Source organism: Gobio gobio (assembly GCF_949357685.1).
Source record: "Gobio gobio genome assembly, chromosome: 11".
Classification (NCBI taxonomy): Eukaryota; Metazoa; Chordata; class Actinopteri; order Cypriniformes; family Gobionidae; genus Gobio; species Gobio gobio.
Genome location: NC_137104.1, coordinates 16,416,362 through 16,560,540, shown reverse-complemented (window position 1 = coordinate 16,560,540; position 144,179 = coordinate 16,416,362). Strand labels below are relative to the sequence as shown.

Sequence of the window (144,179 nt, the reverse complement as noted above, 5' to 3'; positions counted from 1 at the left end):
ACTACAATTTGTAAGTAATCTACCAGTGTGTGTGTGTGTGTGTGTGTGTGTGTGTGGTCCTGGTAAACATGAGGATAACAGCTTACAAATAATACTATAATATATAAAAATATATAATAACATGATTTTCATTTCTGTGTAAACTTAACAACACCCCAGGTCTGTCAATGGAACAGTCAGGATATACACACTGGACAAGGTTAGTGAGGATCCAAACACACACTTTATTTGGGAACACAGGGAAGAGAATGGGGTGATGAAGAGCACTTGTATAACGGTGAGAGATGGCATATAAACAACAGTCTTGATGGTTGTCTTACAGAAGCAGTATGGAGATGGAGAAACGGACACCTCAGCAGCCGGGATGAAAAGTACGTATCTAAAGCCAACACTCTGGGATGAAGTCGCAGGAAGACAGGATCACACTCTGGGGAAACCAAGACGATCCGGTAAGTAAATGGTAAATGGACTGCATTTATATAGCGCTTTTAACAGACCTACGGCCATCCAAAGCGCTTTACATTTGCCTCACATTCACCCATTCATACACTCATTCACACACCAACGGCGGTGTCAGCCATGCAAGGCGCCATCCAGCTCGTCAGGAGCAGCTGGGGTTAGGTGTCTTGCTCATAGACACCTTAGCACTTGGTCAGGTGGAACTGGGGATCGAACCACCAACCTTCCAGTTTGTAGACAACCTACATGAACCACTGAGCCACTGCCGCCCCGTAAGTGAGTCTTTCCTAGTCCAAGGCCAGACAAGGACTGAAGGTGAGCTGTGTGAATATATCAGCTGAATCCGAAATCGCCCCCTAAATCCTAATTCACTATTCCCTAGTCCACTAATACAGTTCACTTGAAGGTGAATTAAAACGAGTGTGTGAAATCGGACAGCTGTTGAGTGTACATCGGCTGTACACTCGTTATTGCGGTGCAATGTGGGATTGAATGAGTGCACTCAATTACGTCCACTATGGTTTCGGACACCACTACAAATGGCTGTCCCCTCAAATAATGCCCTATTTGAAGGCATATAGGGGGAGATCTCGGATTCAGCCCTCGTGTGCTGCTGATGAGGTGATCAGAACTCTGGTGATTGTGAACGCTGTGTGGTGGAAGTGAGAGAGCCTGGCTGGTCTGTGACAGAAACACCTTTGATAGAGAATGATTATTTTATGATTTATGTGTGCATGATAATCTGTGTCTGCTGCAAGGCAAGGATTTTGTTTGTGTTGATGTGGAGTGCGTGACAATGGTCTCGCTTGCATCTGTGTTTCTGTGTCTGTGTGGTTTGGATACGTCTGTGTCCATCCCAATGTGTGTTTGCTGTGCCCAAGAGAGTGTGTGACTGCACGCTGTTGTTTGGGATTCTGCCGCCACTACCTACGGGCCGGCCGTCGCTCGGCTGCTCTAGGCTGTAATGACAGGGCCGACTGGCTGTAATTAAGTTCAAACATAGCAGCGTGGTGGACAGAGCCGGAGGCCTGCAGCCCTCAATATCATGCAGGCTGACCACAGACTGACAGCTCTCCAACACCCACCAAACACTGAAACTAAGACCAAACTACAAGCTAAGCTAATCCCAAACTAAAAGCCGGACTAAAGCCATTTATTAAGTACATCTACATAAAAACTCTGATAAGCTACCAAATAAGCCATTACAGCAATCACACTCATAAAGATGGAAACCTAAAGTTGTTTTTGTTTGGTTTGTTATTGGCTGTTCACCAGTCCTAAACTGAACAACTATAGTGCTAGCTTTCATTTAGCATCTCTAGCTGATTATGTCATAAACCATGGCATGATGACTCAGATCGTTCGAATATTCCTATTTAATAATTGTTTAATCGATACGGCATCCTCAATAACCCCGTCTCCAGCGTGATGACTCCGATCTTTCGAATATTCCTATTTAATAATTGTTTAATCGACACGTCATCCTCAATAAACCCGTCTCCGGCGTGTTGCCTCCGATCTTTTGAATATCTCGACCTAATATAACCCCTGACCTGTAAAGTTGCCAGAATAATAATCATACACTGTTTGTTAATTGGCCAGAGGAGAACTGGCACCCCGACTGAGCCTGGGGACACTAAATTCTAAATAAGAATATTTAATATTTAAGAATAATAAATTCACCAAATCTAATTAGTAAACTAAATTAACTATATAAACCAAATTACTGATCTGCCCACATTGTCACTATATGATAATTGAAATGAGCTGATGACATCACCGTTTTCCCCAGAGCGGCTGTACAGCCGAATCAAATTCTGTTGCATTATTTTCCTGTTTAACACTGTGAAGCTGCTTTGAAACAATCTGCATTGTAAAAAGTGCTATATAAATAAAGTTGACTTGACTTGATTAGCCCATCCTTTCAACAACACCCCCTGAACACTCTGTATAAGCCTCTTCTTCTTGGAAAGCTAAAATTAGCTCTCTTTGGAATGCTATGACAGCTTTTCCAATGCAAAGTATTAGGACAACATCTCAGTTATATGTCTAGGTGTTTGTGGTGATTTTAGCTTTCGGAGCAACGTGTATGAAATGAAGGCAAAAAGGTGAAATTAAAAATTTAAAAAATGATACAATCAACATGTTCTTTCTTATCATTGTTTATTATAAAATATATCCAAATTCTAAATCTAGTTTACACATAATTGTTTAAATCTTTTACACATGGGCCAATACAGCTCATAATTAAAATTACATTTAAACTCTCATTCACTATTCCCTACACTGTAAAAAAAAGTCTGTAAAAATAGGGAACAGTGTACTATATGAAGGAATTTTGCGTATTGCTTTTTTGCAGGTGTTTTACCTGTATTTTGAATTACACATTGCATTAGTTTGTGTTTTTGCATTGCGGCAGACAAATAGTGCTGAGTTTTGCGAATACGACAAATCTAATGAGGCTAATTAATATAGAAAGTTGTCTGTTATATAGAAATGTGATTTAATGTTGATACTCATGGTCTTGCCAACCTATGGAAGCTTGTTTCCGCCACAGAATAAAACATTTGAAAAGATAATTACGTATTTTTATCTCACAATTGCGTCATCTCGCTGTAACAAGCATGCCAGGCTCCACCCTCTCCCAGACACAACGTGCACCTTCACCAGAGTACTGATTACACGCACCTACACGTCATCATCACAGCAATCACCACCTGCACTTAAGCCCCACGCATTCACTCAGTCCCTGTCCAGTCTCGTTTGCACATGCTCACGCTACTGCTTGCTTCCACGGACTTACCTGCGTTACCTACCTGTTCTCCCAGTCTCCTGAGTGTCTCCTCGTCTTGTCTTCTGGCTCCTTGTCTCCATCGCTCCCTCGTCCTGTTCACCCAGTCACCTGCAATCAGACGTACAGTATTACCCATTGACTTTACCATTCTGCTGGACTCTCTCTTCTGATACTCACCTCATCTGCTCACTTCCTGGTTCTGTTTAATAAACTCTGTTTACCCCTGCCATCAGTTCTCTGTGTCACCTCTGTTTGTAACAGAAGACCAGACCAACACCGCACAGCACCAGGATGACCACCCCGAAGGAGCTCGTCGACGCTATTCAGCGAGCTCTTCCCTCCAGCCCACCTGCACCTTCACCAGTGAGCACTTCCGGAAACAAAACCTCCGCTTCTTCGCCCCCCCGAGTGCGCCAGTCCCATGGCCAGACCGGCGCCCTTCTCTGGTTCGGCGGAGGAATGCAAAGGATTTCTGCTTCAATGTTCGCTGGTCCTGGAGATGCAGCCGCACCTGTACCCACACAATCGCGCCAAGGTGGCGTTCATCACTTCGCAGCTATCTGGTAAAGCGCTCCGTTGGGCGTAATCTCTGTGGTCCAATGAGAGTCCTGTGATTCAGACCCTCACCGGTTTCATCGCACACTTCAAAGAAGTTTTTGGAAAACCCTCCTGGGACTCGTCTATCGGTGAACAGCTCTATCATTTGAAACAAGGATCTCTGTATGTGAATGAGTATGCCCTCCAGTTTAGAACCCTCGCTGCTGCCAGTGGTTGGAACGAGCAATCCCTGATAACGACCTACCGACAGGGTCTGGATCCTCGGGTGTGGCTGCATCTCGCTGCATACGAGGATACCATCGGGCTTGAACGATTCATCCAACTCTCCATCCGCTTCGCCACTTGTATGCAGTCGTGTATCGAAGAACACCAGGGCCAGCCGTCATTTTCTCCCTTCCTCCGCCGACCAGACGGTGTCAGCCCTCCAGAACCAGCCAACGAGGCTATGCAGCTGAAGAATTCCTGACTGACAGCGGCTGAGCGGCAGAGGCGGCTGACCCAGAGTTTATGTCTGTATTGTGGTACTCCCGGGCATTACATCTCCGAATGTCCCGTCCGTCCTCCATGTCCCATGGTGAGTGCTATCATTCCATCCCTACGTAAAATGCAACCACTCACTACTACTGTAAACCTTACTGCTGCCGGTATATCTCTTCCAGTTACTGCCCTCCTCGACTCTGGGTCAGCCGGCAACTTCATCTCGGGCACCCTCTGCCGCCAGCTCAAGCTCCGCACGACTGCTACTCCAACCATCTACCAGATCCAATCGATAACTGGAAGGCCCCTCAGTTGGAAACAGGTCAGTCGCTCCGTGGGCCCCATCGGCATTCAAGTGGGAATCCTCCAAATGGAACGTCAACATCTGCTGGTTCTGGAAGAATCCACCGCTGACATCATTCTAGGGCGCCCATGGTTGGAGCAGCAGAGCCCCGTCATCTCCTGGAAGACAGGGGAAGTCCTGAAGTGGGGCGATAGCTGTTTCCCGGACTGCTTTTCCTCTCCACCGGTACGTCAATCTCCTCGTCCCCAAGATCTCCTAGTCTGCGCCACGTCCATCGAGAGTCCGGTAGAGAGAAGTTCAATGGATGTCCCTTCATGCTATGCACCCTTCAGCGACGTCCACTGCCCCCAACGGGCTTCCAAGCTGCCTCCCCATTGGCCATGGGACTGTGCCATCGATCTGCTGCCAGGTGAGCCAGTGCCCAGAGGAAAGATCTACCCCCTCTCACTCCCGGAGGAGAAGGCCATGGAGGACTACATCAAGGAGGCGCTGGAGCAAGGTTACATCCGTCCATCCACTTCCCCTGCTGCTTCGAGTTTCTTCTTTGTGGCAAAAAAGGACGGAGGCTTGCGGCCCTGTATAGATTACCGTGCTCTCAACAACATCACCATCAAATTTCGATATCCCCTTCCTCTCGTCCCAGCTGCCCTGGAACATCTCCGTGGTGTCACTTTCACTAAGTTGGACCTCCGCAGTGCGTACAACCTCATCCGAATATGTGAGGGGGACGAGTGGAAGACCGCCTTTGTCATGCCCACCGGCCACTACGAGTACCTCGTGATGCCTTATGGACTCGCCAACGCCCCCTCCGTATTCCAGGATTTCATCCATGAGGTGCTCCGGGAGTGTCTCCACAAGTTCGTACTGGTCTACATCGACGATATCCTGATCTACTCCCGGAGCCTGGCCGAACATCGGCACCACGTTGCGGAGGTCCTCCAACGCCTGAGGAGCTTCCAGCTATTCCTCAAAGCCGAAAAGTGCTCGTTCAATCAGCCCTCAGTGCAGTTCCTTGGTTACAACATCGACCGCAGTGGCATCCGGGTGGATGAGGGGAAGGTGGAAGCCACCTGGTCCTGGCCAATCCCCTCCACAGTCAAAGAGCTCCAAAGATTCCTCGGCTTCGCCAATTTCTATCGTCGTTTCATCCAACATTACAGTTCCATCTCCAGTCCACTCACCAGCCTCCTTCGAAATAATCCCAAGTCTCTGTCCTGGACCCCATCTGCCACTGAAGCCTTCCAAACTCTCAAGACCGCCTTCACCACCGCTCCCCTCCTCGTCCGCCCCAACCCAGAGCTGCCCTTCGTCGTGGAGGTGGATGCCTCGACCACTGGAGTGGGAGCGGTCCTATCTCAGCAGCAGGGGAAGCCCAGTCGTCTCCACCCATGTGCCTTCTTCTCCCGCAAGCTCATTATTAACTACGACATCGGCAGCCTACCACCGGCCTCACCCCGTTCCAGTGCGTACTCGGCTATCAACCTCCCCTCTTCCCGTGGTCAGGGGATCCCTCCGATGTCCCTGCAGTCGACTACTGGTTCCGGGAGAGTGAGAGGGTCTGGGACTCTGCACACCATCAACTTCAACGGGCCCTCCGCAGACGCAGGATGGCAGCTGACCTTCGCCGCTCAGAGACTCCCACTTTCCAGGTTGGGTAGAAGGTCTGGCTGTCAACCCAGGACATCAGACTGCGTCTGCAGTGCAGGAAGTTGAGTCCCAAATTCGTTGGCCCCTTCACCATTCTGCAGCAGATCAACCCTGTCACCTACAAGCTTCAACTCCCACCACAGTACCGAATTCACCCCACGTTCCATGTGTCACTCCTTAAGCCTCACCATCCATCGGTTTCTGTTTGCCCAGAGCCTGGCATCACCCCGGAGCCTCCTCCTCCGCTTCTCCTAGAAGACGGTGCAGCTTACCAAGTCCAGGATATCTTGGACTCCCGGCGTCGTGGTGATCAGCTACAGTACCTCGTGGACTGGGAAGGTTATGGCCCAGAAGAACGATCGTGGGTACCCAGACATGACATCCTTGACCCGAACCTGCTTGAAACCTTTCACTCTTTTCATCCTGACAAACTGGCGCCTCGGGGTAGAGGTCGACAACCACGGTGTCACGCTCAGGAGCGGGCCGTGGAGGGGGGGGGGGTAATGTCACAAGCACGCCAGGCTCCACCCTCTCCCAGACACAACTTGAACCTTCACCAGAGTACTGATTACACGCACCTGCACGTCATCATCACAGCAATCACCACCTGCACTTCAGCCCCATGCATTCACTCGAGCTGCGTCCCAATTAGCCTACTTATACTACGTCCTAAAAGTATGTACTCTTTTTGTGAAGAAAAAGTACAAACTTTTAAATGTGTGTAGCAGAAGAGTATGCAAGCTTTGGGACATACTACTTCGTCATCTTTAACGGACTCTGTTGCTTAGTTACATGCGTCCAGTCACCGTTTAAACTGCCCTGTCAATCATCGTCAAAGTTTAAATCCTCCACATTCAATTTAATTTCCTACCGTATCGGAGATAAATGTAGTAGCACGTTGATCTGCCATTCATGGGTCTTTAATGCAGAGACGTGTCATTAAAAAAGTTCACAATGCTGCTGCAGGTGAAATATAATGTGGCTAACATTGAATAAATATATTTTTGTCAGGTTAAATACTGATAATTGCTCACTCAAACCCCTTTATCTAATCCTCTCTACTTAACCGCCAGACTCGCGTAACCGTCATGTTTGTAGTTTTTTTTAACACTTTTTATCCGCGTTTGTAGTTCTGATCGAATCCTCGTCCATTTCACAATGGGTTGTGGGCAATATCAGCCGTGCATTGATCTGCGCATTGATCTGCACTTCGAATTATGACCGGAAATAGTAGACTATCCGGGAATCTTTGGAATACTCTTTTCAACATACTACGATTTGGGACATACTAATTATTTTTTCGAATACTATTTAGTACGGATAATATGCGAATTGGGACGCAGCATCAGTCCCTGTCCGGTCTCGTGTGCACATGCTCACGCTACTGCTTGCTTCCACGGACTTACCTGCGTTACCTACCTGTTCTCCCAGTCTCCTGAGTGTCTCCTCGTCTTGTCTTCTGGCTCCTTGTCTCCATCGCTCCCTCGTCCTGTTCACCCAGTCACCTGCAATCAGACGTACAGTATTACCCATTGACTTTACCATTCCACTGGACTCTCTCTTCTGATACTCACCTCATCTGCTCACTTCCTGGTTCTGTTTAATAAACTCTGTTTACCCCTGCCATCAGTTCTCCATGCCACCTCTGTTTGTAACACTCGCAATTCTTTTTTTCTCAGAATTGCAAGATATAAACTCTCAATTGCGAGTTATAAAGTCAGAATTGTGTGATATAAAGTCAGAATTGCATGACATAAACTCGCAATTCGGAGAAAAAAAGTCAGAATTATGAAATAAAAAGCCGCAAATACCTTTTTTTATTTTTTATTCTGTGGCGGAAACAAGCTTCCATACCATCCTAATCTCATGAGAAAACAACTATTTTACAAAGTGGCGATTTCATATGAAATCATGCAATTTGATTTGTATGGACATGTATTATTTTTAGAAGAAGAAGTAAGCATGAAGGTCCACCGCTAACCTTAACCATTAGTGGGGCGTAAGCAGATTGTAGAAACGTACAAATGAGATTTTACGAATACATAAGAATTAGCATGTATTTAGTGTATTTAGCATAAATGGATTGCGATTGTGGGTGGGAAATAAGGGGCCATTTACACCGTTCTCTAAAACTAAAAATATAAAACTTTTTATGCATTTTTGCCATTCATTTACACAACAAAGGGCCTGTTTTCTTTGCGGGCCTGAAAATACAAACTTTTGAAAAAGTTTTGGTTTCAAAGTGCACATTTTTGAAAACAATACCGTTATTGTCCTCATGTAAACTACAACAAAGTGCGTTTGTGAAACCGGTGACATCATGTGAATGCTAATAACATGTTCAGTCTAAAGGCGCAAAGTGTTTCTTTAAAAAGTGACGTCGCCAACTACTGGCCTGGCAGCATAATACAGCGTTTTTAATCATTTTTTGCTGATCCGTGTGAACAGGGATCGTTTCGACAATGGTGTCATCTGTATGTGAAAAATGTAAAGAAAACACTTTTCAGTCTTTAGTACATTGTTGTTGTGTTTAGGTAACTTACTGTGCTGAAATACTGTGAGCGCAAAAGTTTGGCAACTGTTTAGTGAATTCACCTCTGAGTTGTAAATTACTTGAAAATTTAAACTCAAAACCAAGAAGATATTTCAGCTACATGAAACATCCATTTTAAGATAAACAGTGGTTGCAAGCGAATACCGAAGAGCATTTGGAGTAACACTGCCAAAACAATGCTGTGGCACTGGCTATGAGCGCAAAATAAATTATTCTGACTTTCGTTTCTTCCCCTCCTCTTGCCCAGCTCATAAAAGATGGCGTAGTGCGTGTGATGTGGTTGACGATCTCAGTCAGAATGAACTGATTACCATGGAGCTGCAAATCCTTTGAGTCATGGCACACAGTGACATTCTTTAGACTCTTAAAAATAGAAACACTTCTCTTTTTTTACAGATTTGTTTTTCTCATTCGATGTCTGTGGGGCATCCTCTCTTAGTTTAGAGTCTCGAATCATAACCAGATCTTCTCTCTTTTCTCCACTTTCTCCTTTTCCTTCTGTTGTTGGAGCTTGTTTAATCTTGAGGAGAAAATTGGCTTAGCGTGGGAACGACAGAATTCTTTGGGGATAGGTTTTGTTGTTTTTGAGTGTTTTTTCCCCCTTTTTCAAGTCAGAAAAAGTATGAGCTTGTGCCAAAACCTCATAAAGTAAGATAAAAAAAATGAGAGAGAGGCAGGCCACAACACCATGACAAAGATAGGGCCTGCCTACCGCTCAAGAGCTTTACAAATGACAATCTTTTGGAGGAATAAAGAGAGATGGAGCAAGAACGAGTGGGAGGAGGACAACATTTGGAGGGAGAAGAAAAAAGGGTAAGAAATGTGGATGGGTTGGGGGGAGAAGGGGAGGAAACATTCCCCTGGCCACATTAAAGACAAAAAAAGAAAACAAACAGAAAAACATGTCTGACATGAAGACGCTGGTTTCTGTGGCGACAGACAATGGCTGCTTGTGGCCTAGTGAGGCCTACCCGGCCCGTCTGGGCCCCGGCACCAGCGAGAGTTACCGCAGTCAGGCCCTCTATCGGGGGCTCTGCGCTGTGGGAAAACAGCTTGAAAGGGACCTCGCTCTTGGCCACAAAGGGCCCTTTCTGCTTCCTCTTGTTGGCTTTTGCCCTTCTTATTTATCTTTTGGGAGCCGGATGAGGCGGGCATGGCTGCGTGGGTAAACAGTGTTGCTGTCTTCCTCTGGCAGAGATGGAGGGAGGAGGCCGCCTGAAATCGTAGGCTTTTTGATAGCAGTAGACGCCGCCTGTCTCTCTGTCATCATGAATGTGTAAATCATGGTAACGCGACCTTTCACTGACTGGATGGGACCAATGCTACATTTTGTGCAGCACATACACGCTTAAGCCTCGTTCAGACTGTCAGTCCAAATCCGTTTTTTTTACAAATCCGATTGAATTTCGATCAGATTTAGCAAGTGTGAATGGTAAAAAAAAAAATATATATTTTTGTTACAAATCCGTTACAAGCTACATTCATATGTGATTTGAAATCCTATTCAAATTGCATTTCTGGAAATCCGTTTCAATCTGACTGCTCATGGGGAGTGTTTCCCGTACAACGGCGTAACTCGCTACTTAACTACCATAGTACGATGCATTGTTGATGAAATCACGACCGTTTCCCGAAACCGTATTGTCGCAAATATGATGTCACGCAGGTGGTGGAATATGAACTTATTTTATTGAATTAGTTTGAGATCGAATTCATGCTAGATTTTTTGCTATAAATTACTGAAGACTAATTCTCATTTTTCTAGGTTATTTTGCTTTATTTCCAGATTCAATCATATGCTTGTTCTTACTTACTAGAGCACGCACGTACATGCGCACTATTCAAAAACGGTGCTTTAAATCTCTTCACAAACTAAAAGACGTAAATTATATTTGTATGTATTCTAAATAAAATATATAGATTGCACTGAATGTCAGCTTGCTTATTTTGCTCAAGATTAGGATTTATTAAGTCCACATGTCATGCAACTATGCTTCTAACCACAGATCTAGAGCTGTCGTTCCAACCACACAAGTTTGCGATGCGATGGTTCCAGGAAACACAGACTCGTTGAACTATGTTAATAACGACAACTTGCGACCATATTGGCTAACGATGCTTTTTGGAAACGCACCCTCGATTGGATTTTGCATGGTTTATGTGACTTTCTCACGCCACATAAAATGTAAACATTGATATATACAACAGATATAAGGTTATGTTGTGAAGGACGAGCAGAAAAATACAATATAATGGAACATGTATTGAGACGGAGACTACAGCACAAAATAAAGTCGCTTATACCAGCCTCTTACATTTCTGCCAATGCCTCAAGAGAAGATATTACGGAAAATGAAAGAGCGGCATGGACACACACATGGAATCTGCACTTCCGTTTTGGAGAAGTTCCACGCAAAAAGACTGAAACAAATCATTTCAAATCATAAGTGCTACAAATAATCCTTATCTGTCAGTTTGACTAAATGAGCTGGGAAAATTCCTTCATGTTCTATTTTCAGACGTCAGGAGAACGTAATGTAACATAACGTAATCTAACGTAACGCTTGGTATTTTAATGTGACATGGTAACATCTATGGCAAGAGCTCTTTTCAGTCACTGCATTCTTTTCCTCCTGATTATTATTTTATTTTCCAGTATTCCGCTGTAACAGTATGAAAAAACACAACATGTACTGCGCATTTGTGGTCTGTCCTCCCTATTTAATTTACGATGCCGATCCCATAAATAATTCACAGGAATGCACTAAGAATCTCTTGTTTTTCTCTCTAGATACTCACGTCTCTTTCCAGGTTTGTTTTCACACGAATGCTTTAAAGTGTAATTGTATCCTCTTTTCACTTCTGATCCCTATTAGCAATGTGTACTGGAATGTTTCAAAGCAGGTAAATAAAATATTTATTGCTTGTCAAAATGATGGAAATCACTTTAAAATATTATCAACCAATAATGTTCTAGTTAATGAACATTGTTGATTAAGGCAACTTATGTTACATAATAGCTAAAGACATACTGTATATTACTACAGTGATATTTAACACGTCCGTAACATTGCTGCAGAAATACATTTTAGGGATTATTCATGGTCAGTTTTAGTCATTTGTTAAAGGCACAATATGTAATTGTAAGAGGGCATTTATTCAAAACAAAGGCGTAGCTTTATGATGCCGTTAATGAGCATGTATTCATGGGAGTTGTCATCTTCACCTCCACAGCCATTGGAAAGTAATCCAAGGGACTCGGGCTGAAATCATGTTCATGGATGAGCTAATGTATTAAATTTGAAATAGGCCGCTGGAACGAATGCTAATGAGAGACATTTATTATGCACAGCAGTCGGCCGCTTCCGCTCTTTTCATTGCGTATGTGGGGTAACGCAGTGCTGTTTTACATGGTTAAAATAAAAATAATCATACTAAATAAATTTGAGTGTTGAAAGTTGTTTTAACATTACTTTTTGCGTTCGCTCGGCAGAGGTGGACAGTAACGAAGTACATTTACTTGAGTACTGTACTTAAGTATACTTTTTGAGTATCTGTACTTTACTGAAGTATTATTTTTTAGGGAAACTTTTACTTTAACTTCACTACTGTTGAAAGACAAATATCGTACTTTTTACTCCACTACATTTCTATCAAGGTCCTCAAAGTCAAAAGTCATTTCTGTAGCAGCTTTGCAAGTCAGTGGATGAATTTTTTTTTATTTTTTTTATGCAAAATGTAAATGTCTGGGAGAAAGAGAAGCGCAGACATATGGATGAATCTGAAAAAGCATGATGAAAGAGCTCAGTTCAGTCTGTTTTGCTGTGCCTCTCAGATGCCAGAGCAAGAGTACTGAATAGAGCTTTCTTTTGCTGTGCCTCTCAGATGCCAGAGCAAGAGTACTGAATAGAGCTTTCTTTTGTGTTTTTTTCGCACTTAAACAGACCAATACACACAAAATGTCACAATTTTCATTTTGGAAAGTATTCATGTAAACAAAGTTGATTATGTCTTAAGTGAACGTAAACAGTTGGGGGAATATCAGATGTGTATCAGTGTGTAGGATTTGTGCATTCTGCCTTAAAGTGACAGCAGCTTTGTAAAAAGCTTTGTAACTTTTAAGTATTTAAATTAGTTCAACGTGGTCGTATGCTAGCATGTTGGACCATGATCGCATAGCGTGCATTCTTACAACAATGCAACAATAATTAAATAATGCATTGACATAAAAAAAGGAAATTTACTTTTGATACTTAAGTACTTTTAAAAGCAAGTACTTCTGTACTTTTACTTAAGTAAACATAGTTTTTAACAACTCTCACTTGTAACAGAGTAATATTTGACTAGTAGTACTTTTACTTTCACTCGAGTAATGGAGTTGTGTACTTTGTCCACCTCTGTCGCTCGGTGGCTGGTATGAGACTTGTTGCACTTTGCAGTAATCTAGATTGTTATTAGAACATCATATTAATAAAAACTGGATGACTTGTGTTGCTAAATGACATGCAATTTATTTTAAAATATATTTGTCACGATCACCAGTGAGAGTGCCCCTGATTACCACCTGAGGGCACTCCACCCCGGACTGTCACTCCCATAACCCCTGCCCGGACTCATCATCACTTATTGTTACACCTGTGTCTCATTACCCTGTTTACCTCACCCTATATAAGCCTGGTTATCTCAGTCATTCTTTGCGAAGTCCTGTTTGTTATAACACTGCATTTCTACTTCTTGTATAACCTGGTTTCTTGGTCTTGGATTACTTGCCTGTTTTGTGGATTATCCTTTAATAAAGCTGCGTTTGGATTCTCAGCCTTTGTGTCAAGGAGCAGTTACGTTACAATATTTTATGAAGGAGAAAGCTCACTCTGATTATGCTATGTTAGCCACTTGACATGCAATTCATGCAATAAGACTTACCGTGTGGAGCTATATAACAATGATTAGTTTTCTTTTAATAAATGTATCCAAACAGTTGCTCACCTGTCTAATAAAACACATAATATATTAAAGTGTATTTGATTCCATGAAAGTCAAACTGGAAATCGAGGGAAGCGTGGATATGATGTCATTGACAGGCGACGCACAGCCGTGTCCTGGTTAAAATTGCTGATTTCTCTGGATTTAAACACTGTTGGAAACATTTGGGATAATGTAAGTACACAAGTCAACAAAATATATAACACTGTTCTAGTGGTTTTTGGATATTTTAATCTAAAAATTGTACATGTTGTTCCTTTAATGCTTTTACACCTTAACATTTTCTTTTAATGTTCGATGGTTGAAGGTTGAGTAGAATAATGTCATCTCATTGTACTCAGTTTTTGAAAACACTTATTATTCCATTCATAGAGCGAACCTTGTGCTGCTTTCACTCCATGTCGTAATTACACTTAATAAAGCTATGTATGCCGTCGAATCGCTCTCGCTGTACTTTGATGTCATACACGATTGGTCTGCACAGCTCCGTTCAACCCGAACACACCTTAAATCTGCAATGGTCAGGTGGTACAGCAGCCATATGGTACAAGTCGCAGTTCTCAGAAAATTATGAGTTTACACGTTGTAATTACAAGTTCTACAAGCACGTGAAGGCTTTTTACAGTTCAGAATCTTTACAGTAATTACGCCATGACATGAACGCACATTTCCATTGATTGTGTACAGTATACAACACAAACGTAAGTTACTCCCATAGATTTTGCAAAACGTCATGGGCCGTAGGAAAGAGGTGGGCTGCATCCAAAATTGCATGCTCTCATTAGTAGGTACTTATTTTGAATAAGTAATTACATCACGATCACTAAAAAAGTATATTCTATATAAATCTAATCCGAATGTACTACATTAGTCATGTTGCCCTTATCACGTGACCTACCAGCGTCAGTTGCATCGCGTCACTCTCTCGTGACCTCATGGAATAGTCAGTCCCTCCAGAAAAACGCGATTATGCGATCGCGTGATTTAACGCATAATCAGCCAAAGTCCGCATATTCATGCGGGGGCCGCATTTTTTCAAATATGCCGCACTTTCGCCGCATAAATTGCCTATTTCCGCGTGCAAAATATGCGGGGCTATCATGATTTCATAATCCCCGCATTTTCGTTGCAAAAAAAGTCATATATATTAGCAGAAAGTTGAAAATTTTAGTTTACTTCACACAAGAGCCGCCATTTCCGCCTATTGCCATGGGAACGTTTTGAAGTGACGTGATTACCCGACGCGAACGTCATCGAAAAGCTTCAAACCCCGTGGAGAAACCATAGATACCAGTGAAACCATGATGAAGCACAAACTCCCATTGGCCAACAAAAATAACAGCAAAAGAGCAAAGCAGTTTCCCTGTGTGCTGACTGATTTCAAAACACAGCATCATGAAGCTTTGAAGCGTTATGAATCAATGAGTCGATTCAGCGGTTTGAAGCGTTATGAATCAATGAGTTGATTCAGCGGTTTGAAGCGTTATGAATCAATGAGTCGATTCAGCGGTTTGAAGCGTTATGAATCAATGAGTTGATTCAGCGGTTTGAAGCGTTATGAATCAATGAGTTGATTCAGCGGTTTGAAGCGTTATGAATCAATGAGTCGATTCAGCGGGTTGGATCGCCAAAGTCACGTATTTCAGCAGTTTGACACGCGATCCGAATCATGAATCGACTCGATGATTCATAGCATCATGATGCTGTGTTTTGAAATCAGTCATCACTATATAAGTCGTTATTTAGTTTTTTTTGCACACAATACTATTATCGTCGCTTCATAAAGTTATTGTAGAACCACTGTAGTGAGATGGACTTTGTAACTTTAGTCTTTAGTAGGCTACCTTTTATGGGTCTTGAGAGTGTACATTGTGCCAATGGAGGCCTTTCTGAGCCATCGGAATTCAACTAAAATATCTTCATTTGTGTCCAACAACATAAAGGGAAGTCATTAATGACAGAATTTTCATTTTTAGGTGAACTAACCCTTTAAGAGATTGCACTTTGTGCATTGGAAGCACTCAAATGTCTGTTTTGTATAGCGACATCTGTAAAACAGGAAGTTATTTATTAATTTTTTCAGAAGTTGTAGCATATTCCTTTTGTAAAGCTACAGAACTTGATTGACTAAATGTTTTGTAAATTTGAGCCATTATTAAGGTCTTCAATAAAACAAGATGAGAACTTAAATATTCCAGCACTTTCTGTGATGTAGTGCTTTTTTTCTCTTTCTCATCAAACCGCAGTTTTTGCAAGTTCCCGCAATTTTATTGCATAAAATTGCATAAATATCCCGCATTTTTCATCGCATTTTTTAAGAAAACGTGCCGCATAATCAAGGATTTTTGCCCGCAACAATCACAAAAAAAAGCCGCATTTTTCTGGAAGGACTGAATAGTAAAGAGTCCATTGTATGCACACTTCAGAATCTCGCTGGAAGAAGTTTATGTACATGTCCATGTCCTTTTTGTCTACTCTTTTATGAGTACTGTGAAATCTGACATACTGTTTTTGTCACATACTGCTTTTCGCCTACTAAATAGTATATGGAAGTATGCGCTTTCGGATGCAGCCGTGTATTAATGTGCTGCTCTCATTGAAGCGTGCACACACATCCACTTGAACACAGAGATCGCACTGCACACACACAGGAACATGGAGCACAGAAACTTTGTCAACCCTTCTTGCCTCATGTCTTTTATTAATAAAACAACTTTGCTACTGAATCGCTACATTATTTTGCTCAACAAGGAGGTTGTAAATTCACTGTTTTTGAAGCAGTCAAACTTACAGCTTCATTGCTAGATAGATCTTTCTCTCTCGATAGACTAATTCATTCAATTAAATAAAATAAATGTAAACTTACCGCACTACTTTATCTCGACAGTATGTCTGATGTAAAGCGGAGAGACCCTTCCAGTCAAATTTAGTACCGCAAACATCAATAACAGCTTTAAATTATCAATGCTGGAAAATCACTATGGTTAAGCGGGATAATCCACAACTAGCAGTGCATTAAACAATTTGAATGCACTAGATGTTCTTTGTCTCCACGTCGTGCATTAAAATCATAATGTGCAGCCATGGATTATCCCTTACTCATATAAAGAATAAGTATGTTACATAGTAAAAAAATAATAATTATGAAAACCTAGTTATAAAAATTACAAATCTATAAAGTGATGAATATAACATTTAATTAAATGACAGAACATGCACTATATGAATTTTCATGTGATTGCAAGCATACAGTAGAGGCTCCACCTCAATACACCACAGTCAGTTGTGACATGTGTCATGCATTCAGTGCATTTGTGCTTGAGGACACATGTCCATGAATATACATACACAGATTCATGCAATGCGACCTGTGTCATTTGTGGGCTTTAAAGTGGGCAGGCCTCAGTGTCTGGCATTCCTCTCGTGGCTGGAGGAGAGATAAGTCCCTGTGGGATTTGCCAGCACTCGTAGTGGGGCCTCCGCTCTCCAACACTCAGAGAGCCAAATGAAAAGGAACATCAAAACACGGGCTGATTTTGGGGTCAGCCGCTGAGATTTACACATAAAGGGAGGAAAGTCGTGCAAGATGTGGTAGAGCTGGTTAAATGCATGTGGGCGCGTGGATGTGTGTGTGTGTCAGCATGAATTAATACATGATTACCGCTTGAGGTAGAGCGTGTGAGCTTTGGCTGCTGTCATTTGACAGTAACATTTAATATGCAAGTTGCACATTAGCTCGTGTGTGTGTGTGTGTGTTTGTGCGTGTGACTCTGACTGTATGTGAAAAACGGAAAGTGGTTGACCGTGTGTGTGCGCGCGCTTCTTTCTATGAGAGAATCGTAAAAATATGAGCTTGTTAATTTCAATTGTGGAGCTGTTCTTGTTGTGGTGAAGAGGGAGGGCTTTGCAAAAGCACTGAAGTGGCCAACCAAGAGCGTAAGAAGCCGCTTTGAGTACGCTTGTTCTCAGTTTTCCCCCTTCAAACTATTTTTACAGATCAACTTATTTATTTACTTAATTCCCCCTGTTGCTCGCATCCATTTTCCACTGTGATTTACCCCCCTTAATTTGTCATCAGTGGAGGAAGTGTGCCATGACAAAGATCAAAAACCCAGAGGAAGAGGAGGAGAAAGGGGGAGAAGCGAAGGATGCAGAAAAATAAGAACGGAGAACGAGAAGAAAGCTCGGCTTGAAGCGGGTGGACAACAAAAATAACAGCAGAGACACGGTGAAAGGCCGATTTTCTCTCAAGCTCCTTTCTTCTTGCTTTCTGCAAATGAGATCCAGACCCGAATAAAAGAGGGATTGGTAATGAAAGGAGATGGAGTCGGGGGAGGATGGAGGGATAAAGGGATCTCTTACACTCATTTTGACACACACATCAAACTATAAACCTCCCGCGACGGTCAAATGCCACACGTCTGCTCGCTGCTAATTGCTGCCACCATCCATCTCTAAAAGAAGGAGGAGAGAGGAGACTTTTGAACAATAACATGCGTTTTATATGGCTCATACCCTGGGAAAACTCATAAACAGACGCACAAACACATGCATGAACAGTGGCCCCAAAAAAGTATATTTGGACACTTAAGTGACTTAAAAAAGCATGCGTTTTTAAAACGAATAACAAAATATGAAACTAAATGGCAACCAACTTTTTTTTTGTGGTTGTATGAAGTAGGCTAAGTTTAAACAGGTGTCTAGCAGTGCCACAAACATTTTTCAGTAGTGTGAAAGTAGCTTTATTATGAGTTGCTGTGTAGTGCAATTAATTACTGTTTTATTGTTTGAGCTGAGAAATTAATCAAATCTCCTCTTAAGAGTCCTCTGTCTCTCATATTTGGCATCTGAAAGTTCATTTTATTCAAGTGAATTGGTTCATCCAAAACAGTTCTATTTGTCTCCTATGTACTAGCATTGTTGCAACACAGTGAATCCGTTCGTTCAGGTATTTCTTTTATATATAGCATTAAAAAGTTTGCTTCATTTTAGTGAATCAACTCATCCGCAATGGTCCTCTTTGTCATATAGTATTGTAAAGTCCAGTTTATTCTTGGAAATCTGTTTTCTTGAACTGTTTAACATGTAAATTCATAGATTAAGTCACTGTTTTATGTAAATTATTATTATTATTTTGTTGTTGCTGTATTTGGTATAAATTTACCTACTGCCACTTATTGAGACAAAACCCCTCTTATTTTGCAAAATTATGGTTCTGAATACATCAAAAATTATATAATTGGACAGTTACAGGGGTACAGAGAGAGAGAGATTAGCTGCAGTCTTTCTGGAGGTCGAACTCCCTTTGTGGCGAGATCTGCTGGGCTTATAATGCTGCCGGCTGACAAGCTGCAGCTGGGACCGATCAGCCGGTAACGAGGAAGTGCAGGTGTTCTGCCTCCGTTTCCAGGGCGACGCTGATGAGATACCAGGACGCTCGTCACACCCGCCTAAGCGTCGTCCTGGTCCTGTTGGAAGCATGAGACAGTAGGGGATTAATCGGAACCCCAGGTACTTTGCCTCTGAGAGCGCAAAGTGGCACTTGCGGTGGTTGGCGGTGAGTCCAGCCCCCCGGAGCTCGGAAAGCACCCTCCGCAATCTCTCCAGATGATCCTCCCAAAAGACAGAGTGGACCACCACGTCGTCCAGGTAGGCCGCAGCGTATGCTTGGTGGGGCCGTAAGAGGACGTCCATCATACGCTGGAACGTGGCGGGTGCCCCGTGAAGGCCGAAGGGAAGGGTCTGGTATTGCCAGTGGCCGCTAGGGGTGGAAAAAGCAGTTTTAGGTTTGGCACTTTCTGAAAGGGGTACCTGCCAATAACCCTTTGTGAGGTCCAGCATTGAGATGTACCGGGCCCTTCCCAACCGATCCAGAAGCTCGTCCACCCGCGGCATGGGGTAGCCGTCAAACTGAGAAGGGGCTCGCTGCAGCCTGCGGTGGATGTCCAACCCGGCCCACATCCAAGTGTGACGTCAGAGGCCAGGCCAATGCCGCCCTGCAGCCGATTTTTAAGATTTTATTGGTCATATCAATCACAGTAGAGACTGCCTCTACACCAAACACTGATCCCTAAACCTACCCGTCACTGTAACGAATTAAGTACTGATTGCCTACACCAAACTCTTTTCCCTAAACCTACCCGTCACTGTAACGAATTAAGTACTGATTGCCTACACCAAACTCTTTTCCCTAAACCTAACCGTCACTGTAACGAATTAAGTACTGATTGCCTACACCAAACTCTTTTCCCTAAACCTAACCGTCACTGTAACGAATTAAGATTGCCTACACCAAACTCTTTACCCTTAACCTACCCGTCACTGTAACAAATTAAGTACTGATCGCCTACACCAAACACTGATCTCTAAACCTACCCCTAACTGTAACCAATGAAATTAGCTGCAGGGCAGGAGTTCTGACGTCACACTTGGATGTGGGCAGAGTTGGATATCCACCGCAGGCTGCAGCGAGCCCTACTTGGTCAAACTGGGAGACTTCATTCAGGCGGCGATAGTCATTACAGAAACGGAGGGTGCCGTCCGGTTTCGGGTCCAGGACAATCGGACTGGACCACGGGCTGCGTGAAGGCTCGATCACCCCTAACTTCAGCATCTGGTGTATTTCCTCCTCGATAGCTCGCCGACGAGCCTCAGTGACCCGATAGGGCCGTTGCCTGACGATGACTCCGGGAGGCATCTGGATATCATGCTGGATGACGTTAGTCTGCCTGGGAAGAGGAAAGAACACATCAGAGAACTGACCGACCAGGTGCTGTAGCTCTCCCTTCTGGGCGGCCGAGAGGTGGGGATTGGTGTCTACCACTATGGGTACTGTAGAGGCGAGGGCGACGAGCTGGTCAATAGTCCCAACCCACTTTTTCAGCAAGTTGACGTGGTACAGCTGCTCTGTTCTTCGCTGGCCTGGTTGGCGGACCCGATAAGTCACCGGCCCGATCTTCTCCAGCACTGTGTATGGCCCTTGCCAGGTAGTGAGGAATTTGCATGCCGCTGTGGGGACTAGGACCATGACTCGATCGCCGGCACGGAATTCCCGTGGCTGGGTCGCCCGGTTGTAGTGGCGCTGTTGAGCCTGCTGTGCTTTGCTCAGGTGTTCCCGGACTAATGGCATGACCCGGTCGATCTTTTCCCTCATGTCCCTTACGTGTTTGATGACCGAACGATGAACTGCCGGTTGCTGTTCCCAGGCTTCCTTCGCCACATCCAGGAGGCCCCGTGGTTGTCGACCAAAGAGGAGCTCGAACGGGGTGAAGCCCGTTGAGGCTTGAGGAACCTCACGGATGCCGAAGAGGACGTAGGGGATCATGAGGTCCCAGTCACGCTTGTCTTCAGCCACGACCCGTCTTAGCATCTGCTTCAAAGTCTGGTTAGACCGTGGTCCTCAACTGCTTCACCTTCAGCAGCCGGCAGAGGTCAGCCATTAGCCGGGACATAAAGGGAGTTCCCTGGTCAGTCAGGATCTCCGCTGGGATGGCAACTCGGCTAGACAGCAGGAAGAACTCCTGAGCGATGGTTTTTGCTGTGGCCTTCCGCAGGGGGATCGCCTCTGGGTACCGGGTGGCATAGTCGACGATCACCAGGATGTGTTCATGTCCCCGGGCAGACTTAGGCAACGGCCCCACAAGGTCCATCCCGATGCGCTCGAAGGGCACCTCGATGATGGGTAGCGGTATCAGCGGGCTGGGGGGAGGCTTCCTGGGTGACGTTACCTGACAGGTGGGGCAGGCCTGGCAGAACAATTTCACCTCGGTGTCCATTCCCGGCCAGTGGAACCGGTCCCGAATCTGTTGGACCATGTTGGCCGGCCCGAGATGTCCCGCCATGGGGTGTGAGTGTGCCAACTCCAGCACGGTCTCCATCTTCGTACGAGGCACCACCAGCAGTAATTTCTCCTCCCCCCTCCGCTGCGCGACACAGTATAGCAGGCCCTTCTGAACCACAAAATGCGGGAGAGGATGGGGCCCAGGCTGAACTTCTTTTCCGTCCAGGATCCGAACCTGGCCCCATCAATGCTTCAGCCGGTCGTCCTCCCATTGTGCCCGGCCAAATGAGCCCCCTTCCGTCACCTGCTGGAACACATCAAGGAAAAGATTAGGATTTTGAGAGGGGGACTCACCATCTCTCCCGCTATCCGAGGCCAGAAGGACGGGCCGTTGATGATGCTGCTTTGTGGGCACCCGTTTATGGCAGCCCCTCCCCGGGTTGGCAGGCTGGGTGAGAGTAGCTAGGAGGCGGTCAAACCCGGGCCAGTCTCGGCCGATCAACACCGGAACCGGGAGGTCTTTCATTACTCCTACCTCCACTGGCCAGGATCCTGGAGCGGCGGCGATGGTCACTCGGCGGGCTGGGATGTCTCCATGGACACAGGTGATTGGCAGGAACGACTTGTATTCAGTGCGAGGGGCAAGGACGTGAGACTGGACCAGGCTGACGATGCTGCTGGAATCCAGAATGGCCCGGAACTGTTTTCCGTTAACCTTTACATCAGCTTCAGGGGCCCCAGCGGGAAGGTCATGGTGCACGATACAGCCTGCCAGCCAGGTTCGAGTAGGAGGAGTTGGCGGCTCTGTCGGCATGGGCTCATCCCGCGTGGAGGGGACCGCCGGCCTGCTTTGGCGCATCACTCCTGGCCCACCCTCCGGGGAAACGGTAGCGCTCTCTCCTCAGCGTCCCGTTGTTGGGCCGCATCCGCCAGTTCTATGGCCCCCACGAGCTCGAGCATCGTGGTCAGATTTCTCATGCCGACCGCCTGTCGATGGGAGCGGGGAAGAGCCCGGAGGAGACGGTCAATGACCACGCGCTCCGCTACCTGGGCGGCCGAGGGGGATCCGTCCAGCAACCAGTGATGCGCGACCCGCGTGAGCTCGGCAGCTTGAGCACGAGCGGGCAGTCGAGGCTTGCACTCCCACTCGTGAAACTGCTGAGCCGCGCAGATAGAGGATAAGCCCAGCCGGGCTAGAATTTCCCGCTTTACTTCGGCGTACTGGGCAGCGGTAGTGGCGGGGAGAGCGAAGTACGTTTGCAGGGCTTCACCGGTCAGTAGGGGTGTCAGCGCCCGTGCCCAGTCACCCTCCGGCCACCCCTCCATGGTTGCTGTGTTCTCGAACACCTGCCGGAATGCTTCCATGTCGTCATGAGGGGTCAGTTTCGGGAGCAGCTTGGTTGCTTGTGCCTGGGCATCTGGTCACGGAACGCGTGGGGCGGCGGCGGCCTGGAGAGCTGCGAGCTCCTGCTCTGTCTTTCCCTGCCAAGAGGCCAGGTGTTCTACTATCTGTTTTTGGCGGATGCTGACCTCTGTGAGATGCTTTAGGAGTTCTTCCATATCGGGGAAAGGGAGGAGTGCGCACCTGAGACAGAAGGGGGAAAAAAATCCAGAGAAAGGGATGAGAACAGTCAAAGACGGTGACGTTGCTTGTCGGTGATTCTTCCTTGATTTGCCCACATTCTCCACCACTTGTCACGGGGTGAAGAATCACACGACAAGGACTGTTTTGCTGAGTGCCCGGAGGGTTGATTTATTGACATACAAATGATGAAAAGGTGACAAACAGGTGTAGAAGTGCGCTGGTGCAGTCTGTGCTCTCTTCCTTGCTCCTTGAGCAGGGTGTCCGTGCTCGTGCTCGTGCTCGTGCTCGTGCTCGTGCTCGATGCGGCTATCCGGTCACACGCTGCTGTCTACAGGGGTATAGAGAGAGAGATATTAGGTGCAGTCTTTCTGGAGGTCGAACTCCCTTTGTGGCGAGATCTGCTGGGCTTATAATGCTGCCGGCTGACAAGCTGCAGCTGGGACTGATCAGCCGGTAACGAGGAAGTGCAGGTGTTCTGCCTCCGTTTCCAGGGCGACGCTGATGAGATACCAGGACGCTCGTCACAATATATATATATTACAATATAACATATTGCCCCCCCTTGTGTAAAAGTACACTTTAGCATGATTTAAAAGAGTACTTATTCCAGAAATAATATACTTCTGAAATAATAAAATAATAAAATGTGTGCTAAATGTAATGTTTAATCAGTAACGCACTATACAGTTAAAATTATAATCATGCACTTTACATGTGATTTAGTATGTTGGTCAGAACAAGTGGACTTCTTTAAAGCACAACAAAATATTATTAAAATGCAATGAATTTGAATGTACTTCAAAGTAAAACTTTTTATGTGACATTATTACAAAGTTCACTTTTCAAAAGTATACTTCCGTGAGTTAAGAAACATAGTCATTAAACTGTAATCTAATTTTTTTTTTACAAGGGCCTTTACTTAAGGGCCTTACTTAAAGGGATAGTTCACCCAAAAATGAAAATTCTGTCATCATTTACTTACCCTTATGTTGTTCCAAACCCGTAAGACCACAAATTTTGATTTTTTTGATGAAATCCGAGAGCTCTCTGACCCCTCAATAGACTGCTATTTAATTGCCACTTTCAAGGCCCAGAAAGGTAGTAATTAATGACAGAATTTTTTATTTTTGGTGAACCAACCCTTTTTAGCTGGAAAATGGCTTTCTTCTAGCTGCTATATAGACAAAACAATCTTTGTTGCATTAATTTCCTATTGCTTTTAAACAATCTGTATTGTAAAAAACTCTATATAAATAAATGTGACTTGACTTTAGGGAATGTCAATGCAGTTAGCTTCTTTTTGATTGTAGCTTATAGTCAAGTCAAGTCAAGTCAACTTTATTTATATAGCGCTTTTTACAATGCAGTTTGTTTCAAAGCAGCTTCACAGTGAAACAGGAAAATAATGCAACAGAATTGTATTCGCCGTACAGCCTCTCCGGAGAAAATGGTGATGCCATCTAGCTCCTTTCAATTTTCATACAGTAACAATGTGGGCATTAGATTAGTAATTAGATCAGTAATTTAGTTTATATGGTTCATTTAGTTTACTAATTAGATTTATTTGGATATTTAGTTGAAAAATGTTAGTGTCCCCAACTGAGCAAGCCAAGCCAAAGGCGACAGTGGCAAGGAAACCAAAACCCCATCAGGTGACCTAATGGAGAAAAATAAACCTTGGGAGAAACCAGGCTCAGTCGGGTTGCCAGTTCTCCTCTGGCCAATTAACAAACAGCGTATTATTATTATTCTGGCAACTTTACAGGTCAGGGGTCATATTAGATCGGATGATCGATTGATATTAGATTAATCGGTCATATTAGATCGGAATATTCAAAAGATCGGAGGCAACACGCCAGAGATGGGCTTATTGAGGATGCCATAGTGATTAAACAATTATTAAAGTGCAATATTCTAAAGATCGGAGCCGTCAGGCCAGAGACGGGATAAAACAGAGAGACTATCATTAGCATAGATGCCATTCTTCTGATGATGTAACAAGTACATCAGGTGTTATGGGAAGAGTTCCCGGTTCCGGCTGACCTAGTTAATGCAGCCTAACAATCATTTAATTGAAAAAGTGTTTTATGTGTATGCCATAGTAAAGAGATGTGTTTTTAGTCTAGATTTAACCTGACAGAGTGTGTCTGCTTCCCGAACAATGCTAGGAAGACTGTTCCAGAGTTTAGGTGCTAAATAGGAAAAGGATTGACCCCCTGCAGTTGATTTCGATATTCTCGGTATTATCAACTGGCCAGAATTTTGAGACCACAGTACATGTGATGGAGTATAATGTGTTAAAAGCTTGCTCAAGTACTGGGGAGCTAAACCATTTAGTGCTTTGTAAGTAATAAGCAAGATTTTAAAATGTATGCAATGTTTAATAGGGAGCCAGTGCAGTGTTGACAGAACTGGGCTAATATGGTCATACTTCCTGGTTGTAGTAAGAACTCGAGCTGCTGTGTTTTGGACCAGTTGGAGTTTGTTTATTAGGCGAGCAGGGCAACCACCCAGTAGAGCATTACAATAATCTAGCCTTGAGGTCGTGAACGCATTAACTAACTATTCAGCATTTTGCATTGAGAGCATGTGCTGTAATTTAGATATATTTTTAAGATGGTAGAATGCAGTTATACAGATGCTAGAAACGTGACTTTCAAATGAGAGACTTTATAGCTTAGTACTATTTCAAAACAGCTACTTGACTGGAATGATACTTAACTTGTAAGCTACAGTTTGAATTAGCTTCCCCAACACCTGGTATAGTTCATCACATTTACTGTGAAAATGTTCCACTAATATCTGACCACACATAAATGTTCAAACACAGTTTTGTGTTCGTTTTGAACAGCATATCTTTTTATTCTCCTTGGGGTCACCGCACCTAGATGTAATTGCATCAGAGGGGCTGCCTGTCCAACACAATCTCGCTGGCATGAACATTTACACACTAGGAAACTAACTGCATACGGCCCCATGGAATCAAATCAGCAGGCCAACAGGAAGGCAGAGGGTGGGTTGGCTATTGTGTGATGCAGGACATGCTGCTGCAGCTCTTGGGTCAGTAAGGCACCATTCCTGACAGCAAACTCCTGCCAGGCGCTTGTAATTCTAATTACCATGGCTACTCTCACCCTACAGCTTCCCACGGTAGTGGATGGGGGTGTGCGGGTTTACATGCTTAACACTATATAGTGTGAAGTGAAATGTTTCTTTTGAAAATGCAGAGTGTCTGACATGAGAAACCGTTATGCTGTCGTCCTTGAGGAGATCCTCTGTTCAGACACTCAGTGGCTAAATCCTCTCTTAACCTCTCTTCGTCTCTATCCAGCCAGAGGGCATCAGTTCAAGGTCACTATCAGAGCTGCTTTGTTCCTCAGATTCAGGGATGTAACCACCACAGAGACTCAGGGGGAGACATAAGATTAGTGGTCAAAGAATATGTTTATCAACAGTTGATTCTTAAAGGCGAAGTGGGTAAATCTGTCGCTAGGAATAGCAAACAGAATTGCAAAAAATAATGACAGCTCCCCAAATACTCAACCTGTCTGCCATTGGTCGAAAAAACAGATAATCCCACCTCAAATTTATCATCCGAGCCAATGTTGCTGTTTAGATGCTCAAGCAAACTAGCCTGACAAGCCAGACCCACATCAAGATGTTGGGTCTGGAAACTCACCATTGACAGAGCTGAATCCGAGGGGCGGGATAAACGGTTGTCTTTCAAATTCCCTCTGCACGCAATTGACCTATCGGTAAGCCCCTCCCCTCGACCGCAGATGAGCCAATAGCAGTTGAGTATCAGTTGCGCTGGGACCGGAACTCGGACATCGTTAGGTGTCAGCGCCATAGAGAAACAATGGAAAATTCGAAGCTCTCATCGATTTGATGGTGTTTATGCTAAAAAATGCTAAAATGTCGTGCCTGAGGTACTGTAACACTGATTCCAGGGATCCTGAAAGGATTTTCTGTTTGTCATACTCTCATTAAGTTACGATTAAAGTCCCTGCTAACATACAAACCGAAATAACTAACTGTTCTCACATCATGTAACACTGTAGGTCAAAAACACGAAGGTCTACATTTCAGTGCCTCTCCATATTAAACTGGTTATATATAAATTATTTTAATTTTAGATATGTTTAAGGTGTACATTATCTGTCCTACTAAGGAGGACTGTTTTGCAGATACAAAGTTTACCAGAAAAGGCATACGGTCTGTGTATATGTTTGTTTACTGTTAGTTGTATGAGTGTTTTTGTGTAATTTGCTGTGTATGTTAATGGTAATGCAACGGAGAGAGATAGTTTGTGAATGAGACGTTAATGCGCACTTCTTATGCTTTGTTTGTTCAGCTCTTACAATGATTTTTTGGAGTGAAAAAGGACATAATAAACTTGATAAACCATCAGTTAAGTTTGGCCATCATTCGGACGGGATATACGCTACATTGATTCAGTGTCCAAAAACATCTTGGAATAAGGTTTTCACACTGACAGCTGTCATCGTAAGATATAGCAACTCCGTTTGTTTGTCCGAGTTAGCAACATTAACTAAGGGGGGCGGGGCTTACCGATAGGTCAATTGGATAGCGCCATGCGTGCCACAACCAACCAGAGCAAAGAAGAAGGTGAAGCCGAGCTAACGTTAGTTGATAGACTTTTGCCGTATCCGGTAGGCAAAACTTAGAACATATCTTCTTTTCTTAAAAATGACTTCAGTGCCGTTCTTTGTTCTTTTCTCAAAGAAAAGCTTAACTCCAAGTCTTCCAGAGTCGCGGCCAAAGCCAATTCAAAAGACCGCTGTTCGTCAGCTTCTTTGTTTACGAGTAGCACGCAGAACCTCCGCAACTCTGCCGTGACGTACCGTCATTATGTTAAGCCCGCCCACCGACTCTACACGCGCTGTGATTGGCCTGACCAGAGTTTGGTTTTTCCAGCTCTCAGGTCTACCGAGAGTTGCTAGACTACACTCGCGGCAAAATACATTTTCTGCCGCTGGGGTGCGTCTAGATTTCTAGGCTACAAGCAAACAGATTCTGAATGCAATGGTATTTGAATACAAAAAGTATTTGGACATAACCACACTCAAAAGTACCTTTTCAAAAACCAGCTGGCGTATCAGTGATTTTAGTGGATGTGAGTGAGTATTCACAGAGTAACCACATGTATAGTTCATCACATTAAGAATGAAGGTTTAAGTGTTCAAACTTGTTTTTCTTAAGTGTGAACAATATATACACTACTGTTCGAATGTTTGGGATCCGTAATTTTTGTGTGTAAAAGAATAGTTTATTTTTTTATTCTGCAAATATGCATTAAATTGATCTAAAGTGAAAGTAAAGGCATTTATAATGTTACCAAAGATGTCTTTTTCAAACAAATGCAGTTTATTTGAACTTTCTATTCATCAAAGAATCCTGGGGGGGGGGGGGGGGGGGCGGGGGGTTGGGTTTAAAGCAGAACAGCTGTTTTCAACATTGATGATAATAAGAAAGGTTTCTTGAGCAGCAAATCAGCATATTAGAATGATTTGTGAAGGATCATGTGACACACTGAAGACTGGAGTAATGATGCTGAAAATTCAGCTTTGCCATGACAGGAATAAAACACACATGTTGAAATAAAAATAACATAGAATGTGTCCAATTTCTTTAAATTCAAATGTATATGTATTTATTTATTTGAAAAAAAATCATTTTAAATGAAAGAAAAAAAGCAGAAGCTCAGTTTTCAAGCTATTTTTTTTTTTTAATCGAAGTATGAAACAAGATATGCTGACAAAAAATACTGAACACCTGTGGGAACTATACTAAAATCACTTTCACACCAGTTAAACGGCATTGCAAAAATGGCTAGAACATTTTTAACATCATTAATTTCAGACTTGGTTTGATATTTTGTATCTAACACTATGACATCCATATAGCTTTAAGTGTGGCTTAAGTGGCCATATACTTTTTGGGGGCCACTGTCTGTGTGCATATGGGTCGAAATCCAAGGCACTATTCCCACAGTGTTCTTCCTATTGTCCTGGGAGAGAGGGAGGGGAACTAATTAAAAAGAGCGGAAAAGAGGAGACAGAGAGAAACAGAGACAGAAGGAAGGAGGGAGGGACAGAGGGGGGTAAAGATAGAGCAAGATGAGACAGTGGAGAGAAGTGGCTAATTGAAAGGAGAGAAATGACAGAGAGCGAGAAAAAAGAAGGGAGGGCTGATGAGGGGCTGGGAGGGAGGGAGGGAGCGTGGGAGGGTAAGGAAGAGGGAGCCAAAACTGGCAACTTTGCCAAAGTGCCCAAGTTCAGTCACTTGTGCTGCTGCAACAGAAAGCAAGAGGACGAGTATAGCCAGGGTGACAGAGAGGAAGAAAAAGCCAGGGAAAGTGAGAAAAGACAGAAGGAGGAGAACTGTCATTCTCTGGCTTTAGGTCCAGGGGGTCTAGAGATGTCAAAACACGGCTACACATAAAAGCAGAAACAAGGACCAGACTTAGTCAGCAAGAGAGGTCTAATAAAGACTCCCAAGCAGCGTGCTTGTATTGTGGTCGGAGGATAGAGGGAGAAATAGAGGAGAAGAAGGTGGAGAGGAAAAAAAGGAAACAGGGAGGGGCGTGCTCGCATTAGAAGGTGGCTGGTTTCCTTACTGTAGCATTTGAAGGACAGAGGAGGAATTCATCATCTGAGATCATCTCGACAGGACCGCACGTCTCCATCGCTCCATCGATTCAACCTTCCCTTGCAGGGATAGAGGAGGACCGAGGACCCTGTGGAGATGAAGAGACCTCATGACTACAGTTCCCCAGACTCGGACACAGACGAACTGATCGATGTCGGACAGGAGGACAGCTACTGGTGAGGACTTTGCGTGTATAATGTGCACAGTGGCGATGACATGGGTATATATATAGCTGTCAGTCGCTCTACATGTATTGCTCACACTGCAGCTCAGAAAGTGACCAACCAATAAAAGTAACATTTATGATGAGTTTACATTTTATTCCAAGATCTCTTTTCAGTGCAAAAATAGCAACTTTGACGGTCAAAATGCAAGGTGTTTTTTGAGAGCTGTATGTTCGACTCTGCATGGGCCTTCATGGGTTTATCATGCACTCTGTTTATAATTTTTTTTAACAAGATATAAAATGCTTAACATTAATACTGTAAATCAAGCTATACAAATGCTGTAAGTTTTCATTAAGATTGTTGGCTTTTGCCAGCAAGTTTGCTAATTTGGCAATTTTAATGTGCCTGTTACACACTGTAAAAAAATAAATAAAAAAAGGATAAGTTATGACAACATGTGTTTTTACATTTCTTTAACTCATCAAAATAAGTTATGCAATTTTCACCTTTTTTATAAGCTACACAAGATTAAAATAATTTTAAAATCAATTTAATGAAATTTAAGTTGAAATGACTTAAACATTCAAGTTGATTGAACTAATTTAAGGCAGCAACTGTTTTTTTTTTTACAGTGCATGCATTTACTACACTATAGTCTTAAATAATGCGTAATTACAAGCAATTAAGCCAAACCCAGTAACTCTTTATCACAGTGTTATTGTTACACATGTAACATGTAGTTACTATAGTAATAACTATAAATTATGCATAATTACATGCAACTAACCCTAAACCAAACACTAATTCTAACCCTATAGTAAGTACATGTAGTTACTTAATATCACCCAGTACTTAAATGTATAATTACAGTGTAACAAAGACATTGTCATTGTTACAGTGTAATTATATATTTAAGTACTGAGTAATATTGATTAACAACATGTACTTTCTATAGGGTTGGGGTATAGGGTTTGGTTGATGCATAATTTACTATTATTACTATGGTAAGTATATGTAACATATGTAACAAGGGCACTGTAAAATAAAGTGTTACCAAATAAGGTGTAACCACAAACTCTAACCCTTAATACTACTCAGTACTTTGTGTAATTACACTGTAACAAGGACACGCTAAAATAAAATGTGACCAAAATGTTTAATTTCTTCTTATTTTTTATTGTGCTATCCATGTTTTTCATGATGCATCAGTATTCAGCCAGGTTTGTTTTTTGCATGTTTAAAAGTAGTCTTGTTGTTGTCCCTCCCTAATTTAAATAGACACTGAGACTCTGTAGCGTATACCAGTACACCAGAGCGCAGTGACACATGAGTTTATGTGAGACATGCACATTGTCAAAATCACACATAGGGCCACTGTCAAGCAGGGCGGCTGATGGAGGCCCATGACGATCTTATTTGACTTACTCTTGAGAGGCGTATCTTCCTATCCCCGTGCCACTGACAAGCATAAAGCTCAGCATGCTTTTCCCTTCTCTGTCTGTTTTGCATTTTTCTCTCAGTCATTTAGTCTTTTTGATATTTCAGTAAAGCTGCGGCACAAATCAAGTGCAGACCGAAGGCGCATGCAAACGCCATTTGGTCCTTTTGAATCGCGCCCTACAATGACCAATCATTTCTCATCTTATTGCCTTTGAAAACCCTCAACCAGAACGCAAAAACTCTACAGCGTCTATACAACAGTTTATTCCTGTAACTCATTTTCTTTTTGGACTGGACTCTTTTCCTCTAAACAAACGGAATGTTTGTGAATTAAGCCTCTTAATGTTAAAAGGACTTACAATGATGTGATATAAAAATAATAGTTATGCGTGGAAGTCAAAGTAAAAGCAAAACAAACAGTGTCATTCCGCTGGCAGAGCAGAGAGTGCCCATGCAAACCAGATCCACATTGAAGGATAATACCGAGTATTGATGTGCTCAAAGTGCACGCAAAAGCCACTATTTCAGCCTGCCCTGCGGATATGTAATCATCATGGCTTTTGAGCTTGAAAAGAAAATGCTTTCGTACGATGCAAAAATCATAACATATCAGCCATCTGACAATAATGTCCAAAAACGCGTTAAACCAAAATAATCTTGTTTTCTGTTTACCCCGGCGCTCCCGTGTCTAGCAGTTCCCCAAGACAAATTAGATTGGGTTTGATGATGTGCAACAGCGTTTCTGCGTTGTATTAAGTACAGTAATGACAACAATATGCATTGACATCAAAGCTTTAATCTGTCCCCTTCCCCGCTCGCTCTTTCTCTTGCTCAGCCCTGTCACTGGGTCCATGTCTCCAGGCAGTACCTCACAGATCCTGGCGCGCAAGAAGAGAAGAGGGGTGAGTTTACGTCAATCCAGCTCTGTTTTTCCCCTGCTTGTTCAAGAACAGACCAAATATATAATTCATATACGATCTTGCTACAAGGCCTCTTCTGTAAATGCTTGCCATTTTCAAAACTCCCTGCAATATGACCCTCTGCAGCAACATGCATTTTTACAGTTAAAGCCCTCTTGTCTGACTTTGATTTGTGTTTTTTCCTATTTGACTTGTTATTTTTTCCAAAATCTGATCTTAAGAATGCTGCCACTAGGCCTCGGCCACAAAAATAATCCGGTTAGCAAATGCTTTCCACTTCGAATGGTCGTTCTGTCTTTAAATTGATTCCGCTGGATTCCTCAGATAATTGAGAAGAGGCGCAGGGACAGGATCAACCACAGTCTGTCAGAGCTCAGGAGACTCGTACCCAGTGCCTTCGAGAAACAGGTAAGACGATCAGACGGAACGCCACAGGCTCAGTTTAGCTTTATATTCTCAAAACAGCTGAGGTGAATGAGTTTACTGTACAAGCTCATTGGTTAAAAATAGTAGCGACATCTAAATTAAAACCAGCACCTTCTCCCCTTCTGACCAGGGCTCCTCTAAACTGGAGAAGGCTGAGATTCTTCAGATGACAGTGGATCATCTGAAACTGCTTCATGCCATGGGCGGCAAAGGTGAGAGAAGATATGGAGCAGAAGGGCTTTCATTACAACGTGCTGTGTTATTGCTCCTGTTATATTGCTCTTAGTTTGGGTTATGGATGTGAATAAGCTCCTAACCTCAAATATTCAACCAAAAAATGGAAATTCTGTTATCATTTGCTCAAATTCTTCCAGACCTGTATGAAGTTCATTCTTCTGCCGAATGTCAGTAGCCAGAAGGTTAATTAACCCCATTGAACTCCATATAGTAATGGTTTCCATACTATGGAAGTCAATGGGGCCCATCAACTGTTGGTTACTGACATTCTTCATAATATCTTCTATTGTGTTTGGCAGAAGAAGGAAATTCAGACAGGTTTGGAACAACTTGATGGTAAGTAAATGGCAGAATTGTCATTTTGGAATGATGCCTAAAAGCATACATCTTCTTGAGTAACCAGAACACCTTATGAACCACATACAGTAGCAGTATACTAAAACCTTAGCAACTGCATAGCAACAGCAACCACCTACATCATCCTAACATTGTAGCAACAACATCTCCATATTGTTAACACACAACTCAAATGTACTTCTGAAAGTTGAAATTTAGTCTTTACATGTATTAAAACTTACCGGTTTCTTCCTTTATTGCAGGAGTTTACAAACTGGGATTCAGGGAGTCAAAAGGGGGGTGCTAGGGGGTTCCTGGGGCGTTTCAGAAAGAAAGAAAAATGTCAAATTTGCAGATTTAGATTTTTTTGCTTTGTAAGGCCGGTCAGAAATCATTAAGATTAATCACAACTGTCTTATTCTATTCTACAGATACCATTTTAATCTTTTTTCTGCTTTATTACAATCACAACATAAAAAAAGAAATTGAACTGAAAAAACAAAGTGTAGTTCTTTTGTAATATCACGCTAAATATTTTTCTCACAATATACTAAAAGTTTGGGGTCATACATCTCTTATTCACGCCCAAGGCTAGATTTTTTTTAATCAAAAATACAGTAAAAACAAAAATATTGTGGAAAATTATAACAATAATATATTTTCCAATGTAATTTATTTGTGTGATATCATTTTTCCAGTCTTCAGTGTCACATGATCCTTCAGAAATCATTCTAATTTGCTGATTTCGTGCTCAAGAGATATTTCTTATTATTATCAATGTTGAAAAGTCTACTGTCACTTTTGATCAATTTAATGCATCCTTGCTGAATAAAAGTAAAAATCTGACTGTAATATTAACTTTATTCGTGAAAAAGTATAGCTGCTTTTATAATTTAGGAAGGTTTCCTCCATCATAATAACTGTGGGTCCTCCTTGGCATCAAAAAGTTTGAAAATCCATGCTTTGTTGTATGTATTTATCAAGCAGAAAATTTAAGTATTCTGTCTCCTAGGCTACTTTGATGCTCGTGCGCTGGCAGTGGACTACAGGACTTTGGGCTTTCGGGAGTGTGTTGGAGAAGTGGTGAGATACCTCAGCTCTCTGGAGGGAGTTGAATCCTCAGACCCCATCGGTGCGCGTCTCGTGTCCCACCTTAGCCACTGCGCCAGTGAACTGGACCCTCTCCTCCAGAGCTCCGCTGCTCTGCCTTTTCCTCCCTGGCCCTGGCCTTCCTTCCCTCAGCTAGCAGCCACCTCGTCTCCAGTCTCGTCTACCCCTTTTCCCCCAAACGCCCGTCGGGATATGACCCCCCATGCCACCGCTGCCTTGCTGGGCTACCCTTCACCGGCCCTGCGAGTGGGATCTTTGAGCACCCAGGGGGCGATAATGAGTCCAGCGCTGACCCAGGTGCGTCGACTGCCCTCTATCCCCGGCCATCCTCACAGACTTCAACAGCACTCACCCGATGGACCCACAATCCCATCATCCTCCTCATCTTCCTCCAACTCCACCCCTTCCCAGATTTCCTTCAGACCCTTTGCCCCTCTGGGGTCTCCAGCCCCAGGTCGCAGGGGTTTGAGTACCTCCAGTAAGTCCGCACAGGCCTGGGGCACAGAAATTGGGGCGTTCTAAATCAGCATTACAGAGAAGTTTGGAGTTTATGACAGTCTGAAAGGAAAAATAAATATCTTGGTCATTTGAACTTATTTATGACCATTTCCACGTTTAAAAGGAACTACAAAGCAATGGACAGTTCGAATTAAAATGTTTATTCAGTACCATCTGCTATTACAACTCAAATGACATTTCGAAATAAGAAAATAAAACAAACAAGTATTATGTTTACAGAGAAGAAAATAGGAAGGAAATTAAATGGACTGTAGAATCCAAGTGTAAAATCAAAGGTAAATGCAACTCTTTGAGAGACTGGATGAGATAAATGAAATGCTTAAAGCAATTTGGTGCTTTGATCTTGGATTTTGAGATCCAGATACTGGAATTTTCTAGAACTCTGATCTTTTATCTTTTTTTATATTAGTGTATTTGTTTACTCTGTCATTTATACATTAATTTCCCATGGATTCTGACATGATATATCATATTTTTGAGATGGAAATGCTTGAGGAGATTACATAAAGAGAAATGTGCCTTTTCAAAAAAGCTTTCCTCTTCTTCTCTTAATTGTGTGTGCAAGTACATGGAGCTTCCAGAAGATGGCAGCACTAGAGCAACTCATTAAGATTAAAAACGACTGTTTTAATGCATTTTATAGATGCTATTTTAATGTTTTTATATTTACATTGCACATAGTCCCTTATGCTCACCAAGGCTTCATTTGTTTGATCAAAAATACAGTAAAACGGAAATATTGTGAAATATTATTATTTTTAAAAAAAAAACTGTTTTCTATTTTAATACACTTTAAAATTCAATGTATTCATGTGACAACAAAGCTGTATTATTCACTTACTTGTGTATGCAAGTACAGAGAGATTCCAGAAGATGGCAGCACTAGAGCAAAATTTGCTGATCAACTCTCTCAGCTCTCAGGGACATCCTGAATGTATAATTTTATAACATTCCCTTTTTCTGAGTCACAAAATCAATGGAAAACTATTGGCATTGTTGTTTTTTATTCGATACTGGACACCAACTGAGGCATTTTATTTGAAAGCCCAGGGGAAAAGATGTAGCGTACTTACCACAGAAACTGACTTATCTGAAAGACTCCTCTGGGTGATATAGAGCAAGGTGCCATGTAGAGCATATGTTTTCTTTAGCTGTCTCCAGAGAGGTTGATGAGAACACTGCGGTACAGCGGCCACTCAGTGAAAACACGGTGGCTGCTGGCCCGGATCCTGCAACAGCAAGAGGAAAACCAGGCACACTGTGTGCCCTCTCGGTGCCTCTGCCAACCACTCTCCATACAGGCTGTAATTAGAGTGAAACCAAACGAACTTCAAAACACACAGGAAATCAAAATCTTTTCAAGCTCATGTCCTCACACTTACATTGAAAAAACAGAAACGTAAGGGATAATGTATCAGGAGCCGCCAGCTGACTGTACAGAAAAGTACCAGCTGACTGTAAACTACATCGCCACCATCCAAATAAGTAAATACGTGGACACATTAAATGTTGATTTGATTGAGATGTATATCTTACTAAGAATAGTCCAATATATGTACAAACAAATCTGCCTAGCAACAAAGACGAATACTGCAACAGTAATACCCATACTGAAGTCATTTGAGGTCATTTTCTCTAACCGAGGAATAAGACGCAAGATGGCGCAGCGGCGTTTGTTTGAAACGAGACAGCGATTCCGCCACGTCTCGGAAAATAAATCACTATTAACGCCAGAATTATTTTTTGTGAGTAATCAATAGACAAAACCACAATACAAAAAGTTAGGTAACACTTTATTTTAAGGTGACGACGAAATTGGTGCCTTTTGTCTCTAAGAAATAATCATTCAAATAACAACACATACATTTGTGATTTAAAAACACAATAATACTTTTACTACATGTAGTAATAACAGTAAATTATGCACCTAATTACTAAACTAAAACCTAACCGTAACTCTATAAGCTAGTAGTGTAGTTCATTACAGTTGGCCTATTATTTCAGTAGCCTAAGCTACAATGTAACAACACCTTAAAATAAAGTGCAACCAAAGGTTATTTAAGAAAATACCTCATTAATAAACTTACAGTTTATAGAGTGGTGCAGGTATGACATCACGTTGTAGGCCAAAATGTGGAAGTGATTTAGCCTTTTAGCTCTTGCAGCATCCCAATGTCAATTGGTTTTTTGAATGGGATTTTGGTTAAATGGTTGAAATAAGGTTTGTGTTGAACACAAGCTCAAGACATTTTTACGTTTTATTCTACAACATAAAATGCATCATTATTACCCCACTCATGAATTTTTGAAGCTGTTACGTGTCTTGAAAAAGGCGGTGGCTAACAAGTGGCTAAATGGGACTAGAGGCTGTCGGGGAGATTAAGCGTCATAATGCCGAAAAGGTAAACTCAGTCCGCTTTTACAACCTCATGATGCTCATAATTGTGCTCTTATGAACTAGTCTAAATCAAGCGTTCTGGGAAAAGGTTTTGAAATAAAAACTGAAAGAGTTGTCGGAAGCTTAGTGATGGTGACGTTGAAGTCGAGCGGCGCGGTGTAGTCCGTTTATAGCTTACCTTTTTTTTCCACTTCTGGCGACTGCATTTAGGCTTCAAAATGAATAAAAGTTGTGTTCATCAGTGATATCTTGATGGACAAAACGTGTAAGTATCATTATCTTTTGTTGATCACAGAGCTTGTTTTTTTTCTTTTTTTCTCGATAATCCAAAAGCCAATGGGAAAATCCTATTGGGTTTTTATCAAGGGAACCAGTGTGATGCTAACTGCCGGTTGGCCTACAAAGTAATGTCATACCTGTGCCACTCTATTTAGTGGGACATTACACAGTTAACTTTGCTAGCTAGGCCTTTCAGATTTTCTTGCATTATACATTAACAATAGTCAATTCTAGAAGCAGTAAATGGAAATATTGCTGCCATTTTAGCGTTAGACCTTATGCACCAAAGAAACAAGCACACAACCATCTTTAGAATTTTGTGTTTGAACTTTCGTTTTTGCTGTAGCTCTTTATATGGCATCACTGTTGAGAAGCTTGTGAATGTACTTATTGTAGAGTTAACAAAAGTTATCATGAGCATTGTAATGTTTGAAGCAAATGCCATAACAAATGTCAGTAACTCGGGAAGATTTTAAAACGAGCGAATCATTCATAAATCCGTAAGATCTTACCTTCATGCTGTGGAAATACAAATCGGAAGACAGAACACAACAAGTGCAGCGCTGAAAAGGGGCGGGGCTACATAAGGTCTGTATATGACATTAAAGCGATCAGGTGGCACAAGTTGGAGTGCCCAGAAAATTCTGTGAGTTTTATAAGGAAGTAGACTCTTTTAACAATTCAGAATCTTGTAAAATTATGGTAATTCTGACATAGCATGAATGCACCCCGGGAAACATGAAAGTAGGGCTGGTTTAAGTTATCCGGATGAATGCACTGTTATAGCGTTCCCATGGTCGACAGCGAATATTAGATGTTATCTGATCACTGAATGCTGTGATTGACCAATCAGAATCAAGTATTCCACAAAGCCATGCAACAATGTAACCCTTCAAAATTATCATAATTATAAGTTCCGAGCAGAGGAATGACCAAGCAAAGTCGTAGGCTATTTAGGAAACTACAAATTCTAGACACAAACACAAGTTGCAGAGTAAGGTTCAAGGTTGGACGGACTGACGTTGGAAGGGGCATGTTGATTTGAAACATGGTGGGAACAGCGATAAATAATGTAGATAATTTAATATGTCTGTAGTCTATAAAGAGATCAGTGAAAAGAAAGCAAGTCTGTAGCAAATAGTGTTCGTGAAAGTGTTTTTTTATTCTATAGCAAATAGTGTTAGTGAAAGTTAATCACTCAATTTTCATGGTTTGATTTATGTAATAAAAACAAATTTGTAATTCCATGTAAAAAAAATAGAAATTAATAATTTTCTTCATTTTGAATTAAAATTTGGTTGCTTTACTTATGCCACTTCCATGTTTTGTTTTCGACTTGAATCGAAATAACGAATGAATGATTCTAAGGGACAAGTTTCTAATGTGCATTTGAAGTCATCATAAGTGGGGCAAAAAAGTATTTCGTCAGCCACCAATTGTGCAAGTTCTCCCACTTAAAAAGATGAGAGAGGCCTGTAATTTTCATCATAGGTACACTTCAACTATGAGAGACAGAATGAGAAAAAAAATACAGAAAATCACATTGTCTGATTTTTAAAGAATTTATTTGCTAATTATGGTGGAAAATAAGTATTTGGTCACCTACAAAAAAGCAAGATTTATCGCTCTCCCAAACCTGTAACTTCTTCTTTAAGAGGCTCATCTGTCCTCCACTCGTTACCTGTATTAATGGCACCTGTTTGAACTCGTTATCAGATTAAAAGACACCTGTTCACAACCTCAAACAGTCAGACTCCAAACTCCACTATGGCCAAGACCAAAGAGCTGTCAAAGGACACCAGAAACAAAATTGTAGACCTGCACCAGGCTGGGAAGACTGAATCTGCAATAGGTAAGCAGCTTAGTGTGAAGAAATCAACTGTGGGAGCAATTATTAAAAAATGGAAGACATACAAGACCACTGATAATCTCCCTCGATCTGGGGCACGCAAGATCACAATGATCACAAGAATGGTGAGCAACAATCCCAGAACCACACAGGGGGACCTAGTGAATGACCTGCAGAGAGCTGGGACCAAAGTAACAAAGGCTACCATCAGTAACACACTACGCCGCCAGGGACTCAAATCCTGCAGTGCCAGACGTGTCCCCCTGCATCCAAAGAACACCATACCTACTGTGAAGCATGGGGGTGGAAACATCATGCTTTGGGGCTGTTTTTCTGCAAAGGGACCAGGACGACTGATCCGTTTAAAGGAAAGAATGACTGGAGCCATGTATCGTGAGATTTTGAGTAAAAACCTCCTTCCATCAGCAAGGGCATTGAAGATGAAACGTGGCTGGGTCTTTCAGCATGACAATGATCCCAAACACACCGCCCGGGCAACGAAGGAGTGGCTTCGTAAGAAGCATTTCAAGGTCCTGGAGCGGCCTAGCCAGTCTCCAGATCTCAACCCCATAGAAAATCTTTGGAGGGAGTTGAAAATCCGTGTTGCCCAGCGACAGCCCCAAAACATCACTGCTCTAGAGGAGATCTGCATGGAGGAATGGGCCAAATTACCAGCAACAGTGTGTAAAAACCTTGTGGAGACTTACAGAAAACGTTTGACCTCTTCATTGCCAACAAAGGGTATATAACAAAGTATTAAGATGAACTTTTGTTATTGACCAAATACTTATTTTCCACCATAATTTGCTAATATATTTTTTTTTTAAATGTGATTTTCTGGATTTCTTTTTCTCATTCTGTCTCTCATAGTTGAAGTGTACCTATGATGAAAATACAGGCCTCTCTCATCTTTTTAAGTGGGAGAACTTGCACAATTGGTGGCTGACTAAATGCTTTTTTGCCCCACTGTAAGTGCTGCTGATGCACACAGGTACTTCAAAAAGAAGATATAAAAAGACATGACAGTGACAGTGCTGTGCAGTTACACAAACGTACAACTGAACAAATTATATGACAGAGGTCATCCATTATGTCTGGTTCAAAAGAAACAGAGCAGTTTTACAACATTATTTACAAGACGGTCTCAAATTAAGATTGGTGTTGACCATGAAAACTGAATAATCATGTGTTTTACCACCAAAAGACCAATTAAAACAACACATCAAAGTGTTGGTCTATGTGATGAAGATGGAGAAGTTATGCTTTTTTTTGGTTTTTGGGTTGTTGTTTGTTTGGTTGTGCGCTTTCCCCAGTTTGAACTTTAAAATGGGCATGGAATGTGTGTATGCGTGTGCTAGACTGTGGCGGGACTGTGTGTCTGTGAAGGATGTGGCGCAACGAGGAAGCATGGGGCAGATTCTCATGCGAGTGGCGTGTGTGCTTGTGTGTAGAGAGACTCGCGTGTGAGCGTTGAGTGTTTATGTTAGTCAATGTTTAGGCATGAGTGTGTGTGGACGTGTGGGTAAAGTCCTCTATTCTTTTGGCACCAGTAGAGTCAGTGCTGCAACCACAGCTTCCAGTATGGGCCACCACAATCACACGAGGCCAGCTTTCCCACGGGGAGGGGCCGTGCAGAGAAAGAGCACTAAAGAAGGACTATGACCCACACAGAGGAACAGGCAGGGTATATATTTTTCCTGTCAACATGAAAATAAGGTAGTCTGTAAGTTTCTCCTGTTCAGGAAATATGTGCTCGTTCCTTTAGCATGTAATTGGGAAATCTTGCATGCAGTGCCTTCATCTCACCCCATTTTACACTATACTACACAGACTGTGGCTAATTTAACCCTTTATGGTGTAAAACAAACTTGCAAACTGGAAAAGCTACTCTAGTATCAGTATTTTCACTGCAGAGTTTGCCATTACAATTACCAGTGTTGGGGAAATTTACTTTTAAAAGTAATGTTACAATATTTTTTTTACTTTACTTTTGTGTTAGACCTGTTTTTTAATAACAAAAATATATAGAGATTTTTGGCAAATGTAAAGGCCATTTCACAACAAAAGTGAAATAAATAAGCCTCAGGCTAAAGGAAATGCAAATTCACACCTGTACAGTAGAGGGCACGGTTCAATACTACTTCAGCAATAAAAACAAAAAAATGAAACACAAATGTGATGTTTATCCAAAGTCATTGTTGCTTATTTGTAGGGTTGAATTTGATACAATACTACAATAACCATCATGTTTACACAGCGCACACAATGCCTCGTCACCTTACTCGCGATTTCTCCCAACATGGGGACAGGAGAGGTCTCAGTCAAACGAAAAAACAAAATAACTGATATTTTGTTGTATTTAAAAGTAATGCGTTACTTCACTCTCTGATTACGTAACTCATGTTACTTGTAATGTGTACCCCAACACACGATGAAAACTGTTAATAATGTAACTGCAGTTAGTAATGTAATTATTATGAACTGCTCCGCGACTTGCGTTGAAGATCCAAATGCAGCTTTATTGGGACAATCCAGAATCGTAATCCATGTAACAGCCAAAAAGGCAAACAATCAGGGGCGGATTTAGTGATTTAGGGGCCCCAAGCAAAATACAGGAATGGGGCCCTATGTTGTGATGATTGCTGACCATAGTTGTGGACAATGTTTTATTTTATTTTATAACATTGCACATGTTACAAATAATTGCTTTCGTCATGTTATAGATCCCTTGTTCACGTGTAAACGAGTTATAACAGTATTAGAGTAGGTTGGACACTAGGTGGTCTAATTCTAAACTAAAATTTTTTTTTATATTATCAAAATGAAAGAAATTATTACACGCATGAGTATTTTCGGACCAACTTTATATTAGGTGGCCTTAACTACTATGTACTAACATTTTAATTAATCATTTGATACAATGCACTTATTGTGTACATACATGTTTTTACATTGTACTTACATTTACAAAAAATACCTGCATGTAATTACGTCTGTAATTAATTTCTGTAGTTACATTTGTATTTACACAGTTGACACTTCCCTTACACATAACCCTACCCTTAAACTTACCCATACCACCCCACCTGTCCCTATCACTACCCGTATCCTACCTCAATATCAGCAAAGGTGTTTTGCAATACAGTTTGAACACAGTAAGTACATTGTACTTAATTTTTGATGTAAGTACATAGTAGTTAAGGCCACCTAATATAAAGTGGGGCCGAATTTTCAACCAAAAATGTGTGTACCTGTGTGTAAAGTAACTGGGCATGTGTCATCTACTCAGGTCCTTGAGTGAACGCCATTTAAAACGATAAATATATTATACGCACTGTTGCTCCGTATTTAATTATAACTTCAGATGCATGATATTTTCATTTGTAGGGCCCTATGAAATATGTTTTATTTTTTTCCAAATTCCATTTAAAAGAATTCCAGATTCCATTTTTTTCTTTTTTAATTTTTTCTGGATGTTATATACAATTGTATTAACCAAAAAGCATGTCTAATTAATTGAAACTTGAATAATTTAACAGCAATTTATTACAAGTTTAACTAAATATATATATTTATTTGTTTTATGTAGCTATTTACATTTTTCTGGTAATCAAATGAAGGCATACAACATTTATATTTTATTCCAATGAAAATTAAACAACTCTTCTCATTTTTGTACATTCAAAGTGCTACACAACAGAGGTTTAGGCCTGTTAAAATTGTTACATTAAGAAATACATTATACTGTCCAAACTTTTATTTTGACGGGTTACCTTAGAACTTTTTCTGTGTATGTTATGATGATAGTTTCTCTCAAATGAAATGGTTCACTGCTTGTGGCCTATGATTTCCGCGATGCAGAAAATGCGAACGGAATAGCAGAATTCAGTCATAAAAATTTAATTTAATGTTTAACGCGGAATGTCACGGAATTTGTCAAATTTTGGATGAATAAATCCAATGCAAGTCAGTAGCCTACACTACAATCAAATTCAATTCAATTCAATTCAAATTTATTTGTATAGCGCTTTTCACAATACACATTGTTTCAAAGCAGCTTTACAGAAAGTGCATTTCATAGATGTACAGTAAAAATGTTAGAAAGACAATGTTAAAGAATAATGTTCGAAAAAGTTAATCAATCGTGTATTAATTTAGGCCATAACAACGCTGGCGTTGAGTCGTCTCTTCACAGGCGTTGAGTCGTCTCATCACAGGTGTCGGGGCATCTGAAGTCTCCATGAGAGGCTGGATACAAACTGGAGCTGATGAACTATTTACCTCGGGACTAGTGTCCCGAGATAACAACAGAAAAGCAGATGGGAAATAATTAGCGTAGCTGCTGTTCAGAATATTATATTAATGCTTTTGATCCGATTTAACTGTAGTATAAAAAGATAATTATAATGTGAATGCTTGGCTAAAGAGATGCGTCTTTAATCTAGTTTTAAACTGGGACAGCGAGTCTGAACCTCGAACAATATCAGGAAGACTATTCCAGAGTTTAGGAGCTAAATGTGAAAAAGCCCTCCCTCCTTTAGTGGACTTAGATATCCTAGGAATGACCAGAAGCCTAGAGTTTAGTGATCTTAAAGAGCGCGATGGATTGTAGGGCGATAGAAGATCCGTTAGATACACTGGAGCTAAACCATTTAGGGCTTTATAGGTTAGTAGCAATAGTTTGTAATTGATACGGAACTTCACAGGTAACCAGTGTAGAGATGATAAAATTGGTGTTATATGATCATATTTTCTTGACCTAGTAAGAACTCTAGCAGCTGCGTTTTGGACCAACTGTAGTTTGTTTATTGAGGATGCAGGACAACCAGCTAATAAAGCATTACAGTAATCTAATCTCGAGGTCATGAATGCATGAACTAACTTTTCTGCATCAGAAATAGATAGCATGTTACGTAGCTTAGCAATGTTTCTAAGATGGAAAAATGCCGTTCTTGTAACATATGAAATATGATTTTCGAATGTCAGGTTGCGGTCTAATATAACACCCAGGTCTTTTACTGTAGTGGATAAAGTGACAGGACATCCTTCCAAGGTAAAATTGTATTGCGAGAGGTTTTGTGGGCAGTTTTTTGGACCAATAAGTAACACCTCCGTTTTATCTGAATTTAATAGCAGAAAATTACACGTCATCCAGTATTTAATATCTTCAACACACGCTGTCAGTTTAGATAATTTAGCGTTTTCATCCGGTCGTGATGAAATATATAATTGAGTGTCATCAGCATAACAGTGGAAATTAATTCCATGTTTTCTTATAATATTACCAAGTGGCAGCATATATATAGAGAATAGCAGAGGGCCTAACACGGATCCTTGCGGCACCCCATAGTCTACTGACGTCATCTTTGATTTTTCCCCATTTAGACAGACAAAATGGTAGCGGTCTGATAAGTACGATCTAAACCAGTTTAATGCCTGTCCCTGAACACCAGTATAATTTTGAAGTCGATCTAAGAGTAGTTTATGATCTATGGTATCAAACGCAGCACTAAGATCGAGTAGAACTAGTATTGAGATACAGCCTTGGTCAGAAGCTAGAAGTAAATCATTTGTGATTTTAACGAGTGCAGTTTCTGTGCTATGATGCGGCCTGAATCCTGATTGAAATTTTTCATAGATATCATTTTCTTGCAAGAAAGAGCACAATTGAGCGGACACAACTTTTTCTAGTATTTTAGACATAAATGGAAGATTTGAAATTGGTCTGTAATTTGCCAGGTTATTATGATCTAATTGTGGCTTCTTAATGAGAGGTTTTATGACTGCCAACTTGAATATTCTTGGAACATGACCTAAAGATAAAGATGAGTTAATAATATTGAGAAGAGGCTCTTCCACTACAGGTAACAATTCTTTCAGTAGTTTAGTGGGTATTGGATCTAATAAACATGTTGTTGGTTTAGATGCAATGATAAGTTTATTTAGCTCTTCATGTCCTATAGTTGTAAAGCGGTGTAGTAGTTCTTGACGGGCGATAGTTGCGGTTGAATCATAAGACATCATTAAAGATTGTACATTTACAATTTTGTTTCTGATGCTTTCTATTTTCTCAGTGAAGAAATTCATAAAATCATTACTACTAAACTGTAACGGAATATTTTGCTCAGGCGATGTTTGTTTATTTGTTAGTCTAGCCACAGTGTTAAATAAAAACCTTGGGTTATTTTGATTATTTTCTATTATTTTGCGGAGATGCTCAGCCCTGGCTGCTTTTAGGGCCTTTTTATAACGTGACATACTATCTTTCCACGCGATTCTAAAGACCTCTAAATTTGTTTGTTTCCATTTACGCTCTAAGTTACGAGTTTCTCTCTTGATAACATGTGTAGCACTGTTGTACCATGGTGCTTTAGTTTTCTCTCTAACCTTTTTTAATCTAATTGGTGCAACAATTTCTAATGTGCTAGATAAAATCACGATATGGACTAGTGTATGTGAATATTAAACAGCAAAAATAAAATTTAAATATGAATCCTGCATGTTTTGTGTCTCTGTGTGAATGAATTGAACGTTGCGCGTGCTTCAGTAGTAAACCGTGCGTCTAATGGATTCTATGATCCTGTACGCGTCATCTAAATCGCGGAAATCATTTGGGCGCTACACTTTCTACAAGAAGCACGTTCAACGCGAATACGCTGGCAGTTGTCGTGGTAATGAACACCACAGCAACCACTTGTGCGTCCCCGCTGAACTCGCATCTCGTATGTAAAAAGCATTTTAGGGGGCCCTTGGCTTTCGGGGGCCCCAGGCGGTCGCCTACCTTTGCCTAATGGTTAAGTCCGTCTCTGCAAACAATCCAAATAAGCAACCGGACAGAAAACCCCAGCAAAAGTGTAATCCAGAAAACAGGTGGAGAATCAAAAAACCACAGGAAACCAGGATAACACTCAGAAATGCAGTGTAACAACATAAGACTTTGCAAAGAATGAAAGAAGACACAGGGTATATACGTATAGCAGCGATAACAAGGTACCAAGAATAACAGCTACATGTAGAATACACAGCTAAATGTAATCATGCATGATGAGTCCAGGCAGAGGGTTATGGGAAATGTAGTCCATAGCCCCATTTCCACCGGAATTACCCGGAACAATTTGTCCCAGGAACTTTTTCCCCCCTCAGACCTGTTGCTGTCTGCATTTCCATCGCGGTCTAAAGTACCGTGAAGATTAGTCAGGTGATTGCATGCAACTTTCCAGTTCCCGCTGGATTTCGTCCCATGAATATAAGCTTAATAAGCCTGAATCTCATCGTCTCTCCATCGGTCATATTTTTGTAACTCCATTGTTGATTCGAATAGCAAACAACTCTTACAGCACGCACCGACTTTTAAAAATGCCAATAAGCATGTTCAGTGCCCAAGTCCCACCCCCAAAAGTTCCTGAACTTTGAAAAAGTACTACTTCATGAGCAGGGACTTTTTGAGGGGGACATTTTTACCCTGAACTTCATTTAGACCATGGTCCTTGCGGTCGAAACACACACACCCAAAGTACCACCCCAAAGTCCCTAGTTCCTGGGGAAAGTTCCTGTGTTGGAAACGAGGCTCATGATAAGATAGCACAAGACTCGGGAGGAGATCATGGGCACTCCAGCTGGTGGATGTGACAGTAATCTATTGCATTACACATTTTGGACCAGATTTACTGAACAGGGCAAATTAGCTCATCATAATGCGTCACTCCCAGGTATCAGAAAATGGGCAAAGAGGCAGGACGTGGGTGGAGCTGAAGTGACGTGATGACTAACAGAGAGCAGACAAACAACTATCCACCTGTCACTCAAAGTGACCACACCCCTAATTATGCAGATTTTTTAAGGCCTTATATAATTTAAATTAATGAGATATAAAAAAAAATTCACCTCCTCACAGTTGTCATGAAGGGCAAAATTAGATATATAGACCAAAACCACAATTTGTACCAGGCTGTAAACATGTTTTTTTTCCTGCTGTAAAGTTGGGGGCTTTAAAGCATGGGGCTCAATGAGATTCTGCTCCCTTTTGGAGCCTGTCCCCAGCGGCCAGTCGCTGAATAGTAGTTTAAGTCACTTCCATATTGGCTTCAAGAGAAACTGGGGGAGGTTACCGCTTGGTCTGAAAGGGAAACTTCTACATATGCATAATGCTTAAGGTCAGCTGCAAAAATAACTCTGTCCATGCCTTTTCAGCACTAATTCTTCACTGTGTGTCTTTAGTAAACCTGACAGTAGTTTTTTAATGCCAAAAGAGGGTTTTGCGCTGGCGCAAGCTGTTAGTAAATCTGGCCCTATATATAACCAGACTACTTTTTGATTACTTTTGACCTTACTTTTAACGTTAACTTCTTTATCACATAAATTTGAATAGGATAATCTTGTACTATAAAGATATAAAAAAAGGTAAAAAAAAGAACAATTTGTCAACACAGTGTAGTGCATTAAACATTACATTATGTCAGGGTTTCCCAAACTGGGGTTGTGAAGGTACTGCAGGTGGTTCATAGGTTGATGAAAATCTAATAATTAATTAAACTATTAATTATATATATAATATATAAATAAAAACTGTGTAATTGACTTGTGTAATTCCATAAAACTGAAAGACTATCTGAACATACATAAGCAATAGGCTGGATATCAATGAGAATCATTAAATTATGAATAATGTTCTTGCATTTTATGAATATTAAGTAATTATGTAATTAATACATTTACCTGATTATATTTTAAAATGTAATATAATCTTATTACAAGAATATATTGGAATCTGATTACGTACTCCAGATTACATTTAATCAGTTACTGCCCAGCGCGGATAATGGCTTACAATTAGTGAAGACAGCCTTGAGTGATATGCACTGAAATGTACATTTACAGCAAAATGAGCCCTACTACATGATACACTGATAATAGTGTCTCATCTTCTCTGTATCATCAGATACATTATAAACGGCATTGCCCTCTACTGGTGATGTTCTGAGAAAATCCTCCCATAAATACTAGTGGTTCTCAACCACGGGCCTCAGCTAAATTCCAAGGGGCCCGCAGGATGATTTGAAGGTATTTAAATGAATAAATTATAATTAATATACTAAAATATTCTAACTCTAATTTATATATATTAAGAGTGAAATCATGAAGTCTTTATATAAATCATTATTTATAAATAACATTTAAAAACAAAAGCTGCTGACCAAAGTACAAAATAAATCAGAAAAAAGGTTGAGAAACACTGCTTTATACTTTCTTTTATGTTTTTAGTCTAATTTAAGTAATTTCATGTTTTAATAGGCTAGTTAACATTTATTTTTAGCCAAAATCATAAATGGCTAATTAAGATCGAAATGGAACTTAAATTATAACTGTACCTTCATTGAGGGATTTATAAGATATAACAATGACAAACAATGGCCTACACAAAAATCACCATAACTTTAACTCAAATGAACAGCAGTTCTATCATTAATGAGACTTGAGTTTCTTAGTCATGACAAATTGAGATAATATTAATGCTGACAAATAAATAATAAAAAAAAGAGTCAATTTAATACCATAATAGCTATTCATTTCACTCACCACTGGCTAGGAGCTCTTAATCCTGTCAGGATATTGAGAAACATGCCTGTAAATGTATGATTTGAAGTCAGCCAAAATCCACAGCTAGTGATCCCTGACGTATACCATATCAGCCTCTCACACAACCTCCAGAATCACCCTGCCAGTAAACGAAGCCACTGTGGCAATCAGCAGATTAGAATAAATAAAGTACCAGTAATAAACATTTATAACCACTTATTTACAACAAATAATTAATGATTATAACTGACAACCGACAAGCATAAGCATTACACATATGTAGTACATTAGGTTGAAAATAACAAAATGTTCCTTAAAGTGACAGTAACCTATTTATCATGAAGCAGCTGAGACATCACAGCCTAGTGCCGTGTCTTTGTCATTTAGTTGACTATAGCAAAATTACTTTATTGTTATATATTCATATTTGTGAGTGTATTTACAGGACGAGGCAGTGAGATGCAGAGACTACTTGCCACTTGTTTGCGATGATGGATCCGCCACAAATAATGCTTGCCAAGGCAATTTAGCGGTTCTAGTGTAAACACCCCTAACGCCTTGATTGTGAAGTTGTGTAATTTTCCACAATCCATCTTCCCTGCGACAAACAACCATTCGGAATGATTATATTTTTAGAGATTTTGTTAAGAGTTTTCTGTTCATTTTTCGATATCAAGTTGCTGGAGTATTTGACATGATTTACCCCCTTCACGTGTCTGAAAGACGTGTGGTAGGCCTACGGTGTTACTCTGATGCACGTGCACCTGCAGCACCATGGACAGCAACACAACCAATCAACATGTCCAATTTTATTATATTTTAAGAACGATGTATAAATGTTATATAAAAAAACGTTTAAAATGAACATTTACATAACCTTAACAAAACATTAGTTCTGGGAACATTCCCTGTTGGCAAAATTAGGATGGCTGACAGCGGTAGACATCAGGAAAGTGAAACCAGTCAAACCGCAGTCTTGGATAAACTGGAGCAAACACATAACAGGATGTAGCATTTATAAAAAGCACGTTTATAACATAGCTGGACCACCCATTTAGCATATTGTTTGGAAAAAATAAGTCTGAAGAGAAAGTGAAAAGAGAAATGATATAGGCCTTCTCAGCATGAAACAGTACCTTTAGTGAAAGTGTCTGGAATGAAAACCATCATCCCAATGTAGAACTGGATGTGTGTGTTATCCACCACACACACACACACACACACACACACACTGAACCAAGCTGTAGTACTGCTATATAAAATTCTCAAAAGCCAATCACATTAGAGTCTAAAATTAAAAGCAAAATCAAATTTACCTTTAAAACAAGGTAAACAGTAAAAGACTGCAGTTATAATAAAAAACAAACTTAAAGCAGACGAAGCGCAATTTATTTGACAGGATAATGTAGGCCAGCAAAGTATACATCATACATTTTTTATTTTGGATTACATTTTGAAGAAAGTGGACAAGTCAGTATGAGAGAGAGAGTATTCATAATCATATCTTAGATTTTTTCAAATATTTTTAATTTAGTAAAACGCTTTAAATTGATCAAAAGTGACAGCAAAGACATTGTATAATATAAAAAAACCTTTCTATTTAATCTGGAGTAATGATGCTGAAAATCCAGCTTTGCCATCACTGGAATAAATTACATTTTAAAATATACTAAAATAGTTATTTTAAATTTTAATAATTTCACAATATTATGGTTTTTACTGCATTTTTGATCAAATAAATGCAACTTTGGTAAGCATGAGACTCTTCTTTCAAAAACAAAACTTACCGACCCAAAACGTTATGCCCAGTAATACAAGTTTCACCTTAAAAAAGGGTAAAAATGAGCATGCCTTACCAAACACAAATTACACTCAACACTACATTTGTCTATTCGTTTTATTGTTTTATGTCATTAGGAAAAAAAGCACAAAGTAGGGGGCCTTGACAGCGTGCAGCATTGTATCCTGTTTGTGTACAGAGCTGATAGGCCAGAATAATCACACTGTGCAGCTTAAAGCCTTTACACGCTTTCTAAGCATTTCTCACCGAGGCACGTTGATGTGCCGCAAGCAATCGTTTAGTCCATTTGACTTTGTTCATGTAAAAAGCATTGTTTTACAACTTGGCCACGCTTTGGCTTTCGTTAAGACGCAGAAAGTCAAACTGTGTATATCCACTGTCGAAAATCCATTGAAAAGCAGCTTGTTGCATTAGATGCTGATATACTTGTAGATTTACATACTGCATTACCTTATTAAAGAGGTAAGTAAATGATGCTTATAGCAAATAATACCTTAGTGGGGAAACTTTTGAAGCATTTTAGACCCCTCACACTAGTCAGGGTCAGAACAGCTTAAGTGGCTGGATACAAAGAACTTACAATCGTTGTGTATACAAAAACAGAGCCTTGATAATCTGAATATTACTTTCAGATTACACCTGAAAAAAAAAAAAAAAAAAAGTGAAAAACAATATGTACAGTTTGGTATGCTTGATAAGTCACATTTCTACACAATGAACCATTATTGTGAGAAACACTTTGATGTCCATGAGGGTGAGAACTGATCTTCTAGTTTAATTACCAAGTTTGGTTCTACCTGAGTTTGTGTATCTATCAGGGGTGTATATGTCCCATCTTGTCCTTCAACTATTGCATATGACAATTAAGAGACTGTTAAGCTCCTAAAATTCACAGACTCCAAACTGGGTTCAGTGCGCCCCTTCTGTCAAATGTAACACCTGTCCTGCAGGTTTCTCTAGACTGATCGCTCAAGATAATAGGTGAAACTGTTGTGTTGTATATGAGAAATGAAAGAAAACAGTTTTAGCGTGATGAGAAAGTTACTAGTTTGCACCTTATGCATCTTTCCCTCTCGCGGGAAGCGTTTAGACGGTCTTGGAATGCACAATATACTATTTTGAGTAAATATTGCCGTTACTACAAGCATGATTACTGTAGATACATAGAGTGGCCTCCCTACCACTAGAGGCACCAGAGAATTTAGAGTGTCAGGCTTGGCTGAAAACAACCACGTCAAGCCACTTTGGAACAAAAGTAAGACTCGGCTCATCTGTTAATCGTCATCAGTAGCCTCTCTTTTCGATTCATCCAGCTTCCGCTCCATGAGTTGAGAAGCCGGGCTTGGAAGAGACACCACTTCCACAGGAGGTAGCATGACACCTTCTGGCTCAATGTCTTTTCTCTGGGAGAGATCCTCCTGGAAACAAAGCCGTCACATTCAAGCAAACAATCCTGACCATAAAAGTAGCCCAAGTAGTGCATTTACAACAACCTGCTCAGAGAACCGCTGACTCATGACTTGATCTCCAAACTCCTGAGCCTCAACCTCTTCGCTGTTGGAGTGGCAGCTGGGGCTCGGCACCTCTATGCCATGGCTCTCTAGTATGGCAGCCTCTAAGGGAAACAGGGAGAACGCGCGTTTAGTATAAAGCGATGATGTTGACGGTTTAAAAATCTTGCAGTCTTTCCTGTCAAGAAAAATAAAGAATGTCTGAAACTGAAATGAATGCTTCCAATAAAAAATAAAATAATAATAACAACAATTACCTGTCCAAAAGTCACGTGATATATACACTACACTAATGTTCAAAGGTTTGAGCTCAAGGCTTTAAAAAAAAGAAAAAGAAATTAACACTTTTATTCAGCAAGGATGCATTTAATTGGTTAAAAGTCACAGTAAAAACATGTATAATGTTACAAAAATTTTTTTTTCTAAAAATAAAAGCCGTTCTTTTAAGCTTTCTATTCATCAAAGAATACAGAAATTCAAGGTTTCCACAAAAATATTAGGCAGCACAACTGATAGGAAATGTTTCTTGAACAACAAATCAGCATATTAGAATGATGTCTCTAGGATCATGTGACACTGAAGACTGGAGGAATGATGCTGAAAAAAAAATCAGCTTTGCATCACAGGAATAAATTGATTTAAAATGTATTAAAATATAAAAGTTATTTTTAAATTGTAACAATGTTTTACTGTATTGCTTGTTCATTGTGCATTTTGATCAAATAAATGCAACCTTGGTTTTTCAAAAATGAAGACTTCATACTTCATAATCAGGCATAGACAGGCTGTGATTTTGTTCCTAAAATATTTGTTTTGAAGGCTTAATGTGAGGAATATTCCACATGGAGTATTGGAAGAAAAAAATCAAACTTTGGGCATCCAAGATAAACTTCTGATGCTTGAGTCACTTAAAAGGTCCCATGGCATGACATTTTCACTTTATGAGGTTTTTCAACATTAATATGAGTTCCCCTTGCCTGAATATTGTCCCCAAGTGGCTAGAAATTTTGATCGGTGTAAACCGAGTTTTGGCTGTCTTTCTCTGCCTTTGAGAAAATGACAGCTCACACGAGCTGATCTTGAATTTTCCTGTTATGACGTCAAACCAGGAACGGTTACCTCCCTTTCCTCCACCCAGAGAATTTGGCACTCCCATGCGAGCGTCATATTTGTTTGTCCTCGAGAGATCATGGCTTGTGAACGAGTGAATGCTGGCAGTTTCTCAGTGTTTGGATGTACAAATGAAAACAGAAGTCTTTTTTCAGTTCCTTCTGATCTGTGATCAGTGATTTCTGATGTGTAGATAATTATTCAAGTTCACACAGAACTTTATTATTCGTGCACGCGCTGCGGCTTCTCTCTCTCCCGACAGAACAGTGTTTTCGTGTTTTCTATCTTGAGAGTCAGTGTTTTTCCTCGTCGCGTCTATCTGTTCTAAAATGTGCATACAGTCGTGAGTTTCAGCTCAACATAGGCAGAGCCACATCTTTAGAGATAAACCTCACGCACGCCGAAGCTCGGGCTGCACTGACCGGTCGGCCTTCAACATCACCGACCCCCAGTACTGCATCTCGCCCACAGCGGAGGCACCATAAACGGTGCAAGATTAAGCAGAAGGGGGGTAAGCGCAAATCTTTCTTTTGAACCGGTTCTTTTTAGTGAGTTCACCAAATCGGACTGAATTGTTCTTAACGGTTCGCGTCTCAAGTCAGCGCTGATCCATAATTTACTTAAGTTACTAACTTTCTGACATGAGTGACAGCCCCTCCGACTAGAAATAAAGGAATAACCTGAAGTATATGCTAGTAACTACAACAGTTCACTGAACTGAGACGTGCTGAGAGAACTGATGAGAAGTGAACTCAGGTCCATCCGTCTCTCTGGCAGGCTCGTGCCTCGTAGATCTCGTTAAACCACGCCCCCTCCGCTACAAGATCTAATACTCATTTCAAATGCAAAGATTTCAGCCAATCACAACAGTGGGCGTTTTTACTGAAGTCTCACAGCAGACACGCCCCTTCAAACAGAGCATTCAGCCAGAGGGCAAACATCAGTATACAAAAAATGCCTTTTATTTCTAAATTATGACATTTTATGATGTAAAAATCATACTAACAATATAAGTACACCTCAGAATACATTATAAAATTTAAAAAATCCATGCCATGGGACCTTTAAATCATTCTTAAAGTCTCACCTATGTTGGCACGTCTCTTCATCTCCTTCCTCCGATTGGCAAACCAGTTGTACACTTTGAGCGCAGTGACTCGTTCAAACTCTGACAGTTTGCATCCTGAAATAACATGTATACATAAAATGAATAATTTAAATCCTAAGTAAATTGGCATTCAGTGTAGGCAGGGGTCCATTTGCAGCAAAGATGGCATGGCTATGACTGTTCTGGTTCTAAGGCAGCTTAGATACTGATTGCGATCACTTACCAGGTTTTTGAATGACAGCATTACAGGCATTGGCAATTTCCTCTCTTTTGGCCTCATCAGGATACTGATTCTCTATAAAGAAACTATGAGAACAAGCAGAGTGAATCAGAACAAGACATGGGATATTATGATCATTGTTCAACCAATAGGAAACAGTAACGGCCTTAGAAGACTGATTAATAAAATGGGCTACTTTTCTTCACAACATTTATGACATAATGGGCCTTATCATATGACCTTGTGACGATACGAAGTGTTTTTTGCTAGTTTCAGCCCGACGCACTTGCGCCCATCTGTTCGCCCATGGGCGTGCTAGTCTGAAAACGAAGTGTGTTCAGGCGCATTGTTGGTGAGTTTCTTTTTTGAGGCAACTGAAAACGACCAACAAAAACCTGGTCTAAAGTCAAAGTCGCAGTATTTTTTGTGTTATTTAAAGGGCGCATTAGTAATATAGGCGGGTGCACAACGCGCGTACACTCTGCTTATAACACACACAGGGACGTGCAGCAGCACACAAACATTTTTAAATATTAAAAATAAAAGGATTCCTCTCTACTGAACACAGAGGTGTTCAGTATTTTCGCTCGCAAATTCCGCCATGTAAATAGCAAATCTTCCATCGTGCAAGCGCAACTGGCTTTTAAAGGGAATGGGTGATGAGACTCTGATTGGTTTACACATTACGCCCAAAACACACCCATGACTCATTAAGAGACTAGGTACAACCCTTATGGACCATGCGCCTGGCACACAGACCATTTTTTTCCATCTTAAACTAACAAAAGTGGATTCGGACACACCGTAGGTGCACCTGCGCCTTACGCTTCAGACCATGCGCTCAGATCGTTAAAATAGTGTCCATAGACATTAAGTGGAAAAATGCTTGTGAATTGAGAAAATGTTCCACTTTTATGGGTACACTGTCACTATACCTCACTATGAAATGAAAAAGATGACATAAATCTATCCAGCTATCCACACAATAAACTGGATTACATTCGATTACTGCACTGTTGTGTCTTTGTTTGCGCTGTGTACTCAATGCGCGTCACTGGATTACATTCGATTACTGCACTGTTGTGTCTTTGTTTGCGCTGTGTACTCAATGCGCGTCACTGACGCTTTTCATATGATAGGAAAATATCTAAAAATAATGCTATAATCAACACTTACTCGTAACTCGTTCATCTCGACAGCTGTAATGGTACATTACATGTGTTACAAAGTTGGTAGAAGAAGACGGACTCGGCGTGACTGGGACTCGTGTTTATTCAGAACTCTCAGATACAAACAAAATAAACTCGCGCTGACAGCACAGCGCTCTCACATCTCGTATTTACAATCGCCTTACGCTTCAGACCATGCGCTCAGGTCGTTAAAATAGTGTCCATAGACATTAAGTGGAAAAATGCTTGTGAATTGAGAAAATGTTCCACTTTTATGGGTACACTGTCACCATACCTCACCATGAAATGAAAAAGATGACATAAATATGGGGATTGTGCCATCACAAATTCAGAATTCCTATAGTCAATTTTAGGAGCCATGCATATGTTCTTTTACAGATGTCACCCTGAGAAACAATTACTGTCCGAATAGTGCCAAATACAATAATGTTCTGTCATTTACCTCTCCATGATTGACTGGCACTCCTTTCTCCAGGTGAAGCGACTACCTCTACGCAGTCTAAAAGGCCCAACTGCTGCCCTTTCCGCTGGGCTTCCAGCCAACCTCCAGTCGGGCTCCTCTTTAACCAGTGAACGCATGGACAATGTGGCACCTGTTGTGAACATTATTGCACACAAACCAAAATAACAGTAAAATATGAATGCACTGCACATAGCTAAATACAAATTAAAGGGATGGTTCACCAGAAAATACATATTCGGTTACTGACACCCTAAAGTTGTTCCAAAACAGCATGACTGTCTTTCATAGAACACCACATGAGGTACTTATAGAAAGATGTCCATGCTGCTCTTTTCCACACAATGAAAGTGAATCATGACCATAGCTTTCCCTGGTCACCATCTATTTTCATTGCGTAAAATTTTGTTAAATTTCTCAGTTTGTGTTCCAAGCAAGAAAGAAAATCATAAAGGTTTAGAATGACAGGAGGGTGTTATTTTTGATGAACTATCCCTTTAAGAGCCAGTCTAAAAAGATTTTAAAGCCATCTTTCCACTATTTTCACAATTGACGCATTTAGTGCCATTCACACAGAACTTGAATATTGGTTGTGAAGAATAAAAGTGTTTGATTATTTCCATACAACGCAATCAATAACGTTGTCAATATGTCTAAAAGAAAAGCATAGCAGGGTTATTATTATAAACTAAAACCACACAAATATTTATTACTTGAAAACAAAAAAATAAAATAAAATATTCAAAAACGTATTTTATTTCAGCTAGTTGCCAAGGCAAGATTTCTAATTTTAATTTAGTTTGCTAAAATAACTAAAACAGAAATCAAAATTAATAAAAACTATATACACTAGGGTTGGGTATTGACACAAATTTCACAATTCGATTCGATTTCCATTCACAAGCTTCAGATTCGATTCAGATTAGATATCGATTATTGTGTATATATATATCAGATACAGTAGCTACATGGCAAATTTTCTTAAGGAAAAACAAAATCTCTCAACTAATGCTGTACTACATTAATGTAATATTGAATGTTCAAATTAACTGATTTAAATATAAACAAATTACACTCAATTATGTTTTTTATAATAAAAAGTTATAATACTAACTTTACATATTTACAATACTAACATTATCATATTTCTACTCCAGTTTGTTTTTGAAATATAAACATTTAAATGGTGGCAGTCATAAAAACGTGACAGATTTATTCAAACATGCATTAATATTGAAGAACATTAAAAATTATAATGAATATGTAAGTTAATGTGGTGCATACATTTATCAAAATGCTCATCTCTAGGGTTCATTTTTCTAGCTGACTAACGAGTTTATGGTCACTGAATGTTTTTTCTGAGGTAAATATGACCTTATGTGACAAGGGTTTTATTGACGTCTTTTCCGCGGTTGAAACACTGATTGGGCGATTACATGAGACATGATACAGATTTTGGAAAGTTGTAATGTATCTTTTAACATACCTTTAGGCCAGGGGCGATTCTAGGATTTTCATTTTGGGGGGGTATGAAAAATTTGATAACAATAGCTTGAAAATGATGTCAGTGAGTAGATATGACTGATAAAGTTTTTCCATTTCCAACATGTTTAATTGATATTTAGATGTTTTTTTTTAATCATTTTCATAGACATGTTCATTTACTGAAGGCTACCAGGAAAGCTAGGTAACTAAATGTATTCAATTAATTCACATTATGCACACATTCATTACAAATATTATGCCCTATACAGGCTGAAAAAAAGCTGAATTTTATTTACTGAATGCTACAAATGGAATTATATTAATTTACAATATGCACACATTCTTTACTATTATTCATTACTACACAAACTATGTCTAATCTGAAGAAAATGGCTTTGTTAATATTTCTTGTTTGTTAATTATATTATAAATTACATTACACAGGCCTATTTCAATTCAAAATGGCGAAATTAGACACAAGTTTATTCATTTGCCTGAATATTTTTGTCATTTGTTTAACATTTCTGACTTGAAGCAGCTGTCAAATATGAAATATTTAGTTTAGCTACTTACATATCTCGAACTTGACGTCGAGTCGTGCTGCTAAAATTCACACTCAGCCTCAGCAGCACCTGTGTGAGCATAAAGCCCGCCTACTCTGATTTGATTGGTTTTCTCAAATATTTTGACATTGACGAGCAGTGACAGACCAATGAGGCTCAGATCAAGGCACACAGCTCTGCTTCTGACGTGCACTCTGCTCGACGCCGCTGCGGATTGAAGAACATGCTGATTAAAAGACGAAGCCGAAGCCTCCCGCCACTTTCATATGTTAAGGTTAATCACACATTTTTTAAGGGGGTTGGGCAGAAGTTTAGGGGGGACTGAAGCTGAAAATGGGCCAAAAGTGACACCCATGCTTTAGGCGTTCATTCATGTTTATTTCGCGCTGTAACTGGTATTAAAGCGGAGGAAATGTCCAGTTCACGTGAGCTAGGCGCTGCCGCTTCTTTTGAGCTGAGGTGCTCCAGCGATCTGTCACACCACATTAAACAGCGCCAAAACTGTATTTTTTTTCCCCGTAATAAAATGGATGTCATTTGAAATCTGATACTTTGTTTGATACCAAAATAACAAAACACAAAGATTATTGCAATTTTGTTTTGGATGGGAGGCGCACTAGAATGCTCCGTTCATTCATCAACTGAAAACAGGATGACTAATCGATTCTTGGGATTTAAGAATCGATCTCGGTTCGTAAAAAAAGAGAATCGATTAAAATCGAGAAATGTATTTTTACCCAGTCCTAACATTTAAAAAAAAAAAACAACAAAAAAAAAACATACAAAAAAATTACTAAAACATTAATTTAAATGAAACCAGAAATGAAAAATAATTCAAAATTAATAAAACTATACTAAAATAACACTGAAGCATAGTAGGTTTTCTAGGGTTAATCAACTAAATAATAATCATTATGTAATAATTATATATGTAGTGTTTAAGGAACTTTAGTGCAAAAAATATTGGCACTGTAACTCTCACCTCACACTCAAATATCAGGTCTAGCTACAAAGAGTTCAAATATTTCAACACATTCAAAGCTCAAATTGGATCCAAAAATGCACACATGATCTACTCTCCATAGGAAATGAAGGACTTTTGGTGTATTGTTTGTTGGAGATAGTGAAACGGTGATTTAAGACTCAAAGAGAACAAATATTAAATTCCCAAACCATTTGCATTGAAGTACACTTAAGCCGTGTTTCCCTGCTGCATGGACGTTACCTGACTGGGCTTGGTGAGCAGAGTACCAGGGGAGGAGGTGCATCAGCAGTTCTCTCTGCCTATTCCAGGGCGTGTCAGTCCTGCTCCTGGGAACCTGAGCATGCTGGTTTTCACTCCATCTGATTCCTTTAACCCATTTGGGCAATCAGAAAACTGTGTTAACTAGGGTCCCTTCGAGAAGCCGGAAACTTGCAATTCATGGTGACGACCGTTAACAAATATTAACATAGTGCTCAATGAAAATCCTTGTAGATAGCAGTGTTAATAGACATTCAAAATGATTAGGTTCTTGGAGCCATGCTCAATTCTCTAGCGCTGTAGAGAAAGTAAAAGCGTCATGCTTAGGGCTCTGTTAGTAGGGTCAGGTGTTAATTGCACTTCATTGCAAATAGGACATGAAAACCAGCATTTGACAAACCCAGGATCAGGACTGAGAGCTACAGTAGAGGGTCTAACCTGGGAGATGAAGAGCAGAAGTGGTCCTGGGGGGCTCCACATTACTTAATTAGCTCCTTCAAGTATCAACACGATCTTTATATTATAAATGCGAGATGATGCGAGTGTTGGCAGTGTTACAGCCTAAAAGGCTTTAAAGCTCATTTCTGACTGCAACAACCTACACTTCTTGGATGTGCCAAGAACAGCATTAACCTAAGCACATAACTGATGGGAAATGACACCAGTTGATTGAATTTCAATTCGGTACGGCGACATGACATGTCCTTCCAATCTGTTATCAAACACTGAATTTCCAAATGTAAAGCCCTCAAGGACCATGCAAACTATATAGGGAAGATATAGCAGAATGGCAAGTGAAGACCAAATAAACAAATAAAACAAAAACTGAACATAAGCCAGCCCCAAGCCTAAAATTCAGGCCACACCCTTGTATTTGGCAAGTCCTCTCCTTGCTGAGGAACCACAACTCACCTGGGCTGTTGCGCTCCAGCAGGTACCAGCGATAGAAAGCCCTGCGTTTGGAGTCGCTCATCTCCAGCCCCTGCTGCAGAAGCCACTGGGAGATGTAGCTTTGACTGATACCTGCAGAATATCACACAGTCATAAAAAAGGAAACCAGTGACGGAAATGACAGGAAAAGGTGTAACAAACCAGAATAAACCAAAAATTCTTGGCTGAAAACAGTGATCAGTGACAGCAACTTCAAGCCAAACTATTATAAAAATATTTGTGTTAAAGGACAACTCCGGTGAAAAATGAATCTTGGGGTAATTAACACATGCGTTTTCATGAAAATCGAACAGATTAGCTTATAACGCTAGTATATGGGGCATAGAATAAGTCAAATTAAATCGCTAGTTAATACTACTAACCAGGCTCAAAATAGCCTCACACTAACACGGTAGCATAATGAGGGTCCCTACATGCAAACCGAAGCATTTAGAACTTTGTAAGTGTACAAACAGTTTAATAAGAAGATACTTTATAAAGACAGTTCATTACACGTATACAGACAGGAGCCATCTTGGAAAACAGTCTCGACAAGTCGAGCCACGGTTGAATAATCTGCCATCTCTTTAGTGTGTATCCTTTGGAAGCACTAGTCTCTGTTGCATTCAGTTTTTTTTAGGGCCGGGACTTTAACGCGTTAATTAAGATTAATTAATTACGGGACTTTAACGTGTTAATTAAGATTAATTACGCAAAAAATAAATAATTTTAACCACACTTATTTTTGCACCGCGGAACGTTTTTCAATGAATGAGTTTCGACGGACCGATTATACTGGAGCACCAACTAGCGTTCTTGACTTTCGACAACAACAAACCACAGTGAACATGAACGAAGAAGCTGACGAGACTGCTTTGCTTGGCCCCGTGGATGGGACATTTTGTTTTAAAAAACGAAAGGATGGAAGCGTCGACAAGAGCATGGTTGTGTGCAAGCTATGCAACAAGGAATTTGCGTATCACCGCAGCACATCGAGCCTCAAATATAACCTCAACGCAAAACACATAGGAGTTAGCGTGGACGTTAGCCCGACTCCGAGTAAAGTTACAAGGACCTAAATATGCTATTGCTACACTTAATGGCAAACATTGCACTGGTCTGCTGGACTGAAATAAATAAACAATATTTTGTTGAATAAGCTTATGTTTTCAGTCATTATTCAATGGTATACTAAAAATCCATGTGAAAAAAATTACTTCTCACTGTTCTCAGGTCAAATATTTATATGCAATTAAAATTTGATTAATTTCGATTAATTAATTACAAAGCCTCTAAGCCTCCTTTTTTAATCGAGTCCCGGCCCTAGTTTTTTAAAAATAGTTTTTATTGATTTATTTTCTCTGTTGCGTTCAGTGCTTTCTTCCGGAAACAACGGACCATATGAGATTCCAAGTCACAGTTCATCACTTAGCACAGCGTTCGTGGCTCGACTTGTCGATACTGTTTTCCAAGATGGCTCCTGTCTGTATACGCGTAATGTACTGTCTTTATAAAGTATCTTCTTATTAAACTGTTTGTACACTTACAACGTTCCCAATGCTTCGGTTTGCATGTAGGGACCCTCATTATGCTACCGTGTTAGTGTGAGGCTATTTTGAGCCTTGTTAGTGGTATTAACTAGCGATTTAATTGTACTTATTCTATGCCCCATATACTAGCGCTATAAGCTTATCTGTTTTTAAAGATAAAACACTTTACATTCGATTTTCATGAAAACAATCTACTCGGTAACCATGTGTTAATTACCCCTAGGTTCCTTTTTCACCAGAGATGCCCTTTAATTTAAATAAAGCTGAAATAAAATAAAATATGAATATTAGATTAAAAAAAACTGGTAACTTACTGAAACAAGTTGAAGTTGATGCACTAAAATTACTAGAAAATAAATAAAACTGAACTAAAACTGAAAAAAATTTAACATAAATAGTAATATTAAAGAAAGGTAATACTTTAATAAGTTAACACTAGTTAATACATTAAAGGGCACAATATGTTAGATTTTTGGATTAAAATATCCAAAAACCACTAGAACAGTGTTATATATTTTGTTGACTTGTGTACTTACATTATCCCAAATGTTTCCAAGAATGCTTAAATCCAGAGAAGTAAGCTATTTTAAATAGCTCAATAAATAGGTCGCCTATCAATGACATTGTCATTGTTGAGTTACCCTCGATTTCCGGTTTTATTTTACCATGCCTAATCAATCTTACTGCAGTGTGCAACAAGTATCTAACAGTAAGCGCAGAGTGAACGTAGAGAGTAGCATTATAACATCTTTCAACACACTCGAGTCAAATGTATCTAATATGATAAAACAGCAGTGCGTTACCCCACATACACATGAGAGGAAAAAGCGTAAGTCAAGGCATCATCAAGCTACGGTTTTTGTTTTGATTAACAACCTCTAGAAAATTACACATTGTGCCTTTAACTAAAATGAACTATGAACAATTTATTTGTTACAATATTTATTAATCCATTTTAATGTTAGTTAAAGCTGCACCATGTAACTTTTCCGTCCACTAGAGGTCGCCTATTCAAAACAAAGGTGTAGTTTGATGACGCCACGTTTGAGCGCAGAATCCTGGGACATGTGGTCTTCACCTCACAGCCGGTGGAAAAGAATCGGAATAGGACTCGGGCAGAAATCATGTTCATGGATGGGATTATTAACGTTACTGTAGTATGAAGCAGAGCAGGACCGAGTGTTGTGGGAGCTGAGCAAGGCCGCTGAAGAGACTGTTAATAAGAAGAGCGGAAAACACGCCTCGCAAGCAGCGGGACTTTTATTATGCCACAGTCGCCGGTGCCACATCCGCTTTTCCGGTCATGAGTATGAGGTAACGCAGCTCTGTTTATCATGTCAGATACATCTGAATGTGTTGAAAATTATGTTATGACATTAAAATAGGTACGTTCACTCGGCGGCTGCTATGACACTTGTTGCACACTGCAGTGAGAGTAAAGCGTTTCTGTAATTCTGCAGTTTACGCAATTGACAGGCGACTTCCTCACATGTCCCGGTTCTTTGGTTAAAATAGAAATTTTCTCACGATTTACAAATAGTTGTAAACATTTGGGATATTGTAAATACTCAACTGAACAAAAATATATAACACTGGCCTAGTGGTTTTTGGATATTTTACTGAAAATTTTTTACATAGTGCACCTAACAAAATACAACCGTTCATTGTTACTTCATGTTAGTTCAGGTCGATGACATAATATTAACAGATACAACTTTTGATATTAATAATGTATTAGCAAATGTGTAAGTTCACATAAGATTAATAAGTTATTTTTTTCATTGTTAGTTCATGTTAATTAACAAATGGAATCTTATTGCAACACATTATCAAAAAATGACAAAAGCATCTAAAATAACTTTTTTTTTAAATTGCCTAAAATGAAAATATAAAAGCAAATTCAAAATGCTAATAAAAAGTATAATAGTATACAAATACTACTAAAATAACACTGCTGCATTCAATTGGCGTGTTTAAATGAAATAAAAGAAAAATTCTGCATGATGTGATCGATGTAATATTGACTTCCAACAAACATCTCGCTTTTTTGACACACTATTATGAGTAGAAAACTATACGTCCTCAAAATAAACTGATTATTGATAGTAAAAGCACATTTGTACTCTGTGTATTTTATAAGATCCAGAGTTGATCTTTCACTGTATAGTATAATCTGTGTAACAGTCTGCGTAAAGTAATGGGAAATGTATTAACTAAGGGACAAAAGTGCAAACTGAACTTGCAATCAGTTGCTTCCACAGACCTAAGCGAGTTTGTTGAGCAGTCATGTTCGCTATCCATCTGAATTTCTCCATGCCTGTATCTCATCAGCTGTGACGTCTGCAGCAAGATATTATCAGTTTCACATGCTTGCTGATTTTCCTTCATATCAACATTTTGGTTACTGAAGTTGTGGTTGGCCTACATTTTCTCTGTCTGACATTCTTGATGTGCAAGCAAAAAAAATATTACTAATACGTTTCTCCTGTTCAGCACTGTACAGTAAATAAATATAGGTTAAATGGTTTAAGACGGTAAAAATACCATTGTCTGACAGTTTTGCATGATCAAAAAAAAAGCATGTTCCCTAAACTTTTTTTCCATTGCAAGACTGAAAGCATTCAGAGTACCTGTGACTTGTCCAACAATTGCCTGCGAGATCCTTCTGTTATTGAGAAAAGCTTTTATCTCCTCTTTCACAAGGTTACTGTCCCTCCTACAGTCCAAACAAAGACAAGCGTTACATTGACAGTCTAAACATTACGTTTTAAATTTCATTATGCATTTAAAATGTTAGCAGCTTTAAACAATTTTATAAAATATGTGTCAAATTGGGGTTTGCATAATATATGTTTAAATGGGGAACATATGATGTGGCAGATCCAAAGCGGTTACAAGAAAAGCTACAAAAAGTATCCATCTGAACCAACTGTCCACCTGACCTGATTCAGAAAGGGCTCTTGTTCTCTGAAAATTACATTGTTGCTCAGGGACGTTCACTGTCATTATCAGCTGTTATATTAATCTCTACCTCTCAGTAGACCTGAGAAGAGAATCCCACAGAAGCCGCTGATATAGTGCACTCATAAAAGATACCTCATGTATTCTTCCACCTTCTCCTCCAGATCCCAGTCCTCTTCTGCCAAGTCGTAACTAAACGACCTCTGAACTCCGCTGGGTGGGTACAGGGGTGGAGGCGAGGCATCGTAGCTGTTGCTAGGTGATAATGCAGCATCAATAACAGGGGTCTGTGTGGTGGCTGAGGTAAGAGAAGAGGAGGAAGAGGAGGAGGATGAGGGGGCAGCAGGGGCTGCAGAGGTAGGGGCACTGGGTGGGGCCAAGTGATTGTTGCAGCATGGGGTACGATGGTCTGGATCAAGCCTCTCTAAAGACTCAAGGGCTTGAATGATCTGAGGTTTGGTCATCCCTGACAACCTTAAACGCTGGAGCAGGTCGATCTGTTCAATGGTATAGCGCGGCTCCACATCAAAACACTCCATCCTGACATCTGCGGGAAAATAAATGACAAAAGAATGAAAGCAAATGATGTTTTTTTATATTTATATTAAACTTCACTCAAATGAGAATTGTGTAGTTTCTGCACCACTATTGTCACCACAACAACAACAAAAAAGCAAAGTAAAAATTAATTCATTTTCTCCAAAGGGGAATTGATTTCTTATGACAACTTATAAACCTTTAAAGACAGAATTACTGCTTTATTTGATTTTTTTTAAAGAATTGATTTTAACAACAGAATATCTAGTGCAAAACTACATTACCCATGATTCTGCTGAGAAATCTCCACCAATCATAGAATTGTGACAAGCAAATTGCGCCAATATTTGTGTATTTGGCATTCTAAATGTAAAATGTATTGTTTCTATATACAATCAGTGTCTTTAAATTAACAGTTTAATATTTATTCATTTTTTATTTTGTTTATGCTGTTTGCAATGCCTCATGGGACTGTCTTTTCCTCATTAAAGCTGTACACAGACTTAAAGTAATACAAATTATTAGAAAATTGGACAAAAAGACAAAGTTTGTGATGTTGTGATTCACAATCACCTCATGGCTGGTTGGTTTGGTTCGTGCTTATAAAGTCTTAAACTAAGACTTTTTTTGTTAATCCCCATGCGAAAAACTAAGAAAAATAGTTTCGGAACCAAAGCCGCTGAAATGTGGGTGGGCACTATAGAACAGAAAAAAAAATCTGCCATTGGTGAGTAACTCAAATGTCCCACACCTAAACTCATGCCGTTGGTTGAGCCAGTGTTGCTCTGTCAGGCTGGTTGGAATACTCAAACAAACAGAGCACATTATGAATGGAGAAGGAGTTTATGGTCATTTTTCCACAGGAAAAAAAACAAACAAACAAGAAAGCATAAAAATATGGATTTATTTTTGCTTAAAGTTTCGTTGGTATGTAAAATGGTAAATGAAATTACACTTTGAAACAATATGTATTATAAAAAGCACTACACAAATAAATGTGAGTTGAATAGAACTGAACAACACAAAACTATGTCATAAGATGTGGATCACACAAGTCATGCAGACCACTTTAATGATACTTTTTTTTGTTTTTTTTTACAAATTTACCTTTTACCTTGCACAAAATAAATTTAAACAGGTTTGGAACAACATGAGGGTGAATAAACAATGACAGCATTTCTTTTTAATATTGGTGAATTCCAAAAGGTACAATGGACACATCTAGTTATTCTTCTATATTTCACATTACTGCCACTCTCATATATTTTCCTTTTCCGTCTATTGCACTTTACAATTCAATTATTTTTCTACCTTGCAAGCACTGACATTCCTTCAGGTAATGCAAATCTAGCTAGAGTTACTCCATAAAAACTGTTTCACATCATATTTGTTGTCCTACCTGAGATTTGAGGTGATAATCGGCCCGTTGGGAGCGGTTCTGCGCGTGGAGCCACAGCAGGAAGGCACCACTGTCGCATGGTCGAGGAGTCACCCGCAGGGGACAAGGGGGGCTGTCAAAACATCACAATAACTACTAACAGCCTGTCAGCGTGTGTCGGTTATTCACGCTAGAGTAACGATACAAACAACTCGGCTACGGTCTGCTTTAATAACGACCTTCAATAACAGCTAATGCGCGTCTGTAATCATGACTTTATTTTGTGTCAAGCTCGCGCTAACTGGTTAGCCCCAGCGGGCACGCGCTGCTGTGCAACTGCATACAAGAATGAATTATCTTCGCCTTTGTTTTCACACTTGCATCTGAACCCACTGACTTGGGCACGGCTTTTACTTCTGGCAGACAACGCGTAAAAGTCATGCACTACTACAAAACATTGGCTGCTTTAGTTTTTGTAACGGATTCGCGTCCCGCTATATCACTTGTTATGAGTGCGGGATTGAGATGCCTTCATAGCAGCACAGCTTTGATGCACAGAGCGCTAAAGTAACTGTAATGCCGCTAGCATGAAAAGCTATATGCCCAACACGCAGTTTTCCGCCTTACCTCCCCGCGCTACCGTCAAACTGCTGCCGGAGTTGGAGATGGTGCAGCTGGAGAGCGGTCGGTGCACACCCTGGGTGTAATCCTGGCCCTCCCGTGCGCTCACTTGCACTCCGAGGCGCTTCAACTAGCTAATGAAGGTGATCCGAGGAGGGTCACATTGTCCTGGGATGCCGCAGCATAATATTACTGGATATATGGAAGTCAACAATTGACCTCTCACCCGCAGCGACAGTCCCATGTGGATGCAGGAAGTGGATGCCAGAAGAGACTTCCATGCGTTTGCTATCTTTAATGACATGTAAAAAGAGTCCTTATGAGCAAATAATTGAGAGTAGATGTGAAATGTAAAATGTGTGCTTACTTTTTGTCAAGTTTGTTTACGTTTGTCAGATTTCGCAGGACTGCTATTCTGTATGGATTTATGCTTTCCTCTTTTGCAGACAGCAATATGAATGCTTCCAATGCACCAGGACTAAACTGTTTGCACGGTCTGACCACAAATAAATCTTTGTTTTTATTTATATTAACCACCCTATATCATTTAGTTATTGCAATGTGCAAGATGAGTAGTTCTACATCCAGCACAGCCAATTTGAGGCTTGTCCAAGAGGACTGAAAAACAAAAACATTAATCATGGCATAGAATAGAATTAGCCTAAATAAAAAACAAAATACACACAATTACAAAAATATTTCATTATCAACACAATTATTGATACGCCATATTTTAATGTACAATGTCATATTTTATTAGAATAAAATATTTTTTTAAATAAAAAAGTCACATTTGTCAACATTAAAGCATTAGCTAACATGAACTAACTATGTTATAATGAATAAATGCCAATACTCAAACATAAAAATTTTTGAAAGCCTACTCTTTTATAGAAATACTTTTTTAACCCTAGAATGCATGAACCAAAAAACCTACACATGCATAAAGAGGGTCAAAATTACCCATATTGGAATTAATGGTTTTATTCCCAAAAAAAGATCAAATTAGGTGTCCTATTAATTAAATAATTAGAAATAATTGATGATACAAAATGTTTTTTAATGTATCAAACATGTTTATTTGTTATTTATTTGCAAAATATTAAATGGATTTATTTAAAATGCAGTTGTACTTTTGCTAAAGAAAATAATTTTAAACAGACATGTCATTCATAATAAACCACAGGATTTTTAAGTAATCCATAAAGTTTCTACAAAATGAATATTGACAAAAATATATTTAAAATTCGGCTGGCTCAAAATTCCGTTGCAAATTAATACTGGTCAATTTGACCCATTTTATGCAAACGTTTAAATATCACTTGGGGTAGTGATAAATGTTTTCCCATCCTGCACCCTTAAAAATAAAGGTGCCAGGAAGAACAAAAAAAGGCGTTTTCACAGCGATGCCATAGAAGAACCATTTTTGGTTCCCTGAAGAACCGTTGTGTGAAAGGTTCTTTAAAGAACCATTTTTAATAACTATTTTATAGAAACGTTCTGCGCTACAAAGAACCTTTTGTGCAATGGAAAGGTTCTTTGGATATTAAAGGTTCTTCATGGAACCATACACCCGGCCAAATAACCTTTATTTTTAAGTGTATGACCACGAAAAATATTAAAAAAAATGACATTGATGAGGGTCAGAAACAAGAATGGGATGTCAAATAAGTGACAAAAAAAAAAAATTACAGAATTGCATTTCCTTTATGCATTCTAGGGTTAAACTGTAACAAGACCATTTTAATTAACCATTAATTTATTGAATGTTTCACAGTTCAAAAGGACAGCATTACAGGAATGATACAACAAGTTTAAACAGACATGTCATTCATAATAAACCGCAATTGGGTGCATGGTCTTCAAAAAGGTCATGAACTTTACTGCAGGGTCAGTTCACCTTTAGTTGTCAGTTCATTTTCATCTTCTAAATGAAAAGCCCTGTCCCTAGGAGACACAGCCTACAGAGAAACCAATCTTAACTGTATTCCTGGTGAGCACCAGCCTGGTGTGCATCCTGATGCCCCTCAGTATCTCATTATGAAAGATGAGTGTGCCAGCTTACACAGACTTAAACGGATGATCCATCTAGCAACTCCGGCCTGCAAAGAAAATCAAGATAATATCCAGGAGACAATATTATTAGAGTAGTCTGCTGACCATCCTCTCTCTGACAATATTAGTGCTGCTGGCTATCTTGTGAACTGGACTTCCTGCCTTCTCCGAATTAACATGCTTTGTTTGAAACAAATACTTATTGTTTATGAATCAAAGTTGAACCCATGGTCCTGATTATCTGTGACTACATGAGTTACTCATAAAAAAATTAATTAAAAAAAGACAAATAACAAGACTACTTAAAATAAAACACGTTGTACCTTTCTTTATATAGATTTCAATCTAATATTCTTAATTTCTTTTTTTTTAATTGGCCATACAGAATATAGAAAACAGCCCATATCTCCCAGAAGAAAAATGACTAGAATATTGCAGTCCAACCAGATTGATAGGCCTACAGTTTCTGTGTAGTGCATTGTAGACTGTACTGAAAACCCACACTCTTAAAGGGGTACTTCACTGCTTGCAAAATGGACTTTCAATAAAACTTGGCTGCCTTTTCACCTTATTTTGCAATGCGGAATTAAATACGATGACGTACTTCCTTCTAATGTGTTAGGCTTCGGTTTCTGTGCATTTTTATGCACACACACAATCAAAATGTCAAAATGCACTTTATTTTTTTTCTCACTGAAAATTATACAGTCTAGCAATACTAGGGAGCACGCATATATGCAAGCGGAGAAATAAGTAATACTAATATATGTTCATTTTTTAAAACCTGACACGAGAAAACAGAAAAAAATTGGTTGGCTTACCTTTTGCCAAATAGCATCCATAATGCACTGGGCATGCAGCCGAAAAACCACAGATGGTACAGCTGCTGCGCAAACAGATCGGTATATAACATCAAAGTACCGAAGGGTTCGATTCTAAAGCATACCGTGCTTTATTTATGGTAATTTTTACATGCTCTGTCTGAACGCATCATAAGAGTCAAACACTTCAAGATCATCTGTCGCTTCAAGACAAACACACCTATTCCAAATCTGACTGGCTGTGGGCAGGGATAATAAAAAAAAGTGAAAGTATAATCTGAAGTTTTTACGAAAGCCCTGCCTGGAGCTGTCAAAGGTCTGCAAAACACGTGAATTTCTCGGTCAAACACAGATAACGAGTAAATATTTCGCATTTACATAGCCTATACTACTGACATTGTAACAATACAAAGTGGGTTGAAAACCAACAAAGTTATTCTATAAAGTTTTAGCCTATAGAACTTTAAAGGGTTCTGTCATTTTAGTTTTAATTAAATACATTTATGAATTAAACAGAAGTTGTAAATGTACTTACTGAAATAACCCGTTAAGCTTGTCTGGCTATCACCAGACCAAGCTCAATTTAAGATTGAACATTAGTCTGGGGAGTCTGCCATGTATTTTCTACTGCACAGGAGGTGTGATAAACGAGCATAATTCAAACTCTGTATGCAATTGGATAGTCCTTCAACCAATCAGACCACAAAAAGCATGATCAACGGGCATCGGTCCATTGCTTCTCTATCCGTCATCGTGTTACAACTGCCAATAGCGCGCCAGGTTGATAAGCCAGTCTGTGATTGGTTCCTGCTAAAAAAGTAAAACAGAAGCAGAAAAACAAGACAAATTTTCTGCCAATGTGGTGAGAAAAATTATCTTATTTCTGTTTGGGACAGAAACAAGAAACAAGATTTCAATCAGAAACAAGGTTATTTTTCTCACCCCATAGGCAGATCATTTTGCTTGTTTTAAGTAAAAACTCACTTAATTTAGATTTTTTTCCCCCAGAAAACAAGAAAAAATATCTTAAGTCATTTTACTTATCTAGTAAATGCATCTTGATTTAAGAATTTTTTTTATATTTGACAGTTTATTAGGCCTATATCAACTTTTGGCATTAAGAGTTCTTTCAAACTGACAAGAACCCAATAGGGTTCTAGACTATAGAACCCCATTGAACCTTTTTTTTTTTGAGTGCATGATGAATATCAACCAATAGCAGTTTTTAAATAGGCACATGATGAATCCATCAAAATATTAAATAACCAAAAATAAGGGGAATTATATTACTCTTAAAAGTCTTATTTTAGACATAAATATTTTTAGATGTTCTGATCTGATACATTTAATACATTTGTATTTGCTAATGCTAATTGCTATGTGCTACACTCTCCGACACTGGACAGAATGGACCGATCTGTGATGGGCTCATCTGCTCCTCAGTCTGTTTTTCATGGATGAGGTACTCTTCCGCTAGTTTGCCTGCATCGTATGATATGCCATAATAACTTCAACATGCCTCACATTTAAGACAAAATTCAGATGATTCAAAATCATGCCTTCATTAGGCCTATTAGCAACAACTTCAACGTATTCTTGCAATTCCTTGCCATAAACAGTATCATGCTTTGGCTTTGTTCACCCTCCGCTTTTACCAAACAGTGGCACTTTTGCACTCTTACTATGATTCAATTGTATTGTTGCGATGATAATAATATAAAGAGGATAGATAGCCTAAACATGAGCATTTTTATATAAATGACCAACAAGAAAGCATATAGGGGTGAGCGGGGCACAATCTAACGCGGTTAGTTAGTAAACTTTCTACACATGCCAGCATGACAAATTTTATACGAGCATAAATGTACTAGTTGCCATATCAACACTATAGTATATACTGAAAAAAAAAATGCGGCAAAATTAAAAATCTTTGGAAGATATCACTAAACATTTATATAGCAAAAGTTAATTTCTTAAGTTAATTTTTTATCTCTGTTTTTTTTTCTGTTTATTTAAAATGAGACAAATCTGATATTATTTTAATCTTATATCTGTTATTTAACAGTTGAGACGGTACTTTAATGCTGATCTAACCAGCAGAACACACAAGCCGGGTTTAAATCCCAGTTGTGCAGGTGGGGCATGTTATTATGGAAGGCCAAGTCTGCCAAAATTAAAAATAAATAAAATACATAAATAAATATACATAGAAAAGCAAAAAAAAAAAACATTTGTTTTCCTTATTTATGTATAAATTTTTTCCCACATTTATTTATTTATTCTTTTCAGTCATTTTTACATTTATTCATTTCTATTTTTATATATTACCACATTTATTCATTTCTACATTTATTCATTTTTAATGTATTTCTACATTTCTTTATTTCTATATTTCTTTATTTTTACATTTCTTTGTCCGTAGGGTAATGAAGATGGTGTGGTTTACCTCAGACATAGCAATCGAGCTCAGAGTAGGCGAGGGCGAAGCGTTGAGGCCACAGTGACACCTTGTGGTGTGGCCAAAATGCAATAAGTATAGCCTACTGATGTGGATACTGTCTGTGATGAATGACTTGGATAGGTATATGGCCAAAATCTTATATCACGGGTTAAGTCATAGGTCATAAGGTTACCCCTGGACATCAGTTTATGGGGGTAGGCTAAAGACTACCACCGCTTAATAAAAAATAAGTCTGTTTGTGTTGCTGTCAGTATTGTTTTTAGAAGTTACATTAAAATGCAGTTAGCTCAAAAATATAAGGGAAGTGAAGTGACCCATACTTGGAATTTGTGCTCTGCATTTAACCTATCCAAGTGCACACACACAGTAGTGAACACACACGCAGAGCAGTGGGCAGCCATATTGCTGCGGCGCCCGGGGAGCAGTTGGGGGTTCGGTGCCTTGCTCAAGGGTCTCACCTCAGTGGTATTGAGGGTGGAGGAGAGCTGGTTATTCACTTTCCCCCACCAACAATTCCTGCAAGACCTGAGACTCGAACCCGCAACCTTCTGGTTACAAGTCCAACTCTGTAACCCTTGGGCCACGACTGCTCTAGACATACAAAAACACTGTCCTAGGTACTGTTTTTTAGATACTATGTATTTATTTATTTTTTAATTTTGGCAGACTTGGCATTCCATATGTTGTCACACTGCGTTACAATTAGAACTATGCTATTACTTTTATGAATTCTGTTGAGAAACCATGAGAAAAAGGTAAATAAAGACTGGGAGTCAATGTTCAGAAATGATTAATTATTATTATGTTTTGAACTTTGAGCTGTATTTTGCAATGTGTTTGTTGTCAATTTCAATTGTCAAATAGTTTATTTTTATTATTAAAATGTGTTATATTATTTGATTAATGAAAAAGTTAATTGTATTTTATTGACAAAATATTTTAGTTTGTCTTGTATATTATTTCTATTATATCAGATAACATTTTAAGCTGTCATTTGGTCATGTTACAATGTGCCCCTCACATGTTACATTGTGCCCCACCTGTGAGCCATGTTGTCACATTTCACTTCCATTCTTTCGGGGTAAATCAAGAAAAAAAGAATACACTGTATTAATGAAACAAAACCACATAATTGAACTAGACGTGTGAAACTAATGTGGGATACTCGGAACTCCAAGTGAATTTACACAAACTGAGAAAGTCAAAAAGTGTTAGGTTGTGCCCCGCTCTTCAGTCTTTAATGTAGGCTATTCAAACATTATGTTCTCCAAGAGAAAATGTTTTACTGGCAGAACTGTCAGTGAAAATGCAGTTCTTTTCCCCTTTGTGTTTGTGTCCCTCTTGTGGAGAGAATCTACATAATTTATTATCCTGTACAATTATACATTGCATTGACACACACTGAATCCAGTTTCTGGAATTTTTGTCCGAATATCAAAACAGGAAAACGGATCATTTAACAAATGATTTATAAACTTACCAGCCTCAAGGGCTGGCCAGCCTGTAAGGGAATATCCGGGGCACATTCCTTCAATCTGCACACAGACACATGTGTGATCGGGACAGGATAGACAGCAGGTGCAGCTCCTCTCTCCTGGAATATATACAGAAGTACCATGACCTAACTGAGGACTTAAACTAGATTTTGTTCAATGGGTAATTCAGGTGAGTTACTGAGACAACCAAAATAAATATTCATAAATGATTCATAAATGATTGTTCTGTTTGTAATTCTTAGAAAGGGCATTCATATTTGTTCTCATAATGCACTTGTCTCTAAAAAACTCTTCGTCATAAATCTCATGCTTTATAGAAGTTCTGTTTATGGTTGTACCAAGCAAATGCCAGTCTGCAGGACTTCTTAATTAGAATTTTAAATGTATGATCTCTGTAGCATTTCCCCATCAGCGCTGTCACAAACCTTTTTCTTTTCCCAGAAGTCTAACGAGTTTGCTGTGCCGAGTGTACAAAGTGTGTAATTATTAACTGAGGTGACATCTCTCCTGCAGCCCAAACTCTGTCCTCAGTGGATCAGTGAAGCCTTTGTGTTTGCTGTGAAATAATGTCCACCCACACTCCTCTGCTCCACTTCTAATCTTTCCTTCAGCTTTCACAGTCCTTTCCAGAGCACACCAGCAGAATATCTGTAACGCTTGTCAGCACAGCCATGTGAAAATACGACCCTTGCCTCCTCTCCGAGTCTTAACTTTAGTGTTTATGTAGTTGAGAGGAAGGTACTGGAGGCTGTAAATTCACTGAATGACAGTAAAGTCAGCACAGAGCTTTTGGCTCCATTTAGTATCCCATCAGCTCTCTCTCTCTCTCTCTCTCTCTCTCTCTCTTCTCAGGGGTGTGTTGTGGCAGTCTGGAGGAGCAGAAGGGGCTGATGAAGATGGGCCTTAGTATGGTGTTAGTAGGGCATGTGAACTTCCTGCTGGCCGCTCTGGTCCATGGTGTGGTGCTGAGACACTTCAGCCTGCAGCGGGGACAGGCCATGGAAAGCGCCATCTCTAACGTCATAGCCTTGACAGCGGGCCTGCTGGTGAGGCACGACATAATTGTAAAATAGGCAATTTGATCTTATCAACCAGAGGAATATTTTGTCCCGTCTTTTGCATACAGCAAGACAAGCCATTTGCTTACATATTTAACTAGTAAAATAACCACATGTGCAGTTGAAAGAATCATCATGTTCCACTAATGTTTGACAACCAAGTGTCCAAAAACTTTTTGTTGTAATCTAATGGTTTTTCATTTTGAAGCCTTTTAAAATACATTTCACATTGTTGTCATTGTGTGTATATTAAGAGCAATGGCATTAGTTTATTTTTAAGTGTGGCTATTTTCTAAATATTTGCATTCAAATATTTTGGGGGCTGAGAAGAAATTATAATATTGTACTGTTATATTTATCTAGGGTGTCATTATTGGGATACTGACTATTGTTCTGTCCAAAAATGGGAAGAACAGAATGCTGGTAAGTAAGAACTTTGTGCAAAAATGATGTGTCTCAGTTATAACTGTAATTTGCATTTTGTAATTAAAACCACACAGATTCCCTTGTAATGCTTAACAGGCAAAACCCTTGAAACCTCAGGTCAGATTTCACTTTAAAACCAAAATAAATAAGTCTATTTAAAGGCATAATATGTAATTTTTCGCAGCTAGCGTGTGTAACGGTGAGCAACGGGTTTGAGATGCGTTTTATCTCGTTTGGTGGGTGTGTCAAAAATGTCAGCCCAATCAGCAGCAACATGTATATAAACCACGCGGTATTAAAGAGACAGCTCACACAATGGGTCCAAGTAAAGTTGTTTACAAATGTGTCCGCTGCAGTTCAGTATGTATACGCAACAATTGAAGATATTAGAAGACGTGATTGTCGTAAAAAAAAAAAAAAAAAATACAGTATATATATCAACATAATGATGTATTTATTTACATTTTTAGCTTCATTGCAAGGCAAATTTCATATATGGCAATTAAGTGCTTTACATAAAAATGAGGGAAAAATAGCTATTAAAAAAGTAGCCTAAGAACTAGAAATAAAATAAAATAAAATTAGAATTCATTACCAGCAGATAAAAAAAAAGGTTCATTAAATGGGTTTGGGATATGTTGTATTTTATTCTGGACGGCAAGGGCAGTGATTGCATGTATTTTGCAATATTAAGCATGTATTTATATCGATTTCATCAGGCTCCGAAAATTATTCAAAAAGAACACAAAGAATGGCCTTCTCAGCTGCCATAGTTACAACTCTTGCATCAACAGAACAGGGTGTTCAACGCTGCACCGTTTCCGTTTAAAAAACGTTTTGCAACGTTTTGTTGGGGCTGAACGCAGCCCTGTTCTGCGTTCATCCCCTACAAAACGTTTTTTAAACGGAAACGGTGGTGCGTTGAACCATAGATATACATAATAAAGGCTAGATGTCTACGTAGGTCGACGTCCGCACCTGGCGGCCATCTTGTCACAGGCAGCTCGCTCACTCGTAACATTGTTTTAATGGTGCATTATAAATAACCCTAACTTACTCAATTTTCTACCGATTTTCAAACTGTTTGGTTTGTTATAAATGTCAGAGATGTAGTTATGACACTGCATACTTATGAATAATTATTCATAATTTGTTCAAGCATCCAGAATTATAGCCACGTTAATAACGTTTGTAAGAAACCAAACCATTTGTAAATCCGTCAAGATTTCAGCAAGATAAGAGTATTTGTGTTCAGATCACTCACCCTACATCAGGAGCCACAGAGCTCGCCAGAAAGCTTGCCTGTGACAAGATGGCCGCCGGAGATGACGTTAGAGACATCTACATCTAGCCTTTATTATGTATATCTATGCGTTGAACACCCTGTCCTGATGACACAAGAGTTGCAACTATGGCAGCTGAGAAGGCCATTCGTTGTGTTGAATTTTCAGAATTTCAGAAGAATTTTCAGAGCCCGATGAAATCGATATACATACATGTTTAATACTGCAAAATACGCTTAATGTTACAGTCACTGCCCTTGCCGACCAGAATAAAAGAGAACATCCCAATCGAGTCCAGGGATTTGTGGAAATTTGTGGTCCCTAATTTGCCTCGCATTTCAGGATAAAAAGACATACATTTCAGGTGAAGGATAATCCACCACTTACCTCCGAGACTGTGTTATGATCTATATGACCTTATTATTTTTATTGTGAGTATTAGGCTTATCATTACTGATCACTGTTGTTGTCCTATGATATTGTAATATTTACCATTATATAATCAGAGGAGTATATAAAAGTTTATAAAAGTGTCACTCCACAGAATAGCAAAATATGTATAGTATTTTTATGTTACATTAATCAGTGTCTCTTTAATACCGCGTGGTTTATATACATGTTGCTGCTGATTGGGCTGACATATTTGACACACCCAACAAACAAGAGAAAACGCATCTGAAACCCCTTTGCACACTGTTTCCAGGAAACATATCGTTCAACCCGGAAACCATAGCAAAATGTTACGCACCGTTTTGAACTTGACCGTGACCCTGCAAATTACACTCTAAAAAAAAAGGCTCGTAATCATAGGGGAACCTTTTTTAGTGCTATATAGCACCGATTTTGGTGCTTCAGTGGTTCTTCAGAGGTGCTATATAGCACCTTAGTTAAAGAACCGGTGAAGAACCTCTGAAGAACCGGTGAAGAACCTCTGAAGAACCGCTGAAGAACCACTGAAGCACCAAAATTGGTGCTATATAGCACTAAAAAAGGTTCCACTCTAAAAAAAAAAGGCTCGTAATCATAGGGGAACCTTTTTTAGTGCTATATAGCACCAATTTTGGTGCTTCAGTGGTTCTTCAGCGGTTCTTCAGAGGTGCTATATAGCACCTTAGTCAAAGAACCGGTGAAGAACCTCTGAAGAACCGCTGAAGAACCTCTGAAGAACCGCTGAAGAACCACTGAAGCACCAAAATTGGTGCTATATAGCACTAAAAAAGGTTCCCCTATGATTACGAGCCAAGAACCATTTTTGGTGCCATATAGAACCTTTTTTTTTTTTAGAGTGTACCTGCAAATATCTTATTTTCATGGAAACATTTGGGATAATAAGTACACAAGTCAACTACAATATATAACATAACATTGAAGACCATTGGTGTTTTTTGGTTTGTAGTGTGACATTATTCACAAGACAATTAAGATAATTTCCACCTTATATTCTCATAAAAATCTGTGAATAATGAGAAAATATCTTTCTCATTACTGTAATGCAAAATTGTGACAATGGTGTATGATATCATTTAAATTGTAAATATTTATTTATCATTTAAATAAATTATTATTTATTATTATATTTCACCATAAATCTATTGAGAATAATGGGAGTTACAATATACCTCAATATGCTCAGACAAATTCCAATACTGAAAATGTAAGGGGAAATGTGCTTAATTGTCAATATACTATATAATTTTATTTTACCTAAAAAAATAAGCTTCATATTCTTTATGTGAAATATAATGTATTATTTTCTTCTTTTGATTTTGGGGTTAAAGGGTTAGTTCACCCAAAAATGAAAATTCTGTTATTAATTACTTACCCTCATGTCGTTCGACACCCAAAAGACCTTTGTTCATCTTCGGAACACAAATTAAGATATTTTTGTTGAAATCCGATGGCTCAGTGAGGCCTCCAAAGTAACTTGCACTCACATAAAAGGTACTAAAGACGTCGTTACAAAGGCCATCGCACTACAGTGGTTCTACAATAATTTTATGAAGCGGCGAGAATAGTTTTTGTGTGCAAAAAAAATCAAAATAGCGACTTTATTCAACAAATTTCTTTCTTCCGCCTGGGCCTTTGACGTGAACACACGAAGAACCATGATGCATGCGCGAGAATATGACGTAGAGCCGGCGTTCTGACACATGACCCGGAAGCGAGGAGCTTTGTTTACAAGCAGAGGAAGATGCGCCGTATCTAAGCTGTTGAATTCTACATTGACCGTGCTTTAGGTCTTGGAGTAGTGGTCAAAATGGGGAAATGGGGAATTTCCTGGATGCCCGAACCATGAGAAACGAACAAGTGCACGTAAAAGTGCCTTATCACTTCTTGTTGAATAAAGTCGTTATTTCGATTTTTTTTGCGCACAAAAACTATTCTTCATAAATTCTTCTTCATCGATGCTTCATAAAATTATTGTAGAACCACTGTAGTGAGATGGATTTTGTAACAAAGTCTTTAGTACTTTTTATGGGTCTTGTGAGTGCAAGTTACATTGCTGCCAATGGAGGCCTCACTGAGCCATTGGATTTCAACAAAAATATCTTAATTTGTGTTCCGAAGATGAACAAAGGTAGCCTGACAAGCCAGACCCACATCAAGATGTTGGGTCTGGAAACTCACCATTGACAGGGCTCAATCCGAGGTGCGGGATAAACAGTTGTCTTTCAAATTCCCTCTGCACGCAATAGGATAGCGCCATGAGCCCCACAACCAACCAGAGCGAAGAAGAAGGTGAAGCCGAGCTAACTTTGTTTTTTTCTCAAAGAAAAGCTTAACTCCAAGTCTTCCAGAGTCTGCGGCCAAAGCCGATTCAAAAGACCGCTGTTCGTCAGCTTTTTTGTTTACGAGTAGCACGCAGAACCTCCGCAACTCTGCCGTGACGTACCGTCATTATGTTAAGCCCGCCCACCAACTCTACACACGCTGTGATTGGCCTGACCAGAGTTTGGTTTTTCAAGCTCTCAGGTCTACCGAGAGTTGCTAGACTACACTCGTGGCAAAATAAATGTTCTGCCGCTAGTGTGCGTCTAGATTTCTAGGCTAGAACAAAGGTCTTACGGGTGTCGAACGACACGAGGGTAAGTAATTAATGACAGAATTTTCATTTTTGGGTGAACTAACCCTTTAAATGTGATGTTGAATATTATATTTGCATGAAATTCACCCTCTCATCATGTCTCATAGACTTTTGCTCTAGATAAAAGAGGGATTTGTATTCTGTAAATCCATTTTTCCCTGCTGTTGATCCACAACAATTGCACAAATACCTGAGGAACATCAAAAAAGTTTTTTTCAGGAAAGAGAACAAGCCCATGAAAGCGTTGTCATTGATTTATGTGTTTGTGCTTTCTCTGTCAGTTTCTTCTGTACGTTTTTCTCCCTCTTGCTTCTTTCTGCCTCAGTGGCACACACCTGCTTCCTCTCTCAATCATCAGGCTCACTAGCTTTGATCACAGGCTTGTCAGAGAGCTTGCATGTGCCTTCAGAGCTCAGAATTTACAAAACCCTGGTGATATAGACAAGCCTGCAGGGAAAATCCTTTGCCTGGCACTTGAGTTTAATTGTTTTTTGCTAATACTGTTAAAACAGCTCTCTTGTATTGTAGGCCTTGTCACTGCTGGTGTTAAGTGCTGTAGCTGGTTTAGTGGCTGCCGCCTCAGTCATCGGACTGACGGTGTCCTTGGTAAAGACCATAATTCATGGCGACAAGAGACTACTCGCTTATTGTGGCTACAATGATGACAGGAGTCACCTAGTCATCGCCAATGAGTGTCCTTTTGACCCTACTCGTATTTTTGTAAGTATACCAAAGGACAAATGAGAGAAAATGTTGAATGGCTGTTGAAGAAATATGTGCATTAAAGTTGTAAAGAGGTTTCTGGTTCACCAGTAATTATATTCTTGGTGCCTAAATATTAAAACTAAAGGTACACTATGTAACTTTTATTTTTGTTCAAAATGAACTACAGTTAAATAATAAGTGACTATCAATCCTTCTTCCAAAATGTGTTTTTGATTTAAATACTGCAAAAAAAATTTAATTTGCATGTGCAAACTGCGTTTTTATTACTGAACATATGAGTAAGGTGTTTTATTGAACAGATAAATTGTCATATGTAGCTCTCTAACAGAGTTCACTATACAGGTGCATCTCAATAAATTAGAAAGATATTTCAAGCCTTAATTTGTTATAATTTTAATGATGATAGTTGCAGCTTATGAAACCCTCAAAATCAAAATCTCAGAAAATTTGAATATTGCATGATATCAATTAAAAAAAAGGATTTTGAATACAGAAATGTCGCCACTCTGAAAAGTATAATCATGCATATGTACTTGGTTTGGGCCCCTTTTGCATGAATTACTGCCTCAATGCGGTGTGGCAATGCTGAGGTGTTATGGAAGACCAGGATGCTTCAATAGCGGCCTTCAGCTCTTCTGCATTGTTCGGTCTCATGTCTCTCATCTTTCTCTTGGCAATTCCCCATAGATTCTCTATGGGGTTCAGGTCAGGTGAGATTTACTGGCCAATCAAGCACAGTAACCCCATGGTCATTGAACCAGGTTTTGGTACTTTTTGGCAGTGTGGGCAGGTGCCAAGTCTTGCTGGAAAATGAAGTCAGCGTCTCCATAAAGCTTGTCTTCTGAAGGAAGCATGAAGTGCTCTAAAATGTCCTGGTAGACGGGTGCGTTGACTCTGGAGTTAATAAAGCACAGTGGACCAACACCAGCTGATGAAATGGTTCCCCAAAACAACACAGACTGGAAACTTCACACTGGACTTCAAGCATCTTGGACTGTGTGCCTCTCCATTCTTCCTCCAGACTCTGGGACCTTGGTTTCCAAATGAGATTTTGCAAAATTTGCTCTCATCAGAAGAGAGGACTGGACCACTGAGCAACAGACCAGTTCTTTATTTATTTAGCCAAGGGAAGACGCTTATGACAACATTTGAAGCCCATGTCCAGGATCCATCTGTGTGTGGTGGCTCTTGATGCAGTAACTCTAGCCTCAGTCCACTCCTTGTGAAGCTCCCCCACACATTTGAATGGCCTTTTCCTGACAATCTTCTCCAGGCTGCGTCATCCCTGCAGCTTTTGTACCTTTTTCTTCCACACTTTTCCCTTCCACTTAACTTTCTATTAATGTGCTTTGATACAGCACTTTGAGAACATCCAACTTCTTTTGCAATTACCTTTTGAGGCTTTCCCTCCTTGTGGAAGGTGTCAATGATGGTTTTCTGCACAACTGTCAGGTCAACATTCTTCCCCATGATTGTGAATTCTACTGAACCAGACTAAGAGGCAGTTTAAAGGCTTAGGAACCCTTTGCAGATGTTTTGGATTAATTCGCTGAGAGTGTGACACTTTGAGCCTGCAATACTGAACCTTTTCACAATATTATAATTTTCTGAGATTTTGATTTTGGGGGTTTCGTAAGCTGTAAGCCATAATCATCAAAATTATACCAAATAAAGGCTTGAAATATCTCACTTTGCATGTAATGAGCCTATATAATATATTAGTTTCACCTTTTAAGTTGAATTACTAAAATAAATTAACTTTTCCACAACATTTTATTGAGATGCATCTGTGTATATTGTGAAGGGTCATATTCATCCACACAGTCACACAGAGCCCAAGCACGACCAAAACAATGTTCTTCCGCAAAATGAATGCAGTTTTGCTTTTTTGTAATAGCTAGAGGGCCAAAAGTTACATAGTGTACCTTTAACTTTTATAATTGCTAAATATGGTTTTATTGGAGTTGCCAATGTTGATTAAACAGCAGTATTAAACTGCTGCTTTTGTGATGCAGTATTCTTGGATTTCATCAAATTTTGCTCATTAACTTAAAAATCATAAATGTGCACAGTTATAGTTGTAGAAATAACCCTTTCTTCTGTCATAATCCCTATTTTTAGACAAGATATTCAAAGGAGCTCAGTGGATCTAATCATTTTGTTCACAATGAGAATCTCTACTCATTAAAAGTGCACTTAGCAATTTCTTCCTCATTAAAAAGTTTTACAGATAGAGAAATGTATTGTAATGTGCATTTTCAAAATGATGTAGTCTTCATATCAGTAGCCTAATGGGAGCTGAGATCACATGAACAGCCAAAAACTACTCGTTTTATCTCAGTAACCCCACTGTTGTTGGACATTAATAAATGGAATCAACTAATTATGGCAGAATGTAAATAACCCATTTTGGTATCGGTAGCTGCAAACTTTTGCTTTTGTATATGGGCCAGCAAACAACATAAAATAAAATACTTTATTATGTGTATAGTGGTGAGCATAAAGTTTTATTTACAAAAAGAGGTTAAGAATGTTAGTAATTGTGTAGGTGATGTTAAATGTGCAGGTGAAATAAATCCAGTTTGAAAGATTAAAAAATTGACATTAAATGTATTTGGGGGAAAACTTGAATGAAATACAAATTTGCAATTGTTTAAGATACAATATTTTTCTGTATTTTTTCTTTCTTTTTATATACCCTGACATGTGTTATGTTACCTTGTAATCTCAATTTAAAAAAAGTAATAATGAAAGAGTATAATGTAGGCTACAGCAAGGTTGGGGTTACAAAATTGTTCAGAAAATGCACTAATTCATTCTCTCTCTCTCTCTCTCTCTCTCTCTCTCTCTCTCTCTCTCTCTCTCTCTCTCTCTCTCTCTCTCTCTCTCTCTCTCTCTCTCTCTCTCTCTCAGGGCACCACGATAGTCCTGTGGGTCCCATTGATTCTAATGAGTGCAGTGGAGATGGTGTTCTCATGCCGCATATTTAAAGTCTCTATCTCCTACCTTTGTCAGCCCTGGTGCCTCCGCAAACAACATTTACAAGATGAGAGCAGACTGGTATGTAGGCTACTGGCCGAAATACTCAAGAGAGATAAAAAATAATCAGCTCTTTAGCGTAGGTGGACTCATCCTTTGAGTTTCCAGGTGTACATCTGACAACTCATGCGGTCCTCCTAATAGATGCTTGAGAGAATACACATGTGTGACTGACTCATGGGCACGCGTACCTGTGAGATTGAGAGGGTATTTTCTGTGAGTCATACTCAGTGGCGGCTGGTGATAATTATTTTTGTGGGGGCGGGTTTTTTTTCCGGAGGGGGGGTGCATGATGCATGTTGACTAAATTAAAGCATTAAAGAGAAAACAGTGTCTTCACTTTTATCTTTTTACACATTCATTTCCCACATATAAGTTAATGAGGAAAGGAAAAACAAAAGAAAACAGCAACAACAGACTAGCATGTTGACTACTTGAACATATATTTTGCTCTACTTTCTTTCTGGCCAGCAAATTTCTCAATGACTCTCTGATTAAAGTCAGTCATCTCTCTAGGTCTCTAACCCCCGTTGTTGTCCACAAAACTTCCGTACCGACACTTTGAAATAAAAGACAGGGAAAGCAATAAAGGGCATTGCTAACAACACATCCAGCCAGCCACCTATGTTTCTCGCGTGAAGCTCCGAGTGTAGCTTCATCCTCTGTCACTGGCCTGATGCTGGATTTGTAAATCTCGTTGGTCCGGTTCGGGATCCTTTTTTTTCTTCCAACGAACGCCTTGTGAAAGAATTTGGTTTAACTGCTGCCATCTCTACTAAACTGATCATCCTAACAAGGTTTTTGTCGGAGTCGGAGTGACGATGTCGCCCGCGCACTTTCGCTTTAGTGGCCAAGAGCGGAAAGTTGAATGACAGGTGACGAGAACCAATCAGATTGGATAAAATAAAACGCATCCAATTTTGATTCGCCAGGGACATCGCGACCTGCGTCCGGAGGAGGATCTTTAAGAAACCAATTAGAGACCAGCTTCAGGTCACATGCTGCCCGTAGATTTTTAGACTCAGATAGACATTCATTTGTCCGGCGTCCCTCGCCCATGAAACAGTATGAAACATATTGAAGAGCATATCAAATAGTTAACCCATCAAAGTTAACCCATGAGTAAACTATTACATGTATATTTCTGGAATTTTGATGGGGGCCCTCTATTGACCAGCCGCCACTGGTCATACTGCAGTCACACTGTAAATTGGCATCACTGTGTTCCTTTTCAGATGAAATCCCCGGGAGCGTCCGAGCCCCGCTACGCACTTCCATCGAGTAGTTGTGAAGGAGACGAGGAGCGGAGGTTGTCCCTTAGACCCCCAGAGCGGTCCAAGCCAGCCTGCAACTCTCACCCGCACCGCTCCGCGTCCTCCGGCCAGTACCGCCAACAGCCCTCCGCATCCCCGTTCAACCGGGCGGCGCTGGAACGGGCCAGTATCTGGATCTGATTTTGAACCGAACCGTGGGCTCATTCGGGGCATTTTAAACTCTTTTGAAGACTGACGAATGTGCTTGTAGCCTACAGGTCGCATCACATGCTTTGTCACACATGGATCGTCACTTTGAGTGCATTTTCTCAATAGGCTACAATATACCTACATATTTAATAGAGTCTTGTAAATGTTGTCATTTGGAGGGTCAAAAATTCCCCATAGGATAGCTAATACTATAGCTCAAATCAACCACAACAGTAGGCCTATACTAAACGCAGGCCTAGGCCTAATGAGGAAGGAAGGGGGAGAAGTGTTACAGAAGTGTTTTTTTACACACTGTAAAAAAAAAAAAAAACTTGAAATTTACAGTAAAAAAAACCTGACAGCTGTGGTTACCAGAAATTTACGGTAGCACTTTTAGGTTTTACAGATTTAACTTACATTTACATTAAAAAACGTATTTCATTCACTGATATAATGTTAACATAATGTTAACCTATTGATGCTACTAAGGTCTGTCTATACCTTTGTAATGCACTGACACAACCACCAAAATCTGGTGGTGATGCGAAAGTCACATGATGAATTTAAGATCATCACAATGAACTTTCCCACAAGTTGAGTAGAAACTAAAATATAAAAGGTGCACAGTGTCATTCACACAAACACAAAACACCATCTTGGTGGCACACATGACACTAAAGTAATGTCATAAACATTAATTTAACAACATTAGATGTAACACAAATCCATAATGCGCACTGATAAGAATAACCTAAGAAGAAACATAGTTATTTCAAAGAAAATACATCAAATGTGAAGTGGTAAGCAGGGAATTCTGGGATGGTCAATTTACGTTTTTTTTTTTTCACTGTAAATTATACAATGACTTGTTCTTTTTCACTTCCAAAAACGAAATGTTAACCAATTAACAGGTTTTTACCATAGCATTTTAACAGGCTTAAAATAATTTTTACGCAATAATTTTTTACAGTGAAAGTGTGTTTGAGTGTGTTCATAGAGGAACAGATTATGAAGTGTCATGCAAATATGTAAACTAATACTAAAGCCTGTAATATTCCATTAAATTATCACTGTAAAGTGAATATAACATAAAATGGATGTATTTATATAACAAATGTGTTCCTTAGATCAGATTATTGCATTTGAAAAAACAAAATTCAGGGGTGCAAAAAATTGGCTTCATTGGTTGCAATTTTCAATTCAAAGAAAATTTGAATGCATTCTGGGAAATTAAGTTTTCTTTATCTCTCTCTCTCTCTATCTATCTCTCTATCTATCCATCGCTATTCTACTTAAATTACAATTAGGCTACATTCATTTTTATTTTCATTAAAACAATAATTTTAAGTTCCTTACATCCCTATTCACATTGAATTTTGCATCCTGTTAGTTGCATCATATTTGAATTTTAAAGGCATTCTCAATTCAACTCTGAATGGCACACAACCATGCTAAATACCTTTGCACTTAGTGATCACATGACCAGGTTGACCAATAAGTTGTAAGAATCACTCTCAGGCGACATTCTAAACACATAAGTATATTTTTCAACGTCAGTAAAAGGGGACAATCATCATGTCCTCGCATGAGGTTTTCATGCAACATAATAGAGGAAAGTTGCCATAGAGGGTGCAGCATCAAATATGGTCTCAGTACAAATATGGAAGCAACATGGAAGCTACACATGTTTTCAGAGTGAGCATGTATCGAGTTCATGAGCTAATGTGTTTGTACAAAGCAGGAGCACCTGGAGAATTCAGGTCATGGAATGTCAGTCGTTGCATAAAACGAAAAGGAAACTCAAAGCAGTGGCGTTCTCTTTACATCTGTTCATTCAAAAGTGAAAATAAGCCCTTAGTGATCGCTTTCAGGATTCAAACTCTTTATCTAACGGTGAGACATGATCATAAATTATAGTGTTGTACATTCCTGTCTATGCTGTTGATGGAAACCTATGCATGATTTTGAGTACCATACGATGCAGGATAAAGATGTCACGAGCTGCTTCAAACCAGGGTTCAAAAACGTACTTGCATACAAAGATATCGTATCGTAACTACACAAAGTGATACTATAAATTTAGCACAGACGCATACATACACCAGAACATGCAAACCTTCACTCTTGCGTACATACAAACGCGCATATAACCGCACGCACACGGATGAAGCGCTTCAAACGATATGTGCTACCAGTGTCTTCCATTCAAAACACAACGGAATGTATCCCCTGATGCAAAAATTTCCCACAATGCATTGAAAAGCCTTGAATTAATAACAACTTACTCATAATACATCACCAAGTGTCTCACATCTCAGTTCAACAGTAATAAAATCACCCAATGGTGACATAAACACCATAAAAATGCAAAAATAAATAAAGAAATATGGAAGCAAACCACATATTTACAACAACGACAACAAAAAATAAAATGAACAGAATTCAAGAATGGGATCCTCAGCCTTCTCTTTGTAAAATAAAGATCATGAGCGCCAGAGCAGAAAAAAATCCCAACATTCAGTCCATCAGTCCACTGGGTCGATTGGAGACTAAGATTTGGATACTGTCTGAAGCTACATAATACTGCCGTAAGATGCATGTGAGTAAAAAGACGTCTGTTACTGCCTTCCTTTGTAGTTCTAATATGCATTTATACTGTATATACACATAAATATCGATATAAAAAGTAGATGGGGAACTGTGCCCTCACAAAACAAAGGGGAAGAGAAACAAAACAGCACAGATATTAAACACAAAAGAGATGTGAGGGGTGGGGAAGGTCGTGAGCGCATGCAAGATTCCTAAAAAGGAATATTCCTTTCTTAAATCTCGACCCTTTTTTTGTGTGGAGTCAAGCACTCCAGTAGCAGAGACAGAGACGGGTGACACGCAGCAGACAGAGGATGTCTTGGCAGGTGTTGTCTTTGTCCTTCAGATGTACGCATGTCCTTTCTGGGAAAAACTGAAAGTAAAATTGTTGCACTTTTTTTTTCTTGAAACTCTTCCGTCTGGAACACAAATAAGAATGAGATGCAAGAGCTTTCATGCATTGAGTGCCGGTTGTCTGGAGTGACTCAAAACTGCGAAGCGCTGCTGGGGTCACACTGCAGTAGCCGTACAATGGAGGGATCACTTTTGGCACCTTTTATGAACTCTTCCAAAGACAACTTGCCTAGAAAGGGAAGACAGAAAGGGTGATGAGAGACACTGCAATACCTGACCTGACAATTGCTAAAAACTGGGTTCTTTCCATTTGCTAAGAACTAGGTTTGATTAAGCAAAAAAAAAAGAAAAAGAAAAGACATTTGAATTGCGATATGATGACAGTTCTACGGAGCCCCTAAAGGGACATGAAGGAAAAACAAATTAGATGGAGAAAAAGAATATGTCAATACTTTTGCTTGGCCAGAGGAGAACTGGCACCCTGACTGAGCCTGCTTTCTCGCAAGGTTTATTTTTCTCCATTATGTCACCTGATGGAGTTTTGGTTCCTTGCCATTGTCGCCTTTGGCTTGGCTTGCTCAGTTGGTGACACAAAATGTTCAACTAAATGTCCAAATAAAACTAATTAGTAAACTAAATTAACTTTATAAACTAAATTACTGATCTGCCCACATTGTCACTATATGATAGGGGTGTAACTGTACACATATTTGTACCGAACCGTTTCGGTACAGGGCTTTCGGTTCGGTGCGCGTGTGTACCGAACGGTTCCGAATGCAATCTTTAACAGTTAACAGTCGGCTTGTTTTAAGCGCGGAACACATTTCAATCCTAGTTCCCTTCCCACTCGAACATATTATGTATTCAGTCCATTTTATCTCACGAAATTCAAATGATAAATGCCGTTTTGCCGCTCTTTAATGTGACGACTGATCACTGTATAGGCGCGTCAATTCAAGCGGCCGCGGCGCGCGCGAGAGAACGCGATCATCTCTTCCAGAAGAATAAACATGAATTAATATCTTAAGGTATATTGAGGATAACACTTACTGAAACGTATCATATGTCGTGTAATCGCTCAATCAGTGTTTCAACTGCGGAAAGACGTCAAACAGCTTGTAAACAATGTCACGCAGCATCATTTACCTCAGAGTCAGAAGTCATAATTCACTAGAGAAATCAACTCTTTCACTAAATATATGCACTATATTATCACTAACAGGTTAAGTAGAATTTAAATTTATATTTATATTTATATTTATATATATATATATATATATATATATTTATATATATATATATATATATATATATATATATATATATATATATATATATATATATATATATATATATATATATATATATATATATATATATATATATATATATATATATATATATATATATATATATATATATATATATATTAATTCTACTTAACCTGTTAGTGATGTCTTGATTATTTAATGCTATGTTTAGATAAATCTGTCATGAAAATTACAGTCACTAAGATTATATTTCAACAACGAATTGGAGAAAAAACATAATTTTATAATTAGATTTAGGAGTTAATGCAAAAACTGCCTTATGTGAAGTTTACATGTTAGCACACAATGTGTTATTTGAGTGTTGATTATCCTATATCTAAAAATGAATATCAGCTGAATATAGGCCCATAGTTTGGGCTCTGTTGTTAACCTTAAATATTATAGTAATAATGTGCAAGTAAGGGCTCCCTATATAGTTTACAGCATTATCTTTAAGAAACTTTTAGTTATAATTTAACTAATTTAAGGACCGACACAATTTTGTCAGTAAACCACTGTTTAATAAAAAATAAATAAAAAGCCATTTTTTAAAACTGTACCGAACCCGTACCGAACCGTGACTTCAAAACCGAGGTACGTACCGGACCGTCAGTTTTGTGTACGGTTACACCCCTACTATATGATAATTGAAATGAGCTGATGACATCACCGTTTTCCCCAGAGCGGCTGTACGGCCGAATCAAATTCTGTTGCACTATTTTCCTGTTTAACACTGTGAAGCTGCTTTGAAACAATCTGCATTGTAAAAAGCGCTATATAAATAAAGTTGACTTGACTTGCTCTGGCTTGTTCCTCCAAGGAACTTTGCGCTCCCTCTCAAAGACGTTTGCGTTCCGCCGACAAACTTTGCGTTAAAAAATGTATCATAGTTTCTAAGGGGAGCGCAAAAGTTTTGAGAACGAAAGCAAAGTATCTTGGGGAAACTCAAAATGTTTCGTGGAGAGGGAGGAACGCAAAGGTTTTGCGAGAGAATGTTTCTCGGGGGAACGCAAAACGCAAAGTTTCTCCAGGGAACAAAAATCGTTTTGTGAGCAAATGCAAGGTTTCTCCGGGGAACAGCAAACATTTTGCAATAGAAAGCAAAGTTTCTCGGGGGAATGCAAAACGTATGCGAGAGACCGCAATAGCATTGACTTATTATTTTTCCTCCCATCTCACTTTTTTTCCCACCCCCATGTCCCTTTAGGGGCTCCGTAAAGTTCAACTTGAAAGTGAACTTGAATATTACAATTTAAAATAACTCTTTAGCTTTTTAAGCAGGCTCTATCAGCAGCCGTTTCTCTAGTCTTCAGTCACATGATCCTTCAGAATCCATTCTACTATACTGGTGTGCTGCTCAAGATATACTGCTTATTATTATCAATGTTGAAAAAAGTTGTTTAATATTTTTGTGGAAACTAATATTTTGGGGGGATAAATAGAAAGTTCAAAAGAACAGCACTTATTTGATATAAATCTGTACTATTTAAATAAATATTATATGAATAATATTTATATATAAAGAAATAAATAAAAAAAACATATGTCTTTACTGTCACTTTACTGATAAATTGAATGTATCCTTTTAATAATCCCAAGTTTTGAATGCAAGTGCACAATTAGGTGCTGTGCCACATTCTCAAGCCATTGTTCTGGTGGAAAACAGTTTACTGGTTACAGTATTTTGTGCACCAGTGCCACATTATCTGATTTATAAAGTATATTTAAATCGCTTTTTGAAAATTAAAAAAAAAAAAGTTAAACCAAACATTCTTATGCACCACCTTGAGGCTGCTGAAAATGCCACCTCATGCAGCCCACACATGCTCTGTGTGCGTGCGTGCATACTATACATTTATTGAAAATAAATCACATTTGCTATTTAATAATCACACTAGGCCATTTTGTGAATTCAATTCAAAATGAATTCAAGAATTGGTCCAAATTTTACCATCATTGTTCAGGTCCATTTGTCTGAATATCTTATCCGTCCTCTTCTCTGGTGTGGATTCATCCTCAGGCATTTTCATCACCGATGACACCATCTTATAAATGGCCTGTTAAGAGATATGAATGATGAACCAGGTTAAAAAAAATATCTAAATTATCAGTAGACCACCCTTATCTGTATACTCTGTTCAATCAGTATATCATCCTGCACCGAGATTCTACATGAGCCATGAAGTAGAAAGCAAACTCAAGCAGGGAAACTTCATAGGCTTTTTCAGCTCATTTACCACTAAATCAGAGATGTCGGTTTTAAGTCAATAAATTATTTTTGAGCAATAATGATATTCACAGTTGGGCAGACTGCTGGTGCCGAACTCTCGGCTAAGCCCTCCACCTTTTAAAAGCAGCGGCCGTGATAAAATATGCAGCACGCTGCAATCTCTGAGTGCCAGCCAACTGTAACCTCCATGAGCTCGCGGATAATCCCACCGTTCTGCACACACAGGGATAAACCCCCGGTTAAATTTAACTTGTTAATCCAACAGAGAAGAGAGCCGGCGCGGGTGCTACAGCCCTCCTCTATCGCCGCGATCTTCGCCAGTCAGGCGTCGCACAGAGCGGAGTTTTGCCAAGCCTGGTTGAGGGAGACTGGTACCAACTGAGCATGCTAAGCACATGCTAATAGCTTCTCTATTCCCACAGCACAGGCTGACAGGGGAGCATTCATCTGGGACAGCTCGCTATTATATTTGTGCTTGATCTCTCCACCAGGGGTCAGGCTTCTCATCTGTGTGCTTTCTGCAAAATTATGAAGCCCTGTACTGTACTTAGAAGTCACTGCTGGTTTATAAGGAGAATGGGTTTCTGAGTTTGAAATAGAAGCTTACTTGCTCGCTATTTGAAAAAATATATACAATTTTAACATTTTTTGTAAAAAAAAAATAAATAAAAATTAATTAGTCAATACAATACATAGCTTTACTGTACATACTATACTAATAGTGCGGACATAGTAATATTTTATGGTAGTATGCTATCCTGAACATTGTCCGTCGGTTTATGATCAATGATGCTGATAAATTTGAATCATTATGAGAAACAACAAAGGAGAACAAATATTGAGGCTATATTGAATATATAGCCTAAATATTGAAAGGCTATGTGCACTGATAATAAGTATCATATTAGTTAGAATAAAACTACTCAATATAAATTAAATATTTTGATTCTTTCATTTCATAAAAGATAAAAGCAAATGTTTTTCTTTCATCCAACAATCACAAAGTCACTCAAGTCAACAAACAGGAGTATTTCTTGATCCATAATTTGTGAGATGCTATCTGTCAAATTCTAACCATCATAAGACTAATGTGCTCAATAACACTAAATAAATAGTTGAAATAAAACTGTATTTAACATTTGTAAATGCCTTTCTAAATGTATTTAATATTTTCATTTTCACACACTGTGAATATAGGCTACTGTATACAGTACAACTTTTAAAAATGTTCAAATGTTATCATGTTTGTGCTTTTGGAAAATTATATTTGCTATCCTTAATTGGGCTTATTATTTAGTTTTTTAGGCTAATTTTGAGCACAAACATTTATTCATATTACTGTCTACTTTCACGTAACTGGTATTATGAAGATGTATATGTGAGAATTACTGCATTGTGACAGCTGACATTTAAAAATGCGTGCAAAACAATCCCGAGCCCTTTATTGCAGTGTATTTGCAGGGTGTTTTAAACATGCTGTGAAACAGCGACATATTATAAATGTCAAAGAGAAACAATATCGTTGGAATCAGTTTCAAAACGTTTTTTTTTCCAGCTGATGAATAAAAACAATAAGAGCCAATCAAAATCCACCAGACTTTCAAGAGCGCGAGCATTTAAAGTGGCAGACGACAAAACAGAACAATATTGTCCGCTGGTGTGGAAGCTATCGTTCTTGGTGTGAACGGGCCTGTTAGCTGGTCTGACCAATCTGGTTAGGCCAGTCAGTTTTGGTAGTTTGACCGCTTGTCAGCTGGTAAGGCTGGAAGACCAGCTGGCCAACCAACTAAACATCAGTTTGACAAGCTAACTAAAAGTTCAGGGGCCCGTTCTTCGTACGTGGCTAACTCAGTTAGCTCGATTTGATTGTTGGTGATTTGACATGATCTTGGATTGTTTGGTTCTTCGAAGCTCATCCTGGACTTGCTGTCATAGTAACAGGTCCGTAAACTCAAACCTGCTCGCGAGCGGCTTATTTCATGTAAACAGGATTAGATTGCATCTTGAGGTGATACTTAAAATCTGTCCCAGCCACTGCTACTTTATTACAAGAGTTCATTACTGAACCAGGGGCAATAATAATAATATTAAATAATAATATAAAAATGTTATATTGTATATGTATATGAGAATGTATAATGTTGTGTATAATACTATAGACACAGCCACTTGATTGAGCGATTTATTTGTGATGGAATAATTACTTTATATAATTTTGTTTTTATTGGTTTACACACATGTTGTACAGTTAATCTGAGCCGTGCATTAAGTGATCACGGATATTATGGGAGTGGCTTGATGCAGCGCAAGAGAGGATAATTTGATCTTGACCCATAAGAAACTTAAATACTGTCACGTTACAAATCTGCTTCAAATTGAATTAAAAATTAAATTACAACATTGAAATAAAAATGTAAAGGGTGTACAAATACTGTATAAAATCGTGAATATAAATAATTGGTAATCATGTTAAAAAAAAAACATTTATCATTTATCTATTATAACTTTTATGTTGGTTTGGTCGTTTGGCTGTTTCCTTATAAAGGTTCAGAAATTCGTGGGGTTTTTTTTGTGTAATTTGTCAAGTTTTTTGCCAGGTGGCTTTTTAATTATATGATGTCATTACGTTGCTGTCTTGACGCCAGCCAATCGCTGCATTGCTGATCATGGTTTCGAGTATCGATGCATCTGCCCTCTTCAGGGGAAAAAAGAACGCTCAGTAATCTTAGATCATTTAATCCAGATATTTTAATCCAATCCGCAAATTCGTTTGAAGAACCAAATTAGCCAGAGATCAGTTATCACGATTAAAAGATCTGGGATCTGTCAAATCATCTTAGATGTATTAAGCGAGGTACGAAGAACGGGCCCCAGGATTATTAGCAGCATCAAACGTCTAATCTCCAAATAATCCATAGGCATATTTGCTTATCAAAATCATCACAGCATTGAGAAAATCAGCGTATAGATGCAATATACTGTACATTTGCTTTATTTTAAGAGTGGATTCATAGTGTAAACTACAGCACAAGCATCGCAGAATGATTCTGACCTGCACAATCTCTAGCATTTCATCACGGCTGATGTAACCGTTTCCGTCCAGATCGTACATGCTGAAGGCCCACTTCAGCTTCTGCTCCAGTTTCCCCCGTGATGTCACGCTCAGAGCAATGATGAACTCCCGGAAGTCGATGGTCCCATCGTTGTTGGTGTCAAATGTACGGAAGACGTGCTCAGCGAACTTAGAGGCATCACCGTATGGGAAGAAGTTGGCATAGATCTTCTTAAATTCTTCGACGTTCAAATGCCCACTGGGACAGTCTTTGAGGAACCCCTGTTTAGAGTGAACAACATATATTGCCATTAGTGCCATGCTTTAAGTGGCTCCTTTATTAGAATATGACATCTCAGGTCAGAGATACAAGCATCCCAAAACCCCCAAACTCATAATGATGCTGTAATTTTCACTAAGGCTATGTCTTCATCCTTCACAAACAGCCAAGGTGATTGTGAGTTTAATTCCAAGACGGAAGGTTGAGCGTTATTATAATGCCAAATGTCAAAAGTGCATTTTTTATTTAGCATTTTCATCTGTCAGTCATGGAAGCCTATTCTGGTTGATACAGCCAGAAGCGTTTAATACACAATGACAATGTTTAATACAGGAGCAAAGCAAATTCAATTCTAGCACAAGAGGATGGAGAGATTCATGAGTGCACAGGGCAAACGTTTGAGGCAATTCATAAAAGAGCACTGCATATTTGAGAGCACGAGTCCAGTTTTGCATGTAAGGAGAGAATCAAACTTGTGAATTACATGGATGTACTCTTGTGTTACAATACGCTTTTTTTTGTTGACATTTGGCAGAATAATAATGCCATAGAAGATCTATTGCTGCATTCACGTCCTCGTGGGAAATCAGAATTATGACATGTGTGTTCAAGTGATTTTTTTAATACTAAAATAAACTAGCTGGACAATTCAGTATTTCTTTCTTATTTAATTTCCCAATAAAGACAGGAAACATTTTAGGCGCATAATGAAACGCAAAGGATGCACATTAGTTGTGTAATTGTATAATCTGTGTATTTTATCAGTCGTGTGCCTCAGAAAGTGATTTGAAATATAGTTTGATTGCACAAGCCTGTCAGACCATAAATTGCATCTACACAACACAAAATGTGTACAAACTACACAAACTAACAGTCATTTCCGACAGTACTTGAATTCACAATATGATCTGAGATTTTTCAGCCCCAGAGACTCCGTGGCTCATGATAAAGTAGCTTAAATGTACATACATATGCCCTTAACCATAACCTTCTGGCACAAGGGGCATTCTGGGGCAACCAACCCTGGGATACATTTTTACTGTAAACCATTTCCCATGAACACCACTTGAACATAGAGACATACTGCACTAAATGCTATATTTAACCATATTTTTGGGAAAGGGTTGCTGTTTTCATGTTAAAATATGCATATGGATAAATACCATACACTCTCAGAAAATAATGTGCAAAAAGTTTACCTTTAGGGAACTTTGCCACTAATTTATCCGTAAAATGTTCATAGTATTGGCTTAAGGGTAAATATTACTATTATTAATATTCACCTTTTAGGGATAGATAAGGTTCAAAGTTCCTTTAAGGGTATTACTCCAGTGACAATTGTTGTATCCCTAAAGGTAAAATTTTTGCACATTTTGTCTAACAGTATGATGGAGAGCTATTTACGTGAGATAATATTAACAAAGTCCAATCATCTACCCTCCATGTAGAGTAAACAGGGGCCCAAAAGTGTTTGGAACCAAAGTCGCACATTGCAAAAATGATTTTCCTACTTTCCTACTAGTCTTTTTGTCTTGGTTCTCCAGTACAAATATCTAAACGTTCTCAGACCAAGATATATTTCCTTGCGAAGCAAAATAAGTTAAGATATAGACCAATTTGGAGTTTGCAAACAGCAATGATGCAGAAAATGACAGCTCTGCCGTAGCAGTCTATGGAAGCTGGAGTATTTGTAGGAAATAAACTTGTTATTCTGTCATTTTCCTCAGAACTGTGAGTTTATATCCCGCAATTCAGACTTTTTCCCCCTCAGAATGTGGTTTAAACTCACAATTGCGAGTTATATAGTCCTAATTGGGAGATATAAATAGATAAAAATGTTATAGGCCTAGGTTTAAATATTATTTCATGCTGCATCTGTATGGCTAATACATTATGCCCCCTGTGAACTGCATATGTGAATATTACATAGATCTGTTGTTTATATCAAAGTCTTGCTTTAATAGTAGACTAATCATCGCAGGTTTCATCAGTCCAGTCTGTCCGTTTAATGGCTTGGAACCATAAATGTCTGCGTTTAGCCTCAAAAGGCCTCTTCGACGATGCTATACTCTATTAAAAATGATGACCATCTTTTATTTGCATTCCGATTCTAACATCCAAAGACATTTCTCTTATTTCGTTGATTTTGCCTGTTCTCTTCCAGGTGTTACCACTGTTTTTCTGCCACCACAATGCGCACGCAGCTGCAAGTGACGTAACTGTGACGTCTGCTCCAAATTGGTCTATTAAGCTTTGTTTGCTTAAAAAGTGAATCAAAGTTTAGTGAGACAATGCATAAAACAAGATAATATTTGTAATATTTGTTATTTTGCCAATGGAAACTTAATTTAAAGGGAAAACTAGTTTATTTTTCAGATTAAAAAAAAAATTGTACTGGACAACAAGGCTGTAACCATGTCTTAGACATTTGGGGGGACCAACATGTTTTTTTTGTGGGGGGGGGGGGACGCACCCACCGCTAGCCTAGCTTAGCACAAAGACTGGAGGTAAACGGCTCCTGCTAGCCTACTGCTCAATAAGTGACAAAATAACGCCAACATTTTCATATTTACATGTTGTGATGTGTATAGTTACATCGTGTACTAAGACCGACGGAAAATGAAAAGTTGCGATTTTCTAGACCGGTATGGCTTGGGACTATTCTCTCATTCCTGCGTAATAACCAAGGACTATTTTCATGCGCTGCGTAATATCAATGTGTCACAGGGTGTTTTGGTGACGGTTCATGTTCATGTTTCATGTTTCATGTTTCATGTTTTCAGTTTGTCATGTTCACAGTCATGTTTTGTCTTGTCATGCACTTCATGGTTTTTGTCATGTGATTCCCTGGCCCTCATGTGATCCTGTCATATGTTCTTGTCATGTCATTAGGCTTGTTTGAGATGAGCAAAATCTGCGCAGAACCGATCACCGGTGATCAGCGCGAGATGCATGCTGGTTAGAAATGTGTCCGAGGGCGGTCCACCTTGCTCTGATGTCATGCCGACGTATGTCAAAAAACTCTTGCGAGCGAAAGGCGGATGTGTCGGATTCTGCAGTTGAGCGCAGTTGCTCTCCACAGACTGCGCTGAGCAAAAGCATGATGGGAAACGACTTGCTGACGACCCAGCTTAATGCTTATTGGTTTAAACAACCGTGATGTATGGTTCTTTTTAAAAATGTTTGATTTTAAAACTCTGATATCATGTTTTTATGTGTGAATATTCCCAAACTCTCTAACAAAGGCGATCTCTCTGTGGGTTATGTGATTGTTGTCATATTTATAAATATATATATATATATATATATATATATATATATATATATATATATATATATATATATATATATATATATATATATATATATATATATACAAGCATGTATGTAGGCCTAATTAAAGTAAAAATGATTTATAAACACGTCTTTCGAATGGAAATAAATAACAAAAACTTTGGGTGTCTTGTTCATAATATTTATTTTCATATTCAACTTAAATTACATCCAGTTTATCAGCAACAAAGCGCACGAGTGTGAATCCTGCGATATCTGCCTTTGATCTCGCAGGTGTCTGATCCACTACGAGAAGAGAGAACTGTCCTGCTTGCCTGCACTTTTTTCACTCCTTCCCTCACTGCAGCCGCCTAGTCTCGGCTGAACTGCAGGCGAGGCGAGGCGCATCTCAAACAAGCCTATTGGTTCATTGTTTAATCATTGTTTACAGCTGTCCCTTGTCCTGTCATTAGCCCATGTGTATTTAGCCCTCATGTTTGCCATGTGTCTTCGTCTGTTATTGTATGTTGTAACCCTCTGTTGGCAAGTTTTATGTCAAGTCAACGCAACTCAACTTCTTGTTTTTTGTATTGCATTGCCAAGTCTTTTGTTTTATGTTTTGGACTAAGTTAATAATAAACTGCACTTGGGTTCTCAACTTGCCTCTTCAGTGGACTTTCGTTGCACAATGCGCCGCTGCACCCATGCTATTAAGCACGGTAAAAGTTCCAGTTCTATGTAGTTATAAAGTAAACCGTTTGCAAATAATATATATTTTTAAATATGCGCACATTCACTCTTATTTTCGTCTGCCTGATCTTGTCGTGTCAAATGTCATATTTTCAATTCAAAATGGTGAAATTTCGTAAAAGCTGTCAAGTAGTTTGCATCACTTGATATTACTGTTGGTTGCTGAATGTTTTTATTGTAAAACAGTTGTCAAATATTAAATGTTTAGCTACTTCCATCTTACGACACACTGCTATAACTAAAGAAGCCCCGCCTTCTTTGATTTGATTGGCCATCTCGCTCATTCTGACAGTGACGAATGCTGTTAGACCACTAAGGCAAACCACTTTTACTTTCACAAATTTTTGTCATCCTAGCAACACAAAAAGAGTGGTGTGTAATGGAGTACAGCATAGCAGCATCAAGAGTATCAAATATTGGGGGGGACAATTTGGCCATTTCTAATTATTCGTGGGGACTTGACCCCCTCAATGTCTATGGTGGTTACAGCCCTGCTGGACAACAAAACAAAAATACTGAGTAAGGCCCTGATCACACAGAACGCGTTTTTCAGGTCTGAAAATGCGAGGCACACCTCACTGCCTTTTTTGGTTGACGTTTCTTAATTTAGAAAATAACAGTGTGCTGTGTTTTAGGCAAACCCTGAATCAGCTGTGCTGTCAGTCTAATCAAGATAATGGTCACCACAACAGAAAGCCCGCCTCTCCATTCATTCGATTGGACAATGGGGAAAAAATGCGATGACGCTGGGCGCTTTTCTGAAAAAAGGCACCTCCTGCTGCGAAAACGCATTCTGTGTGATCGAAGCCTAAGAAAACAGTTTTTTTTTTTTTTGCAGTGCACTTAAAAATGTATAATTGTCACTGCATCAGATAACTCTATATGTAAATGTAAATAAATGTACTATATCAAAACCATTTGGCATTAATTATAAAGAAAGATTTTCAAGAAAAAAAAGCATATTTCAAGATGTTCCGACCTTGTACCACTCCTGCAGCTCGTGGTCAGTGAACTCCGTGTTCTCCCTCAGGTCCTGTAGCATCTCGGGCCTGAGTTTGCTGTTCTGTTTTCCCATAATGATACGTCTCTGTGTGCGCAGTGACAATACCAAGGCCCCGGGTCAGACCTGTTGACAAAGATGATACGAGGATCAATGAGGTGAGACCTGAAAACATTTAGAGTAGTTTACGAGTTCAAGTGATGAGAAGGAGTTTTAGTTATGAGGTCAGGGGTCAAGTGATTAGATGCCGCCATGGTATTGCGAACATGAAATTTAAGCTAATTAAAAAACCACAAGCTTCTTCCAAATCTTAACGTGTGTTTGAACTCTCTTGCTCTGGTGTGACACCCATCGGGGCTCAGTGAACTCTAATGTCTCCCCTGACATTACATGGATAATTAGAGCCAATGTGTTGGTGTGTGATGTTGGTATATGTGTGTGTATGAACATATCCATTAGTGAATTAATAGCACCCTTCTGGGCTGACTCATTCTCACATCCTGAGTACAAAAAGTGCTCTGATAAAAATACATAAACGTCCTTATGCTGTTAATAAACGCTGCAAAAGGAAATGTACAAATAAATCGGTCCAAATGTGAGGTAGAAAAACAGCCGTTCTCCCATGATGTTTAGAGAGCACTGCCTTGCCTAATTAATAAGAGAGCCGCCCACAATTACTGCGAGACGGGCAGCGATCCGAGGCCAAGCAGTGCACCGCGGCAAAAACACTGGAGGAGGATGAGTACACACAAACAAGACTCTCCGAGATATATGTGAGCATCCAGCACTGAGCACTAGGCACATTTATCTCAAATGCAAAGGGAGCGGCGTGAGCTCAATGAAGAACGATTATATGACTGTAGGCCTATGTGATAGAGGCAAAAGCCTGCTTTGAGTTTAAGCTAAATTACCTTACATAAGCATTGAGAAAAAGAACATCCTCCAAACTGTATCACTTTCAGGGAGGCTAATTTTTGCACGATTACGGATGATAGCAGCCTGTCTGATTTGATTTTCCACCCCATGCTGAGTGTGTGTATTCCCGGGAGAGAAAAAACCCACCAGAGAGAGATCAGATGAAGAAAACCTAATTTAAAGCTACTTTTTTAGCTCTCCATAAGCATGATCTGGGGGAGGAGTCATCGTTTTACGAAAGGCCACTGATGAAGTTCAGATTAGTTCAGGGGCGTGGCTAAGGGTGGGTCTACAATAAGAACAGCCAATAAAAAAACTGTAAAAGTTTCTGCTTAGTTTTTCTCTGTACATTTTTTGCTATTTTAAACTCTTGCATTTAGAAGAGGCATGATCAAGAAAATCCAGTCATTATTTACCATCACGTGGTCCAATCCTGACTTTATTTTTTCTACGTAACACAAAAGACGATATTTTGAAAAATGTTTTGTTGTTGTCAATTTATTTTGGACCCCATTGAAAGAAAGAAAGTAATGTACAGTAGGTTTATGACGACATGAGGGTGAGTAAATTATTTTAAATAAAAAATTTTGGTTGAATTATAAAATAAAAGCTTGATGTTTTAAGAAATTAAATAACTAAAACTAAATAAATATGAATGCTGTAAAATTATGGTATAGTTGTTATTATATTATTTTATATTTTACAGTTAAATATTACAATAGTAATTATAGTTAATATTTATTTTTTTATTTATTATTATCATATCACAAATTCTGCAGCCCTACAAACAAGCACAGCAAACCTGGTGTTTTTTTTTATTATTATTATTTTAATAAATTATTGTAATTTTTAAAAGGTTTTCCCCCAAATCGTGCAGCCCTAACTTAGATAGTAGTGTTCATAAATTTCAAATGACATTCGAAATCTGTGCCTTTTCTTGCTAACTCCTTGCTACTGGTTTTGTCAACCATCCCCCATCCCCCCTGTCAGGCTCTGATGAGGTTTAAAAAGTCTTCAACCTCAGCCTAGTCCTGTGATTAAATGTCCCAAAAACTTTATGCTTATAGCTAGAGGCTGATCTCCAGACTTGGCCATTTAGGGTTGAAGCTACAGCAAATGATTTAGCACAGAGATCACAACGAGGCCAACGAGGGAGTGTGTGAGTGTGGGGAGAGTGGTGGTTGAGAGAAAAAATAACAACAATGGCAAGAATGCAGAGCAGGAGCAGCTTACACTGGCGGGAGGCCCAGTGGTGATGAAAGAGCATCACCGCTCAGTGTTGGTGTTGGACTGACCAGCAGACGCGCAAATGGCTCTGTGCCGTGCCTGTTGTTTTCATTATGCCGTCTGAGTTTGTGCCTTAACCAGCCCTGTGGACATTTGCTGGATTTCTACAGGATTTGCGCTTTATGTTGCCCTTCTACAAGAACCAGGAAATTGAGAGACAATGTAAAACTGAAACTGAAGCACGAAGTAATTGTGTCTGCATCTGCGGTTGGAAAAGCTCCAACTGGGAAGCAGTGCAATGTCAAATGACATGTCTCTCTCTGTGTAGCAGACACCTTGCTGATATACTGAAAGGAGTGCCGTTCCCCAGGGCTTGAATGTCATCACTCACACTGGGCCATGTCACGCTAGTTTTAGTACTCTACACTCATTAGACTTTATAAAAGAAGGCTGAACTGATCCTGGTTAAAAGAAGAAAAAGATAGTCCTTAGCTCCAGCCAATACGAGTGGAACAAAAGACATCTGGAGGAAGGCAATATACTGTATAAAGAATGTAGTGACTTCATCCACTTACATTTTCTCACATAACTGTCCCTTGGCCAATTCCAAAGGGAAAATCACAAGTGAGATCTTGTTTCTCCTAGAGAGGAGGTTAAATATCCTGCCTCTTAGAATTTTCTCCTTTCTCCTCCCTGGTTTTCAACAAACTGATCATGTTTAAACGTACAAATGTTTAAAAGTTTTGGGTCTGTACTCTGTATGAATTTTTAATGCTTTTGAAAAATGTCACCAATCCATCAAAGATACAGTAAAAGCATTAATATTGAGAAATATTATTATTTTCGATTTTAATATATTTTAAAATGTAACTTATTTCTGTGATGGTAAAGCTAAATTTTCAAAATCATTACTGCAGTCTTAAAGGGTTAGTTCACCCAAAAATGAAAATTCTGTCATTAATTACTCACCCTCATGTCGTTCGACAACCGTAAGACCCCCGTTCATCTTCGGAACACAGATGAAGATATTTTTGTTGAAAGCTGATGGCTGAGAAAGGCCTCAGATAGGCCTCCATTGGCATTCAGTACATTCACACTCACAATACCCATAAAAGGCACTAAAAACATCGTTACAAAGTCCTTCTCACTACAGTGGCTCTACAATAATTTTACAAAGCGACGACAATAGTTTTTGTGCGCAAAAAAAATCAAAATAACGACTTTATTCAACACGTTCTTGTTTTCCGTTTTGGCCTCTGCCGTGAACTCACGAAGCACCACGACGCATGCGCGAGAATATGACGTAGCGCCGGCGTTCAGGAATCCATGAAATACACACTTTAGCCCCATTTTGAGCACTACGCCGAGACCTAAAGCACGATCAATGTAGAATTCAACAGCTTAGATACGGCGCGTCTTCCTCTGCTTGTAAACAAATCTCCTCCTCGCTTCTGGGTCATGTGTCCGAACGCGGATCTACGTCATATTCTCGCGCATGCATCATGGTACTTCGTGAGTTCACGTCCGAGGCCTACACGGAAGACAAGAACTTGTTGAATAAAGTCGTTATTTAGATTTTTTTTTGCGCACAAAATCTATTGTTGTCGCTTCATAAAATTATTGTAGAGCCACTGTAGTGCGATGGACTTTGTAACAACGTTTTTAGTGCCTTTTATGGGTGTGAATGTACTGAATGCCAATGGAGGCCTATCTGAAGCCTTTCTCAGCCATCAGCTTTCAACAAAAATATCTTCATTTGTGTTCCGAAGATGAACGTCTTACGAGTGTCGAACGACATGAGGGTGAGTAATTAATGACATAATTTTCATTTTTGGGGGAACTAACCCTTTAAGTGTCACATGATCCTTCAGAAATCATTCTAATATGCTGAGTTGCAGCTCAAGAAACATTTCTTATTATTATTTTTAATGTTGAGAACAGTTGTGGTGGAAACCGTAATACATTTTTTATCAGGTTCAAAAGACAGGATTTTTTTGAAATATAAATATTTTCTAACATTATAAAAGTCTTTACTTTGTGAAATAATGTAGGCTACAGAGATGAATCATTCAGAGTAATACCATGCCAGAGCATGAAGAAAGGAAATGGGATCATTTCTGTTTTCATGTGGACTTTATGCCTTTTGAGTTATGAACGAGCAACCTCAGAGCAATAAAATGTGAAAATCTGGAAAAGCCTGCAAAATACAAAAGTGCCCAAAAACACAAATTACAAACAAAGCTTATTTATGACATAGAAGTGGGACAAGTGCTCTTGAAAACCCCTGATGACAGCAAATACAAGAAAGTCGTATATACCGAAGCCCGCTCACGCACACACCCCCACGCAACCTCAAACAGAATTTCTCCTTTTCTTGTTCTTTGCAGTTTCTCTTGTTCTTCCCTCTGGATGTTTGGGCTTAAGGGGTAATCCTCTCTATCTCCACAGTGTCCCACATGTGTTAGTGGTTGTTCTGACTGTTAAAATCCAGGACAGCCTTCCCACCCCATCCTGCAGACAGCTGTTCCTCTCCTCTATGTGGGTCAGCAACATCTGGACTGCTAATCCAGCTGTGGCGGGATGGATGAATGAAGAGGAGGGTAATGCTGTGCTCTCTGGGAAAAAGACAGAGGTGAAAATTCACCAAGAACTGCACTGAATTGTTTTGCGTTTACACAATGCTGCATCCGCACCACAAGGTGTCCCTATAGTGCCAACTGCAGTATCACTCAGCACAACATAAACCAAAAAGTCTTCAAGCACAGTCCCAAGTAGGCATGTTTGCGCTGACAAGAAAGACTTTATTTAAATAATCAGCTCATTTATTGCCTGTTTAAACCAGATTGCGGGCGGTTAGTGTACCGCATTCAAAAGTGCCACAATTGTTCAGTGAAATCGCCCTAGAGTTGTGGCTGTTGTTGTGTGGGAAAGCCTGAGGGCTGAAGAGGCTGAATATCTGAAACACAAGAGCCTCATTAAAATCCCTGCCAGCAAGAGAGTGGAGAGTGAATGAGCCACTGCACACCAGTGAAATAAAAGTGTAAGGCCGAGAGGAGAAAAGAGAAATGAAAGGAGGGAGTTAAGAGTGCATCAGAGGAGGGGAGAAAGAGTATCTTATTCCTGCATCTATAAAAAGGCAGAGGAAAGAGGATGACAGAATTGATTTTTCTCCCCGCTCCTGCATTTCTATCTCTCATCCATTTATGAGAAACAGAGGTAATCAGAGAATCAATCTGACCCGACAAGCGACTTTTGATCTCTCTAAATCAGCCGCCATCTCTTTCTCTGCCTCTTCCTTTATAATCCGCCAGCTCTTTCCCTTCCTTCATTTTGTTTGCTTAAGACCCTTTTAATTCCTCGTAAGTTTAATTCTAATTGCGCAACCTTTGCATGAACAATCTCCCTTTCATATTCTCTCCCTTTTTGTCCCAAAACCTATTGAGTTGTCTCTGTAGGCAGCATTTTAAGAAATCGTAGGCTGTTCCAAAAAGAAGATAGCATAATTAAGCTTCCTCTTAATATACCACATTTTTGTGATGTATCCCTTTTGGGGAAGGCAATCCCATAATGCATTGTGTAAAGCTTTAAAAAACAAAATCAAGGCTGTCAAATGATTAACGGTTTTAATCAAATTAATAACATGCAAACACCATTTCAATATTTTCTGAGAACAGACCCTTAATGCAGATTAAAAGACAATACATTATTAAAGATGATCAAAATCATTGTATAAATTATGAAGTAACTTCAGAAGTCTACAGTATATATTGTTTGTTTTATTTCCATTTCATTGCACTTAAGTCTATTACTGGCCCACAGTCCATTTGACAAGTAAGTTTGTCAGTCTGTTGAAGGGGGACTTTTATATAGGCTGACCACATTAAACTAATGTTAAATAACAGACCAAGGAAAAATAAATTGATGGATCAAGTGAGAGAAATGTTGATTATAAACATATTTTATTTATAACAATATCATTTGTGGATGCTGTGTATTTTTAACATAATTTTTTTCTCGAAACCCAGCGTTGTAGCCGATTCTAAAATAGTCCATGTGACTACATGTCTTTCCTACTTTTCTGGGCCTTGAAAGTGGTAAGTGGAAAGTGGTTTGTGTTCCGAAGATGAACAAAGGTCTTACGGGTTTGGAACTACATGAGGGAGAGTAATTAATGACAGAAATGACGGTGATTAAAGCTCATATCACATCAAACCGTGCAAATTATTATTATTGTTATACTTTCTTCTCAAATTGTTAATGTTAACAACATCAGCATTGCGTGACTATGTGTATTTAGCGTGTATTAGCATTACCTGTTGATTTAAAATTCTGTACAGTGTAGGGTTGGGCATCGAGAACCGGTTCCAACTTGGAACCGTTTAAAAAAATAATGATTCCATAGGAATCGTTTAGAAAATTTGTTTTCGATTCCGATCATCGGTTCCAAACGCGCAAGTTTTGGTTTCCATAGTGGCCACCGGATTTCCGGAAGTGCTTGACGCGCCCGTTTGTTCTGTTGCAGCCATGGCTGCGCTCAAAAGTGTGGCTTTATTTCACTTTAAAAAAGCCTGGGTCGGCACAGTGCAACACATGTGACATACTTATTTATTGCACGGGAGGATGCACTACAAATATGTGGTGTAACATTACAAATTAATGAGTGTAGCGTGTTTGACATGCTGCGCAGGTCCACTGTCTCGTCCTCCTCAGGCAACCCTGCGCTAACCAACGTTAATAAAGGGATAGTTCAACCTGAAATGAAAATAAAGCCATCTTTTACTCACCCGGCTGTTGTCCCAATGCCCTGTGTCTTTATATCGTTTTCGAACCTCAAAAGCAGAAATTTTAAAAATAGCCCTGCACACGCTCCTTCCTATCATGCCAGTGAATACACGGGTTTCCTGTTTACAAACATTACAGGGTGCGTGCGCATCCTGGAGGCAGAAAGACAGATCGCCGGTCCGCTACTGCAAGAACATTGAAGCTTTCCTTATTGTTTGTATATAACTGCTGACTCAATAAAACGTGATTTTAGTTGGATCTGTTTGTCTGTCTTTAATTTTGCAGTGTTGCTGTGATACATGTATGAATGATCATGTTAGGTAATAATTTTTTGGCAAACGCATGCTTCCCCCTAGGTATGTTAAACATCAGGCACCCAGCACTGGCTCTGTTGGTACAATTAAACACGCAGCAACTCCTTGGCATTTTGACTTACAGACACGCCGCTACTAACCTACAACACGAGAGGTTTCTTCTTTCTGCCTCTCGGGTGCGTGCGCAAGCAGTGATGACGTCGCCGAGAAATCCATGTATAGCGACCAGGCTAAAATATTACAAAAATATACAAATGTATCACGCAATGATACAGTGAGTCGCGCGACATATATGGAAAGTGTTCAGAGGCATACTATAAGGTTTTGCGAGAAAGAAACCATATTATTCAGTCAAAACACTGAGCTCGGCTGTTACTCTGCGCGCGTTACTGTGTGTGCGCACTCAGAGCCGTCAGCAGGCGCCGGCGCCTATAACTCGCACAGTTGTCATGGCAGCACCCAGGATAAGCACACACACGCACCATTTTGAGAAATCAGGCTCAATAGAAACAAACGCGGCTCTCGTCTTTTCTATAACGTACTGTATATGATAAGAAATAATACTAATACTAAAACCTCCTGAAGCGAATGTTGTGTACCGGTTGTCATGACAATCTTGCGTGAAGCTACTGACGGCTCGGAATGCGCACACACAGGAACACGTGCATTAGAACAACAGCAGGGTGAGTAAAATATGGCTTTATTTTCATTTCAGGGTGAACTAACGTTATCCCTTTAACGTTACCTCGTCACAATCAGGTAAGTGATTGTAGTGTAATAACTAAGCCCTTGACCAAATTGCTAATTGTGGTGAACAACAACGTTACTGAAATATTTTTTTCCCCCCTCATAGATAAATGTAGCTTTACGCAAATTGCCCACGCTAGTAGCAGTCCTAATATGACTGCTGCTAATGCTATTGCTAAACCGGTGGAGACTCGGTGTGAAACTCCATTCACCTTTGCAGAAAAGCAGGGCAAAATGCCAGCGGAGAAGTCCCAAAACTAAAACTCATTATTGAATCAAAATAAAAAATGTCCTCTGTGAAATGAGCCTGTGACATGTTTTGACTTCACCCCTCAAAGAATCGGAATCGAGAATCGAAAAGAACCAAAATCGAAAGTAAGAATCGGAATCGGAATCAGAATCGTTCAAATCAAAACGATGCCCAACCCTAGTACAGTGTAATCTTTTGCTTTTGACTGCAGGTGAATCTCCAGTTGTCACTGATGATTTTCATTTGGACATTTCTGGATAACAATCCGCCATCAAAATGATACGTTTAATTATTCCAGCTGCTTTGAGAAAAGGCTATAAAAGATCCGCCACCTGCAGCATCCTCACATGCGATATAGCCTACCCTGGACTCCTTCTTTATGTATACAGACGTGACGTAATGACTCGCGAAAAGCTACCAGTACCACTCAAATTATAACACATTATTACAAGCTTACCGTTGTGATAGTTTTGAACACACTGGCTGGTTATGTATATGCTCAAAAATTACGGACTGCAGCTTCAAATAGTTTGGAAAAATAATCATGCTTGTTTTTATGCTTATAGTGCACTGTTAGCTTAGTGCCATGCTAATGTCAAAGTCTATTTGTGTGGCTATGAGGTGCTGCTTTTGTGTTCCAAATCAATCACTTCTGAGGTTATATGATGGATCCTATGCTTTCTTAGAGGGCAGCTGCTTATGTAGGCAGTAGACAACGAGGCAGCTCACTACATTTTGGAACAGAGCCGTTTTCTCTTTTCCCCCTTAATAGGCCTATGTGGTTGTGGGGAGATACATTTTTTCACCACATACACAAAATGAATCCTTGTGCTGACATTTTGACAGTATACAAGAACACCTCTCACGAGTCTGTCCATTAAAGGCAGACCTTCTCCTAAAAAAACTTTGCTGAAATCCGCAATCCATCAAATTTGAAGCTTACAGAGGCTAAAGGCTGCCTGCCAATCTCATTCTACAAGTGTACAACAACACAGTAAATCACTATATCTAAATGCAGATTTCAAATCAGCTGCTGAGCAAACCCTTGACGTGACATCAGTGTCTGAAAAGACTTTAAAGACATTTCTAGACATTTCTAGGTTTAGTGTGATATATGAAGGTAGCGTTAAACAGCAAGCGCTCGGTTCATCCAGCTGTCATGTATAGCTTTTAATAAAGACAGCAGGGGTCGAGCCCTGACCTAAATCAATGAATCTAATTCACATTACTCAAGAGAGTGGGAGGGGCTAGAGGACATAATAACAAGAACAGACAGAGAGAGAAAAAGTGTGAGAGAGAGAGAGAGCAAGAGGAAGATGGAGAAAGGACGCTAATGAAGGAGGTAAAAATAAGAATGAGGCTGTGTCCTCGGTGAGTGAGGTCCCTTCAGTCAGCTCACATTGTAGACGTAATTTCATACCTCTTGCCAACAGAGACTGCAGCTGATCTCAGCTGGCTGAGTGTGGATAGAGAGATGCTTGGCCTTTTTACCATTTTTTTATTGATGGGACAGCAGAGAGAGGACAGGAAATTATGAGGAAGAGATGGGAGAATGGTATCAGGAAATGACGCAAACCACTGTTGTACCAAATCCAAGTCTCTGTCATAATCCCAGCCTCTTCGAATGGAAGATTCCATGGGCTGAAAGAATATTTTAAAGTATTTGGTGCCTGAATGTTGCATGTTACTGGTGTTTGCTAAGCCCTAGCAACTACCAGAACACTCTTGCAACTGTACAGCAACACACTAAAAACCACTCTGAACACTTTAGCAACAGCTTAGCAACTAAAAACACTCTATTAGCAACAATATAGTAATGCCCTGGAAATCGGGAAGAACACCCTAGCAACTGTATAAAATTAAACTGAAAAACACTTACAGTTTTTCTCCATTGGTTTGGCTCATTTCTTGAAACAGAAATTACACTCTCAAAACAACATGGACAAATCTACAAACAACTTGGCAATTGTTCACAACAGAATAGCACTTCTCATTAATTTCATCAAATTGCAAATGTGTAAGTACATGTCTCAATGTCTCAGTACATCTTTGCAAATGATTAAGTACAGGTAGCCTACATTTAGCACAATTTCCAAGTGAATAGATTCAGATTTGATTCTCAGTCTAATGGTCGTTCGCTCCAAAACGTATCAGCGTCATTTCATTGTATGTGACACATTATATGTATGTGTAACATTAGTGTAAGTCATCATATGCACAATAGTCTGTTCAATCGTCAAAATTAGTCAAGAACATAATACCATGAATACCATATATGAATCCCTTGGAACATTTGATACATTTATTACAGCAATTCACAGTCAGGTGAAACTAGAACTTGACTAATGAAGGAGGACTTTCACACATCTCAGAAGGGGGTAGGGGGTAGAGAGGGGAAGAGAGGGGAAGGGGGTAGAGAGGGCTAGAGAGGGGAAGGGGGTAGAGAGGGGAAGAGAGGGGAAGAGAGAGGAAGAGGGAAGAGAGGGGTAGAGAGGGGAAGAGAGGGGTGGGAAGGGGGAAGAGAGGGGTAGAGAGGGGAAGGGGGATGAGAGGGGTAGAGAGGGGAAGGGGGATGAGAGGGGTAGAGAGGGGAAAGGGGAGAGAGCGGTAGAGAGGGGAAGAGGGATGAGAGGGGAAAGGGGAGAGAGGGGTAGAGAGGGGAAGGGGGATGAGAGGGGTAGAGAGGGGAAAGGGGAGAGAGGGGTAGAGAGGGGAAGGGGGAGAGAGGGGTAGAGAGGGGAAGGGTGATGAGAGGGGTAGAGAGGGGAAGGGGTAGAGAGGGGAAGGGGGATGAGAGGGGTAGAAAGAGGTAGAGAGGGGAAGGGTGATGAGAGGGGTAGAGAGGGGTAGAGAGGGGAAGGGGGATGAGAGGGGTAGAGAGGGGAAGGGGGAGAGAGGGGTAGAGAGGGGAAGGGTGATGAGAGGGGTAGAGAGGGGAAGGGGGATGAGAGGAGTAGAGAGGGGAAGGGGGAGAGAGGGGTAGAGAGGGGAAAGGGGAGAGAGGGGTAGAGAGGGGAAGGGGGATGAGAGGGGTAGAGAGGGGAAGGGGGAGAGAGGGGTAGAGAGGGGAAGGGGGAGAGAGGGGTAGAGAGGGGAAGGGGGATGAGAGGGGTAGAGAGGGGAAGGGGGAGAGAGGGGTAGAGAGGGGAAGGGGGATGAGAGGGGTAGAGAGGGGAAGGGGGATGAGAGGGGTAGAGAGGGGAAGGGGGAGAGAGGGGTAGAGAGGGGAAGGGGGATGAGAGGGGTAGAGAGGGGAAGGGGAGAGAGGGGTAGAGAGGGGAAGGGGGATGAGAGGGGTAGAGAGGGGAAGGGGGAGAGAGGGGTAGAGAGGGGAAGGGGGATGAGAGGGGTAGAGAGGGGAAGGGGGAGAGAGGGGTAGAGAGGGGAAGGGTGATGAGAGGGGTAGAGAGGGGAAGGGGGATGAGAGGAGTAGAGAGGGGAAGGGGGAGAGAGGGGTAGAGAGGGGAAGGGTGATGAGAGGGGTAGAGAGGGGAAGGGGGATGAGAGGAGTAGAGAGGGGAAGGGGGAGAGAGGGGTAGAGAGGGGAAAGGGGAGAGAGGGGTAGAGAGGGGAAGGGTGATGAGAGGGGTAGAGAGGGGAAGGGGGAGAGAGGGGTAGAGAGGGGAAGGGGGATGAGAGGGGTAGAGAGGGGAAGGGGGAGAGAGGGGGAGAGAGGGGAAGGGGGATGAGAGGGGTAGAGAGGGGAAGGGTGATGAGAGGAGTAGAGAGGGGAAAGGGGAGAGAGGGGTAGAGAGGGGAAGGGTGATGAGAGGGGTAGAGAGGGGAAGGGGGAGAGAGGGGTAGAGAGGGGAAGGGGGATGAGAGGGGTAGAGAGGGGTAGAGAGGGGAAGGGGGAGAGAGGGGGAGAGAGGGGAAGGGGGATGAGAGGGGTAGAGAGGGGAAGGGTGATGAGAGGGGGAGAGAGGGGTAGAGAGGGGAAGGGGGAGAGAGGGGGAGAGAGGGGAAGGGGGATGAGAGGGGTAGAGAGGGGAAGGGGGATGAGAGGGGTGGAGAGAGGGGAAGGGGGATGAGAGGGGGAGAGAGGGGAAGGGGGAGAGAGGGGGAGAGAGGGGAAGGGGGATGAGAGGGGTGGAGAGAGGGGAAGGGGGATGAGAGGGGTAGAGAGGGGAAGGGGGATGAGAGGGGTGGAGAGAGGGGAAGGGGGATGAGAGGGGGAGAGAGGGGAAAGGGGGATGAGAGGGGTAGAGAGGGGAAGGGGGAGAGAGGGGGAGAGAGGGGAAGGGGGATGAGAGGGGTGGAGAGAGGGGAAGGGGGATGAGAGGGGGAGAGAGGGGAAAGGGGGATGAGAGGGGTAGAGAGGGGAAGGGGGAGAGAGGGGGAGAGAGGGGAAGGGGGATGAGAGGGGTGGAGAGAGGGGAAGGGGGATGAGAGGGGGAGAGAGGGGAAAGGGGGATGAGAGGGGTAGAGAGGGGAAGGGGGAGAGAGGGGGAGAGAGGGGAAGGGGGAGAGAGGGGGAGAGAGGGGAAGGGGGGATGAGAGGGGTAGAGAGGGGAAGGGGGGATGAGAGGGGTAGAGAGGGGAAGGGGGAGAGAGGGGGAGAGAGGGGAAGGGGGATGAGAGGGGTGGAGAGAGGGGAAGGGGGATGAGAGGGGGAGAGAGGGGAAAGGGGGATGAGAGGGGTAGAGAGGGGAAGGGGGTAGATAGGGGAAGGGGGATGAGAGGGGTAGAGAGGGGAAGGGGGTAGATAGGGGTAGAGAGGGGAAGAGGGGGGTAGGAAGAGGTAGACCTGGAGTAGGACATTTTTACCCCTTTTCCACCAAGGCAGTGCTAGAGCTAATTCAGAGCCAGAGCTAGTCCCAGTTCATAGTTGGTTCGACTGAGGAGCCTTCTAAGAACCGTTTGCTTTTCCACCTGCTGAGAGCCACAACAGAGCCAGGTCTTACGTCACTGTTTACGTCTCATCTCTCTCAGCAACGCTAGCGAGGCAGCGGCAATGTTGCCAAGTATGTGGTTTTGTCACGGGCTGTTTTTTCATGTCCGTGGGATGAAGCGATCCCAATTATGTGATATTTAGCCCCATATTGCGAATTTTAGTAGGCAACCATGCCAAAAAACACATATTTTACCCACAAATGTGATTTTTACTGGGGAATCCCCCCTTGGAACGCGATTGGGCTTGTTTTGAGTAGCAATTGGGCGGGTTTGTTGTGAAAACCTAGCAACACTGGGCAGCGGGAAACACACACACACAACACACACACCAGGCTTGTTCGAGACGCATCGTCACTGCGCAGACCGATCCACGTATGATATAAAAAAAAACGCATGAGTGAATCAAAAGCATAAGGAGTCATATGCTCTCGCTGGACTCGTTATCATACTGCGATCGGTCTGCACAGCTGCGAACAAGCCTTCCATCAACAATGCAAACGTTGCGTTACTATTCATTCACATGGCTTTACGATCCTACATCGGCATCAAAACACAATGCAAACATAGCGAATCCAACGCATTCATGTAGTTCGCCGTAATTTGTATAGATGGAGATTACAAACGAACAGCAGCTGTTAGCTCCATTAGCTGCTATTTCAAACATGGCGGATCTCAAGTTTGTGTTCGTCTTGTTGACCCCGCCCCCAGCGCCTGACGTAATCGGTTCTTACTTCTAGCCCTGTTCTAGCCCAGCAATGTTTTGGTGCTACTTAAGAACCACTTTTCCTGGCTCGGAGCTGGGGCTTTGTGTGTGGAAACACAAATAACCGATTTAAAACTAGGCTCTGGCTCCGATCTAGCTCTGGCTCTGCTTTGGTGGAAAAGGGGTATGAGAGAGGCTGGACTTCAGAGACTTCAGCCCAACCTCAGCAGATATAAAAAACAAACCTTTGAAAATACCTTCAATATATTCATATACATATTCATATACTCTAACAACATATCTAAAAAAATCAAACCCAGATTATATCATTAGAAAAGTAGAAATTTTACAAGTGTTTACAGTAAGATTGAGAACAGCAGCGTGTGGATGGCCAGGAGGGTGAGGACGGTAATTTTCATTGTTTTTTTGTTTGTGTGTTTATATTACAGTATATTATGCTGTATACATTTTCTTTTTACTCTGATGTATGGAAGTTACTTTATGTGTGTGAATGATAATGGTTACTATTTGTTTGGCAGTATGAGTGCAATGTGTGATGTCAAACCTTGGAGGCTACTCTTACCCTAAAATCCTATTTCTTTTTTTCTTTTTTTCAGTTTTATACACAATTGTATTCTGTAAGCTAGACAAAAACATTGTCAATGAAGGACTGGGCTAAGACTGAAAGGTGGACATGAGGGATATTTCAATGGTCCTCTGCCATAGTGACAAAACATCTAAACATTTTGACTTGCAGTGCTTACACAATGCCAAAGGGACGAAGCATTTTGGTGGCACTGACTATTTATATGGGAAAGGAATTTAGTCCTGAAGCATGAGTGAACAGTTTTGGGAGAGATATTAGCTTTTGCAAGTGAGCTATTGTGTTGTTCTGAACTGTAAGACTGTTTTGCCAAATGATCTTACAATTTTGAGAATGTAATTTCTGTTTCTAGAAATGAGCCAAACCAATGGAGAAAAACTGTAATGGTTACAATTTCCTTTGCAGTATGAGTGCAATGTGTGATGGCAAACCTTGGAGGCTACTCTTACAATAAAATCCTATTTCTTTTTTTCAGTTTTATACGCAATTGTATTCTGTTAGCTAGATAAAAATGAAGGACTGGGCTCAGACTGAAAGGTGGACATGAGGGATATATCAATGGTCCTCTGCCATAGTGACAAAACATCTAAACATTTTGACTTGCAGTGCTTACACAATGCCAAAGGGACGAAGCATTTTGGGGGCACTGACTGTTTAAATGAGAAGGAAATTTAGATTTGACACATGAGTGAACTGTTTTGGGAGAGGTATGAGCTTTTGCAGGTGAACCATCCACGTTATTTTGGCAAAAGCACCAAGAGTGTTGAGAACGTCCGGTCTGTTTCAAGAAATGAGCTAAAGCAATTGAGAAGGATCTTTGCCCTTTTCGTGGCACTGACTATTTATATGGGAAAGGAATTTAGTTCTGAAGCATGAGTGAACAGTTTTGGGAGAGATGTTAGCTTTTGCAAGTGAGCCATAGTGTCCTGCTGAACTGTAAGACTGTTTTGCCAAATAATCTTACAATTTTGAGAATGTAATATCTGTTTCAAGGAATGAGCCAACCCAATGGAGAAAAACTGTAAGACACTTTGGCAACAGTGTAAACAGGGCAAAACTGTATAGCAACACACTAAAAGCCACTCTGAAGACCTTGGCAGCAGTATAGCAACTCCCTGGCAACCATCCAGAACACTCCAGCAATTGTATAGCAATGCACTAAAAACCACCCGGAAGACCTTAGCAACAGCATAGCAACTCCCTGGCAACTAGAACAACGCTAGCAACTGTAAAGCAATGCGCTTAAAAACACTCAAAAGAAATTGGCAACAGCCTAGCAACTCCCTGGTAACTGTGCAGAACACCCCAACAACTGTATAGAAATGTACTAAAAACATTCTGAATACATTGGCAACAGCATAGCAAATCCCTGGTAATTGTGCAGAACATCCCAGCAACTGTTTAGCAATGCACTAAAAAACATTTTGAATACATTGGCAACAGCATAGCAACTCCCTGGTACCTATGCATAACACCAAAGCAACTGTTTAGCAATGCACTAAAAGCCACTCAAAGGACCTTGGCAACAGCATAGAAACTCCCTGGCAACTATGCAGAACACCACAGCAACTTTAGAGTAACACACTAAATACCACTCTGAAGACCTTGGCAACAGCATAGCAACTCCCTAGAAACCATGTAGAACACCATAGCAACTTTATAGTAACACACTAAATACCACTCTGAAGACCTTGGCAACAGCATAGCAACTCCCTAGCAACTATGCGGAACCCCCTAGCAACTGTATAACAATGCACTGAAAAACACTCAGAAGACCTTGGAAACAACATAGCAACTCTCTGCCAACTATGCAGAACAAACACCCCAGCAACTGTTTAGCAATGCACTAAAAAAACACTTGGAAGTCCTTGGAAACAGCATAGCAACTCCCTGGTACCTATGCAGAACACCAAAGCAACTGTTTAGCAATGCACTAAAAGCCACTCAAAGGACCTTGGCAACAGCATAGAAACTCCCTGGCAACTAGGCAGAACACCACAGCAACTTTACAGTAACACACTAAATTGCACTCTGAAGACCTTGGCAACAGCATAGCAACTCCCTAGCAACCATGTAAAACACCATAGCAACTTTATAGTAACACACTAAATATCACTCAGAAGACCTTGGCAACAGCATAGCAACTCCCTAGCAACTATGCGGAACACCCTAGCAACTGTATAACAATGCACTGAAAAACACTCAGAAGACCTTGGCAACAGCATAGCAACTATCTGCCAACTATGCAGAACAAACACCCCAGCAACTGTATAGCAATGCAATAAAACACTCTGAAAATCTTGGCAACAGCATAGCAACTCCCTGGCAACTATGCAGAACATCCCAGCAACATAGCAATGCGCTAAAAACCACTCAGACGATCTTGGCAACAGCATAGCAATGCAATAAAAAAACACTCTGAAAACCTTGGCAACAGCATAGCAACTCCCTGGCAACTGTGCAGAACACCCCAGTAACTGTAGCAATGCGCTTAAAAACAATCGGAAGACCTTGGCAACAGCATAGAAACTCCCTGGCAACTATGCAGAACACCCCACCAACTGTATAGCAATGCACTAAAACCACTCAAACGACCTTGGTAACAGCATAGCAATGCCCTAGCAACCATGCAGAACACCATAGCAACTGTTTAGCAATGTACTAAAAACCACTCAGAAGACCTTGGAAACAGCATAGCAACTCCCTGGCAACTGTGCAGAACACCCCAGTAACTGTAGCAATGCGCTTAAAAACAATCGGAAGACCTTGGCAACAGCATAGAAACTCCCTGGCAACTATGCAGAACACCCCACCAACTGTATAGCAATGCACTAAAACCACTCAAACGACCTTGGTAACAGCATAGCAATGCCCTAGCAACCATGCAGAACACCATAGCAACTGTTTAGCAATGTACTAAAAACCACTCAGAAGACCTTGGAAACAGCATAGCAACTCCCTGGTAACTATGCAGAACTCCCCAGCAACTGTATAGCAATGACCTAGTAAAAACCACCCGGAAGATCTAGGAAACAGCAGAGAAACTCCCTGGCAACCAAGTAGAACACCCTAGCAACTATATAATGTATAGAAATGAACTAAAACCACTCAGAACACATTAGCATAACAACACCTTGGCAACAACCCAGAACATCTTATTATGGTGACTAACTTTGCATTGTCAAGTCTCACTCCCATTGTCGTAAAATTCGAATTAAATTATTTATCACATCATATAACCAAAACTCGAAACAATCAAATTTTATGTGTTTAAGCTAGCTCATGGTTTGCAAGCAAACCACAAGACAACCAGTCTAACACTAGTGCTGTTTTTAATCATAACTATTAATGGGGATAGGGGATCACACACTTATCTCTCAGTCTGATTACAGTAGAGTCATATGATGGCATGAGCATTAGAGTTATTACTCTGAGAGAGAGTAAGAGAGAGAGAGAGAGAGAGAGAGAGAGGGGAAAAAAAGAGATTATATGTGAGAAAAACATGGCATCAGCAGACAGATGGACACACGCGCTATGAGCATCTCCCCCAGCGTTTGACCTGCACCTCCATTAACAAGCTTTCTGACACATCGGTGGTTTTATTACACTATCCCTTCTCAACCCTCACAAGAGATGCATTAAGAAAGTCTCGTTATTCATGCAAGCATACTGTAGGCAGATCACTTGATCATAATAAACAAAAGAGACTACGACCTGCTCTGAAGATGTAAGCCTGATAATCACTGGAGACTGGATGACCTCTGTGACCTATGCGTGAGTGCATGTGTATGTGTGCACACGTGTCGTGCATATGTATGCATGTTGTCATAAGCTGGATAGAGTTGCAGATGGTGCTGAAAGAGAATAACTGCTCATCTGTCGTTTATTGTTTCAAGAACAATAATTTGGTTAGACAGTAGCTGCAAAAAGAATCCAGTTCATTTCATACAGAGACTGAGGGTTATTCTGTTCAGCTAAAGACAATATTGACTGGCCTTTAATTAAATGCTTTCTATCAGTGACTTGATGAGTAAGTTGTGTATGAACACAGAATACAAGCCTCTCTCTAGATTTAGCAAAAATCATTGCCACTATGCTAGGGTATTGTGGGTGATTGTCAGTTGCTACGGTGTTTTTCACATATTTCAATGCATTTGCTTGGGTATTTTGTGCGATAGGTGCAGTGCTGCACAATTTGGGGAAAAAAATTTAATTGCGATTTTTCTGCTAAAAGTTGCGATTGCAATTTAAAATGTTATTTTAGAAAAAGAAAAAAAAAATTACAGGTTGCTGTGCTTGTTTGTATAAGTCCCTATGAAATCCTTTTTATTTTCTTTCAAATTCTTCCAATTTTCTGGATTCTGTTATTTTTTCTCCGTTTTAATTTTTGTGGACTTAATATTAATGGTTAAATTAAATTTTACTCATCAAAAAGTATGTCTAATTAACTGAAATGATGAAACTTATAGAATTTAACAACAATTTATTAGAAGTTGAAATGTTTTTTATTTTTATTTATTCTAATTTGTACTATTTTCTGTGTTTTTAGCTGCAAGTTCTCTGGATTCCATTTTAATGGTTTAGTTACATTTTAATAAAAAAATCATGTCTAATTAATTGATTTATCAATTTATTAATTAAAAAATAACAATTTTCAGTTTTATTTCGAATAATCATGCTTGAATAGGTGGTTACTACAGTAGGGTGTTACAGTACTAAATCATTTCTTACAGGTCCAAGTCAAAAGAGTGTCTGTGATGAATGCTTATGAATGTCAAACAAGTTTAGAACGACATGAGTGGTGAGTAAATGCTGAAAAAATTGCATTAAAAAAATATGTGCAGTAGTGATGCTTGCATTTAGCCTGGATGCCAGCCGAAATTAGCCCCACCCACAACATTTGAGGCCGGGAAGTTCGGTCTGGACTTGATCCGTTGTGGAGCAACTATGCTCGAACCAGAACTGTTTGGACCTATATTTGCAATATTAAACACGCATTTCACGAGTTTGTGTGCCCATATAATCTTAGTGAAAGTGGTAAACAGATTTGGCTTGCTGTCTGCTATAGAGGGGCTCGGAGAGGATTTTCTACCCAAGCTCCGATTGCCCCCCTATAACAGGCAAAATTGTAAAAAAGGAGGAGCAGGGGAGGAGGAGGAGGGATGCTGCAGGAACTAAAAATGGGAAGAGGTAAGCTGCTGGTTTTATACCTTGGTATTAATTGTAAGATTAGATGGGCGTACTCCTCCCCAAATTACGTTTAATAACTTCACTTATAGGCTCAGAAAATTCTTCAAAAAGAACACAAAGAATGTCCTTCTCAGCTGCCATAGTTGCCACTCTTGCGTCATCAGAACAGGGTGTTCAACGCAGCACCGTTTCCGTTTAAAAAACGTTTTGCAACGTGAAACTGAACGCAGACCTGGTTCGGTTGAAACACGCCTCATAATCACAGCCCATTGGAGCAGTATCAGACTCATATTCTGACTAGAATCTGAGTATGATGACATCAGGCTAGCTTGCATTAGTAAGTGCTACTAAATTGTGAAGAAAAAACCTCTCACTGTTGTAAACACCTCCAGTTATGAAGTTGACGAGATGGAGTGTTTGAAAAAAGTGGTATGAGGTCAACCAGAGCACGCCTCCTTAGAGAAACTCAGGCTTTAAGAAGCACTTATGGTTACGTTATATGGGTCACACAGAAAAGGACCAGCGGCCTTCATCCACATTAGCACAGCATCAGAGCACAAGAGGACAGAAAAGCGTCATGACAGAACAAAAGCACATAAAAACTATTTCACATTCCACTTTAAATGAGTTAACTGGTGCTTTGATTATTTGTAGCAGCATAACTTTCTAATGTAACTGAGATGTGACCTATGAAATCAGGATCTGAATGTATAAATCAATTAGGCTGCAGCATTAACTAAAGCATTTCACAAGCAAGGAACAGATGACATTGAAAGAAAATAGACAGCCACCTATTGGAAAGGAATGCTGTTTATATTCAGCTGTATACTTATGCTCACTATCAGTTTAATTCATTGCACTGGTACTGGCATCAAATGGCATCCAGTTTAGTGAAATAAAAGCAGTGATGCACAATATATTGGTACCATAATGATTACAGGTTGATATTAGACGTTTATCATTATTAGTCAATTGTATATTTAATTGTACATGCTTATTTTTCCTATTTTTACATTACGTCACCTTTGCTGTTGTCACACACTTACTTTAAGTCACTGTGAAATCATCAACCATCCAATCAATTCCTGAAGTCCTGCCCTACAATTTTTCTCTTAAGAGAAGCCGTTTCTCTTAGATATACATCACAATAAGCGTGGTACCGTGATAGGTTGCCACCTGTGCAGAAAGTTCATTCCTGAAAGTTTGGTGGAGGGGGGATTATGGTTTGGGGTTGTTTTTCAGGGGTTGGGGTTGGCCCATTAGTTCCAGTGAAAGGAACTCTTAATGCTTCAGCATACCAAGACATTTTGGACAGTTTCATGCTCCCAACATTGTGGGAACAGTTTGGGGATGGCGCCTTCCTGTTCCAACACGACTGCACACCAGTGCACAAAGCAAGGTCCATAAAGCAGTGGCGGCTGGTCAATAGAGGGCGCTGGGGGGCCGCCCCCATCAAAATTCCAGAAATATACATGTATACAAAAATGATATAAAAGTGAAATAAAAATAAAATAGTTTACTCATGCTGGCTGTTAGTAAGAGCCTCAGCATTTAATAAAAACTGGCTTTGATGGGTTAACTATTTTATATGTTCTTCAATATGTTTCATGCGGTTTCATGGGCGAGGGACGCCGGACAAATTAATGTCTATCTGAGTCTAAAAATCTACGGGCAGCATGTGACCTGAAGCTGGTCTCTAATTGGTTCTTAAAGATCCTTCTCCGGATGCAGGTCGTTGCGTCCCTGGCGAATCAGAATTGGATGCGTGTTATTTTATCCAATCTGATTGGTTCTCGTCACCTGTCATTCAACTTTACACTCTTGGCCACTAAAGCAAAAGTGCGCGGGTGACACAGTCACTCCGACTCCGCCAAAACCTTATTAGGATGATCACACTTTCGTAGAGATGGCAGCAGTTAAACCAAATTCTTTCACAAGGCGTTGGAAGAAAAAAAATGATAAAGGATCGCGAACCGGACCTTTTTTGCTTTCCCTGTCTTTTATTTCTAAGTGTCGGTACTGAAGTTTTGTGGACAACAACAGGGGTTAGAGACCTCAAATATCTAACTGAACAATGCAAACGTCATGACACTACTGAGATGACTGACTTTAATCAGAGAGTCATTGAGAAATTTGCTTGCCAAAAAGAAATGAGAGCAAAATGTACGTTCAAGTAGTCAACATGCTTTTTTATTCTTTTGTTTTTCCTTTCCTCATTCAATTATATGTGGGAAATGAATGTGTAAAAAGATAAAAGTGAAGACACTGTTTTCTCTTTATTGCTTGAATAAAGAGTAGACAGAGTAGACAGCTAGGATACTCGCCAAGATGAGCATGTTGTAGGGTTGGGTACCAAAACCCGGTGCCGGAATGTACCGGACCGAATCAGAACGCAGATTTCGGTGCCTCATTTCGGTGAAACTTAAATCGCTTTGGCTGGCGCCGAGCCAGAGACAGACAGGCTCAGCGCTCGTCACATATCACAACTATTCAGTGTTTTAAACCACATAATGTTTATTTTAGGTTTCAGACATTTAAATGCTCATTGTCTATGGAAGCGACAAAAACAATCCTTTCAACTTGACTACGTGTTTTATTCATATCAGATACACATTATATAGTAACTATATAGTTTTCTCTATTCTTCTCCCAGTTCAGCGGTCACTTACTTTCATGTATTTCGTGAGACGTGAATTAATTCTCCGAAAATATTGTGAAATATTGATTCTCTGAGGCGCAAACTAACATGGCGCCGCCCATCACGCAGTATAGATCAACTAACACACATTCACTCACACATATTTGAAAATCAGAATATCAGATAGTTCATGACATAGTTAGCAAGTTTGTGAATATTTTGAATAAAAAAGAAAAAGCGAAATAAACCCGATACAGCTGTGTGTCATGTGAGAAGCATGACGCGTCGCCATGGAAAAAATAAGGCGATGCATTCTAAAATATTTAGCCAGAGAATATGGTCATATTTCTGCAAAATAAAGCTGAAGCTTGAAGCTGGTTTGTAGTATACCAAGAATACAGACTACTGCTGTTATTTAGTGTTGTAGTTGGGTTAGGTGCATGGGCGGATCTACAGGGGGGCAAGGGGGGGCAGGTGCCCCCCCACTCTAGAGCCTTGCCCCCCCAGCTGCCCCCCTAACTTTGATGATCCAAAAACTGTACTTGTAAAAACAACCCGCCAGTATGTCCAATACATTTACCAAAAGTAAACCATTTAATTTTTTATTTTAAATGTATTAAAATTAAAATACATAAAATACCCCTCCCCCAGCCCCTCAAATACCCTGATTCAAACGTGCAGAGCGGCGTTCGCTCAGTCTGGCTCACACACAGCGACAGCGAGTCTGCTGCGGTGCGGTGGCCCTACAAACCGACTGGAGAGACTGAGCTGCCCCTGAAGGTGAAGTGAGTTTCCCCAGGTGTAGTTTAAACACACTTTTAACTTAAAATTACATTTGTAATGAATGTATTGTATGCTAAAGACGATTCAGCAGCAGCAAAAACAGCGAGTCTATTACGTTAGCCAAAATCAGCGGTTGTGATTCGTAAGAGCACTCTTCCTGATTAGCCTAATTTTGATTTTAGTAAAGACAAGAACAGCTTAATAAAAAATATAAAAATATTGTATCCATAACTGCCAAATCTCACGCATTCACCGTGAGACACGCGCAATTGACACTTTTCACGCTCTCACGCACAGAAAAATCGCGAAGCAAAGAGGACACGGAGACCGACAGACAAGACAGAGCAGGTTACTTATGATATAAAAAAAAATCTCAGCTCTCAGATTCTGTCACTTTTATTACGAAATTCAAACAATAAATGCCGTTTTGGCGCTTGTAAATGTTACGTGACAGATCCCTAGCTGCATGTGGACCGATCATCTCTACTAGCTAATAGTAAATAAACACGAATGAACAATGTTGAAAGAAACAGTAGCCTAAAACTTACCTAAATGTATATTCATCATACATAATATCGACCTATCAATCTAACAAAGGGGTCAATATAACAACTGGAGAACAATTATGGCACATAACATTTACCTCAGGAAAGCCATTTAATGATTATGATTTAATGATTTAGCCATTTAGGCTATAGCACATTAGTTGGCTAGAAATGTGCTATAGTCGAGAGTATTTTGCTAAATATGTGTAGTGTACCATATTACATATTACATATTTATTATATTTTTATTTATATAATTAAATAAAGTTGTTATTATAATAAAAAAAACGCATTATATGTAATTTGAGTTATTTTTAACCTTAAATAACACTGCCAGCTGATAGGGCTCTCTGTATGTTTACAGCATTAGGTGAGTTGTTTTTTCTTGAGATTAGGTACATCTTGTGTGCCTAATATTTATCCAAATGAGTCAATATTAAATCAAATCACAATAATTTAATTGAATTGAAATAACAAAAAAGTGTAGCTTACCAGAAATTGTACCATGTAAACACTAACATGTTGAGAAACACATAACGCTGTTTTTGAAACATTTTGCTGCAAAGCACAACAACAGTCGCCTTAAGCTTTCCCTAAAAAAGATGGGTGATCATGGGTCATTTCATTTGTGGACTGTAATTATAAGTTTTTAATTATAATAAGAACTTGAGTATTGTCCACTGTTGTATATTTGCAGTCCACTGCAGCTTGGACACAATTATGGTACTTTTTTATATTTTCATTTTGCTTTTTATACTGTTTTGTTTTGTTTGAACACTGGGCTTATTCCTGTTGTGAATTAAAAACCTTTGTAGTGTGTAAGGGCATGATTAAACAATAAGTACTGTAGTTTAAAAGTGGTTTTGTGTTTGTTTTGTTAAAGCAATTCACATATAGTGATTTCCATGTACCGTCTACCCCTGCCACCCTGCCAAGACCTCTTGCCACCCCTTTGCCCCCCCCATGTAAAATTTTCTAGATCCGCCACTGGTTAGGTGGCTTTAGTTTTACTGTGAATTTGTTAAGTAAATTGTGTTTTGTATTTATTTATATTTATATATTTAAGTATACTTTAAACTTAATAAAGTTTTACATTTAAATAATAAAAAAACAAACAATAAAAAGACATTCTTTAATCTCATCCACCTCTTTTTGTGGCTTTTTTTTGTTTTTTGTATCGGTTCAGGCACCGTTACCACTTTAAAAGTATCGGTTAGGCACCGGTAACAATAAAAACCCAAACGATACCCAACCCTAGCATGTTGACATAATTTTTGTGTGAATTTGTCTGTTCAAGTGCAAGACTTGAAAGAGAATTCTATTATATTTCCACGCTATCTGCGACGTGCCGTGTGCGTGCTTCAGATGAGTGCACACACACAAATCTCTCGGTGCTCGAAAGTTCTCTTTCGCATCTTGCTTTTGAATGTTTAAAAGCCAAAGCTTAAATGAGTTTAGTTTAAACACAAATAGCAATGTGTGGTGTTCAGGTCTCACCTGCGCTCGCGCTATCAACACCCAGGTGATGATGGCGTAAATGACTGATGGGTCATGTTCGAGCATACAGTACTCGTATACAAGCGTAACCATTTTGTCCACGCTTTTTGATAATCGCTTTTGTAATGTATTGGGAAGCCGGAATTTGTATCCATCGACAGAAACATAAATTTGCCTAACATTGTATGTCTGCAACAAACCATATTATAGATGCATCGTCAGATTTGAGATGAACCTCGGTGCAAGTGTGTGCCGAACTATGGGTGGAGAACGGTACGGTTCGATTTTATACAGAGAACCGTTACACCCCTAAAATGCAAGTGTAATATGAAGCATTACAGTAAGTATACAGCATTAGAGTACAGCGCACACTGTTGAAATACATATACTGTTCTGTCTACAAAATGCTTAAATGATTGTGAAAATGTTTTTTCTCCCAACATTCGGCTTAACACTTTTGACCCACCTTAGCCATCGAAAGGCCATGATTGATAACATGGTCCGCATTTCATCAGAAACCTGCCTATGTCCTTTGCCTTATCTACCTCTTCCTCTGTTTTGCCTCCCTACCCTTTCACCACAAATCCTTACTCCTTCTTCCAGGCTGTTGACCTGCACTGAAAAAAATTATTATGGCCCGATTAAATTAAGCATAATTAATTTGTGCTCGTTTAAATAATTTACATTTATTTTTTTGATTTTAATTTTAAAAAATTAATTGGTTTTATGGGAATTGCATGTGTTTTTGTTTAAATTGAGAAAAAATAAATTGATTGCAACCACTTACGATAAATTTTTGTAGTAAATTCAACGAATCATTTTTTTCAGTGTGTTTGTTTCCTTGTTGTTCTTCCATTATTTGGAAGTAATTATAACTCTGTGTTGTGCTCTGTCCATATATGCTTTCCAATTGAAGATTCATGACATGAATCTCGGAGTTATTTTATTGAACTGGTTGATCATTGGTTGATCTAATGCTTTACATTCCCCGTCATTAGTGAAATTCAAGATTCATCAATTTAGGACACATTTACAAAAAAAGTCTACCAGAAATGTATAGAAAATATACTTGACACATTACTAATGCAATGGACTAAAGCCTAGATGTTTTGAGGGGTAAGACTATTCAACAGAGAACCAGATTAATACATTTTGAGCAACAGGAAACAGCCGACAACTGTACATAATCAATTGCATGAATGTACCAAAGCATTTTCAACTTGTTCAAAAGAATGAGCTTTTATGATGTGCACAAGTCCCTAGATGGTGTGGAAGTTGAACAAGTAGTTTTGAGAATTTCAGTTGAGATCCGAGAAACCAACAGGGACAGACAAATGGTGTGTCAGTGTGTCTCTAAACGAAAGTCTTTTAGAGTAAAGTATTTTTCAAAACAAACATCAACCTTTTTGAATTCACTTAAATACCTTTCATGCCGCACGCAATAGCCCAGATGGAAAAGCAGTGTTTAAAGGCTGTGTAATGCATTCAGTTTCAAAGAATTCAAGAGCATTGAGATGTTCGCATTCATGAAAAATTCATTCTCAGGGACTAATCAGGATTCGCCACCTTAGAGTTTCTCGTTATAGATGTGGAATTCAATAGATAACAATAGGATCTCATAAGAGCTTGTTGACCTGAGTCTTTAGCTTTATTACCTGTCACCTTATTGATGTGTACTTGGCAGTAGGTTTTACATCGCAATATAGAGTTTTATATGTGCCTGCAAGTGCCAATATCAATCCTCTATTCATCTGCCACATACTCAGTCCAAAACATAATTCATTTCTTTACGTCGGATCCCTGACTGACTTTCCTGTACAGTCTGTAAAGATAGCAAACACGCACACACAAATACACACATGCAACACCGCAACAGCGTTCATAAAAGTCAGCTTATCTACTACGCTGAAACACTGTTCTGAAATACTGCACAAGTGAACAACCCCTTGACCTTAAATCTCTCTAAATGCATTTTAAAATTCAGATAAGATGTGCGTTTGCTCTCAGCCAGAAAGTGTTCGAATGGAAGAAATGCTCTGGAGCTGAGAGAAAACCACACCTTTATTCTGCAGTTTGGACCACGATCACAGTTTGACTTACGGCCTCTCAGGATTGACTTACAGCCTTCTCAAAGTGGAATTGATGCGCAAGGGAGTGGGAAACAATAAAGAGGTTTAGCATTTGTCTAAGGACCCCTCAGGCAGTGACTTAAATAGAATGAGTATGTATTACGTGCCATTGTTTTCCCAAAGGGTATAGAGTGGTGATCTCTTACAGAGTGCCCAAAAGCAACAAATGAATGATGGCTAAATTATCAACACAGGCACTGAAAGTAACATAAGTTTGTTAAGAGATCTTAAAACTCCAGTGAGCATAGAAGGAAAACATGTTGCCATGATAAAGACTCTTTAAAGACAGTTTACTGCATTACATTGCTTCCACTGTTCCCATGTAAACGCATTGCACTTGTGTCTTGCGTCTTTTGCAACATCTCAAGCATGAAACAGCATTCTAAAAAACATGGCGCTCAAGTTAAAAGAACTTGCCTTGCATGTTTTTTATTCCATTGAACTACGTCTCATGTTTTTAACAGCAAAAACTCATTCTGTGTGAACCAGCCCTGAGAGTAATAGTTTACACCTGGTATTAAGATGCATTTTGGTCGATCGGATGACAAGTAGACGAGGGAGAGACATTCCCGTTTACACCTGGTGTTTTAATCCGTCTCTTTTGTCCACTTTTGACCACTTCTGTCCTGATTTATTCTAAGGGAGGATCTATGGGAGGGTAAATGTATGGGCTTTTCAGATCTTTCAATCTAATGGATTAAATTAGCTCCCATACTGTCTTCAGCTGACAAAGTTTAAATCCCGTCTTGCGGGCTTTAAATCTTGGGAGGTGTAGTCTTCACCTCACAGCCAGTGGAAAAGAATTTGGACGGGACGTGGGCAGAAATCATGTTCATGGATGAGATTATTAACGTTATTGTAGTATGAAGCAGAGTAGGGCCTAGTTCTGTGGGAGCTGAACAAGGTCGCTGAAGCGATTGCTGATGAGACAAGCGTGACACATGGCTCGACAGCAGCTGAACCTTTATTATGTCACAGTCGCCGCTTCCGCTTCTTCCAGTCAAGCGTATATGGGGTAACGCAGCACTGTTTCATCATATTAGATACATTTGAGTGTGTTGAAAATTATGCTATAACGTTACTCTGTGTGTTTGCTCCCCGGGTGCTATGAGACACTTGTTGCACACTGCAGTAAGCAAGATTGATATTAGAATATTATATTAATAAATACTGGATGGCTTGTGTTGCTAAATGGTAGCAATTAATTTTAAAACATATTGTATGACAGAAAAATGCTGTATTACTGTACAATAATTACTTTTATATATATGAATGTCTCCAAACAGTTGTTCCCTTGTCTAATAAAACATATGATATGTCATTGATAGGCGATCCGTGTCCTGGTTCAAATTGCAAATTTCTCTGGATTTAAACATTCTTGGAAACATTTGGGATAGTGTAAGTACACAAGTCAACAAAATATATAACACTGTTCTAGTGGGTTTTGGATAGTTTAATCCAAAAGTTAGTTTAATCCAAAAATCTTACATATTGTGCCTTTAAGTCAGTAGGCGGCCTTTTACAAAAGCAATCCAGTTGAATGTATTTGGATAAAGTGGACAAAAGTGGACAAGCCCAAAACAAGACCCTGTTTACACCTGGATTTAGTGCCGTCCACTTGTGATCGTACATAGACGAAAGTGCACCGTAATATCACGTATAAACCGCGCCTTAGATGTTGATTCAGTAACAGATCTGACTGATTCAGTGCATTCATTCGGTAAACGATTCATCCGTCTGATTTAAACAAAGAAGTTAGTCATTTTTTATGATTCATTAAAAGAACTTGACCATAAGAGTCATTTTCTAATGTCTGTTTTAACTTGCTGTTAATTTGTCAATCTCACAACTCATGACTAAAATATGTCTTTTTACGAATCTGATGCAGCTGACATCCAATATATCAAGGCCGCTTAAAGTTAAGCCAATAGAGACCTCTCCACAACTTGTTCACACTTTTCACAATCCAATCAATTCCCAATGTATTAAATCAACTCTCACTCAACCTTTTTATTACAGCATATCCTAATTCACTCAGAAAGGTCAGATTACATAAGTAAAATGGCTTGTGAATGTCATTTCATGTTGTCTTTAAAAAGAAATACTTTAGTGCAACCAGCTGTACTGTGCAATTGACTAACTTTCAGCCATTTGAAATGCCACTTTACTCTTATCAACTCCAGGGAATTTGGACAAGATTATAGCACAGTTACCCTAGTTTAACCTCCATGCACATTATGCCAACATAACATCAACATAGAGATATGTCAACTGGATAATCTCCCAGCTGTACAAGCACAGATTAATTCAGATAACACCTTACTCTGCACAGCCTGCTTACACATTCGCACACAGAAGGTCTAGTATTCTGTTATCGTTGATGGATTAAAGATACATGGCAATGCTTATCAAAATATTGCAATTAGCACAATTTAGATACACCCCAGAGAGTTACTTCAGAACCTCTGCAAAAGCACTGATGCTTAACAAATTATTCATTCCTGTCTCAAGCGTAAACCTGCTTGAAGTTGCTGAGGGATCGTTTCTGAGTTCCTACTGCCAAATTCGGTGGTGGTCTCCTGCCAAACAGTCCAGCACTGGCTGACTGTTCCGTTGGGAGAAGACACAAACACATAAATCACCTCAAAGGGTTGTGGAGCTGCCTGCTGCGGCCCATACCTGATATCTCCTCAAACTGTGCCTGAAAGTCATTACTTATGATCAGGGTAGAGAAACAGGGGCACAGTTTCCCTAAAAAAACAGCAGCCATGTTTTTAAGGGTTTGGGTTATGGTAATTTCCTGTTCTGCCATCTGCACATTAGCTCAGGAGAACCTGAATTTGGCGTAATTAGAATGTAACTTTTGTTTTGGATTTCCCATTTCCCCCCTGGGACGTGCAACGCAACGGAGTGAAGCGAAGGCAGCGTATCATTCATCCCTCCGGAGTTACCTGTTGCACGAGTCCTTCTGCAGCTGTAAATCCCACTGACTGGGATTTGGTCATCAGCTCTCAGTGTACTAGCTCGAGGAACACAAATAGCTTTTCGCAGAGAGTCTGATCTTATTAGTGTAAGAGGTGATCGGGGTTGTGAGCAATTCAGTATTCAAAGATGTCAGCTCGTCAATGTCGGAAGACACATCAAATCTTCTACATCCATCCAATATTAAGAATGATATAAACACACCTTAATTTCAACCCTTGTGAAAAAGAAACGTGAACCGAGTGTAATGGTTTCGGACACTTAATTGCATGTTATTTACAATTCAATGAAAATGAATTGGTAACACTTTACAATAAGGTTGTATTAGTTAACATGAGCTAACTATGAACAACACCTCTGTTCAGCATTAGTTCATCTTTGCTACCGTTAGTTAATAAAAATCCAGCTGTTCATGGTTTGTTCATGTTAGTTCACAGTGCATTAACTAATGTTAGCATTAACAAGATAAATAAATACTTCATAAGTCAAATGTATTATTAGTTCATGTTAACTAATGTAGCGAACTAATGTTAACTAATAAACCTTATTGTAGTGTTACCAATGTATTATACCTAAAATTTATATAAAATGCAATTAGTTGAACTTTAGAGTGCTTTTTTTGACCCACGTAAGTAGGACTCTTTAAATGTAATTTCATTTTTTAAGTACACTACAAGTGCACATTAAAAAACAATTAAGCACATATCTTTTTCACAAGGGAAGAGCAAAACATTACTTATGCAAGTTGATCAGAACCCCAATGCAAATCGGAGAGGGGTTTAAAGTGAAAGGCTTTATCTGAGTTTATCTGCAATAATAACCGGCTGATCATACATTATCCCACTTATAGTACCACTGGCTTCATACCAAAAAATAAAAAATACATACATGGACATGAAATATTAATTTTGGTTGTTTTTATTATTATGTAGGAAGAAAGAGAAGAAATTGGTTGCCTGGGAAAACAGTAGTATATTGTTGTTGCACTGCTTTAGTAAACTCAGAAGTTGATTGGTTTTCCCGTAGGCAAAAGAACAGGTTAAAAACTCAGTCTTCCTGCAGACAATCACATAAAACCATCAACACTGATTGGAACATCTCTACAGCTCAGCCTGCAGTCACTTGTCTGAGCTTGTGAATCCTGCTAACCTGGTTTCTGGTGGTCTTGAGGCACTTATCAACTGCAAATCACATCTGTTCTTCCAACAGACGCTTGTTCCAATTGCCATATTATGCCAGACTACTGACATGTTCCTTAAGCCTCAATTACGAACATTTCAGAATCCACTAATGAGGAACGAGAAAGCAGACAGTGGAGAGAGGGTAAGCAGAAGAGCACCAGCTGTACGGCTAAATCATATCAGGGTTTTTATGTCATATTTTTAATTCAATTCAAATTTATTTAAACCATATTTAACTATTTAGACATTAAATAGAAACTAGAATATCCACATGCAGAAAAACTCACAGCAGCGACAATAGCAAGGGAAAGATGTTTAGGCAAGATCCGTAAGAAACCTTAGGAGGAACCAAGACTCAGCTGGGGAGCCCACCTCCTCAGGCTGGCATGTTTAAATGAACAAGCTTGTAGGTGATCTTTACAGAGCTTTATTTAGCTTTGTTTTGAGGATGTTCCTTTTGGATAGAATTCATAAAGGCCCTTAGTCCAGTGTCATACTGCATTAACTTCAACTTGAGATGCTGAAAAAAGTGTAAACACTGCTAGCCTGTACGTTTTTTTTTATTTTTTATTTGTCAATATTTTTTAAGTTATCATTTTCAGGTAAAACCTACAATAAATATTGGTATGTGGTATATTTTTGTGGAAATTGATACACCAATTTATCATCCAGATCAATTAATCTGACGATATACGTATTGATGTTTTATAAACAAATTTCGGGAGAAGCACATTCAGAAAATTAAAACTAATTAAACACAAGTGGAGCACCCTCAGATAATTATACCTAATTAAACAGATGTGGAGCACATCAAGCTAATCGCTTTAATCAACGATAAGAGGTGTATATATATACAGCATATTTACCTTCTTTCGTTGACCGCTTTTATTTTAGCATCCCTCCACCACCCCATCTCCTTACTTTGATTTTAATAAACTCTTATTAGACATCAACACAATCCAAAATAAAATACAGTCTAGTTATAGACTATCTCTATCACGGGGGGGATACTCTGGGTTCGGGCCAAAATTCCCTCCCCCGGACAGCACGCCAAATACGCATAATCTTTACTCTATTAATTTGATGTAAGTGTGAACTCGTGAATGTCTATTTTAAAGGGGTCATATGATGCTATTTTCAAAGATCAGTTTTTGGTGTATTTGGTGTAATGTTAACATGCTTTAATGTTAAAAAAGTACATTATTTGTCACATACTGTAAATTATTGTAGCTCCTCTATGCCCAGTCTTTCTAAAAAAGCATTGATTTCTAACAAAAGCACCTCCTTCTGAAAAGCACAGTATGCTCTGATTGGCCAGCTGACCCAGTGTGTACACTCTTAAAAATAAAGGTTCTTAAATGGTTCTTTGGTGGGGTGTATGGTTCCATGAATAACCTTTAATATCCAAATAACATTTCCATTGCACAAAGGGTTCTTTGTAGCGCAGAAAGGTTCTTTAGACTAAAATAATTAGAAAAAAATGGTTCTTTAAAGAACCTTTCACAAAACGGTTCTTCGGAGAACCAAAAATAGTTATTTCATGGCATCGCTGTGAAAACCCCTTTTTGGTTCTTCCTGGCACCTTTATTTTTAAGGGTGTAGTGATTGCCCGAACACCTCAAGCGAGTCGTAAATGTAACGCCCCTTACCATAATCGAGAGCTTCAGCTTCCAAAGCAATTAGAAAGACGTCAGTTTTACCATATCAGTTGGAGCCCAAGTTGGATTCTGAAAATGCAGATGACTAAACCAATCAATCGGAAGCAACTTTGCAAGCACGACTTCAGTTTAACAGTGGTAGGTTGTAAGCTCTGCTTGAGCAGCCAGTGTGAAACAGAACATATAATGCATCTATGTTTGTCAACCTTTCATCATAAGTTATACAGAGAACAGAAGATACTATGTTTGTAAACATAAATCCATCTCTGCACTTTTGATCGTAAGAACGACAAACAATATGCGTTACTCTACACTGCACAAAACTCTGGTCAATAGCAAATACTTAAAAAAATCATAAAACATACTTACAGGCTCTGATTCAGAAGCACCAGATTGCCCTAGTAAAGTTGGAATTGCCCCATTATTTAGAAATAGCCTTTGTGCACAGCTCGCCTTGTACTCTCCCAGGTTCAGGAACTGTCCTCCATAAAATGTGCTGCACACACACAAACATTTGGGTTGTACTGTTCTGGAACAGTGTTGTAAATAAATTTAATTGATAAAAAATCAATTCCTAATTGCGTCCACTTTCAGAAGGCCAAATAAAGTGCTTGTGCTTTCGCATAGAAGATGGCCGCCAGGTGTGGACGTCGACCTCCATTGGCCAGCAGTGCGGACGAGACATCTAGCCTTTATTATGTATATCTGTGGTCTCCACTACATGGCGCCAACAACCCTACTACGATAACTGAAGCCACGCCTTCTTTATTTGCATATTATGGGCGGCATTATGCAAATATTTGACGTAGGTATGTGAGGGAAAATTCAATCAAGGTGCTTTGGGTCTTTGAGCTTTGTAACTTTGCAGATCTTATACATACACAAATACCTACATAACACACTAAAGAAAAAGGAAAACATGAAAACGCATAATTTAACTGATTTTGCATCTCTCCTTTCGTCAATTCCAAATCTTTTAAATTACTATTTTTATTATTATTATTTTGACAATTATTTTTTCTATAAATTTCATAATTTGCCATCATTAAAATATATAATTTAGCACTGATATATTTTGGCCAGCCTGATTTTGAGATTATTGGCCAAAACTGATTTACTGACAGCCTTTACAAAGTGCATTGGTATTTTCAAACATTTACAGTGAATTATGATTAGAAATATGTAACATTACATTTAAATTCGTCAACTGAATTTAATTAAAAGCAATTGATAATGGTGAAAGATATCTTATTTGCTATCATTTAACTATGCTACTTTTAACTATGCTACTTTTATCAGTCATATTGGTATCGCCAAAAACTCAGGCACTTCACATTCACAGAGATATCAGGTCTCAATTTGTCAGCCTGGTCTCATTGCGAAAATGTACCTCTGGCAACGTTTTTGCAAACCCCAAAATACGTACCAATTTGTACATATCACTGCAGTTTCAAAGTGATATGTCCACTGGGTGCCGCCAAAAGCTTCGTTTTTTTTCCGGAACAGATGAGCGTCAATCAGACGTTTTGTGACATTGTTTATTTAACGTACACCTACACTAAACCCTAAACCTAACCGATAGTGTTAACAAAAGCAAATGTGACAAAAATACAATAGTAACCATGTCTTGTTAGCTTGTGTGAACTCATCTTTGAGCTCTTTTATCATGACTTGTCTTTCACGGGATTCGTACCTGAGCTTTCATTATTACAAGTACAAATCTGTACCAGCTGAGCTACTGAGCAAACTTATTAAATAAAAAAAGCCGAGCATATGGAGCAGATTAAGTGACGCAAACTCCAAAATGTATTCATTTACATGGAAAAAAAAACGATAAAAAGTGCTTGCTGTTTTACTGCCTCTAGTGTTCATTTCACTTTGAAACTGCAGAGATATGTACTTATTGGTACGTATTTTGGCGGTTTGCAAAAACGTTGCCAGAGGTACATTTTCATAATGAGACCAGGTTGCAATTTGTTCTGTATTTTTTTTCTTTCATGTCACAGAGTACAACGGATTTTGTGGAAGTTTCCATTAATGGAAGCAAAATGTAGCACAGCTCATTCCCATTTTTAACACTACACAGTGAAACGTGCCAGACTCAGAGGACACCCTCCATCCCACATCGTAATTATTCTCACCACACCTTAATTGCCCTGGGCACCATAGTATTCAGGTCAAGGAGAACTGATCTCTCACTTCGAAGGTCCCCGACGATGAACAAAACAGGCTTCAAAGTGGCCTGAAACAACCAGATCTTCAAAAGTGCTGACCCTTATGGATGTCCAGACATCAGCCCGGTATGCCAGCCTCAGCATGTCCCTTGACAGGACAGCAAGTAATTCTTTCCTATCACGCCTGCGATTTCAATTCAAACTCTGCAAACTCATGGTTGAGAAATTATAATAGACTAAAGGCTGGCCCACATGAAAAGATTTTTAAAATCTTATCAGATTTACAAATGTGAGAGACCACAAACATAATAATAATAGATTTTACAGTTTTGTTCCTATAAAGTGCCACGATGTAACCAAGACAGTGCACCACACACTAACAGATTCCATTCACAAACAACCAGAGTCCCTGTGAACACAGGAAATCTCGCGAAATCTCTTGCGGTCAAAGGTGACTTTAGAGTAAACAAACATGACGGCGAAATGGCAATGATAGTGTTTGAAATGCTTTTTATAATTTTCTGTGTTTTCACTGTTATACAGTAGGGGGCGCTATTACGCATCTTCTGAAAGAGTACAGAATCTCTGGATCAAAACACAGGGGAAAAAAAGAAAAAACAGAAACAAGCGATAAAAGCAGTCTTGGGGAAAAAACGATTTTCTCAGCTTTTTGTTCAAAATGTTGCTTTTTTACTTACATTCAAGTGTTGATAAAAAAAGATTGAATGACGCTAGAATAAAATATTTGTATTTAAAAACACAGGCTCTGTTCTTTATTGTGATATTTTGCATGTTAGATATTCATACAACAAAATATTCTGGGAATCATTCAATTTTTCGTGAAAATTATCAAAAATGCTGGCGGTGGCTGGAATTTTTTTTTTTTAAACGCTGGCGGGAAAAGAGTAAATAAGAGTGTATCACCCAAGATGGCTATTTAAATCAATTTGGATTCACTTAAACATTAATTTTCGACACATTAATAAACATTACATGGCTATGACAAATTTGCAATACACAAATCTATATGATAAACCTATATGAGGTCTTCACACTACTGCCATGACATTCCCAAATAAGGATGAACTATTCCACCTATTGTTTAGTGGGCGAGCTTGGGAAATTGTGTTAAGGGTGGGGAGAAAGGGAAACAAAAATGTCTCAAAAAGTATGTTATTTGAGACATTATGGAGCCCACTATCCCATTTCCTGTCGTGATGAGGCCAAGACTAAAAATACACATCCCCTTTCGTCAGAACGCAATTTGCCCCCTCAGCACGAATTTCTCCTTCAACTGCTATCATGTAGCACAGCGCACAGTCTCAGAGCAAGAAGAGAACCCCTACAATCCCCATGCCTGGGATCAAATGTCTTACTTTGATCCTATAATAGGTGGTGTCTGTGTAAACTGTGTTGACCTTAGTCCACTATCATATCTTGACATGACTCAACATCAGTGTGACTCCAAGGGAGTCTGAAGACTAATTGTGTGCACTGACCTTCAACGATCGCTCTCATTTTGTATATTAGTATCCATAAATCCTTTGAGGATACTCATAGTATGTCAAAGTTATACGAGTCCTTATGATTTACTCTAGAACAGGGATGCCCAAATCTGCTCCTGGAGGACCAACGTCCTGCAGAGTTTAGCTCCAACCTTAATTAAACACACCTCAACTATATAATCAAGCTCTTTAGGAGTGTTAGAAACTTCCAGCTGTGCGAGTAATATGCAAGTCATTTTATTTTTAAAAGTGCACTTTTTCTTTTGGCTTCGCTGGCTTTCATTCATCTTCCTAAATAACTGATACAACATTAGGCTTGAACTTTTTACTGACACCTTGTGGAGTGGACGCTGTATCCTATAAAAACAAACGTTTTAGGTTAACAAAAACGACATTGCAGAAATACTCTTTTTGCCAATAAATGTATTAATAATTCATTCATTCCACAAGCTAAAATGGTGAATAATACAGGGTTTATTCTGTGTTTTTTTCTGTCGATGGCACAACACTGCTTACTTTTTCTCAGTTAGTACAAAGAACCTGTGTTTCTAAATGTCCCCTATGCAACTGACTTTATATTTGCTTTTCCTCTTCTTATCTTTGTCTGCAGCTAAGTCATCTCTAAATACCAAATATAACTCATCAAGTTCAAGAGGTCCTCTTAACTCCCCAGTGTCAATGAAAGGTCGTCCAAAATATGACAGCGAAAGGAACTGACTCATCAGGGCCCAGTGCATGTTGAAAATAAGCCAGCCCATCTGAACTGTGGGAAGATCCACTGAAAGAGCCAAAACTCTCTCAACGCCACGTACAGAAGCATTGTCGGTCAGAATGACCTCATAGAAAAGGAAACACAAGTACTTGAGACACTTCACATTTTCGAGCAGCATAATATCTCAGTGTTGCGAGCAAGGCCGTAACCATGTCTTGGACATTGGGGGGGGCCAAAGGTTTTTATTAGATATTTTTGCATGTGGGAGGTCTATTGTAGTTATGAAGTAATCAATTTAAACTATTTTTCAAATAATATTTTTGTTTTAAATTATACACATTCACTCTTATTTGTATGTCTAATATGTCAAAAACGCAAAACGTTCTTGTATTGTCAAACTCAGTTATGAATTACATGAACAATGTAAATGATTGCATATTTTCAATTCAGGTCGCTGAAAATGTCTAGTGTAAACAGTTGTCAAATATTAAATGATTAGCTACGTACATCTTGCCACAGCTAAAACGTACTCTTTCACTGCTAAAACTAAAGCGTCATGTTTGAATTCGCACTCGTCTTCTGTGAACAGTAAAGCTTGATTTGATTGGCCACCTCTGTCTTCTGCCATTTTCTAATTTTAGAGGGGGGACTTGTCCCCCTCAATGTCGGTTATGGCCCTGGTTGCAAGTAATCAAGTAACTATACTTAACAAGGGCACTCGTGAATTTTCAGGAATAGCCACAGACTTTATATTGCTCTTAAGTTTCTCTGCAGCCTTCAAGCATTAAAAAACAGCATGACACTGATTGCATTTACTAACAGACAAAGGCGAACAAAGAAACACTTGAGCACACAAATACACACACACACACATCCTACCACAAACACTCTCCTAGTAGAACAACATAGCGCTTCTGAGAGAGCTCCTTAGAATCAACCACAACGCGGCTGCTGAGAGTAATTGGCCTCCCTTTCTGCAGTCTAATGGAAGGCGCAGGGCAAGGCTGGAACTGGGTATACTATGGAAAAAGGAAGCAAGAACTTCTCAGTGGGGTGCAAAAGCCACATCCTCCCTTGAAAAGGTTCTCAAACTCACAATCACATCCCACAGCGCAGCCACAATTGGGCTGAGTGGAACGCAGTGGTCAGGTAAAAAGCACACGCAGGGCTTGGTTACTCACAGTGTTCAAATGAGACGCATAGTGCTGATTCATAATACAGAGAAAAGTGAAAATCAGAATTTTTATTTGATTTTAAATGCCTCTAAAAAAACTTTGCAGGAGTATTGATTGTAGCAACACTAAAAGTCTCCCTGCTGCATTGAAAATAATGGCACTTAATGCGATTTTATTTCCATATTTATATCTTGATGATCTTAATTACAAAGGGCACTTTAATGTATTCTAACAACGACCATGAATTTCATCTTTATCTCAGATTAAGTGCCATGACTAATATTATCACAAATGTCCATTAACTCACAGCTAGTAATGTGGATGTTTTATGGACCAGTGTTTCCACCATAACGTGTGTCATAAAGTTACATTTTATGTGCAGCAAACCACAGCTTCTCTATGCTGAGTGCATATACCATGAAAATGAAGATCCACATTCTATTCAGCCTTTCACCAACACAAAGAGGATCACATGCTCTGAGTAAGTGAGAACTAATGAGATAGCTAATGAGACCACGAGATTTCTAAGAGAAATCCAAGAAAAAGCCCCGACAGGAGATTCCGGCCTCACAGAGGCAATGCATCATGTGTCTCACGCACTGATCCTAATGGTGGCGTTTAATGGCATGCAGAAAATACAGAGCACTTAAGAAAAAATTTTCTTCAAAGAAATGTTTCATCTAAAGTATGTTTATTATTTACTCACTGTTCCAAACCCATATGGTTTTATTTGTTTTCCATGGAACACAAAAATAGAAATTTGGTGTTCAACGTAATTTTGAAAATTCAGCCCCCACCCACATCTACCTTTCGAGAACATAAACAAACATTACATCTCACACATCTTACCATGAAAAAATCCCTGACCCCACCCTGACCTGATGTCATAACCCTTTCCATCGATCAATGTGCGTCTTTGAATAAAGTGTGTCCTGAAGGGATTCAGCGGGACCAGAAGCTTGATTACAAACAGACTGTTACAGATGAGCCCGCCTTTCCCACTCTTATCTTCTTACATAACCGTAGCCTTCACCAACATCAATGGCATTGAGAACATCCATTCATATGCAAGTTCAATTTGGATGTGTCACTCGGATTAATAAAAGGAACAAAATCACATACATTAATTGATTTGTCTAGTTTTTTTTTTTAAGTAAAATGTGAGACCCCTTAGATCTTGAATTGTGATATTATCTTGTGCATATTACCATATTCAAATTCAAGCAATCAGAACGAAATCACCTAAATATTCACTTTCATTCATGATGACCATGCATTTATTTTCACTGATGAGTAATCTTTTGTAGTAGGGGTTAGCTATTAGTAGGCTATAGCTTTTGCATCTATAATCAAAAAGATTAAATAACTAGGTTATTTTAAAAGCATAAAAAATGCGTCATAAAATATACACACTCACGTGTGCAGTAGCCTACAAAGGTAAATATGTCACTTTTTCAAGATCGAACTGCTCGTCGAAATGCCTTTGGAGTCCATTGCAGCCTTTGGTACAGTGTGCTACTATTCATAATAATTGTAGATAATTGCTTCAAAATAATTTTGCATTGGTCACTTTTAGAGCAGGCTAATGACTTATCCCAGCCTAGTGTTGCCTGCGCAGGATCCATGTCCCGCTTCCTCGAGCTCTTCAGAAGCTCGTCAGTTTGAACAATAGCATCGACTGACTGTCCAAACAGAATTACTGGAAGCGCGCACATCCGTCGAGCACGACCCCTGACCCATCTAAACATGCCTTACATCCGTCATAATTACAAAACTATCAATTCATTCATAAAGTACTGTTCACAAGACATGGAGGCTGCACAATGACCCAAATCCTGTGTTGTGAACTAGTCACTGGATCAAAAAATAATACGGTATTTTACAATCGCGTCGTTCTTTTCAATTACATTTGTTTTGTCGCTTTTTAAAACTAGGCTTCGTTTGGGGTCGTTTCTCCATATCTCAAGAGTGCTCGTTATTTCGCGCGTGCTTATGATGGGATGCTATTTGACAATACAGACTCGCTGCAAGAGGAGAGCCAACGTTCCGTCATTAAGAATTAAAAAATATTAATATTTTACAGTGAGTACGCAGGACGCGTTGATTGGCCATCTTACCGTGTCCAAAAAACGCGAAGTTTCCCTCGATGTGTTGATATGTTGTGGAAGGAGAGCAGGATAAGCAGCGCGAGCGCCTTCTCTTACGGTCCAGCGATACTGTCTACTGCTGCCGCGCTCTGCACACCATGTTACCGTAGGAACACGAGCCGCGGCGCTGCTCTGCTGGAGGAGGAGGCTGTGCGTCTACGGAACTGCACCGGACGAGCGGATTTAAAAGCAAGGGAGGGTGTTGGTAGGATTACGTGGTGCCGCTTTAATAAGATGTCACTACGCCGAATGGGACCGCTGCTACTGTCTCTAGGTCCTTTTAGAGGGGTTCAGCAACGCCTTCTGAGGGGGAAAAAAAAGCTCATGTGGGAGTCATGAATGATAGCTGACTGTAAACATTAGGATAGATAGATAGATAGATAGATAGATAGATAGATAGATAGATAGATAGATAGATAGATAGATAGATAGATAGATAGATAGATAGATAGATAGATAGATAGATAGATAGATAGATAGATAGATAGATAGATAGATAGATAGTCTGTTTTACTTTTAAGAGGCCTGATCCCTGATCTGTACTAATCCTGCCCTGACTATGATGGGATATCGTGATAACTGCTGAAAGGTGGAGAATAGCACGGTGACAAGATTGGGAATAGCCTATGCGGCTCTAATAGTGTTAAGTTCACCCAAAAATGAAAATGACCCCATGGTTTACTCACCCTCAAGCCATCCTAGGTGTATATGACTTTCTTCTTTCAGACGAATTACAATCGGAGTTATATTAAAAAATGTCCTGGCTTTTCCCAGCTTAATAAAAGCATTGAATGGGGGGCGAGATTTTGAAGCCCAAAAAAGCACATCCATCCATCATGAAAGTAATCCATACGGCTCCGGCAGGTTTAATAAAGGTTAATAAAGGTTTGTTTAAGAAAAATATCCATATTTAAAACTTTAAAATATAACTATAGCTTCTGAGTTGACAGAAGGCCAGATATTTTGCCTACTGATATTTTTTCTTACAAAAACCCATCCCTTCGCTTCAAAAGGTCTTTATTAACCCCTCAGAGCCATATGGATTACTTTTATGATGGATTAATGCACTTTTTTGGACTTCAAAATCAGGACCGCCATTCACTACCCTAAAGCTTGGAAGAGCAATGGCATTTTTTAAATATAACTCTAAAATAAGTTATATTCACCTAGGATGGCTTGAGGGTGAGTAAATCATGGGATAATTTTTGGGTGAACTATCCCTTTAAGTAATTAGACTTTACAGTATGTAGAAAGCACATTTTCCTTGCACTAAACAAATGACTAGAAATACAATAAAGCGAGGAGGATCCAAACCATGAGATCTCTCTGGTGTGAGACTAAGTAGCTTTTAAACTTCTTAATGCATGATCTTAAAGGCTACCAGCCAAGCAGAGCTTTGACAGAGATCCGGCTAATTAACAGCTTCCCAGCAGGATCTGCCCAAGCTGCATGATGACCCACCAGGAAGGCAAACATCAAGACAAAAATCGTGCATTTTTTTCTGACATCATGATTTACAGCTACTTGCGGCATTTTGTGTTAACATGTTAAAGGGATAGTTCATCCAAAAATTAAAATGTGCTGTTAATTTGCTTACCCTCAGGCCACACCCTATACATTTCGTTTTGCCTGTAAATGTTTTTTTGACTCTCAACGGGACGGTAGCCATTGACTTGCATTATATGAATCACCAAGGACCACAGTTTCAGCTAAAAATCTTCTTTACATTTCTACTGAAGAAAGACACCTACATCTTGGATGGCCTGCCCTGAGGGTGAGTAAATTAACAGCAACATTTCATTTTTGGGTGAACTATCCCTTTAACATGAATAGTTTTAACATCAATATCAAACAAAACTTCTCGTTATTAGACAACAGGGTTCAGAGTTTAACTGAAATCACTCAGGTTTAGGTTCTCAATTTAAAATAGGTAGCAAACAGGATGCGGCATTATAATTCAAATTTGCAAGAATTAAAATGGAATAAAATTAAAAGAAATTCACATTTGTCTTCAATCTGTCCAACACTGTTAGTTAATATATCTTTAAATACATTTTAATCTTCAAATTCAAGAGCTGAATTAAAATTTCAATGTCCACTGAAATGAATAGGTAAAATGGCCAATTCTGTGAAATGGATTTAAACCTGCTCAAATGTTTTCCTCTATCTCAAGCAGTAAAGCATAACACAGTTATACCAAGGTTAATGGGTTTGATTCCCAGCAGGATAAACCAATAAAATCTATATCTTGAATTCAGCGTACCTACATCATTTTAAAAAGCATCTGCCAATTGTTTAAATAGTGCTGGATTAAAATATAGATTTTCAGCCCTCCATCCCCCCTTCCCCCTCCCATTTAAACCACCCTGATAACGATTTCTAAATTGCCAAGATCAAGATTACATATACATTTCTTTCATATGCAAGCAAAATGGACTTTACAGAATTTGAATTTTAACAGTAGGCATTCTAGTTCTAACCAATTAAAATATTAATGTCCACTGAAATTAATAGGAGATGGTCTGCTTTAAAATCACACCACTGGTCATTACTAAGTCTAGTCCATAGAAGCATGACTGAAGAGTCTCATGGGCAAAGAACTAGAAATGACATTAATCAAATCCTGGGAGAATAGATCCTAAGGATGATCATGTTATGATATGAGAGCGAGTATGTGTGTGTGTTTTGAGTGGCCGTGTTACTGGTAGATGGAGATGGCTGGTTTGGAGGCCAAAGCTCTGACTCAGCTGATGTTCATTGCATTACTGTTGCTATATCATCAACCCCCCCCCCCCCCCCCCTCTCTCTCTCTCTCTCTCTCTCTCTGAAATGTGAATTATAAAGTGATGTGACTGAATTCCTCCACCGCTGGACTTGAAGTCCCAGAGAATATCACAACAGTATCCACAAATAAGAAAGCGCCTATAAAGTCACTAGAC

At 39.7% G+C, this 144,179-nt stretch overlaps 4 protein-coding genes across 8 annotated transcripts; 2 read left to right on the top strand and 2 right to left on the bottom strand.

The window, feature by feature from the left end:
* The first annotated feature begins 29,076 nt into the window (after window positions 1-29,076).
* On the top strand, window positions 29,077-35,493 carry heyl (hes related family bHLH transcription factor with YRPW motif like). Its single transcript, XM_079828301.1, has 5 exons — window positions 29,077-29,989; window positions 32,256-32,322; window positions 32,665-32,748; window positions 32,897-32,978; window positions 34,352-35,493. Exons 1-5 carry the CDS (start codon window positions 29,910-29,912, stop codon window positions 34,969-34,971), a joined length of 933 nt encoding a protein of 310 aa, XP_079684427.1. The 5' UTR covers window positions 29,077-29,909; the 3' UTR covers window positions 34,972-35,493.
* A 14,946-nt stretch (window positions 35,494-50,439) lies between these two features.
* LOC307133795 (homeobox-containing protein 1) lies at window positions 50,440-68,031 on the bottom strand. Of its 2 annotated transcripts, XM_079829073.1 has the most exons (11): window positions 67,745-67,984; window positions 67,139-67,250; window positions 65,338-65,749; window positions 64,872-64,957; window positions 60,674-60,784; window positions 59,744-59,869; window positions 56,453-56,603; window positions 54,824-54,906; window positions 54,580-54,675; window positions 52,365-52,486; window positions 50,440-52,289 (listed from the first exon to the last, which is right to left on the bottom strand). In XM_079829073.1, the coding sequence occupies exons 2-11, from the start codon at window positions 67,215-67,217 to the stop codon at window positions 52,146-52,148; spliced, it is 1,410 nt and encodes a 469-aa protein (XP_079685199.1). In that variant the 5' UTR covers window positions 67,218-67,250; window positions 67,745-67,984; the 3' UTR covers window positions 50,440-52,145. The 2 variants fall into 2 exon arrangements, with proteins under 2 accessions (XP_079685199.1, XP_079685200.1); XM_079829074.1 differs by lacking the exon at window positions 59,744-59,869 and having other exon boundaries at window positions 67,745-68,031.
* A 6,400-nt stretch (window positions 68,032-74,431) lies between these two features.
* tmem54b (transmembrane protein 54b) lies at window positions 74,432-87,453 on the top strand. The gene is made up of 6 exons (XM_079830025.1): window positions 74,432-74,740; window positions 75,424-75,617; window positions 75,993-76,052; window positions 80,952-81,143; window positions 84,063-84,209; window positions 85,424-87,453. The coding sequence occupies exons 1-6, from the start codon at window positions 74,728-74,730 to the stop codon at window positions 85,640-85,642; spliced, it is 825 nt and encodes a 274-aa protein (XP_079686151.1). The 5' UTR covers window positions 74,432-74,727; the 3' UTR covers window positions 85,643-87,453.
* Window positions 85,770-141,506, bottom strand: hpca (hippocalcin). 4 transcript variants are annotated; one of them, XM_079830027.1, is made up of 6 exons: window positions 141,211-141,374; window positions 133,897-134,023; window positions 100,469-100,615; window positions 95,187-95,468; window positions 91,856-91,961; window positions 86,310-88,823 (listed from the first exon to the last, which is right to left on the bottom strand). In XM_079830027.1, exons 3-6 carry the CDS (start codon window positions 100,562-100,564, stop codon window positions 88,726-88,728), a joined length of 582 nt encoding a protein of 193 aa, XP_079686153.1. In that variant the 5' UTR covers window positions 100,565-100,615; window positions 133,897-134,023; window positions 141,211-141,374; the 3' UTR covers window positions 86,310-88,725. The 4 variants fall into 4 exon arrangements, with proteins under 4 accessions (XP_079686152.1, XP_079686153.1, XP_079686154.1 ...); XM_079830028.1 differs by lacking the exon at window positions 133,897-134,023 and adding an exon at window positions 138,798-138,937 and having other exon boundaries at window positions 141,211-141,348; XM_079830026.1 differs by lacking the exon at window positions 133,897-134,023 and having other exon boundaries at window positions 85,770-88,823; window positions 141,211-141,506.
* Window positions 141,507-144,179: the final 2,673 nt, after the last annotated feature.

What these genes read in the sequence shown, in the direction of transcription:
- LOC307133795 (XM_079829073.1), bottom strand. Translation starts at nt 67,217, where the DNA reads ATGCGACAGTGGTGCCTTCCTGCTGTGGCTCCACGCGCAGAACCGCTC. An exon ending in AATTGTTGGACAAGTCACAG is followed by an intron (nt 60,785 to 64,871) that starts GTACTCTGAATG and finishes GATATTCTGCAG; the next exon opens with GTATCAGTCAAAGCTACATC. An exon ending in TGCTGTCATTCAAAAACCTG is followed by an intron (nt 54,676 to 54,823) that starts GTAAGTGATCGC and finishes ATGTTATTTCAG; the next exon opens with GATGCAAACTGTCAGAGTTT.
- tmem54b (XM_079830025.1), top strand. An exon ending in CCTTGACAGCGGGCCTGCTG is followed by an intron (nt 75,618 to 75,992) that starts GTGAGGCACGAC and finishes ATATTTATCTAG; the next exon opens with GGTGTCATTATTGGGATACT. An exon ending in TTGACCCTACTCGTATTTTT is followed by an intron (nt 81,144 to 84,062) that starts GTAAGTATACCA and finishes TCTCTCTCTCAG; the next exon opens with GGCACCACGATAGTCCTGTG.
- heyl (XM_079828301.1), top strand. Translation starts at nt 29,910, where the DNA reads ATGAAGAGACCTCATGACTACAGTTCCCCAGACTCGGACACAGACGAA. An exon ending in GGACAGGAGGACAGCTACTG is followed by an intron (nt 29,990 to 32,255) that starts GTGAGGACTTTG and finishes TCTCTTGCTCAG; the next exon opens with CCCTGTCACTGGGTCCATGT. An exon ending in TCATGCCATGGGCGGCAAAG is followed by an intron (nt 32,979 to 34,351) that starts GTGAGAGAAGAT and finishes TCTGTCTCCTAG; the next exon opens with GCTACTTTGATGCTCGTGCG.
- hpca (XM_079830026.1), bottom strand. Translation starts at nt 100,564, where the DNA reads ATGGGAAAACAGAACAGCAAACTCAGGCCCGAGATGCTACAGGACCTG. An exon ending in AGCTGCAGGAGTGGTACAAG is followed by an intron (nt 95,469 to 100,468) that starts GTCGGAACATCT and finishes CACTCTAAACAG; the next exon opens with GGGTTCCTCAAAGACTGTCC. An exon ending in AATGGACCTGAACAATGATG is followed by an intron (nt 88,824 to 91,855) that starts GTAAAATTTGGA and finishes TTCCCTTTCTAG; the next exon opens with GCAAGTTGTCTTTGGAAGAG.